Raw genomic sequence first — 144,179 nt, 5'->3', positions numbered from 1 at the left:
TAATGTCTTGATTGGGCCCCATGTTCTTCCACCTACGCTCAATGCAGCACGTCATCATGATTTCATACGGGATACTCTACCTGTGCTGCAAGAACATGTGCCTTTACAATTACGACACAACATGTGGTTCGTGCACGATGGAGCTCCTCCACATTTCAGTCGAAGTGGTCGTACGCTTCTCAACAACAGATTCGGTGACCGATGGATTGGTAGAGGCGGACCAATTCCGTGGCCTCCACGCTCTCCTGACCTCAACCCTCTCGACTTTCGTTGATGGGGGCATTTGAAATCTCTTGTCTACGCAACCCCGTACCAAATGTAGAGACTCTTCGTGCTCGTATTGTGGACGCCTGTGATACAATACGCCATTCTCCAGGGCTGCATCAGCGCATCAGGAATTCCATTCGATGGAGGGTGGATGCATGTATCCTCGCTAACGGAGGACATTTTGAACATTTCCTGTAACAAAGTGTTTGAAGTCGCGCTGGTGCGCTCTGTTGCTGTGTGTTTCCATTCCATGATTAATGTGATTTGAAGAGAAGTAATAAAATGAGCTCCAACATCAAAAGTAAGCGTTTCCGGACACATATCCACATATTTTCTTTCGTTGTGTGTGAGGAATGTTTCCTGAAAGTTCGGCAGTACCTTTTTGTAACACCCTGTATACGCGCAGGAGCTCTCACCATGCTGTCTCCAATAATTTGCCGAAAAGGCGACCGACGCGCAAGTTTGTTATAATTTTACCCGACTCCAAAAAGCCATGCAGATTTTTAAAGATAAAAAAGCGTTTCTAAAAACGGCCGATAAACCTGTGTCAGCACGGATTCAGAAACACAATTAGATAATGATGATGATGATGACTATCTACATCTACATCTACATCTACATTTATACTCCGCAAGCCACCCAACGGTGTGTGGCGGAGAGTACTTTACGTGCCACTTCATTACCTCCCTTTCCTGTTCTAGTCGCGTATGGTTCGCGGGAAGAACGACTGTCTGAAAGCCTCCGTGCGCGCTCTAATCTCTCTAATTTTACATTCGTGATCTCCTCGGGAGGTATGAGTAGGGGGAAGCAATACATTCGATACCTCATCCAGAAACGCACCCTCTCGAAACCTGGACAGCAAGATACACCGCGATGCACAACGCCTCTCTTAAAGAGTCTGCCACTTGAGTTTGCTAAACATCTCCGTAACGCTATTACGGTTACCAAATAACCCTGTGACAAAACGCGTCGCTCTTCTTTGGATCTTCTCTATTTCCTCCGTTGAGCCGACCTGGTACGGATCCCACACTGATGAGCAATACTCAAGTATAGGTCGAACGAGTGTTTTGTAAGCCACCTCTTTTGTTGATGGACTACATTTTCTAAGGACTCTCCCAATGAATCTCAACCTGGTACCCGCCTTAGCAACAGTTAATTTTATATAATCATTCCACTTCAAATCGTTCCGCACCCATACTCCCAGATATCTTACAGAAGAAACTGCTACCAGTGTTTGTTCCGCTATCATATAATCATGCAATAAAGGATCCTTCTTTCTATGTATTCGCAATACATTACATTTGTCTATGTTAAGGGTCAGTCCCTGCACCAAGTGCCTATCCGCTGCAGATCTTCCTGCATTTCGCAACAATTTTCTAATGCTGCAACTTCTCTGTATACTACAGCACCATCCGTGAAAAGCAGCATGGAACTTCTGACACTATACATATATATGACCTAGTAGATAGTGTCGGAAGTTCCATGCGGCTTTTCGCGGATGATGCTGTAGTATACAGAGAAGTTGCAGTATTAGAAAATGTAGCGAAATGCAGGAAGATCTACAGCGGATAGGCACTTGGTGCAGGGAGTGGCAACTGACTAACGGTCCCATTATGATGTTTGATTTGTGGGGGCGCTCAACAGCGCGGTTATCAGGGGCCATCCAATATCCCAACCTTTGCTCCGTCCTCACACAGTCCTGGATGAAGAGGAAATGATGAGGACAACACAAACACCCAGTTATCTCGAGGCAGGTGTAAAATCCGTGACCCCGCCGGGAATCGAACCCGGGACGCCGTGCTCGGGAAGCGAGAACGCAACCGCGAGACCAAGAGGTGCGGACAGAAACACAATTAGCTGTTTATACTCATGAAGTAATGAGTGCTAGCGACATGGGATGTCAAATTGATTCCATATTTTTAGATCTCCAGAAGGCTTTCGACACCGTTCCTCACAAGAGTTTTATAAACAAACTGCGTGCCTATGGGATATCACCTAATTTGTGCGACTGGATTCGTGATTTTCTGTCAGAAAGGTCAGAGTTCGTAGTAACAGACGGAAAGTCATCGAGTAAAAGTACATTAGGAACACGCAAAGTACCAAATGGTGGACATCGGCCTTCCTTATTTTCGTTCTCATCCTGTGCGATTTCCTTTCTTTTTTCATATCATTTCGTTCTAGTTCTCGTCTTCAATTTTTCGTCTTATTCGACGATCTATTTGTGAAATTTGACCCCTGAAGATGTCACGGTTTTGGACATTGTGATGTATAATTCCTGCCAATTTCAGTGCAGTTGGCAAATCCGTTTCATCGTCTCTGTTTTCTCTTTACTCCTGTTACCACAGATGTCGACTGTTTGTTTTGCAAGTCTGTCTGGGTTTATCCTTTTAATGTGCACGTAGAAACTTAACCTGCGTTTTATGACGTCACTGTGGTCATTTGAGTATTACTTGATTTCCTGTACGCCTCTGAGTAGGTAATGTTCTTCTACGAGTTTAGAGCCTAGAATTTTTCTTATGGTTTTGTCTTTCTTTTTCTGTTTTTTTTCTTTTTAAATTAGTGTTTGGTCCGTAGGAGAATACCGGTTTTACTACTGTATTTTACTCTTATTTTTGTTGTGCTTGGAGACACATTTCTTGTTGACAGTTTCCCTAAGTTTCCATGTCTTGGGTGTGATTTAATTTACTTTTGCTTCCATTCTGCGTTCCTGAATGGTTTCGCCGAGATATTTAATTAGTGAAACTGTTTTAATTTTTCCGTATTTCCTCTTTTCTCGTCAGCTGCTCGTTTCTTGCATCATAGCATGGATACAGCTGTTACCATATTTCCAATTCTAATCGCTCCAAAGCATTTTTAGAGTCACACAGATGTAGTATTTTGTTACTTTTTTTCATTTCCAAACTCACTTGTCTCTTTAACTGCTGTTGCCTCAGCAATTTAAATACTACTTTACGGTGATAATAAAGCTTTCTGCGACCTAGGGCAATAATAGGCGCAACAAACTCCTCATTTGTTTTAGATGCGTCAGCTACATGTCAGCAAAAATTCTGGCCATTTAATATCCAGGTAATATGTTACACCACTGTTAGCTCTGAACTCCTGACCCATTCTGACTAGTAGTTAAAAAACTACAGGTTTTCGGAATGCTGTATCACATCTTTGCTAAACATTAGTGACATTCGATGCTTGCACGTCAAATGAAACATAAATCTAAGACGTCTGAAACCTTTTACTACCAGTGGTGTTACTTTTTTTTTTGTCTTCTCCTGAATATCCTTTTTCCGTCAGTCGCTTGGCTTTAACTATGCTAAGATGATTAATTACTTCGCATCTTTGAAGCAGAAACTTTTAGACTGACGCAACAGTCACCAATAAAAAGAAACTTCACATGTTGATTTAATTGAAAACAAGAAGTCACACAGTCAGATATTTCTCTAACTAAAGAAAAATATTAATCTTCGATCTAAAAATCCGCTTATATTCTGCAAAGACCGATACAATCACTTCGCATCCAGCGGTATTAGCGTGCTAACGTTCTGTAAATTGACACCAATCAGTATTAACTTCAATAAGCATGGCGTGGCACAAATAAAACAAACGTCTGTCGGAAACGAAAACAAATAGAACGCGGAAGGGTGCAACAGTCATTTTCTTCATTTTGTATTTTTGTTTTATTTATTCCTTCCCATACCATAGCGACGAATTGTAATATTTGTCCAGTTTTCCACTGTTCTGTGCTTTCAGCTCCCACCTATTCATCATGCAGGCACATGATGCCCTGGAGTTAGAAGCTCTTAGAAGCTCTTAGCCGACGAGAATGTGTAGTAGATTTGGAATGGTTCCTCTGACAGGGCACGGCCGATTTCTTCCCCATCCTTCCCTAATCCGATGAGACCGATGACCACGCTGTCTGGCCTCCTTCCCCAAAACAATATATATATATATATATATATATATATATATATATATATATAATTCCTGCCAATTTCAGTGCAGTTCGCAAATCCGTTTCATCGTCTCTGTTTTCTCTCTACTCCTGTTACCACAGATTTCGACTGTTTGGAGTTGTAGTATTTGACCAGCTGCCCACTGTTCTGTTCTTTCAGCTCCCATCTACACACACACACACACACACACACACACACACACACACACACACACACACACACACATATATATATATATATATATATATATATATATATATATATATATATATTCAAAATCCTGTATCTTCAAAAGTTTCTGACCGATTGCTTTGAAATTCTGACACAACGTTGTATCCTGATACAGGCATCTTTTTAGACACCTGTTTGAGATTTTTGTAACAATGTTTCCTTATTATTATGCGCATTTTAATACATATAATATATACATGTAATATATTTCTATTTTAGAGTAGAATAAAGGGTTACAGGAGATTACGGGCTTGGTAGTAGAAATGAGGGAGAAGAAAGACAAATTGAGTTCTGCAATAAATTTCAGAGAGCAATAATGAATACTCTGTTCAAGAATCACATGAGATGGGGGTATACTTAGGAAAGTTAGATTACATCATAGTTAGGCACAGATTCGAAAACCACATATTCGATTTTTAGGTTGTACCCAGGGGCAGACATAGCCTCAAATCAAAATTTGGTAATGCTGAAGAGTAGGCTGAAACTGAAGAGACTAAAAAGGAGATTTAGTGCACAATGAAATGGGATATGGAAACTATTAAGAAATGAAGAGATATCGTGACAAAAAATAAAATCACCTACAGCCGGCCTTATGATTTTATTTTATTTTTTCGCTACCACTTTCAATACTTCATTGAAACTGGTAGCGACAAAAAAAAAATAAAACCATAACGACGGCTGTAGGTGTTTTTATTTTTTGTCGCGATGGTAAACGGCCGTCGTCTCAGAGACCTCCTGCTAAAAGGATGGACATACAAATGAAGAGATATGTATGTATGTATTAAACCGGGGACCTATTTGAAATGACGGAAAGACTTCTTCCTGCCGTAGCCCTCAGTGGTTCACAACCTCACAACAAGCCAAAGCAGTACACCCACCCCGCTGCCGTCCCACGCTGAACACAGGGTTATTGTGCAGTTTGGTCTCCAGTGAACCCCCGTGGTAACTTCTCATATCTGACGAGTACAGCCCCAAATGTTTGTGTGGTAGAATAATTGTGGTGTGCCCGCATCTCGTGGTCGTGCGTTCTCGCTTCCTGCGCCTGGGTTCCCGGGTTCGATTCCTGGCGGCGTCAGAGATTTTCTCTGCCTCGTGATGGCTGGGTGTTGCGTGTTGTCCTTAGGTTAGGTAGGTTTAAGTAGTTCTAAGTTCTAGGGGACTGATGACCATAGATTTAAAGTCCCATAGTGCTCAGAGCCATTTGAACCAATAATTGTGCTGTACGCGTACGTGGAAATGGTGCAGCAATCGCCTACACAATGTAACTGACGCGGAATAACGGGAACCAGCCTGCATATGTCGAGGCAGATGGAAAACCGCCTAAAAACCATCCACAGGCTGGCCGGCATACCGAACCTCGACACAAATCCGCCGGACGAATTTGTGCTGGGGACCGGCACAGCTTCCCGCTCGGGAAGCAGCGTGTAAGACAGCGCGGCTAGCCGGGTGGGCTGGAAAGGTAAACATAAAGCTCTACTGCGATAGTGATTATCTCGGTAGGCAGGTCACTTGAAGAGGAATGGATGTCTCTAAAACGGGGAAGCACAAAAGTTGAAAAGAAAGACGTAAACAGAAGGAAGGAAACTGCGAAGAAAGTGTGGGTAACAGATGAAATACACTCCTGGAAATGGAAAAAAGAACACATTGACACCGGTGTGTCAGACCCACCATACTTGCTCCGGACACTGCGAGAGGGCTGTACAAGCAATGATCACACGCACGGCACAGCGGACACACCAGGAACCGCGGTGTTGGCCGTCGAATGGCGCCAGCTGCGCAGCATTTGTGCACCGCCGCCGTCAGTGTCAGCCAGTTTGCCGTGGCATACGGAGCTCCATCGCAGTCTTCAACACTGGTAGCATGCTGCGACAGCGTGGACGTGAACCGTATGTGCAGTTGACCGACTTTGAGCGAGGGCGTATAGTGGGCATGCGGGAGGCCGGGTGGACGTACCGCCGAATTGCTCAACACGTGGGGCGTGAGGTCTCCACAGTACATCGATGTCGTCGCCAGTGGTCGGCGGAAGGTGCACGTGCCCGTCGACCTGGGACCGGACCGCAGCGACGCACCGATGCACGCCAAGACCGTAGGATCCTACGCAGTGCCGTAGGGGACCGCACCGCCACTTCCCAGCAAATTAGGGACACTGTTGCTCCTGGGGTATCGGCGAGGACCATTCGCAACCGTCTCCATGAAGCTGGGCTACGGTCCCGCACACCGTTAGGCCGTCTTCCGATCACACCCCAACATCGTGCAGCCCGCCTCCAGTGGTGTCGCGACAGGCGTGAATGGAGGGACGAATGGAGACGTGTCGTCTTCAGCGATGAGAGTCGCTTCTGCCTTGGTGCCAATGATGGTCGCATGCGTGTTTGGCGCCGTGCAGGTGAGCGCCACAATCAGGACTGCATACGACCGAGGCACACAGGGCCAACACCCGACATCATGGTGTGGGGAGCGATCTCCTACACTGGCCGTACACCTCTAGTGATCGTCGAGGGGACACTGAATAGTGCACGGTACATCCAAACCGTCCTCGAACCCATCGTTCTACCATTCCTAGACCGGCAAGGAAACTTGCTGTTCCAACAGGACAATGCACGTCCGCATGTATCCCGTGCCACCCAACGTGCTCTAGAAGGTGTAAGTCAACTACCCTGGCCAACAAGATCTCCGGATCTGTCCCCCATTGAGCATGTTTGGGACTGGATGAAGCGTCGTCTCACGCGGTCTGCACGTCCAGCACGAACGCTGGTCCAACTGAGGCGCCAGGTGGAAATGGCATGGCAAGCCGTTCCACAAGACTTCATCCAGCATCTCTACGATCGTCTCCATGGGAGAATAGCAGCCTGCATTGTTGCGAAAGGTGGATATACACTGTACTAGTGCCGACATTGTGCATGCTCTGTTGCCTGTGTCTATGTGCCTGTGGTTCTGTCAGTGTGATCATGTGATGTATCTCACTCCAGGAATGTGTCAATAAAGTTTCCCCTTCCTGGGACAATGAATTCACGGTGTTCTTATTTCAATTTCCAGGAGTGTAGTTCGATGGAAGAAGGAATACAAAAATGTTCGGAAAATTCAAGAATACAGAAAAACAGTTCCCTAAGGGGTTGACTTGTCTAGGGGAAGAGACCAAACAGCGAGGTCATCGGTCTCATTGGATTAGGGAAGGACAGGGAAGGAAGTCGGCCGTGCCCTTTCACAGGAACCATCCCAGCATTTCCCTGGAGCGATTTAGGGAAATCACGGAAAACCTAAAGCAGGATGGCCGGACGTGGGATTCAACCGTCGTCCTCCCGAATGCGAGTCCAGTGTGCCCACCACTGCCCGAAATGGTTGAATGAAAAGTGTGAAGAAAGCGAAAAAGAAATTGCCGGAAGGACTGACTCAGAATAGTGGAAAATCAAAACAACCCTCTGTGAAATTAAAAGCAAGGGTGGTAACATTACGAGTGAAATGGGACTTTCACTGTTAAATGCAGAGGAGAAAGCGGGTAGGTGGACAGGATACACTGAAGACCTGTATGAGGGAAGAGGAAACAGGAGTGACGGGAAACAGATTTGCGATTTCCTGTTAGATAGGTCACAGTTCGTAGTAACTGTCGGAGAGTCATCGAGTAAAACATAAGTGATTTCAGGCGTTCCCCAAAGTAGTGTTGTGGGCCCTTTGCTGTTCCTTATCTATATAAACGATTTGGGAGACAATCTGAGCAGCCGTCTTCGGTTGTTTGCAGATGACGCTGTCGTTTATCCGCTAATAAAATCATCAGAAGATCAAAACCAAACAGTAAAACGATTTAGAAAAAAATATCTGAATGGTGCGAAAAGTGGCAGTTGACCCAAAATAACGAAAAGTGTGAGGTCATCCAAATGAGTGCTAAAAGGAACTCGTCAAAAACTTCGGCTACACGATAAATCAGTGTAATCTAAAAGCCGTAAATTCAACTAAATACTTAGTTATTTCAATTACTAACAATTTAAATTGGAAAGAACACATGTTGTGGGGAAGGCTAACCAAAGACTGCGTTTTAAGGGCAGGACAGTTAGAAAATGTAACAGGTCTACTAAGGAGACTGCCTACACTACGCTTGTCCGTCTTCTTTTAGAGTACTGAAGCGCGGTGTGGGATCCTTACCTGGTAGGACTGACGGAGTACAGCGAAAAAGTTCAAAGAAAGGCAGCACGTTTTGTATCATCGCGAAATATGGGAGAGAGTGTCACAGAAATGATACAGGATTTGGGCTGGAAATCATTAAAAGAATGGCGGTTTTCGTTGCGACGGAATCTTCGCATGAAATTCAATGTCCAACTTTCTCCTCCGAATGCGAAAATATTTTGTTGACACCGACCTACATAGGTCGGAACGATCGCCACGATCAAATAAGGGAAATCAGAGCTCGTACGGAAAGATATAGGTGTTCCATTCCTTCCGCGCGCTTTAGAGAATTGGGAAGGTGGTTCGATGAACCCTCTGCCAGCCACTTAAATGTGATTTGCAGAGTATCCATGTAGGTGTAGATTTAGATAGGGGATCCAGTATTAGTCGTAATTTAAAAGATGTTTGGACGACTTAAGATGATATAAGACAGACGGGATAGATAACATGCCATTCGGGAAGCGGCAACAAAGCAAGTATTCACGTCGGCGTGTAGAATGTTTGAGACTTGCGATATACCACCAGCCACTGGAGAAACATCTTCCACACAATTCTGAAGATAGCAAAAACCAACAAGGGCGAGAATTATCGGAGAATCGGCTTAACAACTCAGGCATCCAAGTTGCTGACAAGACTCCCTGCCTTATACCGTTTTCAATCCGGGAACTTCGTTCTTGCTCTCCCATTCTTGTTGAACAAAATTACCTTCCAAGCCCAAGGAGAACATTTACAGCAATAGCTTTCAGTGGCAAAGAAAAGGCTTGAAGTTTTTTGGTTAAACGAAGGATGGAGAAAGTGGTTAAAGTTGAGCAGTGTAAAAATCCTGTTTCGTTTCATAAAATCTTATTTCTATAAATGGAATAAAGATTTAAACTAAGTACAAATATGCATCAAACTAAAACTCACAAAAGAGCGAAAAAAAGCTATTTGAAAGCTTTATAACTGCTTGTGATAGTCAGTGCACAGTTACCATGGGAGATCTTCGGGACTGTGCCAATTGGTTACTATATTCAGGAAATTATAAGGAAAATGAAGTCGCAAAATTACATCATTTACTTGAATTAGATGAGTAGAGGTGTCATTAGCAGATAATACTGTAGAGAAGTTCGTAACTGACACGGAGATGAAGCTTTTTGTCCTTCGTTAAATGCTGTATATAAAGGCAAACGGTCAGGTTTCGTGCAGGATCTACGTGCAAACCACACTTTTATCGTTTCGAGCGAAAAAAAAGGCAGAGCTGCTTGTGCAGTCGATGTATGCTATGACATATTCGTATGCAGCAACTGTCAGTGAATTAATGTTTTTTCAGCTAGATATCTGTCCTCACGAACCTCAGTGCAAATTAGAGCCAAATATCAAAGAAAAACGACTGGTTGGTTGTACAAATCTTGTAATGGGTGTAGTGAAGCCTGGAAAAAAGGGAATACTTTTCAGCCGTCCGGGGTGGCCGAGCGGTTCTAGGCGCTACAGTCTGGATCCGCGCGACCGCTACGGTCGCAGGTTCGAATCCTGCCTCGGGCATGGATGTGTGTGATGTCATTAGGTTAGTTAGGTTTAAGTAGTTCTAAGTTCTAGGGGACTGATGACCTAAGAAGTTAAGTCCCATAGTGCTCAGAGCCATTTGAACAATAATTTTCAATACTACAGCCGAAACGTCTTCTTACCAGTGGCAGAAATTAATTCATTGCTTTTGTTGCTCTCTTGGGCTGGATATAATGACACCTCTGTCTTTAGGAGGATGGCGAAAAAGCTGTTTATGTAATTCGGATTCCACTCGGAACTGATAGTTCGATTCAACCAAAGAAATGTTTTAACATCGTAAAGCATATTTTAGAAAATTGTCAGACAATATGATTTCTGATAGTACTGTTAAACTTTGTTATTTGTGCGTTGTCCGTTGGCATTATTTCGCTTTCCGAATTTCGTCCGGTACATTCCTGGCACACAGCACTATACGCAGAACGGCCACGACCATTCCTTAATCCATCCCAGTAAGTCAAAATAAAACTATTACTTACTGTGAAGCGCCTGAATGCACTAATTTTTCTTCGGTCAGGTATGCCTGACATACGGAAAATGTTTGTTTCCGTCATCCATGAGACGTTGCCCATTTTTGTGACCACTACAGGGAACAAAAAAGGAACTTCTTCGTTGTTAGTAAAACATATATTGTCATAAGAACTGTGCTGTAGGAACCGTTATAACATATATCATGTCAACGAATTAAAGTCTCCATTGAAGGAACTTGTCTACAATGCCTTGATTTCTCGTCACTTGTGCAACAGTTACATCTGCAATACCTTAGTTGTCTATCGATATGAACTGTAATGAAATTAATAATTTGAGGTATTTTGGCATGGTTTGTAGGTAAGTTTTAAGGGCTTAAAATTGGCGCGTGTGCACTTTGGACTTGACCGTTATATGGCGGTAAGTCCTCTTGCGACGTTACGTCTGCTTATTCGCCTATTTGCACTCTAGGCAAGAATGGCTGTACAAACCGCTGTTAAAAGCGGTTCTTTGTGCGGCAAAAATTGATAATTTCAATATTTCTTTTTAAATACTTTCAGCGCGCCTTAACAGCTAAACTTTTGGCAGTGAATGTTTTTCGATGTATTGTTCCAATGAAACAAAAATTTTAGCATGGGTTTCGACATATCATACCGGACCATTCCCTTGTAAATGAAGTAGCATAAAGTGCTGAAACGTATGTAGGTGAAGATAAAATATACAAACTGTCTTGGATATGGCGGAAATTCTGTCGTGTCCTGACATAGGTGGGAGAGGGAAAAAAGGGGTTGCTGGTCAGTCTGCGCTCCCGAGCGGGGCAGAGCAGAAGGCAAAAGGACAATTCATAGTGAAGACATTTGATTGTTTTCTAATATCTGAGCCAACACCGGTACAGGCATTCACTAGAAATGCAGGTGGGGAGACTCGGTAGCGAACTCGTTGTGGAGACTCTCGGACAAACAGGGTTTTGAAATAGTTGTTTATTTCAGACAGGACCAACTAATACACTGGAGGCTAGTCCTAGAGTTAGAAAAAGCACGAATAACACTGTTACAATAGAAGCCAGAGCAGAAGTCCCAGGAGTGGATGGTAATCACAGTAGCAAACACTAGCAGCATCTTAAGGCAACAACTTAGTTGTAAAACAAAACATACTGAAAGTGACACTGTTCACTGAGTCACCCCAAGAGAGAAAGCAGACTTAGCGGAGCTTACTGTTTAGTTAGGTCCCCTCTACTGCTCCTAAGGCGGGGATGTTAATGCAGTTGCACTAAGTCCGTATTTGGTATCAACATTGTTCAGCTGAAAGCTAAACGTAACTGCTCTGCCAAATAGGGCTTGCAACGTTATTGTTATACGTCATTGAGCCTCGCCCCTTGGGCTCCCCGGAATAGGGGGTCAACAGTTTTTGGCGTTTTCACTCTCTTTCTAACCCTTGTGAGCCTACTGACGTTGCTGTTATCAGGGCTGGTATCAAGCTGGCTTTAAACGCTAGTACGTGCCCGTTGGTTGCAAAGTTCTAGACGACATAAGAAGTTACATGTTAATTCCTTGAAGAGTAACTAACGCCCTGGGAGCGCCTGCATTTTCGCGGGGATCTTCCCTTACGGTTTACTTCACGTAACAATATCTCTCCTAGTTTCGTCTCCCCTCAGCATCGTCTCTGCTTCCGCACCTTGGAACGCCTGTCCTCCTTTATCACAGCTTCAAGATAACGCTACAGTAGCAGGGAATAATCAATATATTACAGTTCTCTCCAACTAATCTTTCTGAAAGCTCGATAGTTATTGAGGAAAATATATTGTGACATCTCGGGTATGTGTCCCCGTAAAACTGGGAGCCAGCATAAATTCTAGGATGCAATTCATCACTTCTGCACAAAATATCTGAAAATATTGAGTGCGTCTCTCAAGCTACGACCTCGTGAGATGAAACGCAGAAACTGATTGGATAGCAAAACAGGAACTGTGAGTAACTTTTCATTTAAATAGCAATTGTGTCGAAAATGTTGCAAATCTGAAGGTAAGACACATTCAAGCCAAACATTCCAGATACATCTGCCACGCATACTTTTAATATGAAAGGCAAAATGTGTCTGAAGATTAACTATTACTGCTAAGGAAGCGAAGTGTAGTATAGTTTAGGAAAATAATATTTACGTATTAGCTGCGGAAAATGACCACACCGTAAAACTTGTTACGTCATAATACACTCGTTGTTGATTGGGAAGTACGTGCCGTTGGACGGGTTAATATCAGTTTCTACTTAAGCAGTACATGCATAATCATTAGTAGCATATTTAAGCATACGATGTCAGCTTTGTTAGTCTCCTTCATTGGTTGGGACATTTGATTTTAGGAATTAAGCTGTACTTAAAGGTTTTTTAATAGGATTCACTATTTCATTGATTTTTACTGCATACGTCTACATCTACATCTATACTCCCCACTTGTTTGTTCCAGTCGCGAATGGATCGCGGGAAGATATATTGCTCGTAACTAGAGTTGCGCTATACCAAAACTACAATTATGTCGTTTAGGTACAATAAATAAAGCCCGTTGTAAATGGTACGGCTACACTGACAGTGTAAAATAACTGCAATACCTGTATCACTATTAGGACCCACTAATGTAGTTAGGTAGTGGGTTATCATGTATAATAATAATAATAAATAAATAAAGATTTTTTTTAATGGTACGGTTAGCAGGTAGTATTGGTAGCACTCGTAGGGAAACAAACACAAATAAATGTATGAGAAAGAAAATGGGAGCCGACGATTTCTCTTTGTTTTGTTTCGCACACAATTAGAACCGCACATCGTGCCGTGTTAGTCCATTGTGTATTCCATATGTTTGCAAAACATATTGCATTTTACATGTAATACAATGTAGTTGATCGCTTAAGTTCCGATGTTTTATGTCAACAAAGCGATTACTTTTGGTGCAAATAGAATTTACGAGCACAAACATAAACAAATCTGTATTGTTACTGCTGTTTTTGGTACTCAATAAAAAGTTCTTCATTATGAGTAAAGGTAAGAATTTCGTGTGATTATAAGCGAGAAAGTTGTTACGAATAACAGAAACGTGTTTTATACAAGCTCGGCGAAGTACTGAAACGAAATTTGATTTTTTTTTGTTTTGCGCTTTTTTCTAATTTTACTTTCTTTTTTTAGGAAGTTGCATTTCCTTCCACTATGTGATAAATCTCTATTGTATTTTTTTTAATTTTAACTACAACATCCCTGTGTCTAAAAATCAACAATCGTCGAAAAATTCCTGAATTAAACACAGACAATTTCAATTTTGCTATAAATAACAGTTTACTTTTAAGTAATAGTGAGAAGACAACCATGAGAACGAATTTGTTCTGTGTGTTATGTGGTCCTTTGTATGTCCTCACTCAATTTCTAGAGGGCTCACCACTTTTACGTTTCCAGGAGAATTTAGTAAGACTCTGATCCTATATGCAAGCAAAGCGATCGAAATGAGGTAATGCCCAATGGTTATGCAACACACCTAACGCGCAAGTAACGCGGTCACGTTCTTAACTGGCCAAAGCAACAAGGATAACTAGCGCAGTTTGTGCTTACTTGTGACAGTCTACAGTAGATTGGAGTAGTTTCACAACAACAAATCTCCCTGTGTGTTTACATTTCTCTGATTTTAACTTCACAGACCTTTTGCGATGTATATATTTGCGAAAGCAATGTGTTGGTTGGCTATTTTAGGAAAGTAACCTCTTCAGTAAACCACACTACGATGCTGCACGCGTCTCTTGCAATACCTGCCACAGGTGTTGGCCTGGCAACACCGTGACTCTCTCGCACTTACTAAAGGAACCTGTTACGAAATGCGCTGCTCTTCTTTAGCTCTTCTCTATTTGCGCTTCAATCCTATCTAGTATGTATCCCAGCCTGAGAGGCAATATTTATTGTCCGGCATGATCACATAATATTTCAGGTGAAAATTACCGTTTTCGGGCATCACCAGCCATCTTCGGGTCTTAAAAGAAGGTAGTAGCCTATTCAAAAGGACTCTGTGAAAACCACATGGACAAAGAACTATTTCAAAAAGATCCATGTCCTATTATCCAAACGGACCAGCCTTTGAGATTTGCTAATAAAATGACGGTTCCCTGATGATTTCGCAGATTTTCTGAAAAAAGAATATACGGATTTGAAAGTATTATATTGTCAAAACTATAGATCACTGTGTCTTTCCTCGGTTATCGGAGAAACGAGTACATTGTCTAGTTTATATTCAGTGCCGCTAGATGCCAATTGTCTTCTGTTTGTTTGGTTGCGCCACGTGATGCAAAATGGCTACTCCGCAGCAGAAATCATTTTGTGTTGTCGAGCTTGCGAAGTTTAATTACGTGATTATAGTGCAAAGACGTTTCAGGGTGAGGTACCAAACTAATCCTCCGAATATACGGAACATTCGCAGATGGAATCGATTGTTTGTACGCACAGAATGTGTATAATAATAATAATGATAATAATGTTTGAGTAGGGCTTCCCGTCGGGTAGACCGTTCGCCTGGGGCAAGTCTTTCGATTTGACACCACTTCGGCGACCTGCGCGTCGATGGGCATGAAATAATGATGATTAGGACAACACAACACCCCGTCCCTGGGCGGAGAAAATCTCCGACTCAGCCGGGAATCGAACCCGGGCCCTTAGGATTGACATTCTGTCGCTGCGCACAGAATATATGTGTAAAGAGTCCTAGCCGCCCTAGTTTTTCCTATGAAAATGACACAAATTTAAACTCAGTTCGTCGACCTAATCGGGAGTTACAATAGCGTACAACAACAATTTGGCGTGTTTTGAGACGTCGATTAGTTACGAAGCCGTACAAGTAATAGCTGTTACAGGCTCTACGTCATAACGACAAACGCAAACGTATGGCATTTTTTGACGAGCTTCAGAATGCTATTGACAATCATAACACATTCGCATAACGCATCTTATTCAATGTAAAGTGACTTTTAACCGCACTGGGAAAGTAAACAAGTTCAATATTCGAATTTGGGGCCTACAGAACCCACATGTACACACTGTACGAGTTTCACCCAAAGTCAATACGTTTTGTGGGATATCCCAGTCATATGTTTACGCTCCATTCTTCTTCGATGTAAAGACAGGTAACTGTTAGCAGTATCTTGCTATGTTACAAAACTGGTTCTTTCCGAGGCCGAACGAGGACAACTTCCTTTTTTTAACAGTACGGCATAACCCCTCACTGGAGTCGCAAAAAATGCGTGAATATCTGAATGAAACTCCAGAGAGCTGTTGCATTGTTCGTCAAACATCTGACCTCCATGGTCAACGGATTTGACGCCCTGCCACTTCTTCATACAGAGTATCATTAAGCGGAGACGGAAGGCAAGTGGGCTTCAAAAGTTCGATTTTTAGCTTTAAACATATTTGAAATGCCAGGTCTCTCCTGCGTGAAACAGTTTTTGTTTTTTTTTATAAATACAATTTTTTCGTGAGATATTATGGTTTTCCTGACGCTCTGTGTAATCTGGGGACGGTGACCTAGTATATGCAGAACTACCCAATGGTCCTAATGTCACAATTTCTAAATTAGAGTGCATTGGGCATGTCCAGAAGAGAATCGGGTCCAGGTTGAGAAGATTATTGAAAGAAAAGCCAAAAATAGTATTGGAAGATGGTAAGACGATAGGTGGCAAAGGTCGCCTGACAGATGTTGAAATAGATAGATTGAAGAATTACTATCGCTTGGCCATAAGAAGAAATGTAGGGAATTTAGAAAACATGAAAAAGCTGTATGGGCTATCTTTTTCCATAAGCTTTCCACAAACGAAAATCCAGTGCACGGTCTTTGCCCAAATGATCCTGACACTTGGTGCAAGTACAGAATAAGTGCCAGATATGATCACAAACATTATAATAACTGAAAAGCACCAGTTATGGTGCTTTTCATTTATTATAATGTTGTTCTACCAAGAACCGACGGAAGATTCTGTTCCCACAAACATTCTTTACCTGCATCAGTAATGAATGAAATTAAACCCATATTTAGAGACCTTTGTAAAGATACTTTGTTGAAGAAATGTCTTCATGGGAAAACCCCGAATTTAAACAAATGCGTGAATTCTGTCATTTGGAACCGGTTACCGAAAACTGTATTTGTTCAGCTTACAACCCTCAAATTTGGTGTTTATGATGCTATTTTGTGCTTCAATGATGGTGTAATTAGAAAACTGGATGTTTTGGAATTATTGGGCATAAAATCTAGCGGAAATGCTGCAACATCCTTGGTGCAAATAGATAAAAAGAGAATCCGAAAAACAGATATTGCTAATTCAAAATGCACAAAAGAAGCCGTACAGAAAAGAAGAGGGACTAAGAGAAGAAAAGAAGATCAGTATGATTCAGATGCTGCTCAGTATGGAGCACGAAAATATTAGTGGTCAATAATTCTCATCAAAAACTATACTAGGACTGCAATATTAAACTTTAAATGGATTTTTCTCAGAACTACATTTTTTTTTTACTTTCAGGTACCATTATTTCATAAACTAATGGGGTTAGAAACATGAAATTTGATCAACTTGTACTGCAGATGGTAATAAGTTATTACAAGTAAATTGAGAACCATCAAACAATCAGAAACTGTTTTATAATAATTAATGTACAAAAAAGTTAAATTTTACTAGTGAAAGAGAAAAAAATTTTCTTCAAAACCATAACAGGTATTATGTTCATTTTATTTGTAAATTTGTAAAAATTTCATTGTTTTATCACTTATAGCTTACAGCTTCATTGAAAAGTCAACCTATTCAGTGGGTACAATAGCATTGGCAGAACTGGGATAAAAATTGTCTTCCGTCTCCCCTTAAGCACAACGTTTATGCATCAGCGCTACCACAGAACCTAGAAGAGTTGAAGAACCATATACGTACTGCCGTTATGTTTTTACGCGAATGTGGGAAGATTTCGTGTATCGATGTCATATTATTAGAGTCGCCGATGGAGAACATATTGAACCTCTGTAGTTTAAACTTGAGAGGTTCGTAAATATCTGTCCCATGTTTGGTAGATGTATATCTTACCGTTCAAAAGACATATGCGTTCGAAATACGTAGTTGTTTTTAAACACCCTGTATTTGGTCAAGAGCGTAAAGAATAATTTGCGTTTCGCAAAAATAGTTTTAACTTAATACTAACACTATAGAACACAGATGTAGGCAGTAGACCACGGAGACACACATTTCACCTTGGAAAATTTCTCCGTAAATCCCTTACCGTTGCCGAATTAAAGTGACCTTGACAAATACGATGGCTTATCGTACCCCACGAGATAGCATCGACCCAGAAAAGGAATTCGTACCGTGTTATGCGAGAGTAATTAACGTCGTGGCGCGTTACTGCATCAGATACGAGTTGTTGGTTCCGCGAAAGCAATATCTCTGTGACACTATCTCCGCGGAGTACAATCACGCACGTTGATAACAGATAAATTAACTTCTATGCGTGGAGTTCGCCTGTTACTGCTTCTTCACTATCCCTCGCAGCCAACTGTAAATCAATGATTCGGAGTACCTCTTATCTCCGGTGAGAGAAACAACCCTTAAGTAAGGACGTATGCACTGCTAGGCCTTATAACTGCAACGCCAGGGAGCATAACAAATACCAGCGGCGTTTGAAAAATCCGTGCAAAAATAAAAACTACTCACGTGCATGGGGTAAATCTTTTTTATTTTTCGACATAGTCTCCTTTTAGACTTATTCACTTCGTCCAACGCTGTTCTAATTTGTGGATCCCTTCTGAATAACAGGAATTGTCCATGTCTGCAAAATAGCTATTAGTGGCTGCGATCACCTGCTCGTTCGAATAAAATCTTTGTCCTGCCAGCCATTTCTTCAAATTGTAGCACAAATAGTAGTCCAATGGTGCCAAGTCTGGAGAATAGGGGGGATGTGAAACGAGTTAGAATCCTATTTCCATTAATTTTGCGAGCACAACTGCCGAGGTGTGTGCTGGTGCATTGTCGTGATGGGAAAGGACTTTTTTGCGGTCCAATCGCCGGCGATTTTCTTGCAACTCGTTTTTCAAACTGCCCAATAACGATGAACATCAAGGACCTGTAATAGTTTTACCCCTTTCCAGATGGTCGATTTTGATTATCCCTTGCGAATCCCAAAAGACAGTCGCCATAACCTTTCCGGACGAAGGAATGGTTTTCGCCTGTTTTGGTACAGATTCTCCCTTGGTAACCCATTGTTTAGATTTTTGTTTGCTCTCAGTATAGTAATGTATCCATGTTTCATCTACAGTGACGAAACGACGCTTAAAGTCCTGCAGATTCTTCTTGAACAGCTGCAAACCATCCTTGCAACACTTCACACGATTCCGTTTTTTGTCTAGCGTGAACAATCGCGAAACGCATAGCTTTCTCATGTCCAAATGTTTATGCAAAATATTATGTACCCGTTCATTCGAGACGCCCACAGCACTAGCAATCTCACGCACCTTAACTCTTCTGTCATCCATCAGCACGTCATGGATTTTATCAATGATTTCTGGAGTCGTAACCTCCACAGGGCGTCCAGAGCGTTCAGCATCACTTGTGCCCATATGGCCACTCCGAAAATTTTGAAACCACTTATAAACTGTTCTAATCGAAAGTGCAGAGTCACTATAATGTTTATCAAGCTGAGTCCTTTTGCCTTTCATAAAATAATGTTTAATGGCCATACGAAATTCTTTTTCGTCCACTTTTTGACTATCACTACTCTTTCTTGATTCACACGAATGCCAGACACAAAGAAACAGACCAATATGGCTGAAACTTGGTGTGCGTTCTTTCCAGAGATGCTACTGTCTCAATATGACCTCGGTACGCGCTGGTGGTGCCATCTCTTGGACTTTGCACGGACTTACCAAACGCCCCTCGTACATCGAAGAATCAACGGCAGAAATAAAATAAAAGGTCAAGAGTGTGATTAAAATTCAAGGTGAAATGTTACCAACGATAAGATTCGCTGGTGACATTACTGCCCTCAGCAAAAGTGAAGAGGAATTATATGCTCTGCTGAATGGACCGAACAGTCTAATGAGTACAGGATACGTCCATGTAATGCTGCAGACCGGAACGACTGAACGGCCTGTCTCGTTCCCTTACCTCCCCTAAAGTCAAACTGATCATCATCTAACATATTCTGAATTTCCTTTTACATTCTTTTCTCACAAAAAGCAGATTACTGTTTGTTCTTATTTACTTACAACGATGGTCCCTTAGGTATGAAAAGCTACGAAAACTTGGGCTCAAAGCTATCCGCAATACGGCCAACTAACTAACTGGGTCGTATTTTAAACCTTAAAGAACAATAACGTCCTCCAAATTGTAATACGTAACCAACTGGTGCAGAAGCTTATCATTCAAGGAGGTAGCAACCAAAATTCAGGTACCAGTTACAACTTAAAGTAAAAATCTCAATCAAAAATCTCTCTCTCTCTCTCTCTCTCTCTCTCTCTCTCTCTCCCTCCGTCTCTCTGCAGCGGGATCTTCTCACGAAATTTCAGTCGCACGCTTCCCAATGCGACAATATTTCGTTGACGCCGACCTACATAGGGAGAAACGATCATCATGATTTACACTACTGCCCATTAAAATTGCTACACCACGCAAATGACGTGCTACAGACGCCAAATTTAACCGACAGGATTTGCAAATGATTAGCTTTTCTGAGCATTCACACAAGGTTGGCGCCGGTACCGACGCCTACAACGTGCTGAAGTGAAAAATGTTTCCAACCGATTTCCCATACACAAACAGCAGTTGACCGGCGTTGCCTGCTGAAACGTTGTTGTGATACCTCGTTTAAGGAGGAGAAATCCGTACCATCACGCTTCCGACTTTGATAAAAGTCGGATTGTAGCCTATCACGATTGCGGTTTATCATATCGCGACATTGCTGCTCGCGTTGGTCGACATCCAATGACAGTTAGCAGAATATGGAATAGGTGGGTTCAGGAGGGTAATACGGAACGCCGTGCTGAATCCCAACAGCCTCACATCACAAGCAGTCGGGATGACAGGCATCTTATCCGCATGACTGTAACGGATCGTGCAGCCACGTCTCGATCCCTGAGTCAACAGATGGGGACGTTTGCAAGACAACAACCATCTGCACGAACAGTTCGACGACGTTTGCAGCAGCATAGACTATCAGCCTGGAGTCAATGGCTGCGGTTACCCTTGACGCTGCATCACAGACAAGAGCGCCTGGGATGGTGTACTTGACGACGAACCTGGGTGCACGAATGGCAAAACATCATATTTTCGGATGAATGCAGGTTCTGTTTACAGCATCACGATAGTCGGATCCGTGTGAACGCACATTGGAAGCGTGATGGTATGGGGTGCCATTGGTTACACGTCTTGGTCTCCTCTTGTTCGCACTGACGGCACTTTGAACAGTGGACGTTACATTTCAGATTTGTTACGACCCGTGGCTCTACCCTTCATTCGATCCCTGCCAAACTCTACATCTCAGCTGGATAATGCACGAGCGCATGTTGCAGGTCCTGTACGGGCCTTTCTGGACACAGAAAATGTTTGACTGCTGCCCTGGCCAGCACGTTCTCCAGATGTCTCACCAACTGAAAACGTCTGGTCAGTGGTGGCGGAGCAATTGGCTCGTCACAATACGCCAGTCACTACTCTTGATGAACTGTGGTATCGTGTTGAAGCTACATGGGCAGCTGTACCTGTACACGCCATGCAAACTCTGTTTGACTCAATGCCCAGGTGTCCCAAGGCCGTTATTACGGCCGGAGGTGATTGTTCTGGGTACTGACTGATTTATGCACCCAAATTGCGTGAAAATGTAATCACGTGTCAGTTCTAGTATAATATATTTGTCCAATGAATACCTATTTATCTGCATTTCTTCTCGGTGTAGCAAATTTAATGGCCAGTAGTTTTTATAAATATTCATATTATTAAGATAAAAGTGATTTTATAAGGTAATTCGGAAATGGTACGGGAAATAGAGCAAAATTATGTTGGTATTCGAAGCACTCTCCGCCACATACCGTTTGGTAGATTGTAGATTACGTATGTGGTTGTAGAGGATGTGTGTTTCCCCTCAGACGCCAGAGTGAGACACGAGATCGTGTGTCGCACACGTTTTCCAGCGGGCTCCGGCTGTATCAGTGAGTGCTGGGCAGATCTGGAGCTGACCCGCAGTGACGTGTGCAACGGCGCATGCGCAGATCGCCACGGCCACTCCAATTAAGACGTCAGCCCGACCGACCCGCCTACACAGAGGGCAAGGTGCTGTCGGAGTGCGGTCAGACACGAAACGCGCCCGCATCCGGGTATAGCCGAGCGATAGGTGTAAAAGTTCTCGCTGTCACCAGAAGACCGACACAGACGACGAAAAAATGTCCTAAGTCCATTTGCTATACGGATAAAAGGACACCACGGAATTTTCGTAGCGAAATAACCGACTACGTAGCAAAGATACCCTTACTGAAGGACGATCCCGTCTAACACCAACACCTCATTGCGATTTCAAATATCCATCAAGAACTATGCTTACCGTGAACGGAACCATGAATCGTACATACGATGGTCGTTCTATAAGTAAAGTCTCACTTTTTTTCTCAGAACATATTTATTGTTAAGAGTCAGAATTTACATCAACATGTTGTAATGGTTCTCTATTTACGTGATCATTACGGCACTCCAACCCCAGTTCTCGATACCAGCAATATCTAACTTCTTTTCTGCAAAGTAACAGACATGTTTTTGTGACAATATTCACATTTGGTTTTACTAATGTATAGGTACTCCGATGTATCGATATATTACAGTGATATAGTTCTTGTGTGTATTCATTTCTGTGGGACTGTCATAATCTTTGACTTACTTGTAATCGTTTTGGCGTGAATGCGCACAGAGCAGTCTTTGTTTCATTTCGCAGAAGTTAAGTTGTTATTTCGATTTGTAAAAGAACAGTGAAGTCTTGTATTTGTTTAATGTGGAAATTAACTATATGAAGATTGATACAAAACTGTTTTCTTGATGATGTGACAATTAAGGAAGTATACGTGAATTTACAAGAAGTTTATTAAAAATTGTAGATCGTGAACACCAAGTCGAAAAATATTTCTACCATGCCATTGTTCTGATCTGGGATTGTTTGATCATTAAGAATTTCCTGAAAAACCCATTTGTTAGGTCTTCAAGTATTGCAGATCTGGACCTTCTAGCAGTCAAAGTGGAATCACCCTAGAATCAACAAGATGAGTCATAACAACTTCGACGAAATCTACGTGGGAATGTATTCAATATAAGTGCCAAATTAATGAGTTTTTTTACAGTGACCTCGTTATTTCTGTTCTGACGATACCATCCACAGTCAATAACTTAGTTGTTGCCCGATAAAGCGAACATATGCTGCGTGAGCAAAATTTTTAATCTGATTTCTAATCTACTTTGCAAGTGGTGGTATTGTTAGAATTTCCATGTCCTATTTTTCTACATAGTCTCCATCACATTCTATGGCCGTACGACAACGTTGTGGTAGAGCATGTATTCCGTGCAGGTAAAAGCTCTTGTCCTGTAGGATTTCGCTGTCTGCTTGTTATTGCTCACATAACGACTAACGTACTTATAAATGGATGAGATTTATATGTTGCTACGAAAAGAGCTCTGAAATACTTTTCAGGGATGCTGTGCTGTGACTTTCTTTGGATCGTTAATTTTCAACAAAACAAAATACAGGGTGATCAAAAAGTCAGTATAAATTTGAAAACTGAATAAATCACGGAATAATGTAGATAGAGAGGTACAAATTGACACACATGCTTGGAATGACATGGGGTTTTATTAGAACCAAAAACATACAAAATTTCAAAAAATGTCCGACAGATTGCGCTTCATCTGATCAAAATAGCAATAATTAGCATAACAAAGTAAGACAAAGCAGAGATGATGTTCTTTACAGGAAATGCTCAATATGTCCACCATCATTCCTCAACAATAGTTGTAGTCGAGGAATAATGATGTGAACAGCACTGTAAAGCATGTCCGGAGTTATGGTGAGGCATTGGCGTCAGATATTGTCTTTCAGCATCCCTTGAGATGTCGGTCGATCACGATACGTTTGTGACTTCAGGTAACCTCAAAGCCAATAATCGCACGGACTGAAGTCTGGGGACCTGGGAGGCCAAGCATGACGAAAGTGGCGGCTGAGAACACGATCACCACCAAACGACGGGCGCAAGAGATCTTTCACGCGTCGAGCAATATGGGGTGGAGCGCCATCCTGCATAAACATCGTACGTTCCAGCAGGTGTTTATCAGCCAGTCTGGGGATAATGCGATTCTGTAACATATCGGCGTACCTCACACCCGTCACGGGTTTTGCTGTCCAGCACCATCTGTCGGACATTTTGTGAACTTTGTTTTTTTTGTTCTAATAATACCCCATGTCATTCCAAGCATGTGTGTCAATTTTTACCTCTCTATCTACATTATTCCGTGGTTTATTAAGTTTTCAAATTTATACTGACTATTTGATCACCCGGTACATTATGTTCTTCTTATTCTCGATCCGGCTATCTATAAAGGGAACATCGTTTCGTTACTGTAACTCGCTATAAAGTTCAACATACCTTTCTTACTTTACAGTTATTGAAAAGTTTACTGAAAATTATTTCGTTATCAATACTGATGTTACATTAACCAATGTTTGTTCAACATCAAAATTTTGCAGTGGATTTTTTTTAACATTGAAACACCAATAACTACCACGACTAACCCGAGAACATGAGACTATTATCAGAGAAAAAATGTTTTTACTATGTTGTTTGCCAGACCAAAACTACGCACAGCAAGATTTCTTTTATGTCATGAAGGTAAATTAGCCTTTTGCACTGTTGACAATATAATATCATCCGAATTCCGCGTCCACCTGCAAAACACGTCATAAACTCTGCTGCTCTGCCCTGCAATCCAGAAAGCTGAAAGAAATAATTTTAGTTCACTGTTACCTGTCCGCTTCTTCGCGGTATGATGTGGTTTCACTTAATGCAGTTTGAATGCGCCGCGGCAGCGGTTCGTTCGTTCGTAGCGCAGCTCTGCACCACGGATAATATTTAAATAGCTGAAAATGTCTTAAAAGGATGGGATAAAACACCAGGCAAGCTTATTACGAATTATAATGCAAATTTTCACTAAGTAAGTATATTCAAAACATTTCGACACATTAAATTCTTAATCACCTTTACAAATAAATGCCTAATGGCGTCCTTCTCTCAATCTTGACAAAAGAATGCTACACAACCATACAGTATAGCGTCACAGGCTCTTCCTGTTCACGTAGCTCCAAAAAGACGACAGAGAAATTAATGCTCGGTTACTACTCTTTATACTCGGTTTCATATATTTAAATCTTTGTTTGATATTTAATAAGTATCGTCTGCGGCAGTTTCAGTACTTGCCGACACAGATATTATCTTTAAAAAAAAATCGATGCATAATTCTATACAAATATAAAACATGCCACATAATGGTTTCTCTTTATTACGTAAAGATCACACAATTATTGTCCATGCTGCAATAAAATTACAATTATCCAGTTCAATTATTTTATTTCTTTTTTACCACATATACACTCCTGGAAATTGAAATAAGAACACCGTGAATTCATTGTCCCAGGAAGGGCAAACTTTATTGACACATCCCTGGGGTCAGATACATCACATGATCACACTGACTGAACCACAGGCACATAGACACAGGCAACAGAGCATGCACAATGTCGGCACTAGTACAGTGTATATCCACCTTTCGCAGCAATGCAGGCTGCTATTCTCCCATGGAGACGATCGTGGAGATGCTGGATGTAGTCCTGTGGAACGGCTTGCCATGCCATTTCCACCTGGCGCCTCAGTTGGACCAGCGTTCGTGCTGGACGTGCAGACCGCGTGAGACGACGCTTCATCCAGTCCCAAACATGCTCAATGGGGGACAGATCCGGAGATCTTGCTGGCCAGGGTAGTTGACTTACACCATCTAGAGCACGTTGCGTGGCACGGGATACATGCGGACGTGCATTGTCCTGTTGGAACAGCAAGTTCCCTTGCCGGTCTAGGAATGGTAGAACGATTGGTTCGATGACGGTTTGGATGTACCGTGCACTATTCAGTGTCCCCTCGACGATCACCAGAGGTGTACGGCCAGTGTAGGAGATCGCTCCCCACACCATGATGCCGGGTGTTGGCCCTGTGTGCCTCGGTCGTATGCAGTCCTGATTGTGGCGCTCATCTGCACGGCGCCAAACACGCATACGACCATCATTGGCACCAAGGCAGAAGCGACTCTCATCGCTGAAGACGACACGTCTCCATTCGTCCCTCCATTCACGCCTGTCGCGACACCACTGGAGGCGGGCTGCACGATGTTGGGGCGTGAGCGGAAGATGGCCAAACGGTGTGCGGGACCGTAGCCCAGCTTCATGGAGACAGTTGGGAATGGTCCTCGCCGATACCCCAGGAGCAACAGTGTCCCTAATTTGCTGGGAAATGGCGGTGCGGTCCCCTACGGCACTGCGTAGGATCCTACGGTCTTGGCGTGCATCAGTGCGTCGCTGCGGTCCGGTCCCAGGTCGACGGGCACGTGCACCTTCCGCCGACCACTGGCGACAACATCGATGTACTGTGGAGACCTCACGCCCCACGTGTTCAACAATTCCGCGGTACGTCCACCCGGCCTCCCGCATGCCCACTATACGCCCTCGCTCAAAGTCCGTCAACTGCACATACGGTTCACGTCCACGCTGTCGCGGCATGCTACCAGTGTTGAAGACGGCGATGGAGCTGCGTATGCCACGGCAAACTGGCTGACACTGACGGCGGCGGTGCACAAATGCTGCGCAGCTAGCGCCATTCGACGGCCAACACCGCGGTTCCTGGTGTGTCCGCTGTGCCGTGCGTGTGATCATTGCTTGTACAGCCCTCTCGCAGTGTCCGGAGCAAGTATGGTGGGTCTGACACACCGGTGTCAATGTGTTCTTTTTTCCATTTCCAGGAGTGTAATATGTGTTTTGCCAGGAGACGTTACTAGGCGTAGCCATGTTTTCACTGCATGGTTTAACACTCTCTTCGTCTTGTCGTAAAGAATCTTTAAGCGGGCCAAAGAGATGGAAGTCTGAGGGTGACAGATCTGGACTATAGGGTGGATGAGGCAATGGTGTCCAATCCAATTTGGCGATGTGTTCCGGAGACGTGCATTATCGCGTTGGAGCAAGGTCTCTGCTGTTGTCCGATAGAACACGTCGAAAACGATTCTTGAGTTTATTCAGAGTTTTCGCACATGCCTTTGAATTGATGGTTGACCCTCTTGGCATCGCATCCACGAGAATGGCTCCATCACAATCCCAGAAGACTGTCACCGTTACTTTTCCGCCAGAGGGTGTTGTCTTGAATTTCTTCTTTTGTGTAAATGAGTATGATGCCATTCCACGGACTGCCTTTTTGTTTCTGGTACTTAGTGATCCACCCAGGTTTCGTCACCCATAAAGATTCGTGACGGGAAGGCCTTTCCATCGGTCTCAAAATGCTCCAACAATTCAGATGAGATGGCCTTTCTTTGAATCTTGTGGTCCTCTGTGAGCATTCGTGAAGTCGTGAGCACCTCTTTGACTATCCGAGAGTCTCGATCATTGTAGACGCACTTCCAATGCTGACCGACAACTGTAGAGCCAATTGTCGAGTTGTGATGCGTCGGTCGATACGAATAATGACGTCCGCATGACTGAGCATGTCTGGAGCAGTGGCTGAGACAGGACGTCCCGAGCGTGGCTGATCTTCGAGCTCTGTTTCTGCATTTCTTGTGGCTGTAACTTTCTTTACCCGTCGCCAGCTATACTCCTATATTCTGCAGAATCCCCGTACGCTGCACACAAACGCAAACGTTTATGGATGTTCATCATGGTTTCTTTTCCAGCACTCAAGATTTCAATAAATGCACGCTGCTCGTAACGTGAGTCATATGTAGACGCCATTTTGACGCTGTATTGCGGCTCTGCAATCTGCCAGAACGGTTCGAAACTTCATCGGCGCACAAAACAAACATCAAACGTGAAGCACCAACAAGGAAGTTTGTCTGTGTATATTAATGGCTTCTTTAAAAAAATCTGGCGTATTACATGTTGAACGAACCTCGTATTTCAGCAATATGAGGACAGATACCTGCTCACCGGTGTGGAATCCGTATCAGATAGGGTTGATAGAAGAGAGAGAAGATCCAACGGAGAGCAGCGCGCTTCGTTACAGGACCATTCAGTAATCGCGAAAGTGTTACCGAGATGATAGATAAACTCCAGTGGAAGACTTTGCAGGAGAGACGCTCGGTAGCTAGGTACGGGCTTTTGTTGAAGTTTCGAGAACATACCTTCACCGAGGAGTGAAGCAGTATATTGCTCCCTCCTACGTATATATCGCGAAGAGACCATGACGATAAAATCAAGGAGATTAGAGCCCACACAGAGGTATACCGACAATCTTTCGTTCTACGAACAATACGAGGCTGGAATAGAAGGGAGAACCGATACACTCGAAGTGCTCTCCACCACACACCGTAAGGTGGCTTGCGCAGTATGGATGTAGATGTAAATGAATATACATCATCTCTCTTCAACCTTGGTTTCAGTATGTGAAGCAAGTAAACATCACGAGACATCCATCATTCGTATGAGCATGGGACCCTTATGTTGCCCTGCACATTTACATCGACTAAGAATTCTAATTTCTGAGCGCTGTGATCAGGATGTGTATCGCGTGATACTGGCAACAAACTAAGTGCCTTTACAAAATTAATCACAATCGATGTTTCTCGATAGCCTGCAACTGTGTCATTAGTGACTTAAATAATAAAGCAGTAGCGAGCTACGACGCGTTTCAGGAATTTATTCGCTTTTTTAGGGGCAACTCTTCACATAGAAATTGCGTGTGATGTCTGCACGTTTGTTTCATTATTTAAAACACATTTTAATTCCAGAGATTGAATAGTTTTATTTTTTTACAATCGTATTGACCAACAACTTCAGTTCTTCTTCTTCCTTTGTTGTTGTTGTTTCCTATTTTTCCAGTATTCCCTCACTTTCTCCCCATGAAGTCTTTTCCTTTCTTCTGTCCATGTTGTTCCCGATAGGTTTATTAATACAGTTTTATTATATAGTTTATTAATATTATATATAATATATATAATATTATAATAAAAAATATTAATATATAGTTTATTAATCTATTAATATTAATATTAATTATTTTATAGTTTTATTAATATATGTGATATTCTTTTGTTAACAATGAGGCACTGGCCGGAGTGGCCGTGCGGTTCTAGGCGCTGCAGTCTGGGACCGCCAGACTGCTACGGTCGCAGGTTCGAATCCTGCCTCGGGCATGGATATGTGCGATGTCCTTAGGTTTGTTATGTTTAACTAGTTCTAAGTTGTAGGGGACTAATGATCTCAGAAGTTGAGTCCCATAGTGCTCAGAGCCATTTAACAATGAGGCACTTCTCATGTTTGTATAATTTTCATTTTGGTTCAAATCGTTCAAATGGCACTGAGCACTATGGGACTTAACATCTGAGGTCATCAGTCCCCTAGAACTTAGAACTACTTAAACCTAACTAACCTAAGGATATCACACACATCCATGCCCGAGGCAGGATTCGAACCTGCGAACGTAGCAGTCGCGCAGTTCCGGACTGAAGCGCCTAGAACCGTTCGGACACCGCGGCCGGCAATTTTCATTTTATTTTCACAGTATCAATAATTAAAGACAATGATCTTATTTTATTTAAAATTATTATTAAATATTTCTTATTATTAATATTTATTAATAAATCTGGAATTTACATAAAATTAAAAAGTTGCTTCTGCTAGCGAGATTCGACCCCCGCATGCCCGACTTCCAGATTTTACGATCGTACTAACCTATTTACATTTATGTTAAAAATTTCCAAATGTTTCGTTCTTTACAGTGCCTCTAAGGCCTTGTAATTTGGCCGGCAACTTTCATTTTATTTTCACAATATCAGTGGTTAAAAACAATTATCTTATTTTATTTAAAATTATTATTAAATATTCTTATCATTAGTATTTATTAATAAATCTGGAATTTACGTAAAATTCAAAAATTGCTGCTATTAGCGAGATTCGACCGGCGCATGCGCAACTTCCAGACCTTACGATCGTACTATCCTACTTATAGCTACGTTAAAAATTTACAAATGTTTCGTACTGTACAGTGCTTGTAAAGCCTTGTAATTTACAAACATGATTCCTTCTAGGTTTTCTTTCTCTCTCCCTCCATTTTTATTTTTTATTCTTTTTATTTTTGAGAATATTGCTTCGTAGTCCTTCAGAGAACTGATGTCAAAATGTCAAACCCCATAAGAATAAAGAAAATCCAAGACGGCTCCCTGGGTGCAAGGACGCCTTGTGAGATTGCATTAAGCAAGAACGTTTCTGGCACTGAAGACTAGAAGGTGGCTCGGTAGAGTGGCGTAACGCGGAACAGGGGGTCGGCCATTTTGCGCGCGCCCGTCCGTGTTTGCTGAGAAGAGATATCGGCTGTGATTGTGTTGTGCGTCCCCGCAAAGAGCCGCGAGAGTGACTGGGGGGGAGGGGGGGGGAGAGGTTAGAGGGGCGCCATAGTAGGGGGGTAGCTGGTACAGCTTCTCTCTAGCAGCGTCTGCGGTCCTCTATAGACCACTACGAGACAGTTCATGCTGAATGCGGGTAGCTACCCTCTTTTTCATAAGATACCAACCACGTCAAGCTCTCGGAGATACAACTAAGCGTCGCTATGTCGTTTCTTAATCTCTCGACAGATTTAAATCCGTATGCGGGTTTTAAGCGAACATGAGTATTAATAATCGGTGCACTGTGTATGATCTTTTACATGATGATTGTTTTACCTTTGATGTACCGATATACAATGAGGTCACAAACGTCGTGGGACGATACCATAATATAGTCTCGGACCACGTTTTGCCCGGCGCAGTACAACAACTGGATATGGCAGGGACTCAACAAGTCGTTGTAAGTCCCTGGCAAAAACATTGAGCCATGCTGCCTATATAGCTTCCATAACTGAGAACGTATTGTCGCTACAGGATGTTGTGCACGAACTCACCTCTCGATTATCACCCATAAATGTTCGATGACGTTCGCTCGATTTATCGGGAACGTACTACTGGCTATTAAAATTGCTACAACACGAAGATGACATGCTACAGTCGAGAAATTTAACCGACAGGAATCAGATGCTGTCATCTGCAAGTGATTAGCTTTTCAGAGCACCCACACAAGGTTGGCACCGGTGGCGACACCTACAACGTCCTGACATGAGGAAAGTTTCAGACCCATTTCTCATACACAAACAGCAGTTGACCGGCGTCGCCTGGTGAAACATTGTTGTGACGCCTCGTGTAAGAAGGAGAAATGCGTACCATCACGTTTCCGGCTTTGATTAAGGTCGGATTGTAGCCTATCGCGATTGCGGTTTATCATATCGCAACATTCCTGCTCGCGTTGGTCGAGATCCAATGGCTGTTAGCAGAATATGGAATCGGTGGGTTCAGGAGGGTAATACGGAACGCCGTGTTAGATCTCAACGGCCTCGTATCATTAGCAGTCGAGATGACAGGAATCTTATCCGCATGGCTGTAACGTCTCGATCCCTGAGCTAACAGATGGGGACGTTTGCAAAAACAACCATCTGCACGAACAGTTTGACGACGTTCGCAGCAGCACGGACTATGAGTTCGGAGACCGTGGCTGCGGTTACCCTTGACCCTTGACGCTGCGTCACAGACAGGAGCGCCAGCGATGGTGTACTCAACGACGAACCTGGGTGCACGAATGGCAAAACATCATATTTTCTGATGAATCCAGGTTCCGTTTACAGCATCATGATGGTCGCATCCGTGTTTGGCGACATCGCTGTGAACGCACATTGGAAGCGTGTATTCGTCATCGCCATACTGTCGTATCACCCGGACTGTTGGTATGCGGTGCCATTGGTTACACGTCTAGGTCACCTCTTGTTCGCATTGACGGCACTTTGATCAGTGGACGTTACATTTCAGATGTGTTACGACCCGTGGCTCTACCCTTCATTCGATCCCTGCGAAACGGTACGTTTTAGCAGGATAATGCACGACCGCATGTTGCAGGTCCTGTACGGGCCTTTCTGGATACAGAAAATGTTCGACTGCTGCCCTGGCCAGCACATTCTCTAGATCTCTCACCAACTGAAAACGTCTGGTCAATGGTGGCTCGTCACAATACGCCAGTCACTACTCTTGATGAACTGTGTCATCGTGTTGAAGCTGCACGGTCAGCTGTACCTGTACACGCCATCCAAGCTCTGTTTGACTCAATGCCCTGGCGTAACAAGGCCGTTATTACGGGGAGAGGTGGTTGTTCTGGGTACTGATTTCTCAGGATCTATGCACCCAAATTGCGTGAAAATGTAATCACATGTCAGTTCTAGTATAATGTATTTGTCCAATGAATACCCGTTATCATCTGCATTTCTTCTTCAATGGCCAGTAGTGTATATTATTAAACAGGACCGTACCATCGCCAAGTCCTTTGTGGAACCTCCGGAAAGTCGGTAATTATGATAGTGGAACAGAGTGTATGTAAAACGCAAGTACGACGAAAAGAGCTCGTAACTTGTCTGATTATCTTTCTGTACTGTCCACTGGGTGAGGGTTAGGAACAGTTCCACAGCGATGGGGAGGGGGTGATAGGAGGACAGTTGCACGTTCCACGACGCCGCTAATTGCGTGTTTTCTGCAGCGATAAGGCGAGCCGCCTATAAGCGCAAAGTGGAGCGGTCACAGCCTGGAAACGGTGTCTCCGGTAATTAGCGCTGCTGTTACCGCGGCAGAGAGCGTCCAAGTAGAGGTCAGCGTAATTATAACGAGTTGCGGGTTCGCACCGGGCCACGGCCAGCCTTGTCGCGCGTTCCTGGTCACCAGGCGGACAGGTTCCGCCGGCAACCGGTTATTACGGCTACTCCGGGAGGAAAGTGCACCGCAGCCGGGAAATGACGCACCACTCTTTTAAGTCGCAGACACGGGAGCGACTTTCGTGTCTCAATCGACTGCTCGTGTGCGAGCACTCTGCAGCAGAGCTCCTGGAGTTTCATTCCTGTACACCGGACACTGCAATCAATCAATGGAGTCCCATACTCGGGAAGTGGGTGGCAGGGAAAGCAGGCGCTGGAATTCTGCATCGCCGTCCTGCGATGGTGTGCGGACGTTTGCCATGCCGGACGTTTGCCACGATTTTACCTGCTCCGAAGGGTTTGCGTCCCTTGCCCTCCCCACCCCCACCCCCCCCACCCCCCGCTCCACCTCATCCATGTCGCGCAGTAAAGGTCCTTACTGAGCCTTTCCGCTGGTTTACTTAACATAGGACCAGAACCTCCGCCACATTTCTAGAGAGACCTTCGTTTTAGAAACTATGAAATGCATCTCGCTTTGAAATCCGCACAAATTTCGAGCCGCATTAAAACTTCGCCAAACTTGGAGATTTTGCGTTCGTCTAAATCAGGGGTCTCCAAACTTTTTAGTCCGCGGGCCACATTTTTTTTATTTATTGATTTATTTAACCTGGCAAGATTAGGGCCATCAGGCCCTCTCTTACAACTAACCAGGCATTCTACTTATTTTACATTCGTATGTTTTACTAGGCATGTTGAACTACAAAAAGTGAAATAAACAATTAGAAAGGTACACCTGGAAAAATACATACATATAGAGTTTATATTCGTAGACCATAAGTACTGTTATAATTAGAAATTATTGAAGAGACAGATTTTAGATAGGAGTGCTATCAGCAGGGAGTATGAGTTGATTCCTCGACGAAGTCATAAGAGCCAAGTTCTACCTGTTGTTGTTGTTGTCTTCAGTCCTGAGACTGGTTTGATGCAGCTCTCCATGCTACTCCATCCTGTGCAAGCTTCTTCATCTCCCAGTACCTAGTGCACCCTACATCCTTCTGAATCTGTTTAGTGTATTCATCTCTTGGTCTCCCTCTACGATTTTTACCCTCCACGCTGCCCTCCAATGCTAAATTTGAGATCCCTTGATGTCTCAAAACATGTCCTACCAACCGATCCCTTCTTCTAGTCAAGTTGTGCCACAAACTTCTCTTCTTCCCAATCCTATTCAATACCTCCTCATTAGTTACGTGATCTATCCACCTTATCTTCAGCATTCTTCTGTAGCACCACATTTCGAAAGCTTCTATTCTCTTCTTGTCCAAACTACTTATCGTCCATGTTTCACTTCCATACATGGCTACACTCCATACAAATACTTTCAGAAACGACTTCCTGATACATAAATCTATATTCGATGTTAACAAATTTCTCTTCTTCAGAAACGCTTTCCTTGCCATTGCCAGTCTACATTTTATATCCTCTCTACTTCGACCATCATCAGTTATTTTACTTCATAAATAGCAAAACTCCTTTACTACTTTAAGTGTCTCATTTCCTAATCAAATTCCGTCAGCATCACTCGATTTAATTTAACTGCATTCCATTATCCTCGTTTTGCTTTTGTTGATGTTCATCTTATATCCTCCTTTCAAGACACTGTCCATTCCGTTCAACTGCTCTTCCAAGTCCTTTGCCGTCTCTGACAGAATTACAATGTCATCGGCGAACCTCAAAGTTTTTACTTCTTCTCCATGAATTTTAATACCTACTCCAAATTTTTCTTTTGTTTCCTTTTTGCTTGCTCAATATACAGATTGAATAACATCGGGGAGAGGCTACAACCCTGTCTCACTCCTTTCCCAACCACTGCTTCCCTTTCATGCCCCTCGACTCTTATGACTGCCATCTGGTTTCTGTACAAATTGTAAATAGCCTTTCGCTTCCTGTATTTTAGCCCTGCCACCTTCAGAATTTGAAAGAGAGCATTCCAGTCAACATTGTCAAAAGCTTTCTCTAAGTCTACAAATGCTAGAAACGTAAGTTTGCCTCTTTTTAATCTTTCTTCTAAGATAAGTCGTAAGGTCAGTATTGCCTCACGTGTTCCAACATTTCGACGGAACCCAAACTGATCCTCCCCGCGGTCCGCATCTACCAGTTTTTCCATTCGTCTGTAAAGAATTCGCGTTAGTATTTTGCAGCTGTGACTTATTAAACTGATAGTTCGGTAATTTTCACATCTGTCAGCACCTGCTTTCTTTGGGATGGAATTATTATATTCTTCTTGAAGTCTGAGGGTATTTCACCTGTCTCATACATCTTGCTCACCAGCTGGTAGAGTTTTGTCATGTCTGGCTCTCCCAAGGCCGTCAGTAGTTCTAATGGAATGTTGTCTACTCCGGGGGCCTTGTTTCGACTCAGGTCTTTCAATGCTCTGTCAAACTCTTCACGCAGTATCTTATCTCCCATTTTGTCTTCATCAACAGTGGGATTAAAACACCCTAGCACTCCATGATCACCGTTACGTAAGGCTAAAGGGAAAATTAAATCGCAAAAATCTAAGCTAGTGGGAATAGCTAGCACTGAAACGATTTTTATTTAATTACATAACTTTGATTGGAGGACGTACCTGACCGAAATTCTGGCGTATTTTATTCTGGCGAATTTCACCGACAAAAAAGTATATCACGGCACATTCTTCGCGAAAGCGTCCTGCAACGTTAATGAAATACCAAAATCATTGTTAGCAACACTGTTACTGCAAGACATAACAGAGGTAGAGTATGTCGACGCATTGTGATTTGAAGCGGCGCAACAGTAAGTTTAGTTATGTAATATTGTAGCGGGTAGCAGATCCAAAGCATATATTTGATAGTTCTGTTGCGTGTTTGTGTCTATATTGCGAGTGTCTTACGAGTTTTTTAGTGTTTTATGCGCTGTACTAGTGGGTGAGACGACGAAGTGCGGGACAATTCAAAGTTTGAATTCGAAGAGACAAGGAAAATCTGAAAATCGAAATACCTATAGCACGACTTGAGTATTTTTTCACTGTATTTTTTAGCGGTACGGCAGTATAGTTGTGAGTATTTAATTTAGTAATTAAAGTACCTTAAAAATGAATTCATGGCATTTTGTTCGGGCAGATTACTCCCTAGTTTTATTAGTATTAAATAGCACAATTCCATTTTCAGGTTACAATCTTTTGTGAAGTTCTGTACAAATATGGAGAAGCAACGAAAGGTTGACAGTGAATGTAGAATTTTTAAAGAACATTGGGGATGTCAATATTTCGTGGTGGAGTCAAGCAAGAAACCAATGTGAATTAATTCCAACGAAGCAATATCAGTCTTCAAAGAATGCAATATAAAACGTCATTATGAGACTAAGCACTCTAAGAATTACTCCAAGTTTACAGGATGCGAAGGATTAGAAATGTATGAGTCTCTGAAACTCCAGCTAAAATCCCAGCAGTCGCTGTTTAAGAAAGTAAATGCTGAACAACATCATTATTGCAACAGCAGAAGAAATATGTCCAGAAAAAGCTAATTTATTTAAAAACATAAGTTTGTCGGCAAACACTGTGGCTCGAAGAATAGATGACATTGCACAAAATATATCAGCACAGCTGCGTGACAAAAAATCAAGACTTAGACTGGTTATCTTCGGCCGTGGATGAGTCAACAGATGTATGAGATACTGCTGAAGTACTACTTTTTATTCGAGGGATTGACAAAAATTATGAAGTGTATGAAGTGCTCCTTTTCACTATCGCACGGAGAATGGTCTGTCTGTTAATGTAGATAGCCACAAGTTTAACCGTGACCTTCCGCTTTGTAAAGATAGAGCTCCGACTATGTAGCGGTTATAGGTCGCGATCGGCCTCGAAATTCAATTGTTGGCAGTATAGGTACCACCTCAGATATTTGGCGGGCCGGATACCGGGGATGTCCGGCCAGCTAAAGCGGGCCAGTTTGCCGGCCATCGCGGGCCGTAGTTTGGAGACCCCTGATCTAAATTATACGTGCCTTTTTCGGTGCTGCTGCAGCAGCTTTCTGCCGTGTTTTGTGTACCATGGGGGATCAGATCCGTCTCTTATTAATTTATTTAGTATGAATCTCTCGAGTGCTGTTGATACTATTTCTTTGAACTTAAGCCACATATTGTCTTCACTTACATAGTTTGGAAGGATTGTCTCTTAGAAAGACGTCAACCGAATTTTTAGCTGCTTTTATAAATAGATACATTTCACCTTTACTTTTGGTGAATTTCTCTGTTACGGAATTGATGCTCAGGATTACTTGTGGCTAAGACGTCAAGTGTGTTTTCGTAACCATTTACAATTTGAATCTCCTTGTGAACTAATTGTTCAAAATAATTTAAAAAAAAACATTTAGAACAATTAAGGCAGCTGTTTTTTATCAACAATAGGGTCAGAAAATGTATTTTTTTCAACATCTGGAAGAGAGATTGAAGTCACTGCCAACTATAACTGTCTGAGCAGTGTACCTGTTTGTGATGAGACTCAAGTTTTCTTTGAGCTCTTCAGCAACTGTTTCATCTGACATCGGGAGTCGATAAAAGGAGCCAGTTATTCATTTATTCCGGTTGTCGAATATAACCTCTGCTAATACTAAGTCACAGGAACTACCTGCTTCAGTGTCGCTTGTGATTTGCAACACACATTACATTATTTTTCTTTAAGAAGTGCTTCTTCTTTTTGTTGTAGTGCAGATCATTACAATTACGGCTTTTCCCTCCAAAATCTAGGATGCTTTTTCTGTGACCCTGTAAATACTAGAGCTAAACAATGTAGAACAACAACGTACGTTACAAGCATAGCATTCTGTATTACTTCATTTCCTTATTTCTAACATTGTTGTTGTGTACATAGTTCCGCGTAGTCAGCGCGTACACAACTTTCCCACTAGAGCGCGCCCCGCTAAGCACAACAGTGCAGGCGCAGCGCTCGTCCGTCTTCGCACTATGAGATGGCGCTGCCTTAGAGACAGACCAAATTCTGCTTCCGCCGATCCGCGTATTAATATGCAATGCAGCCAATGAGACTGCTGCTAACGTAGAACCTTTTCTCCTCGCGGATCACACTCGCGCAGTGATACATGAACGCGAGAGGTATTATAACGAGTGTACATACCTCCCATTAGTCAGTCTGCATTCGTCTGTAGTCAAGTTGCAGTCTGCGCCTAATAAGATTATCATATTCCTGTACATAGCCATGAAGAGAAAAGTATAGACTGTCAGGTATCAGAGATATGTGAGAATAAGATTAACGTACCAAGACCAAAGGAACTTCAGATTGTCAATTGTAAACAGCATCCAGAATAGAGTTACGTAATGCCTACATTTTTTGTTATTTTAATAAATGTGTGTGAAAATTAATCAAGGTTTGTTTAAAGTTGGTCACCGTCAATCTGCTACTGTAAGCGTGCAAGTGGCATTTCTATCGTCTGAGCTAATGGCAGAAGATAAACGCGCCACGATAAGACCACAAGACATTTTGCTGACACTCGCCTACTTCGTTAGAGCGTCAAGCCAAATAATGTGATCGTGTGTGTACCGAAGGTCTTACCGTATGCACACCACAATTGTAAAATTGTACGTCTACTTTAGCTGACATGTCAATCACAGATGTTCCTATCTCTATTTAGTGAACGTATTTTCAGTCATGTTTTGAACATTGTCCCGCTACACTTTATTAACTAATGTTTCGCCGCAAGGGATATGTGATTTTACAGAGTAAATTAATATGGAGTATGTCGTTCTTCTTTTCAAACATTCACATCCCCATTTCTTCTCTCCTTATTGTCTTTTGGGCATGCAGGTGTAGAAATTGAAGTAGGAACAAATGCAGTGATCAAAAAGAAGTGATTAGCATACATTCGCATTCTCTTTACATCGTTCCTTTCTTGTTGCTCCCATGCCGATGGACATGTTTCTATCGCAATCAGTAAGTGTGAAAGGGAGCTACTCTACAGACAGAGGGATCTATATTTATACTTGGCAGAACTAATTACATACTTACATAATCGTCGGTATTGCTTCCGTTGCCCAAAAGTTATAAATATTTCGATTTCGGAAAAGAAGCTCTGTATTTCACCAAGGTGTCGAAGAACAAGGCCCCTTACGTACTGGTTGTATCGAGTAAGATGTGAAGACGGCGGTTTCAAAGTGCACAGAAGAAGTACGAGAGAGGGTGCCCCCTTACCTGAGGGATCGCTACCTGGCGAAGGGGTAAGCGTGGGACACGTCCGGCGTGGAGAATGTCCGGCATTCTCCGAGATAGGTGCTAGTGGAGGTTGTTTACCGAGTGTCGGCTGCTGTGTAAAAGCGAAAGAGCATGCGACGTGCCGGGACTAGCAGTGTGTTTAACACTAAATTCGTCTAGAATCTTCATATGGAAACAATTCTCTAAGCTCCCCCTTTTCTAACTCCGGCTTCTGCTGTTGCACATGGATTAAGAAGAAACGCGAACTGAGTGTAATAGACCCTGCAAGTGGAGTAGAAAAGAGTTTGGCACCTGAAATAATTTAATTTGATAGAAATTAATTTGATAATGGAAAGTTTCAGAAATGTGGTGAGAAATGAAAGGGTTGCTCTACCGATCTACAGAACGAAAGTTCTGTCCAAAATAATAATCTGATTTATTATGGCTAAAGATATAAGGAGAACATCAACAAAAGCAAAACGAGGATAATGGAATGTAGTCGAATTAAATCGGGTGATACTGCGGGAATTAGATTAGGAAATGAGACGCTTAAAGTAGAAAATGAGTTTTACTGTTAGCATATATATATATATATATATATATATATATATATATATATAACAACAAGTTTCAAGAGACAATACTCTCATCATCAGGTTGTAAAGTTTATGTCATGAAATTAAACGGACTAAAAAGACAAAATATCATCACAAATAGTTGGGAGTCCATAGAGTAAAACAGTCCAATAAACTTTTAATTCTGTTTTACTCAATGGACTTCCCAACTATTTGTGATGGTATTTTGTCTTTTTAGTCTGTTTAAATTCATAACATAGACATTACATCCTGATGATGCGAGCATTGTCTCTTGAAACGCGTTGTTAAAATACACTCCTGGAAACGGAAAAAAGAACACGTTGACACCGGTGTGTCAAACCCACCATACTTGCTCCGCACACTGCGAGAGGGCTGTACAAGCAATGATCACACGCACGGCACAGCGGACACACCAGGAACCGCGGTGTTGGCCGTCGAATGGCGCTAGCGGCGCAGCATTTGTGCACCATCGCCGTTAGTGTCAGCCAGTTTGCCGTGGCATACGAAGCTCCATCGCTGTCTTTAACACTGGTAGCATGCCGCGACAGCGTGGACGTGAACCGTATGTGCAGTTGACGGACTTTGAGCGAGGGCGTATAGTGGGCATGCGGGAGGCCGGGTGGACGTACCGCCGAATTGCTCAACACGTGGGGCGTGAGGTCTCCACAGTACATCGATGTTGTCGCCAGTGGTCGGCGGAAGGTGCACGTGCCCGTCGACCTGGGACCGGACCGCAGCGACGCACGGATGCACGCCAAGACCGTAGGATCCTACGCAGTGCCGTAGGGGACCGCACCGCCACTTCCCAGCAAATTAGGGACACTGTTGCTCCTGGGGTATCGGCGAGGACCATTCGCAACCGTCTCCATGAAGCTGGGCTACGGTCCCGCACACCGTTAGGCCGTCTTCCGCTCACGCCCCAACATCGTGCAGCCCGCCTCCAGTGGTATCGCGACAGGCGTGAATGGAGGGACGAATGTAGACGTGTCGTCTTCAGCGACGAGAGTCGCTTCTGCCTTGGTGCCAATGATGGTCGTATGCGTGTTTGGCGCCGTGCAGGTGAGCGCCACAATCAGGACTGCATACGACCAAGGCACACAGGGCCGACACCCGGCATCATGGTGTGGGGAGCGATCTCCTACACTGGCCGTACACCTCTGGTGATCGTCGAGGGGACACTAAATAGTGCACGGTACATCCAAACCGTCATCGAACCCATCGTTCTACCATTCCTAGACCGGCAAGGGAACTTGCTGTTCCAACAGGACAATGCACGTCCGCATGTATCCCAGTGCCACCCAACGTACTCGAGAAGGTGTAAGTCAACTACCCTGGCCAGCAAGATCTCCGGATCTGTCCCCCATTGAGCATGTTTGGGACTGGATGAAGCGTCGTCTCACGCGGTCTGCACGTCCAGCACGAACGCTGGTCCAACTGAGGCGCCAGGTGGAAATGGCATGGCAAGCCGTTCCACAGGACTACATCCAGCATCTCTACGATCGTCTCCATGGGAGAATAGCAGCCTGCATTGCTGCGAATGGTGGATATACACTGTACTAGTGCCGACATTGTGCACGCTCTGTTGCCTGTGTCTATGTGCCTCTGGTTCTGTCAGTGTGATCATGTGATGTATCTGACCCCAGGAATGTGTCAATAAAGTTTCCCCTTCCTGGGACAATGAATTCACGGTGTTCTTATTTCAATTTCCAGGAGTGTATATGTATAAGAATCGCAGTTGAATGGTAACAGTGATAACCAGTATAGTGGCAACTGCTACCTCGACTCCATAATGGATTATATTAAAATGAGTTTTACTATTTGGGGAGCAAAATAACTGATGATGGTCGGAATAGAGTGGATATAAAACGTAGACTGGCTATGGCAAGGAAAGCGTTTCTGAAGAAGAGAAGTTTGTTAACATCGAGTATTGGTTTAAGCGTCAGGAAGTCGTTTCTGAAAGTATTTGTATGGAGTGTAGCCATGTATGGAAGTAAAACATGGACAATAAATAGTTTGGACAAGAAGAGAATAGAAGCTTTCGAAATGTGGTGCTACAGAAGAATGCTAAAGATTAGATGGGTAGATCACATAACTAATGATGAGGTATCGAATAGAATTGGGAAGAAGAGGAGTTTGTGGCACAACTTGACAAGAAGAATGGATCGATTTGTAGGTAGGACATGTTCTGAGACATCAAGGGATCACAAATTTAGCATTGGAGGGTAAAAATCGTAGAGGGAGTCAAAGAAATGAATACACTAGGCAGATTCAGGAGGATGTAGGCTACAGTAGGTACTGGGAGATGAAGAAGCTTGCATAGAATAGAGTAGCATGGAGAGCTGCATCAAACCAGTCTCGGGAATGAAGACCACAACAACTCAACTGCTATGCTAACGTGTGTTTTTTACCATATGAAGCGACATCTGTTGGTTATTCTGTGCACTTTTTCGGTTTCAATATAACCCCAGCTTGAGCGTCAATTTTTACATCTCATCTTATTCCGAGAAGCACTGAATTTTTAAATGTTAACTGAGTTTTGGGTCACTCCATTTATCAAATGACGCAGGACTGTATGAAACGAGGCTACCGTTTAAACTGTGGGAGGAGAAGGGGGACAACCTTCTAGACAGCGTCGGTGCTCGAGGCAGATCACGTGACCTCTCGCTGTCTCCAGGGAAACCTTAGCCTGGCGGCCGGGCACTTTTAATATGCAACCCGAGCCTGAGCAAAGGGGCGGTGCTGGTCTGGCAGCCCTTAGGGCCAAGGACGAGCCCTATGTCGCGCCCTGAGCCTTCACTCGCCGCCTCCGTGTCGACAGCTACCCGCCTACTGACTTGTACCTCTTCCGCTACGTCAGGGACATCGTATAAGTGGCATTCAAAAAGTTTCCGTTGGAGGTCGCTCAGTTCAGAATCGATATGCCAGCCATGCTAAATCGCCATGAACATTTACACAATCATCCCAATGCCGCGCTATATTGAAGGTATCCCTTAGATAAAAGACTGCGCGCTATTGCTTTAAGAATTCAGTAACTCAGACATTAAGAAATTCAGCCTTCAGTTACAAGGATTTTTTTTTAGTTTACCTAGGTTTCGATGCCAATAATGGTATCTTCTTCAGAAGCTATAAATTGTAACACCACACCTGTCACTTATCTGGTTTTGGTGTGTGTTCACCCAAGGTAATTGACTAACTGATGAACAGATAGTACAAAACTGCCACAAGGTCGGATAACACAAAGAAAGTAATAAGGCCCTGTGACTCCTGATTGAACTGCGGTGGCAGTGTTGACATTAATTGGATCAGAATTGTTCCCTTTTAATTAAAAAGGGGTGCACATTGATGTTATATTGAGCTACCGAACACCAGATGCAAATGTTGAACATAAAATTAATTAAGAAACTGACTTGGGATTTCAACTACTTGATTGAAAACAGATGCAATCGATAAGCACAGATTTATTTTAACTCACGACCTTCACTCATCATATTACATGACTCTCCTAACAGGCAGTGGTAATAAATTGCGTTTGCATGGAGTAAAGCACGACAAACCAAAAGTAATTCCTATTGACTGACCCAGGCATAATGCAAAGTGCGAGAAGAATTCTACAATACATGGCCTATGAAACCCTCGTGGAAACTTTACTGACGTGATCCAACATATTAATCAGTGGCCAGAGCGGACGCAGTATCACCGAATTCAGTGTGGTGAAGCGTCGTCGTTGTGCGGATGTCGGCCGACCTCGTGGTGCTGCAAGGCTGTGCTCGTCTCTTCACTTGTAGCTATCTTTCTCAGTACATAGCTGAACAAAAACTATCTATCTCCAAGCTCAATCGTTCCGTTTGCTAAGTCCTAAACTACAGAGATTCTCACTCTCTCTCTCAGGCAAGCTGAGTAAAGAATTCCACGTCCGCACTCAAGGCAAGCTGGGAACGGTAGACCTCCACGGAGACTTCTGCCAGTCTGCTCGTCGTCTCAGTTTCCCCTCCAGCAAAATCACTCACGCCAATTGCAGCGCAAGTCGCGTTAATTATGCGTCGCTTCCCAGTGCCGACCAATGCCTGCTCTGGGAAGTGAACAAATTCCCACAAAATTTCCCTTCCTCTCAACTTCTGCTATTTAGCTCCTCCCAGGCCACCCATCAAGGTTAGCGTCTGCACAAACACCAATTTTTCCGGAATTCTGACTCCCAGGAGAGTACTTCAAATTCCTTGGTCCTACGTTCCCATCGGAGGCCGGCGTATTTCATTCTGTCGCTCTCCACCTGATTTACTTCAGACTCTGATGACCGTGAATTCGGCGTGAAGTTGCTATAGTCACGAACAAGCATACTATGGCCTCTGTTGACCGCTTCACTGTAGCTTTGCGCGGCTTTCTGGCATGTTTCACAGAAGATGGGACGACGGACATTCATCAACAGGCATACCCATTCTCCATCTGTTTCCTGGTACACCAGCATGGGGTCAACCACACCCTCACTGCCACTCATCTTAAGGCAGCTGGAGGCCGCACACCTGCTTTCTCAAGCGTTTGAGTCACCCTAAGCTGCCTATTGACGCTTCCCTTCGCCGCTCCCCAGCCGTGCGCCGTGGTCAACTCTAATACTTCCCTGGGGTAAACTAGCCTCCAGTAAATCTATGCGTTTCCATAAAGTTTTCATGTCGTGTGAATTACTTTAAAACCATCACCCGACATTATTTATTTCAATACGTCCATACTATACCCTCTACAAAATGCATTGTGCCTTGTCAGTCATTTTTGTTCAGCCCTACTGTTCGCCCAACGTGAGGTAGGTGATCTTTAATGACTTCATGTAAGGGGCATAGTTCTTGCCATCTTACAAAATTAACAAAAATCAAATTATTTTGAGAGCCAAACGTTGGCCATGTCGCAGAATAAAACTAATACACAATAAAGACGCATAATCATAAGATTGTGTCTGTCAGTACTAACAACAATAAGAAAAACGTAGACGGAGCTACGCCGGGCCAGGAATCTGAAGGCTGAATTTCTTGTCTGTAAAATTCATGGTTGCTGAAGTGCGGCCACGTGGGATTAGCCGAGCGGTCTAATGAGCTGCAGTCATGGACTGTGTGGCTGGTTCCGGCGGAGGTTCGAGTCCTCCTTCGGGCATGGGTGTGTGTGTGTTTGTCCTTAGCATAATTCAGATTAACTAGTGTGTAAGCTTAGGGACTGATGACCTTAGCAGTTAAGTCCCATAAGATTTCACACACATTTGAACAATTTTTTGCAGAAGCGCTGCATTATGTTAAAGATATGTAACTCCGTAACTGCCTGCTGCACATCCCCGTCCGACAGAGAATGTCACTGAGGACACTGGACTCGAATTCGGGAGGACGACGGTTCAAGTCTGCGTCGGCCATCCGTGATTTCCCGAAATCACTTCAGCTAAATGCCGGGATGGTTCCTTTGAAAGGTCACAGCCGACATCCTTCCCCACCATTCGCTAATCCGATGGAACCGATGACCTCGCACTTTGGTGCCCTCCATCTAATCAATCAACCGATCAGGAATCGTTGAAACATCCCCTTAGAAAAATTTATAAAATGACAGTGCTGGAAAACCTCTCCGTTATTTAATTTTCAAACAGCTGAGCAAAACTGGACGTACTCAGACATTTCTCTCTTTACTTATTCTGATCATCAGTAAACTGGCACACAATATTTTTAGCGCAAGGCAATCTGAATTTCAATAATCCGTACAAAAGAATGGCCCTGACGAACAATAACCTATACCTTTCATGAATCAGTTACCTCACAAAAATCTTCGTTACTCGAACTACTGCAATACAGCGAGTGCCAATTCTGCCGGCTAAATGAAAGATTCTAACTACTGAAGGCACTAACTACTGATAGGCATAGTTAGCAAATGAAAGATTTTGATAGAGAACAAACAATGTATTTACCTTAATAATGTTCAAAAGTCATCATATGTATGTCTATCAATTCATGACAACCATCTTTACAAATTTCCTTTTTGTGGCGGACACACGTCCAGATCATCCGCTCAAAATTCTGGCATCTCTCTCCCCACACCCACCACTGCTGGTGGCTCACCTCCAATTGCCCAACGCTACGCGCTGTTCACATCCAACTGCCCAACACTACACAAACGAATATTCTAACAATGAATCCAAACAGTCACAGACGACGCAGTCAGCGATTTTCATACAGAGCACTACGTTGCGTTACCAATACAAAAACCTAAACAGCCTACTTACAAGTTCAGTATCGATATGCCAGTCATGCAAAATCGCCGTGAGCATTTACACAGTCATCCGACACTGGCGCACTAGATTGAAGGTACCCGTTAGTTAAAAAAAAACCGTGTCCTGTTGCTTCAAGAAGTCTGTAACTGCGTGCTGAACATCCCCGTCTGACAGAAAACGCCACAGAGCGAAGTGGAGCAGTGGTTAGCAACTGGACTCGCATTTGGGAGGACGACGGTTGAAGCCTGATTTATGTTTTCCGTAAATTTCTATAAACCGCTCCAGGTAAATGCCGGGATGGTCCCCTAACCCGATGGGACCGATGACCTCACAGTTGTGTCCTCCACTGAATCCACCACCCAATTACGAAACGTCGACCCTTCAAGGCCCTTTTTTAAGGGACTGAAGGGGTTATAGTCGTATGGGGACAGGTCAGAACTATAGGGCTAGTGCTCGGGTGTCTCCAACTTGAGCTGGCATAACTTCTGCGTTGTGACATTTAGAACACGGGGCCGTGAGTTACCATGTGTCTCAAAGGTGGTTTCGAGAGGCATGCTGCCCCACATTCATTTTTCTCGTTTCGATGGATGTCTAGCGGCCTTTGTCCTACGGCAGCCAAGAAAGGAATAACAGCACATTGGTCCTGTTCGAGTGCATTTGGTAATAATGTCGCCATAGTACATGTTTCCACAATTATCGCACCCATGTCGGAAAGACACAAATACCGCATTAATACTTCGCCTACATGTCGGTGGCTATATTAGGAGGGTTGGAACATAAATAGAGGCAAGTATTTATTCACAACCGATACAAAAGAGTTAAGTGTTTGCACCTGTTACTGTCCTTCAAAGTAGTCACCAGCGTTATGTAGAACCCGTGTAAGGGTACTTGAATTACGTAACCATTACGGCACCTCACTTCAACCTCTCGATACCACCAATATTCTACTGTGTTTCTGTAAAATAGTTAACATATTTCTGTGACAACAGATTTGATTTCATTAATGTAGAGGTACTTCGATACATCGATATGTATATATTACAATGATATTATTCTTATGTGTATTCTTTCTTTTGTCACTATGATCTTCGTCGTACTTGTAACTCTGATTTTTGGGCGCGTGAGCGGTTATTAGAGAATCAAGCTTTGGTCGTCATGTTAAAAAGACGCAAATTGTTGTCAGTTTATGAAATGTGAGCTCTAACAGCGAGGAAGATATTTTCAAGTATGTTTTGGACCGAGTTACGTGACATTGCAACAAAAGTAATAAAAAGAAAGTGTAACTTAAATTCGGAGTGCTGATTACTTTTTTACATCACCATCGTCCTAACTTGCAAAAGCTTAATCTTCAAGAATGGTTTATGAAACACATCTATAAAACTTTTGAATATCGCAGAATAGCACCTAGGCCTCTTTGCGTCCTAGCTTGGAATCATCACTACCTAGATTTTCGACGATTGAGCCATGAGTGCACAACGAGACCAGCGTGGGAAACACGAGATGAGTGCCTAGTTTAGCCATTATTTCGAGAAATGACTTTATTAACTGTGCTCTAATGACACCTGCCACATAATATAACTTTGTTGTTGCCCGAAAATGCAATATTTAGCAGCGTGAGAAACACTACAATACTAATTAATTTTTGCCCTTTGTTGTGTTAGGGTTGTCAGACCCGTTGCCAGCGATGTGGAAGGCTTAGTACACCGTTAGCAGAGCCTGTTCTGTTGATGGTGCGATTGGAGCGGTCTACTGCCTGTCGAATCTCTGGAACAGTTCTGAAGCGAATGCCACGAAGTGGTTTCTTCATCTTCGGAATCAAATCAAAGTCACAAGGACTTACGTCCGGGGAGTATGGTGGATGGTACAGTACTTCCCAGTCCCATCGACCGAACAGAGCAGCCACAGCTGGCGCTGTATGCGCCCGCGCATTGTCGTGCAAAATGGTGGGTGTTTTGCGCAGAAAGTGTCGCCGCTTCTTTCCCAAAACCGGTCTCAGGTGATTCTCCAAAAACGAACAGTAATACTATGCATTGACGGTCTGCTGTGGAGGAACGTATTACGTTAGGATAACACCATCACAGTCGTACACGAGAATCACCACAACTTTAGACCACTCCATTTGCACCATCAACAGAACAGGCTCTGCTAACGGTATGCTACGCCTTCCACATCGCTGTCAACGGGTGCTACACAACGCTGCTGACTTCTTTGAAGGACAGTAACAGGTGCAGACATGTAACTCTTTTGTATCGGTTGTGAATAAATAGTTGCCACTATTTAAGTTCCAACCCTCGTACCAACATCGGAATCGTTATACAATGCGTCTCCGCTGCAGCAGCAACGCCTTCAAATGGAAACTTTTGGTCACCCCTTATGCATCCATTTCCCTTTTCTTTCTTTTTTTTCCAAAATGAGAGATTGATCTGCTGTCAAAGCGGAGATAATACGCGACACCTGATTTGTGATAATGCGTTTTCTTGCAGTCTACTGTCACGTCTGTTTTGACAACGGAACAAATTTCGATAAGCGATGTTGCAAACTTCTGGTATATTGCATGAATGAAATTACGACTGTCAACTCCACCTGCTGAACTCAAGAATATTATCCACTAATTGTTTCAGTAGACATGACTGTATTGAGGTGCAGACGCTGAAATTCATATCTGTGTGTCAGTGATGTATCGGGACAGGCTGGCTACAGTCGATTAGTAAATATCACGACCCTGTACTGGGTACAACAAACTCAAACCGCGTTCCAAGAAGTGCGAAGTGCTGTGAAGTACACTCTAAGAAGAAGAAAAAAAGAACGGCATTCCGCAAAGGAATTACATGTATGGGTCGGAAATCTGTAGATGCGATGTACATGTACAGAAAAACAAACGATAAAAATTTAGGATTAATTTGGTGATTAATTCAGGAGGAAGAGCTTTACTAACTGAGAAAGAGAATAACACGTTGAAATAACTTCCGGAAATTCAGCCACCGATATTTCGGCGGGAGAACACCCCGCCTTCTTCAAGGCAAACTGCAACGGACAAGCGACGTACATGCAAATTTAAAACCTCGGTTCTCGGATTGATGCAGGAAAGATAACACACACAGTGAACACTGGTGCCACCAAAGATGACCGAGAACAGACATCGATAGTGAGACGACGAAGTCTCAGATGAGGTGGCATTGACTTTGACCCTCTGTTTTTTGACAAGGGAGAGAACCGGATTCCAAACATAGTTTAAACAGAAACCTCCATCCCTGTTAACGAGGTTGCTCGCTAATTTAATCTCAACTGCATCCTTAATAACTCTGTCCCAATAGCTGGACGTGCATGCCAATTTCTCGTTGTCATTATATAACATGGGGTGACCAGCATCCAAGCAATGTTCGGCAATAACAGATCTACTTGGCTGCTGTAATCGTGTGTGCCGTTTATGCTCAGTACATCGGTCTTCCACGGTACTGATAGTTTGGCCAATATATGGCATGCCGCAGCTTCAAGGAATGCGATATACACCCGCATTACGCAGGCCAAGATCATCCTTAACAGAACTCAAAAGCGCTCTAATTGATGGATCATTGGGCCATGCAGTCTACAGGAAACGTACTCTCACCGACTTGTACTTACAGGCTAATAGTTGTCACCATCCGACTTAGCGTGAAGGTGTACTTCGTACCTTGGTACACAAGGTACATGTAGTTTCTGACGCTGAGACTTTGCCAGCTGAGTTGTCCCATCCTCAAGATACGTTTCGTAAAAATGGTTAGTAATAGACAGATTGCGTTGCACAATCGACCAACTGTACATCGAGTGAGTGATGATAATTCTGAGTCGACACCTAAGTCTGCTGCCTTTTTGCCTTACGTAGGAAACACTTCTAACAAGATTGGTCGTACTTTATGGAAATACGATGTGAAATGTGTTTTCCGACCTCCATTAGAATTATGCCCATCTATGAGCGAGCATTGCAATATCAACAGTTTTATTACTTCACTGATTCATGGACGATGCGTATCAGCGTAATTGGTTGGTGCTGTATACGCGATCCTTGGCGTAACCCTGCCAAAAAGAACGCAAACGGCGAGGCAGAGGCTGAGAATGAAGAAGTTCTTTGACATTGTCTCTTGTAAGGTTTTTGAACCACCTCACTGCGCTTGTTTCAGCTGGTGGTTCCCTCCTACACTGGTGTCGAAAAATCCGCAGTACCGTTTGCACAGGTCTGGATTCTGTATACCAGATGACCTATTGCGCCCTCTGTAGATCTGATGCCGTACTGCTGGACTCTAAATCCAATCTGCGACAAAGACCAAAGCAAAAACTGTGAGAGCTGGTGAATGTTTTCCAGTGAACCACGACTGTCTTCCAAGTTATGATTTTTTCTACACCTACATCTACATTTATACTCCGCAAGCCAGCCAACGGTGTGTGGACGAGGCCACTTTACGTGCCACTGTCATTACCTCCCTTTCCAGTCGCGTATGGTTCGTGGCAAGAACGACTGCCGGAAAGTAGCCGGCCGCGGTGGTCTCGCGGTTCTAGGCGCGCAGTCAGGAACCGTGCGACTGCTACGGTCGCAGGTTCGAATCCTGCCTCGGGCATGGATGTGGGTGATGTCCTTAGGTTAGTTAGGTTTAAGTAGTTCTAAGTTCTAGGGGACTAATGACCACAGCAGTTGAGTCCCATAGTGCTCAGAGCCATTTGAACCATTTTGCCGGGAAGCCTCCGTGCGCGCTCGAATCTATCTAATTTTACATTCGTGATCTCCTCGGGAGGTATAAGCAGGTGAAAGCAATATATTCGATACCTCATCCAGAAACGCATCCTCTCGAAACCTAGACAGCAAGCTACACCGCGATGCAGAGCGCCTCTCTTGTAGAGTCTGCCACTTGAATTTGCTAAACATCTCCGTAACGCTATCACGCTTACCAAATAACCCTGTGACGAAACGCGCCGCTCTTCTTTGGATCTTCTCCATCACCTCTGCCAACCCGACCTGGTACAGATCCCACAATGATGAGCAATACTCAAGTATAAGCCGAACGGGTGTTTTGTAAGCCATCTCTTTTGTTGATGGACTACATTTTCTAAGGATTCTCCCAATGAATCTCAACCTGGCACCCGCCTTGCCAACAATTTATTTTATATGACCATTCCACTTCAAATCGTTCCGTACGCATACTCCCAGATATTTTACAGAAGTAACTGCTACCAATGTTTGTTCCACTATCACATAATCATACAATAATGGATCCTTCTTTCTATGTATTCGCATTACATTTCATTTGTCTATGTTAAGGGTCAGTTGCCAGTCCCTGCACCAAGTGCCTATTCGCTGCAGATCTTCCTGCATTTCGCTGCAATTTTCTAGTGCAGCAACTTCTCTGTATGCCACAGCATCATCCGCGAAAAGGCGCATGGAACTTCCGACACTATGTACTAGGTCATTTATATATATTTTGAAAAGCAATGGTCCCCTAACACTCCCCTGTGGTACGCCAGAGGTTACTTTAACGTCTGTAACGTCTGTCCATTCAGAACAACATGCTGTGTTCTGTTTCCTAAAAACTCTTCTACCCAGCCACACAGTTTGATATTCCGTAGGCTTTTACTTTATCAGGCGACATTGTGGAACTGTATAGAACGCCTTCCAGAAGTCAAGGAAAATGGCATCTAAGTGGGAGCCTGTATTTAGTATTTTCTGGGTCTCATGAACAAATAAAGCGAGTTGGGTCTCACACGATCGCTGTTTCCTAGATCCATGTTGATTCGTACAGAGTAGATTCTGAGTTTCCAGAAATGATATGATACGCGAGCAGAAATCATGTTCTAAAATTCTACAACAGATCGATGTCAGAGATATAGGCCTATAGTTCTGCGCATCTGCTCGACGACCCTTCTTGAAAACTAGGACTACCTGTGCTCTTTTCCAATAATTTGGAACCTTCCGTTCCTCTACAGAATTGCAGTACACGGCTGTTAGAAGGCGGGCAAGTTCTTTCGCGTACTCTGTGTAGAATCGTATTGGTACCCCGTCAGGTCCAGTGGACTTTCCCCTGTTGAGTGATTTCAGTTGCCTTTCTATTCCTTGGACACTTATTTCGATGTCAGCCATTTTTTCGTTCGTGCGAGGATTTAGAGAAATGTTAGCGGCCATGTTTCCAACAGGTTTTGTACAATAGATGAGCAATGCCACATAAATTTTTGTCCATCTAGGTCCTTCCTTTTTCCTCTCCCTCTATATTAGGCTGCAACTTACGCGGGGTGTCCAGAAAGTAAGTTCCGATCGCTCGCGAAATGGAAACGACTATGATAATCCGATAAAGCTTTGCACAGATGTTGGCAAGTGTCTCTAGTATGACCCTAGATAGCATCACGTCGCTCTTCTCATTTCTGAGCTCACAGTGAGCGCTTAAAGATGTCTAGAAAACAGTGTCTCCCGCCAAGGACAAGGACCTGGTGAGAAATTTCGCCTGAAGCTATGCAGCCAACATTACATAACTGTCGTGCGGTTTCTTCTTCAAGACAAGTCTCAGCCACATTCTGCAAGGGCAATGAAGATGCTCCTGCATACTTCTCAATTGGAAATCTTTGATTACCCACAATACAGCCCGTAATTGACTCCCTCTGAGTTTCATCTCTGCTCACACGAACCGCTGGCTATGAAGACATTTTGGCATGGAAGACGAGCTGTAGGCCAGCGTAGAGGATTGGCGGAAAGCACTGGCGGCTGTCTTCTATGATGAAGGCATTGGAAAGTTGGTGCAACGCTACGACAAATAGAACGGCGACTATGGAAATAAGTAGCTGGAAGGTGTAGCTAACTGTTGTAAATAAAACAGTTTTGATTTCGACTGTGGTTGCCATTTCGCGATCAATTGGAACTTACTTTCTGGACAGCCATCGTATATTCGGGCCAAAACGGTACGTACAACAAATGAGACCGCTGTGTGGATGTTCTGTTTTGAGATGAAAAGGTTGGTACAGTAGAGGAAGTCACGACGAGCTGAGTAAAACCAGTCAGAAGACTGAGGCCCCGCAAAAAAACAGAGTTACCACGGCGGACGTAAACTCGCAGCGAGGTTCAGAGGCCCTGGTGGACACCTCTCGCCGGCGACACATCACAGCGATGGGCAAACAACATTATTTTCGCATTACTGGCGTGTCGCAGGTGTGGGGTGGCCGGCCTTCATTAACCCCCGGGGGGAGGCGGCAGCGCGCTGATTTTTTTCGGGACTTCCCCCTTTTTTGCCGCTTGACCGGCCGGCAGCACTAATTGAGCGAGGCAGGTGTGCCAACCCCCGGGCAGTGATGGATGGCCATTCGTCCGCTGTAGCCGCGACTCAGATTCTCCCGTTCGCTCGCCGTCCGCCCGCCCCATTGATTGATTGATTGATTGATTGAGGCACGGAACGCGCGGATTGCAAGTATTTTACAGGCGTTTTGGGCAGCTCGTCTGCCGACATGTCGGCTCACTCGTGTTTATATTCTAGTCGGCCGATAATCACCGATACCATCACTTGCGTCGTATCCTGACGATTAGTTAAACACGTCAGAGCGTGCTCAGATGACGTCAGTACCTATCTACAACTACATCAAATGAAGTTAGTACCTGTCTGCATCTACCAATCTGCAAGCCACTTCGCTATGTCGGTAAGCTACTTCGAGTGCGGCTAACGTAAGTTGGCGTATCTACACGGTAGAGATGGGCAAACTGAAACACGTAACTGTTTCGAAACAAATGAAACAGTACAATGTAATGTTTCGATACGCTGTTTCGAAACAGTGAAACAGTTTGTGTTTTGCTATCTAATAAACCTACACATTTTATCATCTTGAATGTCTACTGATTGTTGTTGCCAGCATCATGTGAAAGAACTGGAAGCGAGGTATAGCAAAGCTAACGCAGTGAGCGCTCAGCTACGCTCAGCTCTCTTCTGCAAGAAGGAAGTCAGTGCCAAGACTAAGTTATCTGTGCACCGTTCAATCTTTCGACCAACTTTGTTGTATGGCAGCGAAAGCTGGGTGGATTCAGGTTACCTTATCAACAAGGTTGAGGTTACGGATATGAAAGCAGCTAGGATGATTGCAGGTACTAGTAGGTGGGAAGAATGGCAGGAGGGTGTCCACAATGAGGAAATCAAAGAAAAACTGGGAATGAACTCTATAGATGTAGCAGTCATGGCGAACAGGCTTAGATGGTGGGGTCATGTTACACGCATGGGAGAAGCAAGGTTACCCAAGAGACTCATGGGTTCAGCAGTAGAGGGTAGGAGGAGTCGGGGCAGACCAAGGAGAAGGTACCTGGATTCGGTTAAGAATGATTTTGAAATAATAGATTTAACATCAGAAGAGGCACCAATGTTAGCACTGAATAGGGGATCATGGAGGAATTTTATATGGGGGCTATGCTCCAGACTGGACGCTGAAAGGCATTATCAGTCTTAAATGATGATGATGATGATGATGAATGTCTACTGATAAGTACGTCCATATAAACACAAATGAGGTGAGAGAGCGCTAATCATATCGCAGAAAGTATGAAACTATCACTTAGGCGTCTTGGCATTTTCGTATTTCCTGCAGCAAATGCGCTGCTTTCGTGTGGTGTGACTTTCATACGTTTCAATTGGCTGAGGACAGCCATAGCTGAAGACAGAAGAACCACCACGAACGGAACTGGAGGTGGGATCAAACTGCAGAAACAACGGATTTGCTACTGGGACTCCCACATTCCGTTAGTATGGGTAATATACCCATCCTGGTAATTTCGATGCACACAAAGGGAATCATTGTTGATAATAGGCACAGTGACTATAGACTCACAAATAACGCCAAATAATTCGAATAAATAACAAAATATAACAGAAAAAAAATTTTGTCTTTCAAGGTGTTTGGAACCGCTACTATAAATTCAACGTGCTTGCCAGCCCTTCCCGTTCACCATTGCACTATCGGTGATATGTCAAACAGATTGCTTGCAATTATACCTACGTCAAATTTATGTATATGTCTAATAACTGTCACTCTACGCCTTTTTTTATTCGAAATGTTGTAGGCTTACTTGCGTTTCTTAATATGATTACTGTACATGAACAGAGAAGCGTATGTTATAAAAAAGTGTAAGTTAACTGAATGATTTTCGCATATTTATTATTTCGAATGTGAATAGTATGCGTTGTTTTATTGTTTGGTTAGTGTTTATAAAGCAGATGTTACGCCATTTCGGCATAGGACAGTCAGTTAGAAACGAAGCTTTATTTTCGGATATCTTTAGCTTCACGCTATTGCTTGTCAAAAAGATTTCGACACTCTTGAAAGTGATTACGAAGTGGTATGTTGTGTTTCAGTACCTGTGCCGATCCCGAATCTCGCCGACACAGAGAGGAATGAAACACCACTGTTTCGAAACAGTGAACCACAGCCGTTCCGAAACACTGAAACAGTTCCACGTATCGATACACTGTATCGAAACATAGAAACAGTGGCCAAGTCTACTACACAGCCGGCGTGGTAGGGGAGAGGATAGACTCTTGTATACGATGGTTGTACAGTAAGTTCCGATTGGTCGCGAAATGGAAACCACAGTTGACACACACAGAGGCTACGGTTACTACAAGCCATACCACAAGTTGGGAAACGGGGCCAAATTTCTCGTAGTTTGCTGTCGAGTTGAGATTTTCACACACAAATGTTTTATTCATATCTTACAGAAAGTAACAGTACGGCAATAAACAGCCTTTTCAACAACAACAAAAAATGGTTCAAATGGCTCTGAGCACTATGGGGCTTAACATCTGTGGTCATCAGTCCCCTAGGACTTAGAACTACTTAAACCTAACTAACCTAAGGACATCACACACATCCATGCCCGAGGCAGGATTCGAAGCTGCGACCGTGGCGGTCACGCGGTTCCAGACTGAAGCGCCTAGAACCGCACGGCCACACCGGCCGGCAAACAGCCTTTTAAACACGCCGTTCATCTACATCTACATGACTACTCTGCAATTCACATTTAAGTGCTTGGCAGAGGGTTCATCGAACCACAATCATACTATCTCTCTACTATTCCACTCCCGAACAGCGAGCGGGAAAAACGAACACCTAAACCTTTCTGTTCGAGCTCTGATTTCTCTTATTTTATTTTGATGATCATTCCTACCTATGTAGGTTGGGCTCAACAAAATATTTTCGCATTCGGAAGAGAAAGTTGGTGACTGAAATTTCGTAAAAAGCTCTCGCCGCGACGAAAAACGTCTATGCTGTAATGACTTCCATCCCAACTCGTGTATCATATCTGCCACACTCTCTCCCCTATAACGCGATAATACAAAACGAGCTGCCCTTCTTTGCACCCTCTCGATGTCCTCCGTCAATCCCACCTGGTAAGGATCCCACACCGCGCAGCAATATTCTAACAGAGGACGAACGAGTGTAGTGTAAGCTGTCTCTTTAGTGGACTTGTTGCATCTTCTAAGTGTCCTGCCAATGAAACGCAACCTTTGGCTGGCCTTCCCGACAATATTATCTATGTGGTCCTTCCAACTGAAGTTGTTCGTAATTTTAACACCCAGGTACTTAGTTGAATTGACAGCCTTGAGAATTGTACTATTTATCGAGTAATCAAATTCCAACGGATTTCTTTTCGAACTCATGTGGATCATCTCACACTTTTCGTTATTTAGCGTCAACTGCCACCTGACACACCATACAGCAATCTTTTCTAAATCGCTTTGCAGCTGATACTGGTCTTCGGATGACCTCACTAGACGGTAAATTACAGCATCATCTGCGAACAACCTAAGAGAACTGCTCAGATTGTCACCCAGGTCATTTATATAGATCAGGAACAGTAGAGGTCCCAGGACGCTTCCCTGGGGAACACCTGATATCACTTCAGTTTTACTCGATGATTTTCCGTCTATTACAACGAACTGCGACCTTCCTGACAGGAAATCACGAATGCCGTTAACGGCAATCAAGTAATTACAGCAATGCAACAGTTAAAAAATTTCTTTTAAAAACGGCAGTCAAGTCATTTATAGCAATACAACAGTTTAAAATTAAAAAAAGAACAAGAAACAACACAGAAGCTAACAGTACGGCAATAACAGCCTTTCAAAACACGCGGCTAACGGCAATCTAGTAATTTATAGCAATACAACAGTTTAAAAAAATTAAAGAACATTAGTAAACAGGCTACTAAAGTAAATACAGAACTTTGTTAATAAAGTACGGTGAGGTAGTGAAGCTACCAACACCGCAATTTAAAAAAAAATCTAAGATCTCAGCAAACACACGATTACTGGCAATAAAGGAATGGAGGAATTTCAAAAGTTTTTAAACAAAAGTGTCCTGGAATATCATTAGAACATAAGAGATACGATGGACCCGTGTAAGGCGGCCACAAATCACCCACTTAGGAATGCTCAGGTCAGACAGAATACTGACCAATTTAGATACGCCCGTAAACACAATTGCCACTCTCAGACTGGTCACTACACCGACTTTTAGCCAGCGAAACCTTGTAATAAGATGGCTTAACTTGATGACAGAATTGGAGCTAACCTCGTGCAAGGAAACGTTACACCACACAGTCCTGAATGAGCGACCGCATGATCAACCAACAAGAAGCATGAATTTCCTCGTACCACACGACAGAATAGGGAAACAATTAAACTGCCAAAACTACACCTCCCATCGGGCAGTAACGAGAGGAGGAGGAAATATCACTGTCTTCAATTACACGGGTGCCGGGGACAGGAAATCCGATCGCCGGAGGTCACAAGGCAGAAGAGACACTGGTTACGCAAACTTATTACTTAATGATTAAACCTTCCAGTAACTTAACTTGCAATTATGCTCGAACAGGCAGTACACGACCTCTGTTGGAAAGGATCCACACATCCGACCGCGCACGCGTCGCCAGTGTACCCAACACGCCACGGTCACGAGACAACACGCTTTGCCACCGGAGTTTACGTCTTCTCTGCAACGTTGACGGGTAGTGACCGCTCCTTCATGTTAGATGTCTTCTTTTTAAACTCCAGTGTTGAAACGGAGGAGTTACAGAAGCTTGTTAACGTCCCACCAAGGCGAAATGAACAGCAACTACTCATGGGGTGAGTCTGTATACAACCAACCCGCGGGGAACTCTTCTGTCAACTCGACCCGCTCGTTACACACAACCGACATACATCCCGTGGCGACTCGGTACAACCGACCACGCCTGGTCTGCGCTGGAGAGCCGCATTGCCCTTCCGTGTCCTCCAGACTCTCTCTGGGCACAACGCCCCTACTTCCGCGCCACCACACAAAGTTACAACCGGTCAAACACCTCACTTCCTCCATAGCAGTTTCCCGGAGGCAAACGCAGATATCGGTAGCAGAGGGAGAAGAGAACCAAGCAGCTACTTAATGACAGACAGCATATCAAACAAACACGTCAGGGGAAGGAAAGGAAAACCAATGCAATCTAAATACAAGGTGTAGCACGAGTCGATACACGACTCAACAGTGAAAACCCAACTGGTTTATTTCCAACAGTTAGATACACCTTCGACCTACTTCTCTACACAGTCGCCGCTCCAACTTCGAGTATTGTCATAGTGTTGTATCAACTTTCCAATATCTTCGTCATAGAAAGCAGCCGCCGGTGCTTTCGGCCAGTCATCTACACTGGTCTGCAGCTCGTCTGTGGAAAAATTTTGTCTTCATAGCCAGCGGTTCCCGTGAGCACAGATGAGACTCAAGGGCAGCCAATTACGGACTGTATTGAGGGTGGTCAAACACTTCTCATCGGAAACGCTGCAGGAGCGTCTTCATTGCCCCTACAGTGTGCGGCCGAGAATTGGCATGAAGGAACCGCTCGACGGTTGTGTTATGTGGGCTGCATGACGCAGGCGAAATCTGTGACCAGGCCCTCATACTTGGGGGTAGGCGCTATTACCTACACATCTTTACGTGCTCACTGTTCACTCAGAACCGGAAAGAGCGACGCGTCACGATCGACGGGCGTACTAGAGACACTGCCCAACACATCTGTGCAAAGCTTTACCGGATTATCCCAGTGGTTTCCTTTCCACGACCGATCGGAACTTACTTTCTGAACAGCCCTCGAGAAATATAGTAATAAGCAACCCTGACATCGAGAAATAATTGAAAGGTTTGAAAGCAAATAAATCACCAGGTCGGGATGGAAGAGAAATTCAGTTTTACAAAGAGTACTCTACGGCACTCGCACATTACCTAACCATTTCTCGTGAATCTCTCGCACAGCACAAAGTTGCAAGCGACAGGAAAAAGGCGCACATGACTCCAGTATACAAGAAGAGTAAAAAGATCGGGTCCACAAAACTACAGACCAGTATCTCTAACATCGGTTTGCTGTAGAATCCTTGAACATATTCCCATTTCGAATGTAACAAATTTTCTTGAGACTGAGAAGCTTATGTCCAGGAATAAGCACGGTTTTAGAAAGCCTCGCTCGTGCGAAACTGAGCTTGCCGTGATATATTACGAGCTATGGTTGAAAGGCAACTGTTCCATATTTCTAGATTTCTGGAAAGCATTTGACATGGTACCCGATTGCAGGCTGTTCAAATGGTTCAAAAGGCTCTGAGCACTATGGAACTTAACATGTGAGGTCATTAGTCCCCTAGACTTAGAACTACTTAAATCTAACTAACCTAAGGACATCGCACACGTCTATGCCCGAGGCAGGATTCGAACCAGCGACCGTAGCAGGCGCGCGGTTCCGGATCGGAGCGTCTAGAACCGCTCAAATTTTACGAATAAACGTCATTCATTTTTTAATAAACGTTTTATTGAAAACTAAAAATATTAGCATTGCTTCTGGGGCAAATGGTTATGGCAGTTTTTACGGAGTAACTAGAAAAAAATGATAAATTTGCTACAATCCATACCAAATAAGTATTGAAAATAGCGGTTATTCAAAACTGAAACAGCCATCTCTAGCAGGAACGTGTGAGGAAGACTGAAAAATTTTAGAATGCTATGATTCTAAAAACAAATGAAATCTCTTTACGTTTGACAGTTACTTTCTATGTTTTGCGAGTTGATTGCCGTCCAGTTTGTTCGATTTGCTCTAATATTTTGTTAATTATTATAATTCAAAGAACCTGTATAGATTGAGATGTGAATTTAACTAGAGAACATTTCCTGGTTATAATTTTCTTACGGGTTTGAATCGTCATTCACCTCTAAACAATGTGAAAAACGGCTTAGAAATGCATCTGCCGAAGAAGCCCCATCTAAGGCGACGATTTTTGACACAGCAAAATCAAGAGATATCAGATTTTTTTCTTAGTGATGAATTTCGTGAAGGACGCCCAAGAACGGCTGTTACTGACGAAAATATTGCTAGTGTTCGTGCAACGCTTGAAGGAGATAGACGGATGTCCTGTGATTTTATATTGTTCCCGTTGGGCATTGATAGGACTCAAATCCAAAACATTTTACATCAACTGTTAGATGTGAGAAGACTCAGTTGTCGATGGATTCTCCATATCAAAAGCGACAGTGCATTCATTGGTGCAGAAAAACTGGAAAAATTCGAAGGAAGCACTTCATTTTTGTAAAATGGATTCGCAGACTGTGACTACATATTAACCGCAGCTGCGTGTGACGAATGAAAATTTGTTGCAGACCGAGACTCGAACTCAGGTTTCTCCACTTATCATAAGCGGTGGCCTCAGATCATTTCGGCTATTCAAGCACTCCCCAGTGCCAGTCCAAACCTCCATATGTCACGCGGTCAGAATCTGAATGCCTGCCCTTTTGTAAAACGGAGCATAGGTAAACTATTATAATTTCGAGCCGACATTTTACCCCGCCAGGCGTGATTATACTATTATTAATGGTGACAGTGTCAGTGCAAATAGAGTAACTGTATTTGTTGCAATACAGTGGCCTTCAGACTTGCATTGTATTGTAAAAAATGTAGTAACTGCACGAACACAGACACTGTCGCTATTAATAATGAAATAATATTTGGTTTGTAATATCGGCAGTAGTGATGAATATTGGATTTCTTGTTATGACTCTGAAAAGAAATATCAATAGTATCAACGCTTCTTCGGAAAGGAAACTAAGTCTGCAAAAGTCCTATTAATTCACAGTGTTGATAACAAGACGGTTGCTGGCTTTTTCAATAATAAGCCTCATTGCTGCTACAGCATTAAAAGCCAGTTGGCACATGAATGGCTGTTTACCGCAAATTTTTGAAAAAATCAAAGGAAAAATTCTAAAAAGAAAAAATAATTTTGCATAATGACATCACTGCATATAGAAGAACTAACAACTGAGTGTCTAGATGCTCTGAAGCTCAGCACCATGTACCCTCCACCATATTTCCCTGTAACAGTACTTTGTTATTTTCTTTTGTTACCGTAAATTCAAGATAAAAGGAATGGAATCACTTTTCGCCATCAGATGAAGCAATCCTACGTCATAAAAAAAAAATAGTTTCTGAACTAGCAGACGATGAGTGGCACCTCTTCTCCCAGAACTGGTTTCATCGAATGCAAAAAGTATTTGATGTCAAGAGCGAATAATTTGAGAAAGTGTGAAAACTTTTGGATCGTTTTGAATCTTTCACTAATCTAATTTCCTGAATTCGAATCAAGAACAGCGGGCAACATCAGTAATTTAGAAGTAAATATCCCCGGAGCAGTGAAGTAACTTAAGTCACATAATAAAAGCAACTCTTCTTGTCCGGATCGTATACCATTTAGATACCTTTCACAGTATGGTGATACGGTAACTCTATACTTAACAATCGTATACAACCGGTCGCTCGACGATACGTACCCAAAGACTGGAAAGTTGCACAGGTCACACCAATATTCAAGAAAGGTAGTAGGAGTAATCCACTAAATTACAGACCCACATCGTTAACGTGGTTTTTGTAACATACATTGTCATCGACCATTATAAATTTCTTCGAACAGAACGGTCTATTGACACACTGTCAACATGGATTTAGAAAACATCGTTCTTGCGGAACACAACTAGCTCTTTACGCGCACGAGTGTTGAGTGTTGTTGACAATGGATTTCAAATTGACTCCGTACTTCTAAATTTCCAGAAGGCTTTTGACACAAGCGGCTTGTAGTGAAATGGCGTGCTTAAGGAATACCATCTTAGTTATATGGCTGGATTCTTGTTTTCCTGTCAAAGAGGTCACAGTTCGTAGTAACTGACGGAAAGTCATCCAGTAAAACAGAAGTGACCGCTGGCGTTCCCCAAGGTAGTGTTATAGGCCGTCTACTATTTCTTAACTATACAAACGATTTAGGAGTCAATATGAGCAGCCGTCTTAGGTTGTTTGAAGATGATGCCGTGTTTATCGATTAGTATACTCATCAGAAGATCAAAACAAATTGCAAAACGATTTACAACATATATCTGTATTGTTCGAAAATTGGCAATTGACCTTAAATAATGAAAAGTTGAAGGTCAACCTCATATGTTAAAAAAAATTGTTAAATTTCGGTTACACGATAAATCAGTGCAGTCTAAAGGCCGTAAATTCAACTAAATACCTAGGAATTACAATTACGAACAACTTAAATCAAAAAGAACAAATAGAAAATATTCTGAGGATGGCAAACCAAAGATTGCGTTTTATTGGCAGAACACTTAGAAAATGTAACAGATATACTAAAGAGACTGCCTACATTACGCTTGTCCGTCCACCTTTGGAGTAGCGCTGCGCGGTCTGGGATCCTTATCACATAGGATTAAACGGAGGACATCGAGAAAGTTCAAAGAAGAGCAGCACGTTCTGTATTTTGGCGAAAAAGGGGAGAGAATGCTACTGGCATGATATAGGATTTGGGATGGACATCATTAAAAAAAAAAGCGTTTCTTGCTGGAGCGGATTCTTCTCACGAAATTTCAATCGCACGTTTCCTCTTCCCAATGCGACAATATTTCGTTGACGCCGACCTACATAGGGAGAAACGATCATCATGATTTACACTACTGCCCATTAAAACTGCTACACCACGAAAATGACGTGCTACAGACGCCGAATTTAACCGACAGGATTTGCAAATGATAAGCTTTTCAGAGCATTCACACAAGATTGGCGCCGGTGGCGACACCTACATACAACGTGCTGACGTGAGAAAAGTTTCCAACCGATTTCTCATACACAAACAACAATTGACCGGCGTTGCCTGCTGGAACGTTGTTGTGATGCCTCAGGAGGGTAATACGGAACGCCGTGCTGAATCCCAACAGCCTTACATCACAAGCAGTCGGGATGACAGGCATCTTATCCGCATGACTGTAACGGATCGTGCAGCCACGTCTCGATCCCTGAGTCAACAGATGGTGACGTTTGCAAGACAACAACCATCTGCACGAACAGTTTGACGACGTTTGCAGCAGCATGGAGACCACGGTTGCGGTTACCCTTGACGCTGCTTCACAGACAGGAGCGCCTGCGATGGTGTACTCAACGACGAACCTGGGTGCACGAATGGTAAAACGTCATTTTTTCGGATGAATGCAGGTTCTGTTTAGAGCATAATGATGGTCGCATCCGTGGTTCGCGACATCGCGCTGAACGCACATTGTAATCATGTATTCGTCATCGCCATACTGGCGTATCAGGCTGTGTGATGGTATGGGATACCATTGGTTACACGTCTCGGTCACCTTTTGTTCGCATTGACGGCACTTTGAACAGTGGACCTTACATTTCAGATGTGTTACGACCCGTGGCTCTACCCTTCATTCGATACCTGCGAAACCCTACATTTCAGCAGGATAATGCACGACCGCATGTTGCAGGTCCTGTACGGGCCTTTATGGATACAGAAAATGTTCGACTGCTGCCCTTGACAGGACATTCTCCAGATCTCTCATCAATTGAAAACGTCTGGTCAATGGTGGCCGAGAAACTGGCTCGTCACAATACGCCAGTCACTACTCTTGATGAACTGTGGTATCATGTCGAAGCCGCATTGGCAGCTGTACATTTACACGCCATCCAAGCTCTGTTTGACTCAATGCCCAGGCGTATCAAGGCCATTATTACGGCCAGAGGTGGTTGTTCTGGGTACTGATTTCTCAGGATCTATGCACCCAACTTGCGTGAAAATGTAATCACATGTCGGTTCTAGTATAATATATTTGTCTATTGAATACCCGTTTATCATCTGCATTTCTTTTGGTGTAGCAATTTTATTGGCCAGTAGTGTAGAAAATTATTGTGAAGATGGTTCGATGAACCTCTGCCAGAGTGTAATTTGCGGTATATCCATGTAAATGGAGATACAGACGTAGATGTAGATATTCTGTGCTGATTTGACTGTTCATTATAGTCAACAGTTCTTGTAGTTCTTCCTTACTTTCAGAACAGATCGCAATGTTACAATGTGAATCGTGTCACCGACACCATTTCAAAATGGATTCCGAACCCCCGATGACCTTTTCTTTATCCTGTCGTTGCCTATTTGATGAACAGGTTGCACAGTAGGGGGGAAAAACTGCATAGTTTCCTTCCAGCCATTTCCACTTCTGTCGGTAAACCGGACCGGGTACTACACAAAGTTGCAGTCGCTACGCAGCGTAACCGGTTTCTTGCAATGGGCTTATTTTGCATCGCAGCCGTGTCCGCTCGCCTTACCTTATTTTTACAGTTTTCTGAGATTTCAAGTCGTTGCCATTTCATTAATAATAGGGATGAATTATCTGTGTGAATCCGCAATCACTGTGATTACCGGGTGATCAAAAGTCAGTATAAATTTGAAAGCATAATAAACCACGGAAATATGTAAATAGAGAGTTAAAAATTGACATAGTTGTTTGGAATGACATGGGGTTTTGTCCAAATAAGGGAGGGACAAGTCCTAAAGAATATTATATACTTCGCTAAATTCAACTCAATTTTGATTTCAGACGATCCGGCTGACCTGCGACATACCGCGCTTGGAGGTCTACATCGAAATTTTGTTTCGTTCTGACGGCACCTCCGCCATTGCTCTATGACATTTCTGATCGAAAAAATTCCGCTTTGTGGAGGATATATCAGTAAATATTTTGACCAAAATTGACATTGTTATCTATAACACATCCCGAGAATTCTCAAAGAACATGCTTTTTTCGGGCCAAATGCAGTAAAACTCCCCTTGAGTGAAACGACGAAACTTGGAGAATGGCTGAAAAACATTCATATAGCTCACATGGCGGGAGGGACTAGTTTGTTTCGTCCAAATGAGAAATAAAAAATTGCTGAATGAGAAAATAATCGATTGAGCAGTCTGATGTTACGACCAGTGGATTATCCCGTCCCTGGTGGAGAGCTGCATCAAACCGGACTGAAGACGTCAACATCAGTGCGGTGAGCCACCAGGGTCCCTCGCCTGTTCTGGCGTTTCTTTCCTTTCCCCCGGTCCGCCGTCGAGCAGCGATGGACGTCCGGCTGTTTGCGGTGCTCTCCGGCAGAGCGCGCCCCGGCCGCAAGATGGCGCCATCCGTCTTGTTGACGCCTGCGTCGGACGTCGCGGCGTCGCTCGGCGTCGGCGTCGGCGTCGGCGTCGTCCCTAATTGGCCGGCCGGCCCGCCGCCTCCCCCTGTCACCCCCGCCCGCCCCCGCGCCGTCGAGGGCTCCACCCTCTGGAGCCCGGCGCTGCCAAGTTCCACTCTCGGGACTCCAAATTAACAGACTCCGACTCCCTCTTAGCTGGCAGAGTCCAGACTGCCCGGGGGACGTATTGTTCAGCGCGTCCCACTGATACCCCCTCGTCTGTTAAAGTCTCATCGACAATGAAGTTAGTGAGGACCTCTGGCCAAGTCCAAAAGTTTCCACAAGATCACAGACAACTTCTTGCAACAGTTTACCGTAACCCCTCGGAGCAGAGAAAGGTACTTGGCAGTTAGGAAAAAAATTGGCGAGGTGCAAGTAGAGCTCGGGCATTGAGCATTCCGTACAAATTTAATTATGCGTATAGACTGTTCATCCATTGCCGAGAATCGAGAATCTCTAGCATTTTTACCTGTTTGATATTCCCAACCTCACTCGTTACAACCTGTAGGGTACTTCCTGTTGACGTAGAATCATTAAATTTTGCAAGAATCAGAATTTCATAGTACAAATAGACGAAAAAAATTTGTGAACACATCAAAGGAGAAAAAAATTTTTTTTTCATTTGTTATCGGACTTCAGAATTGAAATTAAAACATTCTGGACACTCTTGGAATTTCCAAGAATGATATTTTGCTAGTATCAATGTCGATAACAGTCAAAAATCGTCGACAGCGTCGTTTCGCCGAATGGATAACCTGTCTATATACACACCTGTCTATATACATACCTGTCTATATATCGAGACATTGTAACAATGGAAAATTGTACTGAAATAAAGGATGATTTGGAAAGAACTGACACGTGCTGAAGCGAATGGCAATTGAATCTCAATGTAGACAAGTGTAATGTGCTGTGAATACATAGAAAGAAAGATCCCTTATCATTTAGCTACAATATAGCAGGTCAGCAACTGGAAGCAGTTAATTCCATAAATTATCTGGGCGTAGGCTTTAGGAGTGATTTAAAATGGAATGATTATATAAAATTAATCGTCGGTAAAGCAGATGCCAGACTGAGATTCATTGGTAGAATCCTAAGGAAATGCAGTCCGCCGGCCGCGGTGGTCTCGCGGTTCTAGGCGCGCAGTCCGGAACCGTGCGACTGCTACGGTCGCAGGTTCGAAACCTGCCTCGCTCATGGACGTGTGTGATGTCCTTAGATTAGTTAAGTTTAAGTAGTACTAAGTTCTAGGGGACTAATGACCACAGCAGTTGAGTCCCATAGCGCTCAGAGCCATTTGAACCATTGTTTGAAATGCAGTCCGAAAACAAAGGAAGTACGTTACAGTACACTTGTTCGCCCACTGCTTGAATACTGCTCAGCAGTGTGGGATCAGTACCAGATAGGGTCGATAGAAGAGATAGAGAAGATCCAACGGACAGCAGCGCGATTCGTTACAGGATCATTTAGTAATCGCGAAAGCGTTACAGAGATGATAGATAAACACCAGTGGAAGACTCTGCAAGAGAGATGCTCAGTAGCTCTGCACGGGCTTTTGTTAAAGTTTCGAGAACATACCTTCACCGAAGAGTCAAGCAGTATATTGCTCCCTCCTAAATATAACTCGCGAGGAGACCATGAGTATAAAATCAGAGAGATTAGAGCCCACACAGAGGCATACCGAGAATCTTTCTTTCCATGAACAATACGAGACTGGAACAGAAGGGAGAACCGATAGGGGTACTCCGCCACGCACCGTCGGGAGGCTTGCAGAGTATGGTTGTAGGTGTGGATGTAGAATTAAGTTTGTACGGAAACCACAGTGCTTGCTTTTTAATCGTATTCTACCACTTTTCGGAAGTATTTTTTCGCTAAAAATACACGAGTGTGCAAAACCTTAGCACCACATTAACTTTAATGGCAAACATAGCTTGATTAGACTTGGAGCATGCACGGTAACAACTGCTACAGTGTAGTGCAGAAGGGAACTGAAAGGAATTCAGAGTCAGATGAAAAGAAACGACACTTAGGTTGAAAAACAATAATTAGACAGATGTCAGCACGATTCATGATGGTCCCCTGAAGATGATAAAAAATTGGACATTATTGTTATTAGGGTGCGTGAATGCATACTCTGCCCTTGCAACGCTCTCCCATGTTGGCCACAAGGTCGGTAATGAATTACTTGTGGTAGGGTGATCAATTCCTCTACCAGCGCGCTTCTCGACTGTTGCATGGTCGTTGGTGCATCTGGACGTCCTACAGTACGTCTTCTTTATGCTCCCACAAGTGCTCGGTGAGATTTAAGTCGGAGTAATGGGCAGGACAATCCATTGGCCGAATATCCTCTCGTTCCAAGACGTGCTACGCCTGCGCCATTCGATGCTGTCGAGCATTGTCGTGCAGAAAAATGAAATCAGGCTCGCATACACCCATGAAAACAAAGACAAGAGGAAGGAGTAAAGTGTCACAATAACATTGACCGACAGAGTGCCGTGTTCAAAGATTTGGAGGTCAGTACATTGTTGGAACATTATGTCTCCTCGCACCATAACACCTGCACCACCAAAATGATCATATTCGGCAATGTCGGACGTTCCATCGTATGGAGAGACATGGCAACAAAATGACCCCAGAAAATTATTAAATCTTTGAAAAATAAATTTTCTGTTGGGGTAGATGACATCTCTAATAAGATATTAAAACAATGTGGAGCAATTACAGCTGATGTTCTGAGTCACACATGTGATGCATGACTAACGTATGACATTTTCCCAGACAGGTTAAAATATGCCATTGTCAGGCCCCTCTACAAAAAGGGGGACACCACAGATGTCAATAATTATTGGCCAGTATCCTTACTTACAGCATTTTCAAAAATTTTGTAGAAATTAATGTACTCGAGAGTGGTTAGCCATCTCAACAGTAATAGGATACTTAGTAAATCACAGTTCGAATTTCAAAAATGCTGTTGCACTGAGACAGCAATATACAATTTCACTGTCCACATAATAGAGTCTTTAAATAGTAAAATGCCACCAATAGGAATTTTCTGTGACGTGTCCAAAGCATTTGATTGTGTGAACCATGACATTATGTTACAGAAATTACAATTCTATGGTATAAATGGAATAGCATATGAGTGGTTTGGAGCCATACCTACAGAACAGGAAGCAAAACGTTTCCTTATATGGGTCAAGTGATTTAAAGAAGTTTGCAACTTCATCTAACTGGGGTGAAATTACATTAGGTGTTCCACGGGGTTCAACCATGGGTCGGCTCTTGTTCTTGATGTATGTGAACGACGTCCCTTCCTACCTGAAACAGGGACCTGAACTGACACTGTTTGCTGATGATACAAGCATCGTTATTATTCCGCTAAAACAAACTCCAATTGAAAATTATACAGATAAGGTCTTTGAAAAATCATTAATTCGTTTTCTGCAAATGGGTTTGCTCTAAACTTTGAAAAAACACAGTACATTCAATTTTCTGCTGCAAAAAGTACAGCTCCTTCAATAAGTGTAACACATCGACAGAAGTCAGTAGACACGGTAGAGGATACTAAGTTTTTGGGTGCACATATAGATGAGAATTGTAAAATTCATATTTTTGATCTTCTAAACCGACTAGGTTTAGCAACTTTTGCAATCCGAATAATTTACAACTTTGAGGATATATAAATTACTAAACTAACATACTTCACATTCTTGCACTCTTTAATGTCATACGGAATAATATTTTGGGCTAACTCAAGACTTAGACAAAAGTATTCGCTGCTCAGAAGAAAGTAGTTAGAGTAACGTGTGGGGTTCATAGTTGCACATCTTGTAGTCATCTTTTTAAAAGGTTGAGAATTCTTACAACAGCCTTACAGTACATTTACTAACTAATGAAAATTGTTCTCAACAACATGGACCAGATTAAAAACAACAGTGACATCCATGATTATAATACCACAAAAAAGAAAGACTTACACTATCTTTTATTCAACCTACCTTTGGCACTGAAAGGGGTAGCATATGCTGCTATAAAAATTTTCGACAAATTACCACATGAAATAAAATGTCTGCCAGACAGCAGTAATAGCTTCAAAAATAAATTGAAATCACATCTCATTCACAACTCCTTCTATACCATAAATGAATTCCTGAATAGGAAGAAATAAATTTATAAATATAGTATATGAATTTTGTGCCATTTAAGGGTATGGGGTAAATAGCAGAAATATTAATCTTAAACTCTGTATTGTAATATATATTAAAAATTTTTGTTTTATATGTGCATTTTTTCTGCACTTGACACGTTCCACATCATAATGGCTACCGTACTGTGCAATTGATCAATGGAGCACGCAACCAACCAACTAACGAACTAGACATTGTCGAACATGATCGTTTTGGTGTTCTGGTTGTCACGGCGTGGGGAGGCATAATGTACCAGCAGTGTATTGACCTCCAAATGTTTGAACTCGATACACTGACTGGTCAGCGATTTTTTTAGGGATGCATGCAGCTCTGACGTCGTTTTAATGGGTGGCAGTGATCGACCGCATAGGACAGAGCAGGCGAAGGAGCTCTTAAAACAAAAGGATATTCTTATAAAGTGCTGACATCGTCAGAGTGCGGGCGATCTGTTGTATTATGACTACTGAATAAATTCTCGACTGCCAAGATCCTTACTCATACAGATGACCAGTTTCGGCAAGCCTCTATTGCCACCTTCGGAGCTGCAAAAGATGGGACCGAAATGCTAGATACAGCTACATAATTTTCTTCAAACTTTACAATACATGAAATAGCAACTTACCTATCTTTTCATCATTAGATAATGTCCTCCATCAGCGCAGTAAGTGGTGCTATACAATGCTCTTCCACGTTGGTATCGTGAGCTACTCTAGAATTCACTATGTTCGTTTTATAATAACAGCTGTTGACACACACATTATTGCGGCGATTATAAGAGCTCATATCCATCACCACCTTACGACTGCCAGATCCTAGCGTAAACACTCTTAGTAAAGTATAAGTTAATCAAATGGCGCAGTGGTAGTACAAAACGATACAATCATCTCAGATCAGATTAAGGATCTGCCATCCCACACAATTACGTCTGCCTACATTATCATCATGACATATAAGCCAAGTCATTATTCTACATTTTTAAAAACTGTCTGTAAAACGATGTGCTACATTAATGAAACGTAACCTTTTCATATCATTTTAGAAAATTTCTAAAATATTTTATAAACGTTTTTAATATTCTTTACGTAATTTTCCTCTTAACAAAATCACAAGAATCACCGTAACCTATAACCGCTTACAGTTCAGCTAATGTACAACTAATGGTGCCACACCTAGGTTGATTTTAGCATATCCGGGAATCGCTCGATGTCTACTTGTACAGACGTGACATTTCATCAACAATACATTCACGGTACGTATACCAACAATGGAGCTATTTCATGTTTGTGCTTTTGTTGTCAAGTGCGATGTTGACGTGAGCTCACCGAAGACAACATGTTACTCCAGGTCTAGGTAGAATGTTGTCACCTGACGCCTATGTACAATCTGATCACCTGATTTCAGGAAACACACTTCCAATGTTTAATATAACCTATGTGCAATTATTTCACCATGTCGGTTTCCAATCGCTCTTAAGCTGAGCCCATGACTAGTTCTACCAGCGCAGTCTTCTGTATGCATGTGTTAAAACAAATATCTCCGCATGATACTCATCTTAGATGACTATGTCAAAATGCCATCATGCAACAAAATAAGGCCAGTGTCCATATCTTCATGATTTTAAAAACATTTTCCCAAAATAAATTTATAAGGCATTTTTATAGAGAATTACATTATATACCAGTCATTATTAAAAAAAACTTTTTAAAGGTGATTTCAATTTTTTTAACATTCTTTATTATTGTTGTTGTTGTGGTCAGTCCTGAGACTGGTTTGATGCAGCTCTCCATGCTACTCTATCCTGCGCAAGGTTCTTCATCTCCCAGTACCTACTGCAGCCTACATCCTTCTGAATCTGTTTAGTACTTTCATCTCTTGGTCTCCCTCTACGATTTTTACCCTCCAGGCTGCCCTCCAATACTAAACTGGTGATCCCTTGGTGCCTCAGAACATGTCCTACCAACCGATCCCTTCTTCTAGTCAAGTTGTGCAACAAACATCGTTCTCCAATTGTATTCAGTACCTCCTCATTAGTTACATGGTCTACCCATCTAATCTTCAGCATTCTTCTGTAGCACCACATTTAGGAAGCTTCTATTCTCTTCTCGTCTAAACTATTTATCGTCCATGTTTCACTTCCATACAAATACCTACAGAAACGACTTCCTGACGCTTAAATTAATACTCGATGTTAACAAATTTCCTTGCCATTGCCAGTCTACAATTTTTATCCTCTCTACTTCGACCATCATCAGTTATTTTGCTCCCCAAATAGCAAAACTCCTTTACTACATCTTTCTTAATATCAGATTCATAAAATGACTCTAAAACGGTTTTAAAAATTATCATGTATCTCTTATAATGCCATATCTGAGCTACTTTTGTTCTGCAAATGGAATCTTACGCCCACTCCCTTGATGTAAAACCCAGCAAAAAATGGTTCAAATATCTCTGAGCACTGTGGGAGTTAACACCTGGGGTCGTCAGTCCCTTAGAACTTAGAACTACTTAAACCTAACTAACCTAAGGACATCACACACATCCATGCTCGACGCAGGATTCGAACCTGCGACCGTAGCAGTCGCGCGGTTCCGGACTGAAGCACCTAAAACCCATCGTTCATATGTGCGGTACATTTGGGAGACGTACAGCAGAGCGTCCAGATGCACCAACAACGATCCAATACATGTTAACCGCGCTGGCGGTGGAGTGGAACGCTTTATCACAAAAAATCCTTACGAACCATGTGACCAGCATGAGAGCAACCATATGGCCAGCATGAAAGAACGTTGCACAGCTCAAACGTCCTATTAAGGACCATGTCCCTCTTTTTACACTAAAGGGGCAAAGAAACGGGTAAACGTGCCGAATATCGCGTAGGGTCCCCACGAGCACGTAGAAGTGCCACAACACGACATGTAGTGGACTCGACTAATGTCTGAAGTAGTGCTGGAGGGAACTGACACCATGAATCCTGCAGGGCTGTCCATAAATCCGTGAGAGTATAAGGCGTTGGAAATCTCTTCTGAACAGCACGTTCCAAGGCATCTCAGATATTCTCAATAATATTCACGTCTGGGGAGTTTGGTGGCCAGCGGAACTGTTTAAACTCAGAAGCGTGATCCTGGAGCCACTCTGTAGCAATTCTGGACGATTGGGCTGTCACATTGCCCTGCTGGAATTGTCCGTCGGAATGCACAATGGACATGATTGGAGCAGGTAATCAGACAGGATGCTTACGTACGTGTCACCTGTCAGAGTCATATCTAGACATATCACTCCAGCTGCACCCGCCCCATACCATTACACACCCTCCAACAGGTTGAACAGTCTCCTTCTAACATGCAGAGCCCATCGATTCATGAGGTTGTCTCCATATCCATACACGCCCATCCACACCATACAATCTGAAATGAGACTCGTCCGACCAGGCTACATTTTTCCAGTCATCAACAGTCCAATGTCGGTGTTGATGGGCCGAGGAGATGCGTAAAGCTTTGTGTTGCGTAGTCATCAAAGGTTCACGAGTGGGCCTTCGATTCGCAAAGCCCCTATCGATGATGTTTCGATGAATACTTCTCACGCTGGCACTTGCTGAGGGGCCAGTATTGAAATCAGCAGCAATTTGCGGAAGGGTCGTACTTCTGCCTGTTAAACGATTCTATTCAGTCGTCGTTGCTCCCATTCTTGTAAGATCTTTTTGCCCCCGTAGTGATGTCAGAGATTTGATGTTTTACCGGATTCCTGATGTTTGTGGTACATTCGTGAAGTGGTCGTAAGGGATACGGGAAAATCCCCACTTTATCGCTACCTCGGAGATGCTGTATCCTATCGCTCTTGCGCCGACTATAACACCACGTTCACTCACTTAAATCTTGATAACCTGCCATTGTAGCAGCAGTAACCGATCTAACAACTGCGCCAGACACTTGTTTCATATAGGTGCTGCCGACTGCAGCGTCATATTCTGCCTGTTCACATATCTCTGTATTTGAATACTCACGCCTATACCAGCTTCTTTGGCGCTTCAGTGTATAATGTCCAGTGGACCATCATGAATTGCCGTGACTTCCATTTAATTATTGTCTTTGGCTCAAACACCCTATTGTGGACCATGTCCCTCCTTTTATAAAGCTCAAGGGAACCGTCATGGATTGCCATGACTTCCTTGTAATTATTGTCTCCGGCTCAAACACCCTATTAAGGACCATGTCGGTCCTTGTATAATGCCCAGAGGAACCATCATGAATTGCAATGACTTCCACGTAATTTTTGTGTTCGAATAAAAGTTTCGTGTATGTTCCTCTCGTTGTCTTTCTTTGTCAGTTCCATCTGTACTACACTGCAGATGTTATTTCAATGTATGGTGCAAGTATCACCGAGATACGTGGCAGTGCCACATCGTGCGAAAGTTATTTTTGCCTTAAGGTGAGCGTGCTGGCCATGCGTAGATTGGGGAAGGCGTGCGGTCTACTTGAGTTTGACCGAGGGCAGACTGCGATTACCCGGAAGCTCGGCATGAGCATTTTGGAAACTGTTCGACTTGTCGGGTGTTCGAGGAGTGCTGTGGTGAGTGTCTCCAACACGTGGCGAAACCAACGTGAAACGATGTCCAGACGTCGTGGCGTTGGGCAGCCATGACGGATGTCGGACGTTATAGGCTGGGAAGACTGGTAACACAAGACAAGCAAGGAACTGTGGTGGAACTAACATCAGAGTAGAAGTGTGTCTGAACACACAGTGCACCGAGCACTCCTAACATCCTAACGATGGGCCTCCAAAGTTGACGTCACATGCATGGGCCAATTTTAACACCACTACATCGGCACATGACAACTTGACCATCGGCACTGGACGTGTTGTCTGATGAAGGCCGAAATCTTTTTCATGGCGATGGGAGGCGCGAATCAGTCGTCTTCCAGGAGGACAACTCTTTGACACCTGTACTGCAGGATGGAGACACGCTGGCAGTGGATCCACTATGCTCTGGGGAACATTCACGTCGGCATGCCTGGGTCCAGTGGAGCTCATGCATGGCACTATGATGGCCAAGGTCCAAACTACGTACATCCCTTGATGACGATCTGGTTTCCCGACGGCAGTGGCAGTTTTCAGCAAGATAAGGCGCCGCATCCCAAGGATACTAGTGCGATAGAGTGGTTCGAGGAACACAGTCACGAGTTCCAATTGATGTACTAGGCCGTGACTCACCAGATCTGAACCCAGTTTCTGGGATGTGATTGAACGTGGCGTCAGAATTCATCGCCCCACCCCAGCACCCCGAAAAATCCTCGGAATTTAAGAGAATTAGGTGACTTGTGTATGCAGATGTGGTGCCAGCTCCCACCAGCGACTTTCAAAAGCCTTATTTCTTCCATGCCACGATGCTTTGCCGCTGTTATCCGTGCCAAAGGTGGACATACCAGCTATGAGGTAGATGATCATAACATTCTGGCCGATTAGTGTATATGCAGAGTGGTGGCATAGTCACAATTCCGAAGCGCTTGCACAACGACCTGCATTAACTTCTCGAAGTGATGCCGCAGATAGTTCTGACTGGAGTTTTCTTTGTTAAGAATCTTTTCATTAAAAAGAAAATATGTAATCGTAGGGTATAATGGGGTGCAAGTAAACAAACAAACAAATGGTTCGAATGGCTCTGAGCACTGTGGGACTTAACATCTGAGGTCATCAGTCCCCTACAACTTAGAACTACTTAAACCTAACTAATCTAAGGACCTCACACACATCCATGTCCGAGGCAGGATTCGAACCAGCGACCATAGTAGTCGCGCGGTTCCGGACTGGAGCACCTAGAACCGCTCGACCACAGCGGCCGGCATCAAACAAACCTTTTCGTTTCCATGTCACAGATAGTGAACATCTGTCTCTTGGTTAAGATAGCTACATTTTGTTTCTACAATGGATATTGAGTTTGATACTTCCCTTACAGCTTTCCTTTTGTTTTCAGTACTAAAATTTAAAAGGATCAGTGATTGTTTGATCACCTAGTGAAGATAAAATTTCGCTTCTCCGAAAGTTCCGTGTCAGACACTGTACTGTGTTTTGTTATGTCAATCTGTAAGCTACGAGCTAACGTTATCCACTTCCCTATCTCCTGAAGCACACAGTTTTGAAAAATAATTTCTCGAGGAAAAGCTGTTTAAAGTTTATGGAAAACTTTTATGTCTAATTAGTTGAATTTTGGTACAAACTGCATCTTGCCATAGTCTATTAAGGACCCTCACAAAACTTTAAAGTTGTTCTTTCGAGAATTATTTAGAGTTGCATCGAGACGCATTGGCGAATTTGTACATAAATTCCGAACTTCACATATCATAAATGTAAAAAATTACCAATATACGATCGCCGTGTGGACCTATTGTTAGCCTTCCGCAGATGCGCCCTCTGTATCCCGTCCATGGAAATATACAATTTTGGCTGCGTACTTAAGTCACCTGTTCTCATTTGAAACCACCCCTACCGGATTTTCATTCCTTCGACCTCTTCCACTGACAAGCACACTTCTCATTAGACTGGTCGCTCCATTCAACACGACCAGCAATTCTTATTCAAGAGGAGAACACTGGAAGTGTCATATCCCGACTTCGTGGGAACATCTCCCCGCCTGTCCATAGATACTCGATCGTTTTCGAGAAAACGACTGTCGAAGTTTCCGACGCAGCTTAGATTCCTTTCGGCACGCAGAAAGCTCAGTCCAATTTGTGACATAGTGGCTAGCATCGCGGTCTCTGAATATTGCGTCCCTTGTTGAAAACCATATTATACACTAAAGACCCAAAGAAACTGGTACACCGGCCTGTTATCGTGTAGGGCCCCCGCTAGCACACAGAAGTGCCACATCACGACGTGTCATGGACTCGACTATTGTCTGAAGTAGTGCTGGAGGGAAGTGACACCGTGAATCCTGCAGGGCTGTCCATAAATCCGTAAGAGTACGACGGGGTGGAGATATCTCCTGAACAGCACGTTGCAAGACATCCCAGATATGCTCAAAAATGTTCATGTCTGCGGAGTTTGGCGGCTAACGGAAGTGTTTAAACTCAGAAGAGGGGTCCTGAGGCTCCTGTAGCAATTCTGGACGTGTGGGGTGTCGGCCGCGCGGGGTAGCCGTGCGGTCTCAGGCGCTTTGTCACGGTTCGCGCGGCTCCCCCCCCCCCCCCCCCCCCCCCCGACGAAGGTACGAGTCTTCGGTAGTGTGTAAGCTTAGGGACCGATGATCTCAGCAGTTTGGCCCCACAGGAATTCGCACACATTTGTAAATTTTGCGGGGTGTCGCATTGTCCTGCTGGAATTGCCCAAGTCCGTCGGAAGGCACAATGGACATGAATGGATACAATTGATCGGACAGAATGCTTATATACATGTCACCTGTCAGAGTCGTATGAAGACGTACCTGGGGTCCCACATCACTCCAACTGCACTCGCCCCACACCATTACAGAGCCTACGCCAGCTTGAACAGTCCCCTGCTGAAATTCAGGGTCCATGGATTCATGATATTGTCTCCGTACCTGTACACGTCCATCCGCTTAATACAATTTGAAACAAGACTCATCCGACCAGGTAACAAGTTTCCAGTCATCAACAGTCCAGTGTCGGTGCTGAAGGGTCCAGGCGAGGCGTAAAGCTTTGTGTCGTGCAGTCGTCAAGGTTATGCGAGTGGGCCTTCGACTGCGAAAGCCAATATCGATTATGTTTCGTTGAATGGTTCACACGGCGACACTTGTTGATGGCCCAGCAATGAAATCTGCAGCAATTTGCAGGAGGAATATATACCAATGTCACGTTGAACGACTTTCTTCCATCGCCGTTGGTCCCGTTCTTGCAAGATGCTTTTCCGGCCGCAGCGATGTCGGAGATTTAATGTTTTACGGGATTCCTGATATTCACGTACACTCGTGAAATGGTCATACGGGAAAATGACCACCACATCGCTACCTCGGAGATGCTATGTCCCTTCGCTGTTGCGCTGACTATAAAGCCACATTCAGACTCACTTAAATCTTGATAATCTGCCATTGTAGTAGCAGTAACTGATAACAACTGCGCCAGACGTTGTCTTCTATAGGTGCTGTCGACCGCAGTGCCACATTCTTCCCATTTACATATATCTGTATTTGAATACGCATACCTATACATCTGCGTATGATATTTTCAGGGGTAAAAATCTTCTTAAATTCTCATACTCTTATCTTTGATTCTTATATCAGATCTTAATTCTGATATTTTATTCTCATGTTTATTCGTCAGGAAGATGTTTATTCGTCAGGAAGATTCGATGCATTCCCTTGAATGTTAGTGATAGTAGGAACATTCGAAACATAGAAATTCCGAAGAGCAAGAGGATCGCTCGAAGACAGATTCACCACAGCGACATTTCTTCGAATGAATTTCACTCCGGAATGAAACATCTTTAACGTTGTTAAAGATTTCATCGTTGGCAATAATTTAGTGGCAAACAATGCATAACGAATCACTTTTTTCGAAAAACTGCCGCTTGCAACTGGTTATGCATTAAGACACAATATGGGAATTTCACCGAAAACAATTCCAAATAAGTTTTCCATTCACTTTTTTTTACGTCATGCAGCAGATGTACAATTACAAGGGCAGCGTTATTTTGACATACATTCGAAACATCCGTGTACTAATCTTCTACGAGCATGGATATATAAGTGAAAAACAAAAATGAAAATAACAGTCGGCATAACTAAAGTATTTTCCAAGATTTTATTAAGCAGAATAGAAACGACACTAGACCGTCATTTAGGCAAATATGAAGGCGGGCCGGCCGTTGTGGCCGAGCGGTTCTAGGCGCTTCAGTCTAGAACCGCGCGACAGCTACGGTGGCAGGTTCGAATCCTGCCTCGGGCATGGATGTGTGTGATGTCCTTAGGTTGGTTAGGTTTAAATAGTTATAAGTTCTAGGCGACTGATGACCTCAGATGTTAAGTCCCATAGTGCTCAGAGCATTTTGAACCATTTTTTTTTTATCAATGCGGTTTCAGGAAAGGAAACTCATGCTCAGAACTAATATTTAATCTCAAGTCAGTAATTCTCCACAAATTACTTTATTCAAAGGACGTTGTAGGTATGTTTGTGGATTTCAAAAAGGCCTTTGATTCTGTTGATAAAGAAACTATCGATAAAATAATTCTGAATTTGGCATAAAGTCTAAAGTGGCAAACCCAATCCGTGTAACACATAAGATGTAGCCTGTAAAATAAATTTTGTGGGAGAAATTTCACAGGCATTCAAAATAAAAATAAAAAGTGTACGACAAGGCGACGGCCTATCCCCAATTCTTTTTAACAGTGTGTTAGAGTAAATAGTAAGAATTTGGAACGAAAAACTTATTGAACTCAACAGCTCGTCTATAATATTAGGAAGACGAAGCAAAAAGATCGAAAACAACTGTCTTACATTTGAAGATTATTTTGCTATACTTCCCGAAAAATGTGGTATCTGCTGTTTCACAAATATTTCCTTGCAGAAATAGCTAGCAGAACTGGCTTAAGAATTTCTGCAGAAAAACGAAATTTGTAACAAACGTTAAGGATGCTCGGAAATTCCTGAAAAATATTGGGGAAAAAGAGAGGGTAAAAAAATTTCAAATATCTGGGCGAGATAATCCAAGAAAATCCTTCAGAAAAATATGCAATAGAGGAAAGGGTGGATAAAATGGGAAGAGCATATGGTATGGCCAAAGACCTCTACAATAAAAAGTGAATGTCCAAAAATGCAAAAATAAGGCATTACAGCACTGTAGTGAAGCCAGAATGCCTATATGCAAGTGGAAGCCTGGCATTACACAATAATTTAGATAGAATGAAACTTTCACTCTGCAGCAGAGTGTGCGCTGATAGGAAACCCAAGATGTAGCAAAGCCATGTCTCCGCAATATCGTTTCTTTCAAAAGTTCTAGTTCTGCAAGGTTCGCAGAAGAGCTTCTGTGAAGTGTGGAAGGTAGGAGACGAGGTGCTGGAGGAATTAAAGCTGTGGGCACGCGTCGTGTGTCGTGCTTGGGCAGCTCAGATGGTAGAGCACTTGCCCGCAAATGACAAAGGTCCCGAGTTCGAGTCTTGGTCCGGGACACAGTTTATATCCGCCAGGAAGTTTCATCATTTCGATAAATTAGTACTAGAAACGCGTATTATAAGGAATATATTAGGACCCCAACGCACGGTAGGATGTTGGAAATAATGAAATGATGCTGAAATATATCAAAGTACAGAAATTTTTCAAACGTGATAAAAAGACATGTTTTTTGGACATTTATTACAAGCCAGTAGATTAACTAATAAGCTTTTCAAATATTTGTGGTGTAAGAAGTCCAGAAGAAGCTAGGTCAACGAAGTAAAAAAGCATTTAGAAAGAAGCCATACAAAAACAGAAGATATAAACAACGGAGAAGACTTTAGGGACAAAGTATTGAAACTGAGAGGATTCCCAGGCAGGGTAGCTAAAAGGACTGGTTGAAAACGGTCCGAAGACAGAAAGAAGAAACGTAGTGAACAGCAGAGAACATACTGGAAGGAAAAAAAAAGAACAAACAACGACGAACTGAAATTGGATCGTAGTCTTCAGATGGCCTTGTGAATATATTTTATCTAATCCCGTGAACCATTACTATCAAAGAGTATAATTCATGAATCATAATTAGGCCAATTGCGTACTACTGTTGCACAGAAAGGATAATCGTTATATCCATCTCCCCACATGATTTTTGTTAATTTTTTTCCTTTGAGACCACCAATTAACATTGGATTACTAGCTGTAGTATTTATTTCAACTATTTCATGAGCAACAGCTAAATTTGCACCTTTATTATAAATAACAAATCGTACGTAATGTACTACTTGTGGAAAATGAAGCTTCTAATCCGATAGGTATTAAATCAATAGAAATAGATTTAACATAATAATCAGGTAAACTATGAAATTGAGCTTTAGATAAAAATTGAGTTAATTGATTAGAATACCATTGAGCCGCATACGTTACATAACGTTAAGCATAAACATTACCTTGAGAATCTCTAACATCTTGCCAGCTATGTCCATAACCCTATACTTGAAAGAGATGAGTATTAATGAAATGTATATCACCATTTTTAATAGCATCTACACTTTTCCACATAAAAAACTCTGATGATTGATCCACACTATTAGAACCACCTTCAGTCCCAGTATCATTATTCACAGAATGAATTTGTGCAGAACGTTCTTCAGCCATTTCTACTTCGTTAACTGCAGTTTCTTCACGTATTTGCTTATGTTCTCCTGATAAGGCCGAAGATCTTCTTCAGATTTTCGTTTCATTCCAAAATGTTTATCTGTTTCCTCAATAGGTGGAGTTCATTCAAATGGTTCAAATGGCTCTGAGCACTATGGGACTTTACTTCTGAGGTCGTCAGTCCTCTAGAACTTAGAACTACTTAAACCTAAGTAACCTAAGGACGTCACAGACATCCATGCCCGAGGCAGGATTCGAACCTGCGACCGTAGCGATCGCGCGCTTGCAGACTGTAGCGCCTAGAACCGCTCGGCCACTCCGGCCGGCATAGGTGGAGTGTTTCATTCACTACCGTCATATGCTTCTTGAATAATGTCCCGTGGCTGTTCTGGCTCGTCGTCTAAATTAGAAAACAGATCAGCAATGGCGTCAAAGCACTTAATCTGCATTATCACTAGCAGCACGTTTCGCAGATGTAGCTGCTGTTGTAGCATTAATTCTTCTCATAGCTGCACCTGTCTTCTTGTCCTTCCATGTTTTCGACTTAGGCATTATATTCCCACTGTCACTGCAGTACAACTGAACACTGTCGCATACCACACCCTCCTTTTATACCTATATTTGTTCGGAAGCAGCGACGATAACCATTGTGCCACCGCTTCCGTTCAACTGTTTATTCGCTAACAGGCAGATAGTTAACCTCGAAACCTTACACCGCTTTTACTCAGAAACGGTCCGGTATCTACGGATAAAGCCGAGACACGTTTCCGCGTATTTTGATCCCAGTTCGACTGGGGGAAGTTGCTGGGAAATCGTGTTGCGGCACTTGCCGCGTTCTCCTCGCTACGGTGAGTGTGCTAACGCGGCTAAAAGCGACCACAGGCCGGAGCGAGTGGCGACCGCACACTGTCAGCGCAGGGGCGGGCCTGTTTGCGCGGGCTGCCGCCAGGGCGCAGCAGCGCTGCAACATGGCGGCCGGCGGCCATCCGTCTTGCTGACGCCCGCGGCCGGCGAGCGCAGAGTGGCTGCTGGCGGCAAACACGCCGCTGATGGCCGCAGCCCGGGACGGGGCCTCTAGGGTTTCCGCGATTAGCGAAAGCCATAGCGGGAGCGAGAGCCCGGCCGCCTTGCTATCCCCCCACCCCCCTCTCTCTCACTCTCACTGAAGTTTGGCTCCCCCGCTCAGCTCACTAACAGGCTGAAATTCCGAAGTTGTGCCGAAACGGGATGTTGTTGTTGCCTTCAGTCCTGAGACTGGTTTGATGCACCTCTCCTTGCTACTCCACCCTGTGCAACCTTCTTCATCTCCCAGTTCCTGCTACAACCTACATCCTTCTGTATTCATCTCTTGGTCTCCCTCTACCATTTTTACCCTCCACGCTACCCTCCAATACTAAATTGGTGATCCCTTGATGCCTCAGAATACGTCCTACCAACCGATCCCTTCTCCTAGTCAAGTTGTGCCACAAACTCCTCTTCTCCCCCATTCTATTCAGTACCTCCTCATTAGTTACGTGATCTACCCATCTAATCTTCAGCATTCTTCTGTAGCACCACATTTCGAAAGCTTCTAATCTCTTCTTGTCCAAACTATTTATCGTCCACGTTTCGCTTCCATACAAGGCTACACTCCATACAAACACTTTCAGAGACAACATTCTGACCCTTAAATCTATACTCGATATTAACAAATTTATCTTCTTCAGAAACGCTTTCCTTGCCATTGCCAGTCTACATTTTATATCCTCTCTACTTCGACCATCGTCAGTTATTTTACTCCCTAAATAGCAAAACTCCTTTACTACATTAAGTGTCTCATGTCCTAATCTAATTCCCTCAGTATCACCTGATTTAATTCGACTACACTCCATTATCCTTGTTTGGTTTTGTTGATGTTCATCTTATATCCTCCTTTCAAGACACTGTCCATTCCGTTCAACTGCTCTTCCAAGTCCTTTGCTGTCTCTGACAGAATCACCATGACATCGGCGAACCTCCAAGTTTTTATTTCTGCTCCATGGATTTTAATACATACTCCAAACTTTTCTTTTGTTTCCTTTACTGCTTGCTCAATATACAGATTGAATAACATCGGGGAGAGGCTACAAACCAGTCTCACTCCCTTCCCAACCACTGCTTCCCTTTCATGCCCCTCGACTCTTACAACTGCCATCTCGATTCTGAACAAATTGTAAATAGCCTTTCTCTCCCTGTATTTTACCCCTGCCACCTTTAGAATTTGAAACAGAATATTCCAGTCAACATAGTCAAAAGCTTTCTCTAAGCCTACAAATGCTAGAAATGTAGGTTTGCCTTTCCTTAATCTTTCTTCTAATATAAGACGTAAGGTCAATATTGCGTCACGTATTCCAACATTTCTACGGAATCCAAACTGATCTTCCCCGAGGTCGGCTTCTACCAGTCTTTCCATTCGTCTGTAAAGAATTCGTGTTAGTATTTTGCAGCTGTGACTTATTAAACTGATAGTTCGGGATTTTCACATCTGTCAACACCTGCTTTCAACAGCAGCAAAAAATGTGTCCCTGGTTAAGTCCGCAAGACAGAACAGGTAGTCGGAATTGTGGAAAGGGGCCAAAAATGAGCGGCTGACAGTTACACTCGGACACACACATCTTTATTTAGTTTCCCAAACATTACAGCGCAAATTTCCGAGCTTAACTACCGACTGAATATGTTATACAATCTTGCGGCTTAAGGGCACGACCTCTTTAATTTTTAAAACGGCTGAAGGTTAACACACAAATACAAAACACAAATACAATAAACTTTCAAAACGCAGAAAGCGCAAGGTTTTATCCTTAAATAATACTTCAAATGAGGCTCAAGGCCCAAACAATCTAAGAATGAGCAACTAAGGAATTTTACTTTTAAAACGGCTGAAGGCCCATGATTCAAAGCGCAACTACAATAAATTTTTACAAGGCAGAAGGCCCAAGGCTTTATCCTTAAATAATATTTTAATGAGGCTGAAGGCCCAAACATTCCAATATCTAACAAGTAAGGAATTTAAATTTTAAGACGGCTGAAGGCCCATGATTGAAAAATAAAATAATGGTTCAAATGGCTCTGAGTACTATGGAACTTAACATCTACGATCATCAGTCCCCTAGAACTTAGAACTACTTAAGCCTAACTAATCTAAGGACATCACACACAGCCATGCCCAAGGCAAGATTCGACCCTGCGACCATAGCAGTCGCGCGGTTCCAGACTGAAGCGCCTAGAACCGCTCGGCCAATGCGGCCAGCTGAAAAACACAACTACAATAAATTTTCAAAAGGCAGAAGGCCCAAAGCTTTATCCAGAGAAAAAATTAAAAGAGACTGAAGGCCCAAACAATCTAAGATTTAACAAGTAAGCAATTTAAATTTTAAGAGGGTTGAAGGCCCATGATTAAAAAACATAACTACAATAAATTTTCAAATGGCAGAAGGGCCAAAGCTTTATCCAGAAAAAAAAAAATATTTTAAATGATACTGAAGGCCCAAACAGTGCGAGACTTGACAAGTAAGGAACTTTCAATTTTAAAGTTGCTGAAGGCCCATTATTTAAAACCCAACTAAAAGCATACCAGTTCAAACCATCAGCTATGAGCCATTAAAATACACAATCAAACACCAATAAGAAAAGGCAGTACAGCCAGCGGCGCTCAGAAGTTTCCGGTGGTCGGCCTGAACTTGAAATATTAACGTTCGCTCAGGGGAGACAGGCAGTCGGCCCAACTATATCCAATGCGCCGGCAAGCCAGTCAAGAGACATTCAGCGGACTCACCGACAAGACGACTTGATTTCCACCCGACCAGTACACAGGGAACTCCACAGCCAAAAAGGTAAAAGGCGTAGCCGCCCACAATCTAAGCTGTCAAAACTACGCACACGTGTTGGACAGCGACGACACGGTGAGGAAAGGACACTGCCTGAACTTTACGTCAGCGGTCAGGGCAGGTAACCGGAACGCTAACGGCCACAAGGCAGAAAATTCCGCTGGTTCATTTGGACTTCAAATAACCAAAATACAGTTAAACTCCACCGGATGGTGGCCAAACTTTCGCCAACTCGAGCACTCGCTGTCACTCACGGGAATACCGCCAACAGCCAGCCGTGAAAACCAACAGCACAATGTGAACAGTCCGGCTTCGGTAATTAAATCACCACTCAACCTTGATGTCCTGGGTCGGTGAGCCACGAATCTCGTAGCAATCTGAGCAGCTCACACACTCCGACACTGCGTAGAGACCGCCACCGGGCCTGGCCCACTGCACCGCGTGGAGATTTCCTGGCTGATCCACACCAACCGACCAACTGCCGCACACCGGCTAACCAGAAACTATCGGCCCCAGACCAAAGATAGTACAAGGTGCCAATATCGGTACACACCGCTGCTGCCACACGTAGAAAGACGAAGAACCACGGCATAACCGCAATAACCGAGGGAAATCAAACGCAGAGTAACAGTCAAGGCATACTGAGAGGGTAAGTGTACTGTGACCACAGTGGACCATAATAGCAATTTTTTTAAATTTTTTGCTACAATGAATGGGGGAGGGGGTTCCCCTGACCAGAGCGACCATCGCAGAAAACCTTGTCCAGTACATGTGCGCGAGCTACGTGTTGTAATCTGATTCCCGCTCGCGGAAGGAATAAAAATAAAACATACTGAAATTTTTTCGCGAATCAGAACGGTTTACGGTGAAGGTGTTAACGACCAGAACGAATATGTTTAAGTGGTTTAGGGAATTTAGTGAATGAAGTACAAACGTTCATGCGAAACTGAGATGTGGAAGACTTCCCATTTTCACTGATTATTTGGTGCAAAAAATCGAGTAAACTATTCGTGAAGACCGCCCGTTGACAATAGACGAAACTTCTGTGATGTTTCCACAACTCTCCAGAATTCTCTTACACGTGGGGATACCTGATACTGTGCACACGGAGGGTCCGAAACAACTGACAGAGCGGCACAAGAAAAATCCGGTCAGTAACGTCTGCAAATTTCTTCGGCGAGCTGAAGTGGCCGTTGAAGATTTTCTGAGCTCTATTGCGACTGGAGGTGAAACGTGGGTCACTCATTGTACGCCGGAGACAAAAAGACTCCCGTTACAGTTTCCCATTTGCCAAAAAATTCTAAACCACTGTGTTGGGCAAAAAAATCATCGCCTCAGCGTTCTGGGCCCGAAAATACATGATTTTGGTCGAATATCTGCCTCAGGAGAAGACCGTCAATGCACAGTGAAATTGTGAGACCCTAAAAAGCTCAAAACGAGGATTCAAGACAAAGCGAGAGGAATGCTGACGGTAGCAGTGTACTTGTTGTACGACAACGCCCATCTTCCCACAGCCTTTGCCACCAAGGCATTATTCTTGGACTCATTTGGCTGTTTCGAAACCCCTCCCCCCCCCCCGTATTCGCCACTCATGGTAGCCGGTCTTTGTTGCCGAGCGGTTCTAGGCGCTTCAGTCTGGAACCACGCGCCTACTACGGTCGCAGGTTCGTATCCTGCCTCAACCACGGGTGTGTGTGATGTCCATAGGTTAGTTAGGTTCAAGTACTGTACTCCATTTCTTGTCCCCTGTTACGATAGGGGCTACGAATGGTCGTTGTTGTTCGCGAGTTAATTGATGACGAGTAAGCAGAGATTCACATATAGCCATCCACTGATATTTACGATTTTGGCTTGGAGCTTGCGGAACCCATGCAGCCAATTTTTGAACCTTTCCCACGTATGCAAATGTCACATGAAGGTGGAACGATCACAGTTCATCACATTCGCCAGTTCTCGAGTACAGTGACGTGGATCATTGTGGATCAATGCGTTTAAATGACCATCAGCAAGTCCCGAAGGACTTGTGGAACGTGGAGAGTCACTAATGTCAAAACAACTCTCCTAGAAACGAGAAAACCATTTTCTTGCCCTACTCTGTCAATGGAATAAACCCCACCCCACACACCGCACAAATGTTTCTGGCTGTCATCCCTCGATTGAAACGAAACAGGAGAATTCGTTGGAAATGTTCCCATTTCTCCCTATGGCACTCCATTTTCTAGCATCCACAGCTCCAAATGACAAACTGACGATATGTAAATTCAAAAGGCGACAGCAAACTACAAATTAAAAATGAGTCGGTAAATAAATCCTTAGCAAGAGGAATAACAACATGGTAAACAAAAACGCTACTAACTTATGCACCAGCCAAATAGTATCATTTATCCTTTCAAGCCACGAAGTTCTGATTTCGATTCCTCCTCCTCTTCTTGATTCTTCACTGAAACGCCAAAGAAACTTGTCTAGGCACGCGTATTTAAATGTAGAGATGTGTAAACAGGCAGAATACGGCGTAGCAGTCGGCAACGCCAATATAAGACAACAAGTGTCTGGCCCATTTGTTACATCGGTTACTGCTGCTACAATGGAAGGTTATCGAGATTTAAATTGATTTGAATATGGTGTTATCGTCGGCGCACAAGCGATGGGACACAGCATCTCCGAGGTAGCGATGATGAAGGGGGAATTTTCCGCGTATGACCATATCACGAGTGTACGTGAATATCAGGTAAAGTATCAAATCTCCGACGTCGCAGGGGACGGGAAAAGATCCTTCAAGAACGGGACAAACGACGACTGAAGCCAATCTTTCTACTTGACAGGAGCGCAACCTGTTCGCAAATAGCTGCAGATTTCAACTGTGTGTGAAATCTTATGGGACTTAACTACTAAGGTCATCAGTCCCTAAGCTTACACACTACTTAACCAAAATTATCCTAAGGACAAACACACACACCCATGCCCAACGGAGGACCAGCCGCACAGTCCATGACTGCAGCGCCTCAAACAGCTCGGCCAGTCCCGCGCGGCTGCAGATTTCAATGCAGATTTCAATGATGGTCCATCAACAAGTATCAGCGTGCAAACCATTCAACGAAACATCATCGATATTGGCTTTCGGAGCCGAAGGCCTACTCGTGTACCCTTAATGACTGCATGACACAAAGCTTTACGACTCGCCTGGGCCCATCAACACCGACATTGGACTGATGATGACTGGAAACATGTTGTCTGGTCGGTCAAGTCTCGTTTCAAATTGTACCGAGCCGATGGACGTGTACGGGTATGGAGACAACCTCATGAAGCCATGGACCATGCATGTCAGCAGGAAACTGTTCAAGCTGGTGGAGGTTCTGTAATGGTGTGCAGTTGGAGTGATATGGGACCCCTGATACGTCTAGATACGACTCTGACAGGTGACACGTACGTAAGCATCCCGTCTAATCACCTTCATCCATTCATATCCATTGTGCACTCCGACGGACTTAGGATTCCAGCAGGGCAATGCGACACCGCACAAGTCCAAAAATTCCTACAAAGTGGCTCAGGAGCGCTCTTGTGAAATTGAACACGTCCGCTAGCCAACAAACTCCCCAGACCTGAACATTATTGAGCATATCTGGGATGTCAATTATTCAAAAACAGTCTTAATTGCATATATGATATTATACAGCCAACCGGTTTCAACTCAACGTAGGGGTCATCTTCTCGGCGTTTACACCATTGGTCAACTGTTGGTGGTGTCACTCCTGTCTACAAAAGGCAGGAAAATATGTAGACAGGCGTGACATCACCAGCAGTCGAGCAATGGAAGATACCCCTACGTCGGGTTGAAACCGGTTGGCGGTACCATAATAATACATGCGCTTAAGACTGTTTTTGAAGAACTGATTAATCATATTAATCGCTGCCTCATCTCCACAGCCATGTCGTCCAAATATCTGGGATGCTTTGCAACATGCTGTTCAGAAGAGATCTCCATCCCCCGTACTCTTACGGATTTATGGATAGCCCTGCAGGATTCATGGTGTCAGTTCACTCCAGCACTACTTCAGACATTAGTCGAATCCATGCAATGTCGCGTGTTGCATGCTCGCGGGGGCCGTGCACGGTATTAGGCAGGTTTGCCAGTTTCTGTGGCTCTTTAGTGTATTTTCGTTTGTTATACACTAATAACGAAGAATAATTTTACACGTGATTCGAGTAAATTTTCCCCAACTGTGGCAGGCACACACTCGGCAGGTGCGGTTGCGGAAGAGTTGACCTTCGACGCAGGAGGGAGAGACGCAACACGCCGTGTTTGGCTTGACCCCGGTGTGGGACCGGGTGACGTCACCGCAAGGGACTGACCCTTTGCGGCCTTATTGAATCAGGCAGGACAGGGCTGGACAAGGGTCAGCGGGGAAACAATGCCAGAAACAAATAAGGGCGCGACAGCCGGCCCTGGGGAGGGCTTAGCTCCGGACTCCGTAGCGAGGAACACGTTATACAGGCCGGCTTCCGCCCAATACCAGCAGCTGCAGCGTCGCGCCTTTTCACGGCTGTGGACCGGCTTAGCTGCGCAAGTGTCCGAGCTGTTGACAGCAGTAATGAACGAAGAATAATGGAAAAGGAAATTGATGGTTTTGTAGGATGACGAGCAGTTTGGCTTTCGGGAAGGTGGAGGCAACAGGCAGTTCTGACGTTGCGCTAGATACACTACTGGCCGTTAAAATTGCTACACCACGAAGATGACGTGCTACAGATGCGAAATTTATCAGTCAGGGTTCCTCTGTAGGCAGCTGTCATCCACTATAGTAGAAGCGCTTGGGCGGCCTGAATAAGGCATGTCATCGACAGTTTCTGTCTCTCTGCATCTCCTCCATGTCAGAAACAACATCGCTTTGGTACACGCTGAGACACCTGGACACTTCCCTTGTTGAGAGCCCTTCCTGGCGCAACGGACGCGATCGAACCGCGGTATTGACCGTCTAGGCATGGTTGAACTACAGACAACACGAGCCGTGTACCTCCTTCCTGGTGGAATGACTGGAACTGATCGGCTGTCGGACTCCCTCCGTCTAACAGGCACTGCTCATTCATGGTTGTTTACATCTCTGGGAGGGTTTAGTGGCCGGCCGGTTTGGCCGAGCGGTTCTAGGCGCTACAGTCTGGAACCGCGCGACCGCTCCGGTCGCAGGTTCGAATCCTGCCTCGAGCATGAATGTGTGTGCTGTCCTTAGGTTAGTTAGGTTTAAGTAGTTCTAAGTTCTAGGGGACTGATGACCTCTGAAGTTAAGTCCCATAGTGCTCAGAGCCATTTGAGGGTTTAGTGACATCCCTAAACAGTCAAAGGGACTGTGTCTGCTGATCAGTCAAAGGGGCTGTGATAAAATATCCACAGTCAACGTCTATCTTCAGAGTTGTGTGATGCTAAACTTTTTTTGAAGTGTGTATAATTAGGGAAATCTAAACGCGCATGGAGAGATACAGGTTTTCGTTTCTTCCGGGCGCTTTTAGAGAGTGGAATAATTGAGAATTATTGTGGAGGTGGGTTCGTTGAACCCCCTGCTAGGCACGTATGTGTGATTTACAGTCTCCATGTAGATGTAGATGTAGATGTAGATGTGAATGCAATCGTCAAACAGCGACCAGCAAGCCGCAGAGGGCTCAAGCCAGATATTTTTATTTATTTATTTATTTATTTATTTAACCTGGCAAGATTAGGGCCATCAGGCCCTCTCTTACATCTAACCAGGCATTCTACTTATTTTACAGTCATATGTTTCAGTAGGCATGTTAAACTACATCTAATACAAAAAGTGAGATAAACAATTAGAAAGGTACACCTCGAAAAATACATTATTGAAGAGAAAGATTTAAGATAGGAGTGCTGGCAGCAGGGAGTATGAGGGAGACTCATGGTGAAGGGAGGAGAAGAATAGAGAGACATGATGAAACATAATTAAGGAAAATATAAAGGAAAAGGAGACTGCGTGGCTAATAGAGATAGATGAAGAGGAAGGCATCTCAGCAGCAAGATAGGAGACGCTAGCTTTGCTATTTGACAGATGAGAGGATTGGCCTTGCACATTAATTTTGTGGCGAATTTTATGCGGATGATAGTAGGAAATGCTTCAACTTCTTCTTAAAAGCAACAGGAGATTGAATTTTCCTCAAGGTAAGGGGCAGTTTTTGTGAGTGGGCACAGTTAGGATACCAGATAAGAGTGACCTCGTGTTTCGATTATGATGGCATGACAGGTTTTTAATCTCTGAAGCTAGGTACTGGGGTGCTTGCGCGATGAGGAGACGGTGAAGTAGACATAGAGTGCGGTAGTCACGCAGTTTGTCCGGCCGCAGCCACCCTAGCTCGGAGTATGAAGCACTAACATGATCATATCGGGGCGAATGTTGCAGGTGTAACGCACACAGGCATTCATGGTTAGCTCTAGCCGTCTTTTGTTTTCACTACTCATGCCTTGTTGAATCACATCACAATAGTGGAGGTTCGGTAGAACGAGTGCTTGCACGAGCTGGCGTTTCAAGTCCTGTGGGAATATGTTCCGAAACTTTTTGAGAGCATAGAGACAAGCAGACGTCTTTCGGCACACTGCGACTGTATTCTCCGCCCAGTTGAGATGCTCGTCCAAAGTTACACCCAAGATATTGGTGCAGCTTGTGGTTCTCAGATGTATTTTATAATAATGTGCATTTAACAGCTAACAGCCGAATCCTAAAACAGCCGGCAGTAAGAGCTGGTTAAAAGAGGAATATTCCCGCACAGTAATAAAAATTCTTACAGACACAGAAATATTTTAAGTAGTGCTGAACTTTGACGATGGTGTATTCGACAGTGAGAAAAGTTAAGTCGGGTGCTTAGCTCAAGTCGGAGGCGTAAGTCGCACGGTCAAAGCGTTGTTAGTGTTCAGAGATCGTCAGCGGCCGGCAGGGGTGAGAAGTTGGAGGGGGGGGGGGCGGAGGGGGAGGAAAGTTTCATTGTTTGTCTTCTTACACTGACAGCTCTTGAGCGTGCGCGACTCGAAACGGTCTCCTGCTGTGGCACAAACTTTTACACGGAAGTAAAATGGTTTTGTGAATGCGGATTACAGGCGCAATCATCTTCAAGTGCAGTAGTTGTTTGTAACAGGGAATATGAAATAAAATTATGGCTGTTGTTCTAAAATGCAATGAGTAGAAGAAAAATGACATCTGAGATATTTAGCAGACATGTGTGATTTTGTCTCGTATTTCTTAATGCATTTAAATGTAAGTACCATTACTATTATGAGTAATTTAATAAGTCGCTCATGCATACAACACTACATTTCGTCAGGTAATTACAGTATCAGTGTTCGCCGAAGGTTACTGCAGTCAGAAAAAGTTGACACGCAATATTCCGAGTGGAAATTTTAACGACCAGAACCTGGGGGCCGGCCATCTTACCGCGCCCCTACTACATGGTGTCCGTAAAGTCTGCGTACATAGGGAATTTTAATAAATAATAATAAAACACATTTTAGTCACTTTAATGTTAATAAATAACATTTTCAGCATGATCCCCGTACTTTTCAATTGTTAATTCGGTGCGCTTTGCAAGATTGAGGTGAACTCGATGGAACAGGCCTGAACCGCTGTTGATTTTATCACACTAACTGGTAATGTTTCTGTCAGGTGGTTTAAATTAGTAATCTTCATCGAGTATACACGGGTGAGTCAAATGAAAACCTTAAATTTGTAATAACAAATCGAAATTTCGCCCCGTTATCCTATAAGTTGGTAAGTGTGCTACAAACAGCGTGCACAATGGCCTGTAGGTGGCAGCATAGTGCAGATGCACACATACCGTCGCAGTATCGGTATAAAGATGGCCGCCCCACTTGCGACTTGCACCAGGGAAGAACAGCATTCTGTTATTCGGTTTTTGCGTAGTGATGGTGTGAAACCCATTGAAATTATGGCGATGCATGTTTGTCACAGCAGCAAGACTACGAATGGAGCAGGAAGTTCGCAAATGGAGTTACTTCAGTGGAAGATGCTCCTCGTCCAGGTCAGGCACAACGAGTTGTGACTCCTCAGAACATTGCAGCAGTTGAAGCCATAGTGAAGGGAAACCGCCGAGTGACACTGAATGACACTGCAGCATGTTTACAGATTAGTCACTGGTGAGCACACCACATTGTGCATGATGAGCTCCAGTTTCACAAAGTGTCTGCAAGATGGGTGCCACGGCAGCTGACTCCTGAAATGAGAGAACGACGTGTCGATGCTTGTGATGAACAACTTCGGTGTTTTGAACGATAAGGTGGTGGCTTCCTTGCCAGATCGTTACTGGGGACGAAACCAGGGTTCACTTGCACCAACCGGAAACGAAGAGAGCGAGCAATGAATGGCGCCATTCCCCATCACCAAAACCAAAGAAGTTTCGAACAGAACCACCAGACGGGATGGTTATGCCGACTCTCTTTTGGGACGAAAAAGGCGTCATTTTGGAGCATTACATGCATAGAGGGACCACTGTCACCAGTGCATCATACACAGATCTCCTAAAAAAATCATCTGCGGCCTGCAATCAAATCAAAGCGACGTGGATTGCTGTCAGCAGGTGTCCTTTTGCAACATAACAATGCAAGGCCCCACACTGCCCGTACAACAGTTGCAACAATCACAGACGTGCATTTTGAGTGTCTTCCTCATCCACCATACTCACCAGATCTTGCCCCAAGTGATTTCCATGTGTTTAGACCACTCAAAGGCGCAATGGGAGGACAGAAGTTCCGTTCTGGTGAAGAGGTACGCTACGCAGTGCACGAGTGGTTGCGCGGACTACCAAAATAATTTTTTTCTAAAAGAATTTATGCACTTTGTAAGTGCTGGAGGACTTGCATTGAGCGTGGGGGAGATTATGTTGAAAAGTGATACAGCTTTGTACCACTTCTGCACAATAAATAATATTTTAAAAAATATTTAATCTTTTCAGTTGACTCACCCTCGTACTTTCTCTTTCAGCACACCAGAATAAGAAATCAAGGGCAGTGAGGTCTGGCAAACGAGGGAAACACTCCACACGTACTCTTATCCCAATCCAGTTAGGAAAACTATCATTCAACCAATCTGTAAGAGCTGCAGCAAAATGGGCAGCGGGCCCATCCTGCTGAAACCAGTCTGGAAGTCCCTCACCCAAACGCTCAATTTGAGGCATCCACTTGTCTCTCAGCATGTGTCGATAAATGATAATTAATTGAAACCCTCAGCTGCCGACAGGTGCACGGGAAGGGTGCAAGCGATAAGTCACTGCACTCGCGCTACTCATCCGTGTCCTCGGTGGCTCAGATGGACAGCCGGCACGGTAGCTCAGCATGTTCGGTCAGAGGGTTAGCTGCCCTCTGTAATAAAAAAAATGAGTTAATCGATCAACAACGAACTTGAACATATGTCTTACGACGTCTGCCTCGAGCAGAGGCAACGTACAAAAGCGAACTAATTGAGATTAAAAAAAAGATGGATAGAGCGTCAGTCATGTAAGCAGGAGATCCCATGTTCGAGTCCTGGTCGGGGCACACATTTTCAACTGTTCCCATCGAGGTATATCGACAACACCTGTCGGCAACTGAGGGTTTTAATTAATTATCATTTATTCTAGAGAAACTGCACGGTCATCAGTGGTATCTGTTCTTTCGAGAACAGTTACTATCTTCATATATACAATCCTGGAAATGGAAAAAAGAACACATTGACACCGGTGTGTCAGACCCACCATACTTGCTCCGGACACTGCGAGAGGGCTGTACAAGCAATGATCACACGCACGGCACAGCGGACACACCAGGAACCGCGGTGTTGGCCGTCGAATGGCGCTAGCTGCGCAGCATTTGTGCACCGCCGCCGTCAGTGTCAGCCAGTTTGCCGTGGCATACGGAGCTCCATCGCAGTCATTAACACTGGTAGCATGCCGCGACAGCGTGGACGTGAATCGTATGTGCAGTTGACGGACTTTGAGCGAGGGCGTATAGTGGGCATGCGGGAGGCCGGGTGGACGTACCGCCGAATTGCTCAACACGTGGGGCGTGAGGTCTCCACAGTACATCGATGTAGTCGCCAGTGGTCGGCGGAAGGTGCACGTGCCCGTCGACCTGGGACCGGACCGCAGCGACGCACGGATGCATGCCAAGACCGTAGGATCCTACGCAGTGCCGTAGGGGACTGCACCGCCACTTCCCAGCAAATTAGGGACACTGTTGCTCCTGGGGTATGGGCGAGGACCATTCGCAACCGTCTCCATGAAGCTGGGCTACGGTCCCGCACACCGTTAGGCCGTCTTCCGCTCACGTCCCAACATCGTGCAGCCCGCCTCCAGTGGTGTCGCGACAGGCGTGAATGGAGGGACGTCTTCAGCGATGAGAGTCGCTTCTGCCTTGGTGCCAATGATGGTCGTATGCGTGTTTGGCGCCGTGCAGGTGAGCGCCACAATCAGGACTGCATTCGACCGAGGCACACAGGGCCAACACCCGGCATCATGGTGTGGGGAGCGATCTCCTACACTGGCCGTACACCTCTGGTGATCGTCGAGGGGACACTGAATAGTGCACGGTACATCCAAACCGTCATCGAACCCATCGTTCTACCATTCCTAGACCGGCAAGGGAACTTGCTGTTCCAACAGGCCAATGCACGTCCGCATGTATCTCGTGCCACCCAACGTGCTCTAGAAAGTGTAAGTCAACTACCCTGGCCAGCAAGATCTCCGGATCTGTCCCCCATTGAGCATGTTTGGGACTGGATGAAGCGTCGTCTCACGCGGTCTGCACGTCCAGCACGAACGCTGGTCCAACTGAGGCGCCAGGTGGAAATGGCATGGCAAGCCGTTCCACAGGACTACATCCAGCATCTCTACGATCGTCTCCATGGGAGAATAGCAGCCTGCATTGCTGCGAAAGGTGGATATACACTGTACTAGTGCCGACATTGTGCATGCTCTGTTGCCTGTGTCTATGTGCCTGTGGTTCTGTCAGTGTGATCATGTGATGTATCTGACCCCAGGAATGTGACAATAAAGTTTCCCTTCCTGGGACAATGAATTCACGGTGTTCTTATTTCAATTTCCAGGAGTGTATGTTGAGATAAGTCTCACACGTTACATGCTCATCAAAGAAGAAAGGTCGTAACACATGAGCTTTCCACAAACCACATCACACCGTTACCTTTCGGCAGCCCTGCTGCCATTGACATAAAGCACAGCTTCATCACGGAACAGCACACAGTCTGTAGTAAAATTGATATTTCCATCCAGTATCCGCAGACCATTCACCCATCTGCATGCGTCTATCGGCTTCACAGGCGTCTTCTAACCAAACTGCGCGCCTACGGAGTATCGCCTCAGTTGTGCGACTGGATTCGTGATTCCTGTCGGAAAAGTCACAGTTCGTAGTAACAGACGGAAAGTCATCGAGTAAAACAGAAGTAATATCTGGCGTTCCCCAAGGAAGTGTTACAGGCCCTCTATTGTTCCCGATCTACATTAACGACATAGGAGACAACCTGAGTAGCCGTCTTAGATTGTTTGCAGATGATGCTGTCTTCTAAAGTCATCAGTTGATCAAAAGGAATTGAAAAATGATTTAGATAAGATATCGGTATGACGTGAAAAGTGGCAATTAACCCTAAATAAGGAAAATTGTGAAGTTATTCACATGAGTACTAAAAGAAATCAGCTAAATTTCGATCACGCGATAAGTCACACAAATCAGAAGGCTGTACATTCAGCTAAATACTTAGGGGTTACAATTTCAGATAACCTAAATTGGAGCGATCACATAGATAATATTGTGGGTAGAGCAAACCAAAGACTGTGATTCATTGGCAGAACACTTAAAAGGTGCAACAGGTCTACTAAAGAGACTGCTTACACCACGCTTGTCCGCCCTATTCTGTGCGGTGTGGGATCCGCATCAAGCGGGACTGACGGATGACATGGAAACAGTACAAAGAAGGGCAGCTCGTTTTGTATTATCGCGAAATAGGGGAGATAGTGTCACAGACATGATACGTCAATTGGAGTGGCAATCATTAAAACAAAGGCGTTTTTCGTTGCGGCGGGATCTTCTTATGAATTTTCAATCACCAGTTTTCTCCTACGATTGCAATAACATTCCGTTGGCACCCACCTACATAGGGAGAAATGATCATCACGATGAAACTAGAGAAATCAGGGCTCGGACGGAAAAATGTAAGTGCTCGTTTTTCCCGCGTGCCGTTCGAGAGTGGAACGGTAGAGAGACAGCATGAAGGCGTTTCATTGAACCCTCTGCCAGGCACTTTATTGTGAATAGAACAATAATCACATAGATGTAGATCATATTCATTTATGAGATGTACGGATGGAAACCACTCTTCTGCCACGAATTTGTGGATGGTTGACCTTGAAACGCCCGTCTCCGTGGATGACCGATGAGGCCATTTCTTTGGGCTAGCATAAACCTTGGTCATGAGAGCCTCTCTCGTTTCGTCTGAGGTCTCTGGCCTCCGGAACGGGTTTTGTTCAACACACTACCTGTTTCTTTAAACTTGGTGATTAATTTCCCGACGGCAGTAAAACAGTTGGCTTTGAGGGCGCCGAAGATTAAATTTTTCCACAATTTTGCAATACGACCGTCCTTCTCGTCCACTTTAGAGTACCAGCTCCACTCATTCTTCTTTAGACAGACCCACATTTCAATCTGGAAATAAAAAAATATTAGAATTACTAGAATTTATTTTATTTATATTTATTTATTAATTAATATTTATTGAATCTAGAATATTTATTAGAATTTATTAGTATTCCCTATGTGCTCTCAGTGTGACGACAACCTGTAGAGCTACTCTACTGTGAGCTGATGGCATGCTGATCTATCTAGGCTCCACTTACCACACAATGTCACAGAGTACTGACGCCTGAGCAAAAAAGTTTGACGACCATTTCCGAGTGACCCATGGGGAGATGCGTGCTGGAGATTACTGGAGCACACAGGGAAAGAGAAAAATTGATCGGGGGACTTCATCATCATCGTCATCATCATCATCATCATCACCACGTCCCTCCAGTCTCTATCATTCACCCACCCATCTCTTACGAGGTCTACCCAGTTCTCTATTCCTAGTCGGCCGATAATTCATTCTGTCTATTTGGCAACCTGTTGTCTGAGATTATGTCAACGTGATCCTTCCTCGTCATTCTGCTGTCTTCTATCTTGTTATTTACTGGAAAGATATTTAAATTTGATTTTATTGTATCGTCCGTTACTCTATCCATTTAATTAGAGTCTCTCACATATCTCATGAACATCATCTTTGCTGTCTGTATAATGATTTTTCTTTTTTTGTTACTGTCCATGATTCGAGACCACATACGAGAGTAGTGCAGCCATAACTTTATAGAATTTCATTTGTGTCTCCTTTCTTGTTTTTCTTCACAAAATTCTTCCAGCTGTTCCGCAGATAGCTTGATAATTAAACGTCCTGGCAGATTAAAACTGTGTGCCGGACCGAGATTAGAAATCGGGACCTTTGCCTTCGAGTCTCGGTCAGGCACACAGTTTTAATCTGCCAGGAAGTTTCATATCAGCGCACACTCCGCTACAGAGTGAAAATTTCATTCTATCTTGATAATTGTTATTAAACTTCTTCTCAGCGTCTTTTTGTTAAAACTAGTATCACATCCTAAATAACTGAAGTGGGATACTTGTTTTAATTTTTTTTCATTTATTATGATTTTCAGTCTCACTGGATTCTTTCCTATGACAGCCTTTATATTTGTCTATTTGCAGATACAGTTAAGTCGTAACATATGGCGTTTTAACTAAATCTATACATTGCTCTCTGCAAATTCTCTACTGTTTACTGTATAATTGTGTGCCATCAGCATAGAACAGAATATTCAGTGGTATTAAAAAAGTGCTATTTTAATTCTCTTCCATTTCATAACTACATCGTCAGTTCACAAATAAATAAAGTAGGTGATAGACGGCACCCTTCTCGAACACCTTGATTTACTAATATTACATGTGACATTTTTGAACCTGAACTCTTTCTGTATTCAAATATAGATTCTTTACGGTACTAATAATGTGATTAAGAAAATCTTTGATTTCCAGTAGTTTCCACAAAAGGGGTGTTTTTACCTTATCAAAGGCTTTCTCATAATCAATAAATTCTAAATGCGTTTCTAAGTTAAATTTTAAGCCTGATTGTCCTTCTCAGATTATTGCATCAGCAGTACTTTGTAATCTTTGATTAAGAATTTTCCCGTAAATTTTGTATCCTGCATTTAGTGAACTTATTCCTCTGTAATCGCCTGTGTTCTTCTCTGGAAAGGCCGTAATTCAAGGCAGGGACGCAATATTCCATCCCTGCATGCTCACCTTGCTCGCCGGGGAAACAGTGAGACAGGCAGTTACGACTCTAACAAAACTACTTCTTGTAATCCCGTGCCAATAAATCCATAGCAGTGAGATCCGGCGATTTGCGGTGTCCCTGAAACAAATTCTCCTCTTCCAATCCGTCCTATCCGATTGTTTGTTTTCCGGCGTATCCCAGCAGTCTCACTCATTTCTCCATCACTCTCTGAGAAACACCCTTTTGAACTTTCGCGTTAAAAAACAAAAGCTTGCATAAGTATGATAATTCAAATTTGTCGTTTCGAAGACATATGATCTACAGAGAAAAACTAGAATATAGGCTATAATGTGCAAACTTAATCACCTGTTACCTGATCTTTTAAAACAGTCATATTACAGTTTTTGCTTATTATCTTTTTCTAGTTTTTTGTTTTGTTTTCGTGTACATTTACCAAAAAATAAACTTTTTAAAATAACAATAATTTGAAGATGAAACACAGATAAAATTTTGCAGTATTAGTTGAAAACAGTCTTGGTTGCAATTTTAGTTTTTTTTATTATTTATCAACTACGCGTTTCACCTTACTTAGGCATCTTCAGGCAGATCTTAATAACGCCTATGCAGGTCTTGGAGTCACTCAAGTCCATCTAGAAAGTATTTACTGACATTAACGAAGGCGACGTTGGCCTGATGTACTCGACTATGCCCTTTAGCTACACTGTCTAATGGATCGTCCTAAGGAATACCAAATTAAGATCAGCCTGAAGATGCCTAAACAAGGTGAAACGCGTAGTTGATAAATAATAAAAGAACTAAAATTGCAACCAAGACTGTTTTCAACTGATACTACTAAACACTGGTTTGCTGAAGCATGCCACAGATGGACTGGACAAAATTTTGCTGTTTTAAGAAGAATATAAAAAGGTGATAGGATAGAGCGGAGAACTGTTCGTGCTATTACCGATTTTAACTAGCTGTTAATACCTTAGAATGATTTCTTCGAGCTGTTGACCGTCAGTTACAACAAAAAGTTTGGTTAGCAGCAGAGAAATAGTATTGCTAAACGTATGAATTAACTTAAGGTGCTCATCCGTGTACAACATTAAGTGGTTTCTTGACTAGATCGCCAGGACATTACACTTATTTACTGTTATTCTCGTCCGTATGGCTGGTAGAGATAGTCTTTACTGTTCTGAATTTAGCCTCACCAGTTTATGTAGTATTTTTTCTGCTATGTCTTTTGTTGCCTTACGTTTCCGTGGAAATTCAATTTCTCATCTATGTGTAACACAAGAGAGAAGAGCCTGGATTAAAAAACGTATAAAACGTTGATTCGGTCTTCTATTCTACTGTTAGGTGACAATCGATCAAGTGGTCCGCGCCATTTCCTGTTCTCGCTGAATCGTGTATAGCATTCATAGGTGATTGCGTTTTCGAAATGTCGTGAACGTTGAGCTCCTCAAGAACACAAATAGGCCAGAATGAGTCTTCTCACTCAGTCATCTCATGCGATATAGTGAATAAGGGGATAGTTTCCTAATGCGTATAATTGCTGGTTTCTTGATATGTGACTGCAGCATGTAAGTGCATTCTTACAGAATTTCACCACGAATTGTGCATGTCCCTGCCAAAAATCGCAAGATGTGTGCAGCATCAAACGGATATTACCAAATAAGTAACAGAATTTAAAAAAAATAAAAATTACTTCACTTCTGCTCGTAGTCTTCTACGCCTCTCATGGGCATAACTGTTACCATTAAAGTATCGGATTGTGACATGTTTGCGTCTTTTATAAATAAATTATATTTCCTCCTTCTGTTCAGTAACATAAAGCTCTATTTTTGTACCTCGAACTTGTGCATTACAGTATAATTTTTCACCATTGCTAACTTCGACAAATTCACAAAAATCTCAAATTCTTTTATTACTTCAGGCACACATCTTATTCCTACTCGTTTCGGGATTGACATGCTGCATCCTAAGTGTACAGCACGTGCTGTGCATGGCATTCTAACATCAGACCTAACAACATTTTAATTTTAAATACATTTTTTGTAATGAGTAATATTTTTCTGTGTACATAATTAGATACAGACAAGTTTCTAATGACAGCAGTTTCTTATTAGTTTCGCTTATTTAGTTTTAGTCGTACATACTCCAACATATTTTGTGTGAAAAGTATGAGATTAACCAAATTTTAATTATCTTGTTCTAAAGATAATAATTAACCGGAATAGTTTCCAATGGACTTTTATTTATCATGTTCCAAAGATAACAATTAGTCGTAACAGATCCAGTGGGAACAATAGTGATGACGTAATTTCTCGTCCATTAACCAAATTGTGATTTTGGAAAATGTAAAAATTTTCAATGAAGAGCAAATTTTTAAATAATAAATATCCGTTCCAATCTGCCCCACTCCATGTTTTAGCCACTTTCTCGAACTCCTTCTCGGCGGCAGGAACACGACTCTGGAATAACGTCCCGCAGTACATTAGAGAACAGAATAACGTCTCCAGCTTCAGAAGACAGTTAATGACACACCTTCTGACGCAATAGTAACGATTACCATTGTATCTGCACACCCGTGTACATCTTTGTTTCCAACCAGATGTTCGTCATTTCGCAATATTCTTAGCTGGTGCAGTTCCCTTAAATTCCCTGTCTACAGAACTCGCTATACCAGAAAACATACATCTTGTGTTCCTACAAATCTTTTTATATCTACCACTGTCATTATTGTTATTACTCTCGTTATTATTATTATTATTATTATTATTATTATTATTATTATTATTACAGGTATTGTCAGCAATAACCTGGTCACAGGAGAGTGCGTAAAGCCTGGTGTCAGGAATACAGTACATGGTCATTGGAACAGTGGTCCCAGCTTATATACACGGACGAGTCCAGATATAGCCTGAACAGTGATTCTCGCCGGGTTTTCTTCTGGGGTGAGTCAGGAACCAGATACCAACCCCTTAATGTCCCTGAAAGGGACCTGTATGAAGGTCGTGGTTTGATGGTGTGGGGTGGGGTGGGATTAGATTGGTGCATGTGCACCTCACATGTCTTCGACAGAGGAAGTGTAACAGGTGAGGTGTATCGGGACATCATTTTGCACCAGTATGACCGCCTTTTCAAGGATGCAGTGGGTCACGATCCCACCGAGCTGCCATCGTGGAGGAGTACCTTGAAACGGAAGATATCAGGCGAACGGAGTGGCCTGCCTGTTCTCCAGACCTAAACACCATCGAGCACGTCTGGGATGCTCTCGGTCGACGTATCTCTGCACGTCGTCAAACACCTACGACACTTCAGGAAGCTCCGACAGGCACTGGTGCAAGAATGGGAGGCTGTACCCCAGCAGCTGCTCGACCACCTGATCCAGAGTGTGCCAACCCGTTGTGTGGCCTGTGTACGTGTGCATGGTACTCATATCCCATATTGATGTCGGGGTACATGGGCAGGAAACAGTGGCGTTCTGTATCACATGTGCTTCGGGACGGTTTCCTCAACTTATCACCAATACCGTGGACTTACTGATCTGTGTCGTGTGTGTTCCCATGTGCCTATGCTATCAGCGCCAGTTTTGTGTAGTGTCACGTTGCGTGGCACCACATCCTGCAATTATCCTTAATTTATGAGTGTAGCATTAGCGCTCAAATTTCAGCCCTCGTCGCCGATGAACGGGAGTCTACAAGGATGCATGAAACAGGAGTCTGCTGCAAAGCCCCATACACAGCAACGTTCGCTGAACGGTCGTTGATTACACACTGTCTGTAGCCTCTTGGTTCATCTGGAAGGTCACTTGCACAAGAGTTGCACGGCTATTCGCCCGTACACACCTCTGCAGCCGTTGTTCACCCATGTCGTCTATGACAGGTTGTGCGCTACAGTTGCCTCGGCATCAGTTTTGGTTATGGTTGTGTTGGGGGAAAGAGACCAGACAGCGAGGTCATCGGTCTCATCGGATTAGGGAAGGACGGGGAAGGAAATCGGCCGTGCTCTTTAAAAGGAACCACACGGGCATCTGCCTGGAGCGATTTTAGGGAAATCACGGGAAACCTAAATCAGGATGGCCGGACGCGGGATTGAACCGTCGTCCTCCCGAATGCGAGTCCAGTGTGCTAACCACAGAGCCACCTCGCTCGGTATCAGTTTTGGATAGCATCATTTTTTCATACATCGTGGACTTTAGCCATGGTGGCACGCAAACTGTTAGCAAACTTACGCAGTACAGTAATACTTCCACCCTTGGCCCGAAATCCAATGATCACGACCTTTTGGACGTTATATAAATCGCTCCGTTTTCGCAGTACAACGACTGCACTTTCTCCCGAATCCCCCCAATACACTTTATATACCCTCCACTGCTATGTGCCGTCTGCGAGTGGTTATAACACGATGACGTCGAACATTGGCGGAGGTTAACATTAATGTGACTGGACGTGTAAGTATATCAGTTACCGAAAAGTAACACTGGCAGCACTCACTGTTATCGAGAATTAACAGTTCAGCCCGTTCTTACACTTACACTGTAGTACTGAGACTAACTTTCGGTCAGATGACAGCCTTACTTTTCTTGTTATACTATTCTTTTGGTGTTTTAAAATTATTTACTTACTAGCTACTTTGCAGTCATAAACATCTTTATTTTTTAACTAGCTGCACCCAGCCGCCCTTTGCTATGCCCCAGGCTGCATAAATGGAAACGAAATAGAAGAGAAAGCACACGTTTCTAATATGTATGGGAATTTGATATACGTCCTAAACACAGAGTTACTAAAGACAGCCTTCCGAAATACCTTCCCAAAAGAAGACGAGGTAAATATTCCAGAATTCGAATCGAGAACAGCTGCCAACATGAGTAACGTAGAAGTAAATATCCTCGGAGTAGTGAAGCAACTTAAATCACTTAATAAAAGCAAGTCTTCTGGTCCAGATTGTATACCAATTAGGTTCCTTTCGGAGTAGGCTGATGCATTAGCTCCATACTTAACTATTATATACAACCGTTCGCTCGACGAAAGATACCTACCCAAAGACTGGAAAGTTGCACAGGTCACGCCAATATTCAAGAAAGGTAATAAGAGTAATGCACTAAATTACAGGCCCATATCGTTAACGCAGATATGGAGCAGGATTTTGGAACATATATTGTGTTCGAACATTATGAATTACCTCGAACAAAACCACACAGTCAACATGGGTTTAGAAAACATCGTTCCTGTGAAACACAACTATCTCTTTATTCACATGGAGCGTTGAGTGCTATTGACAAGGGATTTCAGATCGATTCCGTATTTCTGGATTTCCGGAAGGCTTTTGACACTGTACCACACAAGCGGCTCGTAGTGAAATTGCGTGCTCATGGAATATCGTCTCAGTTATGTGACTGGATTTATGATCTCCTGCCAGAGAGGTCACAGACCGTAGTAATTTAGGGAAAATCATCGAGTAAAACAAAAGTGATTTCTGGCGCTCCCCAAGGTAGTGTTATAGGCCCTTTGTTGTTCCTTACCTGTATAAACGATTTGGGAGACAATCTGAGCAGCCGTCTTCGGTTGTTTACAGATGACGCTGTCGTGTATCGACTAATAGTCATCAGAAGATTAAAACAAACTGCAAAACGATTTGGAAAAGATATATGAATGATGCGAAAAGTGGCAGTTGACCCTAAATAACTGAAAGAGTTACTCATCCACATGAGTGCTAAAAGCAACTCGTTAAACTTCGGTTACACGATAAATCAGTCACATATGAAGGCCGTAAATTCAACTAAATATCCAGGTATTAAAATTACGGACAACTTAAATTGGAAGAAACACACAGAAAATGTTGTGGGAAAGGCTAACCAAAGGCTGCGTTTTATTGACAGGACACTTAGAAAATGTGACAGACCTACTAAGGAGACTGCCTACACTACGCTTGTTCGTCCTCTTTTAGAATACTGCTGCGCGGTGTGGGATCCTGACCAAATAGGACTGACGGAGTACGTCCAAAAAGTTCAAAGGAAGGCAGCACGTTTTGTAGTATCGCGAAATATGGGAGAGAGTGTCACAGAAATGATACAGGATTTGGGCTGGAAATCATTAAAAGAAAGGCGTTTTTCGTTGCGACGGAATCTTCTCACGAAATTCCAATCACCAACTTTCTCCTCCGAAAGCGAAAATATTTTGTTGACGCAGATCTACATAGGGCGGAACGATCACCACGATAAAATAAGGGAAATCAGAGCTTGTACGGAAAGATACAGGTGTTCGTTCTTTCCGCGCGCTATACGAGATTAGAATAATAGAGAATTGTGAAGGTGGTGCGGTGAATCCTCTGCCAGGCACTTAAACGTGATTAGCAGAGTATCCATGTGGATGTAGATAAATCTCCTTCCTTTTTCTGTCTCTGTCCATCTCCCTCTCCCCTTTCTTTCTCCATTTCCCCCTCCCCCTTTTTCTCCATCTCTCAGTCCATCACCTCCTCCCTCTCTGTCCATCTCCAGGTTCCCGTTTTCTACGTTCATTTCTTCCCATCCCTCTTTCCACCTCTTCTTCCTCCACTCTCTTTGACCTTGATCCTTGTTTATTGTTACTGCAAACTCAGATTCTGTAGTAATTAACCAATAAGCCAACTTTCCTGTTTGTTGACAACGTTTCACTACTGTGTATGTACATCTGTATCTGTCTAAACGTTTATTACAGTAACGAGTAAAACTTTTGAATAATCGGAAATCTACGACTTGAGATTTTTGGTAACCACGTTTTCAATTTATCTCTTACTAGTAAATATTTATATATTGTAAGTATTAAAAGTATACATATATTAAATAATTAGGTACCTTAAACACGCCAGTATTAGAGATCAGTGTTGTGTCAAAACAGTCGGTCAAGGACCTGCGGAGATTAACGATTTTTAACAAACCAACATATAAATTTTTATAACGTTTCCCCTTGTATTACTTAATACCAGATGGCATTCCAATAGCTGTATAAGAACACTCGAGTATTCGAGTACAACATTGTTTCTGAATTTCAGAGTAATACTTGAAGATCTTTCGGAGAGCTGAAATTCTGAAGAAACGAACAACTATGTTCGCGCTTACGAGGAGCGTCAATAAAGTAATCACACTGATGTGAAAAAAAATGTTGCTTACCGTTTTAGTCCAATTGACATTTTAATTCTGTCAGAGAAAGCAAAGAACTTGGAAGAGCAGTTAAACGGAATGCAGAGTGTCGTGAAAGTATGGTGTAAGATGAACATCAACAAAAGCAAAACGAGGATAATGGAATGTAGTCGAATTAAATCGGGTGATGCTGAGGGAATTAGATTAGGAAATGAGACACTTAAAGTAGTAAAGGACTTTTGCTATTTGGGGAGCAAAATAACTGATGATGGTAGAAGTAGGGAGGATATAAAATGTAGACTGGCAATGGCAAGGAAAGCGTTTCTGAAGAAGAGAAATTTGTTAACATCGAGTATAGATTTAAGTGTCAGGAAGTCTTTTCTGAAAGTATTTGTATGGAGTGTAGCCATGTATGGAAGTGAACATGGATGATAAATAGTTTGGACAAGAAGAGAATAGAAGCTTTCGAAACGTGGTGCTACAGAAGGATGCTAAAGATTAGATGGGTAGATCACGTACGTAATGAGGAGGTACTGAATAGGATTGGAGAGAAGAGGAGTTTGTGGCACAACTTGACTAGAATAAGGGATCGGTTGGTAGGACATGTTCTGGGGCATCAAGGGATCACAAATTAAGCATTGGAGGGCAGCGTGGAGGACACAAATTGTAGAGGGAGACCAAGAGATGAATACACTAAGCAGATTCAGAAGGATGTAGGTTGCAGTAAGTACTGGGAGATGAAGAAGCTTGCACAGGATAGAGTAGCATGGAGAGCTGCATCAAACCAGTCTCAGGTCAGAGGACCACAACAACCTTAAAAGTAGTTCCCTTCTGATTGCACACACTTTTTCCAACCCTTTTGCCATTGATGGTAGCATTTCTGAAACTCATCTTCTGTAATATCCTCGAAGACCCTCGTCACAGCCTTTTGTGTTGTTTGAAATTGTGTCCCTTGACCGCCGTTTTGACTCTTGGAAATAGAAAAAAGTCGCACGGAGCGATATCTGGTGAATAAGGTGGCTGTGGTAGTACTGAAATTTGTTTTGAGGTTAAAAATTGCTGTACTGACAGAGCATTATCGTGATGCAGAATCCAATTATCAGCAATATTGGCATGGACACGAAGAACTCTTCCTAAAATTTCTTTGTAGTAATATTGGTTAACTGTTGTCCAGGAGGCACCCACTCTTTATGAACAACTCCCTTGGAATCAAAGAAGCACACAAGCATGCATTTCACTTTTGATTTTGACATGCGAGCATTTTTTGGACTGGGTGATCCCTTTGAGCACCATTCCGAACTTTGGCGTTTTGTCTGTGGATCGTAAGGGAAAAACCAATTTTCAGCACCAGTGATAACACGACTCAACAATTCTGGATTGATTTCCGTTTGCTCTAACAGATCGGCTGCCACAGTTTTCCCTGTTTCTCGCTGTTATGGTGTTTGATTTTTGGGGATCATTATTGCACAATTCTTTCAATTACCAGGATCTTCAGTCATTATTAGACGAACCGCTTCTCGTATACAGAAAAGTAGGTGTTTCTAATCGCAAATCTGCGAATTTTTTTGATCAATTGCTTTGAAATCTTGGCATAACTTTCCATTGGTGTATGTGCGTGTTTTTAGTTACCTATTTTTTAAGTGAATGTAAACATAAATTTATATAAATTTAAAAATGGGGAAACATTGTTAAAAAACTCAAAATGTTACATATACATATATTATACATTATATGTTAAACAATACTTAAAATTATGCCTGTATTAGAATTTAACATTGTGTCAAAATTTCAAAGTAATTGGTCAAAAACTTTCGGAGATTAACGATTTTGAAAAAAAGAACATGTACTTTTTTATTTATGCAAGGTGGTCCATTGATAGTGACCGGGTAAGATATCTTACGAAATAAGCATCAAACGAAAAAACTGCCAGATGGCGCTATGGTTGGCCAGCTAGATGGCGCCGCCATTGCTCGTGGTTGACGCTTCACATGTGGCTGTACTCTTCCTGTTTCCTTAAATAACGTAACTATCCTGCGAACGGTCCGGACACTTGGATGATGTCGTCCAGGATACCGAGCAGCATACTTAACAGACGCCCGTTGGTCATTTTGATCACAATAGCCATACATCAACACGGTATGATCCTTTCCCACAATTTGTAAAACGGTCCATTTTGACACGGGTAATGTATTACGAAGCAAATACCGTCGGCATTGTAGGAATATTACGTGATACCATCTACCTATACGTTTGTGACTATTAAAGCGCCTTCTATCACAAAGCGAAAAAAATTGTCCAACTGAAACACTCATATTTCTTTATGTACTACACGAATACGTAATAAAAAATGGGTGTCCTTATTTTAAAAAGGCTGTTGATATCCGTTTGACCTATGGCAGCGCCATCTAGCGGGCCAACCATAGCGCCATCCGGTTTCCCACTTCAAGGTAGACAAGTTTCGTTCTTTGTAGTTTTTTCGTCTGACGCTTATTTCGTGAGATATTTGGCCTGGTCAAGATCAATGGACCACCCCGTATAGTTTGACCCATCCTCTTATTTAAGAATCTGCCTTGCATTTTCAGGACTGTGATGTGCAAATACGATTAAACTGCATAAATGTTTGTTGTCTAATTCTTCTGTCTGTTTCGACAGCCCCGAAACCACCTCCTGACGGGTTCGCGCTGGCCGGCGGCGTGGCTGGACCGCACGCGGGGGCGGCGTCCCCGTTCAGCGCGGCCGGGGGCGGCGGGGGCGGCGCCGGCCCCCTGGCCACCTCGCCGTCGTCGCTGTCCGCCTCCGCCGCCGCCGCAGCCGCGGCCGCCGCAGCCGCCGCCGCCGCCGCCTCCGCAGCCAGCAACACGGGCCGGACCAACTTCACCAACAAGCAGCTCACCGAGCTCGAGAAGGAGTTCCACTTCAACAAGTACCTGACGCGGGCGCGGCGCATCGAGATCGCGTCCGCGCTCCAGCTCAACGAGACGCAGGTCAAGATCTGGTTCCAGAACCGCCGCATGAAGCAGAAGAAGCGGCTCAAGGAGGCGGCTGCCAGCGGCGGGCTGCTGGGCCAGGGGGCGGCGGGGGCGGCTGGGGTGGCGTCGGAGGCGGCCGCCGTGCTCAGCAGCGCCAGTAATTCGCCCACCGCCGCCGGAGCCGCGCTCAGTGAGAACAGCCAGGAGGCCTCGCCTCGGGCCACTGCATCTGAGCACTAGTCCGCTTCCTAGGCCAGTCGCATCCACTCTCCAACTGACCACCAAAGTCGTGGTCCAACCAGTGAACTACCAGAAGGTGTAGCTCTGCCTCGAGATGGTCCTCGGTCTCCCATCCAGCTGAGGACTACAGTGTTGGTCCAACTAGTGAACCAGCTGGAAGTGTCATGTGGGGTACTTCTGGCTGAAGCTGGTCCTTGATGTTCCATTAACTCTCCAACTGAGTGTCAAAATCGTTGTACACACAGTGAACAACTGGGAGATGCAATCTGGGCTAGTTCAGAGTCAAGGTGGTCCCCAGTGTACCATCAACACTCCAGCTCAGTGCCAAAGTCGTAGTCCAACCAGTGAACTATGAGAAGGCATCATCAGGCGTGGCTCTGGCTCAGGCTGGTCCTCAGTCTCCCATCCAGCTGAGGACTACAGTGTTGGTCCAACTAGTGAACCAGCTGGAAGTGTCATGTGGGGTACTTCTGGCTGAAGCTGTTCCTTCATGTTCCATTAACTCTCCAGCTGAGTGTCAAAATCGTGGTTCACACAGCGAAAAACTGAGAGATGTAACCTGGGCTAGTTCATATCCAAGCTAGTCAGTGTGGTATCAACTCTCCAGCTCAGTGCCAGTCGTAGTCCAACCAGTGAACTACCAGAAGACACAATCTGGTGTAGCTCTGAATCAAGCTGGTCCTCAGTCTCCCAGCAGCTGTCCATCTGAGGACTACAGTGTTGGTTCAGCTAGTGAAAAAAGTGTCATGTGGGGTACTTCAGGCTGAAGCTGATCCTTGATGTTCCAGCTGTCAAAATCGTGGTCCACACAGTGAGCAACTGGGAGATGTAACCTGGGCTAGTTCAGATCCAAGCTGGTCAGTGTACCATCAACTCTGCAGCTCAGTGCCAAAGTCGTGGTCCAAACTTTGAGCACCTGGGAGGTGTCAACTTGGGCAACTTGGGCCGATCCTTAGTTTGACAGCCACTTTACAGTTGAGTGTCAAAGTCATGATGGACTGATAAGTGGTGTGACATCAGCTCATCGGCTGAATGTCAAAGTTGTACTCTACACAATAACCAATTGGGATACATCATCTGGGGTAGTTCAGGCTCAGGCTGGTTCTTATTTTGACATCAACTCTTCAGCTGACTGTCAAAGTAATGATCAACTGTTCTGTGATATGATATCAACTCTCCACCCCACTGTCACAATCATGATCACACAGTAAACAATCAGTAGACGTCATCTGAAGTAGTTCAGGCCCAGACAGGCTCTCATTGTGCCATCGACTCTGCAGCTGAGTGCTAATGTTGTGCTTCAGACTTCAGATGACTACTGACAGAATAGCCCACAGAACTATCCAGCTGAGTGCCAAAATAGTTGTCCTGCTGACTGTCAACGTTATGATCAACTGACCTGTGATTTCACATCAACTCTCCACCGCAGTGTCACAGTCATGATCACACAGTAAACAATCACGAGACGTCATCTGGGGTAGTTTAGCTGAATCCCAAAGTCATAGACCACACAATGAGCATCCAGGAAACAGCATGTGGATTACTTCAAGCTGTTGGTGGTCCACAATGTGTCATCGCGTCTCCAGCTGAGTGAACAACCAGGAGCCACCAGTTGGAGCAGTCCAGGTTCAGAATGGTCCTTGCTGTCCCATTATGCCTCAGAGCACACAGTGAAGGCTCAAGATGTGTCACTTGATCTAATTGGAAGTCTCAGAACAAATGTTTCACACAGAGAGCATTACTAGGTGCTTCCACCTCAGGCCTTAGTTTCATCACCAATATCTCATACAAACTCCAGCTCCATGCTATTGTCAGGCCTCTCACCTGGCATCAGTTAATATAGCTCACCTCTCAGACAATCTTGCTTCAGCACTAAGTCTGCAACTGAAATATTTCATTCTTTTTCGTAGCATCAGTCAGTAATGTAAAATCGTTCTATGCTGCAGTCTTAAAGATCGAGCATTATGGTCTCCAAAGCCCACATAGTCTACATCAATACCCTACACTATCAAGTCAACATTCTCAGACTAGTCACCTTAACGTTGTTCTCTCCCCAAGTCTGCACTGCCATGTCGCAAGCAAACACAAGAACAGTCAGCCAAAACGGTCACAAACTCGTTGTTGTCAGGCCCATCTCCATCTCTAACTGTGAGCTATAGTGAAGACTGAACATTCAAGAGGCAACATGCGAAGCCGCTGAACATGGCCAGTTTAAGACTGGCCGCTACTGTTTCATTCGCTCTCGAATCCACTCCTAACAGTGCAGAATTTGGTGGAGGTGGCAGGTTTACCATTGGTGCAGCAGTCAGTCCTCAAAACCCAAAACGAGGGCACTGCAGAATTTTCTTTGTTGTGCAAAAGCAGAACAGCCAGCAGGCTTCCACACAGCATAACACAGTCTCAATCTGCTTCTCACCGCTTCATTTTCTCTGAAGAAGTTCTGTCAGTATGGTCCAACTCTCGAGAGGCCTCTCAGATCAGCCAGTGTCACAGTGATCCTTGCTCTACAAACCACTTCCCACCCCATTCCTATTGCTGCCACCCTCAATGAGGATACAAATCAATGTAGTTATAACAATCCAGAGTTGTCCTCCACTACCCTTTCAGACGAATATTTATGAGTCTATATTTATCTTTCCAATTCAGTGTCATGGATGGGGGTGATGACAGTGAATTATTTGTAGCAGTGGGAGCATGTACAGCGAGAATAACAATCTTCAGTGTCATCTTTGAGGAAATAGGTGGCTCAACACAAGTTCACCAATCTGTATCTTCCACGAGCTCTCAAAACTTGATGCAAATAAGTACCAATTAACAGCGTTATTAATCTAACATGCTGTAGGTGGGGTAACGGTCAAATAACCTGGTCTCTAGAAACCATTGCACAGTGACACACTTCCGGTGAGTACTCGATGACCAGACCTAAATCTGGATTGGAATAGCTCGCTGGAAAAGAGACGAGAACAGAAATGAAACGCCCATTTACAATCGAAGGAGTACAATCTGGCCAGTTTACTGGTGTATTCATCCGCATTAATTTGGTAATTTGTGCACTGTTCAATGCCAGGATGTTCACTCAGCTTACTACCATCACAGCTATGAGTTGTTTAACGGCAGAGAGAATATTTCTAGGTCAACCATTTGGGATGCTATAGTTAGCATCACTGCTTGCGCCCTGTCCACGGTGGAGGCAATGTAGACTTCGTGGAGATCATTTTAATCTCTTTAGAATCTAAAATGATCTGAACGAAGTAAGACATGAAGCTCGATTTGAAAATCTACAGTGCTTTACTAGGTGTGATCCTATACCCTTAGAGTCCTCCAATCTGTGAACTGACTTACATGTCCAGATATGACAGACTTACAGTATAACTTGGACTCCGAATCACGTGCAATTTGAAATAATTTTATGCATGATTTGCATTGTGCTGCCACTGCTGTAAATATTTTAAATGTATATGTGAACTACCATCTTATCTGTTAGTTTCCACTACTAGTTACGTTCATCCTCAGGTGAGAGGTCGTATCTCAATAACAGCTGAGACAGTTTTATATATACTAGGTTTGTCTTCTAACAGCAGTCAGGCATGTTTTCTCTGGTGTTTTGGCAACTATTTCCAATTTCCTCGTTTGCGAGGTGATGACAGTCAGTCAGAACAAATACTGCTCATCATGTTTTTCATGCGACCTCGAGTGTCAATGGAAAGTGCAGTTTGTTTCCCATCACAAACTAATTTTCATTATACGAAAATATTCAGAAATCATCCCCGAACAAATTTGGGTTTATCCTGCATTTCCTGAGTGAAGTAACAAACACGACATTGCCAAATAATCCGTTATATCGAAATGCGCTGAACCATCAAACTAATTGGGGCTGACGCGTTAGAAAATATGTGGCAGGGTCCGAGGAGCCGAGGTTCTACGGAGAATCACAGGAGAGGCAGCTTATTACCTGGAAAAACAAGAGAGGAGAGAGAGAGAGATTTCCGAGTCAATCCCGGCAGGGCGGTTGTTTGCGTGTGTGCCGACGGATATCATTGATTGTTTGCCAGGAAGAAGTCCGAAACCCGAACAGACTCTAGGCTTCCTGCGGATTTAGGAGCGCTGCGCGTTTGTTTGCGGGCGCCTGACGGCTGCCTCCGGTGCTGCTACCTGGCGGTGACCTCTGCAAACACTGGCGCCGTGTGACGCGCTCGGCAGGAAATGAGGCCCGCTTCTGGCTTAATACGCTGCCACCGATTTACGTGGAGCTGTTGCCTTTCAGAAATCCAGGACGGACCGTAGTTCCCTGCCGTGGACATCTTTGCAACGAACTAGCGATTGGAAATCCTACTTTCATATTCCTATTCTACATCAAGCATGTTTTGAATCATCAAGTGAAACTGCCTTCGTAGTGTAATCATCTCAATGGTAACAATCCTGTAGCATGCTACCTAGTACTTCACAGTAATCACTGACTAAGTAAGGCTAATAACTTCACATCCAGTCCCTTAGATATTTTTACTATCGCTGATGCTGACCCTTAGTTTCGTTTACTGTTTAGCGCATTGTCCCCACTGTTCCACCTTTTCCTCCCAGTTTCCCCATAAAAAGATCTTAACCCTTCGTTACTGTACTCAACTAATTTAACTTTATTGGTGTAGTGGCGCATTTGAGTAACCTCAAATTTTATTCTTTTATTTGCAAATAAAAAAGGAGATTTTATTCCACACGTCAGTGAAAACATTATCAATAAACGTTGACAGAATATATCAAATACCACCATTATTTTCTTAAAGTTCTGAAAAGTTTTGAAATTTTCAATTGTAAAGCTCACATTGTCAAAAAAGGAGAGATAACAAGTACACTTATATTTTCCTAATTTTAGTTGTAATATATAATCTGTTCATCCCAAATATTACATGTAACCAATGTTTATTGAATATGTCTTCTTCATTCCTGAAACACCCTTTACACATTGAAATAATGAGTTCTGAGCACAAATTTTTCGAAAATGTACAGAATCAAAGTTTAATATTCCTGTCTTTAGATCTAGAATATACTACGCACCTGCTTTGGGGTGATGTATTTTAGGGGCAGTTTCATTGGAGCACAGAAAAATAAAATATAATTTTGAAAATTTAGGTGAAAATTCCTTACAACTGGAGACTCCCCTACGTCACAAATTTTCTGAGATGTTAACAGTTGATAACTACTCACTGAACAAACGAGTTAAATGTGATCAAATCATTGACTACATTTATGTTGCAATTTCACAGTGCCATATTTGTCAAAACAGGGAGACCAGACTACTGTGGTGGGGTTTAATACACCCAAAGATAAATTTGTTTTTCTCCATAATGAAGTTAAACTGATGTTAACTGCCACAACGACATCTAGAGATCATAAAAGCAAGCTACCGAAGTGTTCAGTTATGCAACATCTCCTGACAATGTTGAGAATTACATCAAATAGTGTGTGTGAATCTCTAACTCAGTAATGAAGGGTTAAGCATCCAATCACAACTAAAGATACACAGATCTTCCTCTGCACTTCGAGCTTTAGGCTTTTATGCCTATTCTTTCTTCACTTTTCACTGGTATTTCGTTATTGATCTTCCTACATCCCTTCTTCCTGTTGCCTGCTTAATAATGGCCTGACATGGAATCCTCTCTACCCTAATTCTTCACTGATGATGTTTGCATAGTGTTTCATATTCTTCAGTTTTTTTCCATTGCTATAAATATCTAGCTAATTCCTAATACCCTGATTCCTTAACTGTTCTTCTCCAGTAATACACCTAGCTTTCGTGGAAATACCATTTCTTTTAGGGATCCATGACTCAGTTTTATTTCTTTATGTTTCTGCATATTGATTGACATTTGTTAACTTTACTTTCTGTACTCTTGTCCACATTGTATCTGGTATCACATCCTAAAGAGATCAAATCCAGAGACCTACTCAAGTGGGGTATTACCGTTTTTGAGTGGGTGTATTTATCATGATAAACCATGATATTAGGTTTATTCATCTATGAATCTTTTTCCCTAATTGATGTAGTTAATACATGTGCTTTTTGTAGGTATCTTCACTTTCTTCCAAAAGTGTCACATCATCTGCATATGTAAGAATATTAATATATTTTTCTCTGTTAATCTGAAACCCAGATTTAGTTCCTGTCTCAAGTTATTGATCAGATCAATTATGTACACATTACATAAGGTAAATGAAAGGCTTCAGCTATGCTTAAGTCATTGACTGGTAGCGATTTCTTCAGTTTTATTATTTACAATACATCTTATTATTTTTGTGCCCTTGTATAACTTTGTATAAGCTTTCTGTAGGTTCCATAGAATGTATCAGGTCTCCAGCTTTAGTCATTATGTCCCATAGTTTCTTTCTGTTCACATTATCAAAAGGTATTTCGAACTCAATTGATGTCTCATCCTGTCTGTAAACATCTTTATTATGGTAAATATATTATAACTGCATGAACACCATTTCTGAAACCCACTTTGCCATTCTAATAGGAGAGTCTCTGTTTTTATTTTTATACAGTTATTAATTTTCTATATATGCAAATATTTTATAGGCTGAGTTTAGAAGGATAATTCCTCTTTAACATTCGTAGTTGTTTCTTTCGCCTTTCTAAAAAATTGATATCACATTTGAAATTTCCAGATTGATATATAAATACTATACAAAATACAAAACACTGCTCCTGGTCCTGGTCCTGACAGTATTTCCAATCAGAACCTGAAACAAGGTCCACACTCCTCCCTAGAAATCTGTTACAACCTCTATAGGTCAACCTTCAATACTGACTGCTATCCTGAGGCTTGGAAAACTTCCAGTATCCTACTTTTCCTTAAATTCAACAAACCTGATAATAACGCCTCCTCCTCCCAAACCATCAACCTCATTTTGCTGTTCAGCAAGTTCACTCTTCCAAAAACACGCGCTCACCAACACCTACCACGCCCTGTTAACCAGTGTGGATTCCATCCTAATTTCTCCTGTCATCTTTGTGTTCCTTGACTATGAAAAACCAAATGAGCATGTATGGACATGCAGTCTCCTTTTCAAACACCAGAAGTATATACTTTCATACCTCCTGTCACTTCCCTGCCACTGCAGGTATACCTTACGGTTCTGGCATTACTCCACTCTTGTATAACTTCTACATGCTGATATCCTTCATCAACAACTTACCAAGTTCACCTTCTGATGCAATCAGTGGTCTCTCAGAATGAATCCTTCTAAGGCATGGGTAATAATTATAGGATGTACCATCCAAATAAATTGGTTTTTGCATAGGATCTGCTTGGAGCAAATAGAGTTTTTCACCGTTACTACCCAGGCATGTTTTGCTGAAGTTACAGGATCATCAGCGTATTTTCATTTTTTTTTATTTTCTTCTTATGGCAAATGCTGTATTCTTTTTTTCACAAATTTTATCGGGTTTCCCCATTAGCTTCACTGACAAACTATATGTTTAAGCTTGCACTGTGTCACTGTTTACAATATATGATAACAAACATTTCATATCTGTTTCTCTATTCCCATAGTTAGGTGGATGAATCACCACTTGGAAGTTTATGCCTTTCTCAAGAATTAAGTGCTTCGTTAAGCTAGCCATTTAATTAATTCTGTATGGGACATTAGTAGATTTGAGCAAAGTAAATTGGTATCAGGACTGTTTGGATCATGTCTATTTTTGTCTTATAGCGTCATAAAATATTTGGATACGCTGACAGTATTCGAGCCCCCTTTTGCCCCCTGCTTTTCCGCAAAAATTTTTTACCAGTCGTTATATGTTCTCATTCATTACGGAAATCAGCATTGTGCGTTGTATTTGCAAAATCAATGTTCTTATTTACTATTAAGGACGACTTATTTTCCGGCAAGGAGGGACAGAGCATTTCACCAGTCCAGAATTCGTATATTCAATTAACAACTGCAGCTCAGTAGAGTAACAAAAAGCTAACATTCTCGCGTGATGCCTAATGACACACTCACAGCTTATAACGATAACGAAGCGACTTTCTTAATTTATGCACAGTCGATTTCCTACATAAATATTCAGGAGCGGAAATTCTTGTTAGCTTGTCGCCCCGATAGCCAACGACACACACACACACACACACGAGAAATGTTCGATTCACAGACTCGGATGCTCGTTCGTTCCAAAGATGCTGGCCGAATCGTCTCGGAAACAAAATAATAACGGGTTCCGCCTGCGTCCGCCGCGGCGCTAGCTGTCCTGGGCTGAGACGTTATCAGCCGTTCACGCGTGGCTGCGCCAGCCCCGCTGCACGCCAGCACGACATGTCGTTTCAACATTTCTATCACACGACTTAACAGCTGAATGGGTTTTCGGCGTGCTGGCAGCGGACGAGACGATGCTATCTCGCCGTCCGAGAAAAACGCACAGGCTGGCGCGCCTACCAGGAACACTACTCCAGCAACATGCGTGTTCTCTCCCCTCCACTCCCAATCTCTGTCAGTTTCTGGCTCTCTCTCTCTCTCTCTCTCACTCACTCACACACACACACATAAACATAGGAAATGCCCGCATCTCTCTCTCTCTCTCTCTCTCTCTCTCTCTCTTATTACGTACACCCGTATCAAAAGTTCTTTTTATATCTGCGTGCTTCCATCTCCCTCTTTCCCTCTTTGCACATAGACTCGCTAGAGGCCCTTATAAAAGACCATACTTGTTTGTCAAATTCGCCGTCCACTATCATTAGTTTCTCAAATAAGCTCGCAGACGTACCAACAAAATTTGTCAAATTTAACCTCACTGCTGTCGCGCTGTACGTATCGTGTCGCGAGTTGCTGGGCAACATACGAGGTGCAACACAGAATACAAAATTTAAATCTACGAATGCTGCTCGAGTTGCCAGATGCCTCCAAGTTACTGATAATAGTCTAGTAAGAAACTAGCTACTGTTCTACAAACATATATGTAAGCAGTCAAACTTGTTTGACAAATCAGTTTGTGACTCTCTCTCTCTCTCTCTCTCTCTCTCTCCCTCTCTCTCTTTCCTCTCTGTCTCTCTCTCTCCCTCTCTCTCCCTCTCTCTCTCCTCTCTGTCTCTGTCTCTCTCTCTCTCTCTCTCTCTCTCTCTCTCTCTCTCTCTCTCTCTCTCTCTCACACACACACACACACACACAGAAAGGAAATGCCCACATCTCTCTCTGTCTTTACATACACTCATTTCGAAATTTCTTTTTCTACCTGTGAGCTTCCATCTCCCTCTCTCTTCCTCTCTCTGCACATAGACTCGCTAGAGGCCCTTGTAAAAGACCAAACTTCTTTGTCAAATTCATGTCCGCTATTATTCGTTTGTCAAATAAGTGTGCAGTCGTATCAACAAAATTTGTCAAACCTCACTGCTGGAGCTGCTGTCATGCTGTACGGAGCGTCTCGCGAGTTGCTGGGCAACTTCGAGGTGCAATATAGAATACAAACTTTATATCTAAGAATGCTGCTCCAGTTGCCAGATACCTCGAAGTTACTCATAATAGTCTAGAAGGAAGTAGCTACTGTTCTACAAACGTATACGTAAGCGGTCAAACGTGTTTGCCAAATCGGCCGTCAATAGTTCTCTCGATCACGTCAAACACAGCCTATGATTAATGAACACTTCAAATCAAGCTGTGCATGCCAAATAAATTGGCAAAAACTTTAAGTTTGACAAATTGTTTGATCATGTACTATTGAAGCAGCTGTCACACTGTTAGTATCGTATTGCGAAGTTTTTGGACACTAGTGGGTAATATACAAGTGCAATGCAAACTTTAAATCTTCAAGCTTCTCCAGTTGCCAGATATCTCCAAGTTAGGGATAATAGTCCGATAACAACAGGCTACTGTTCGACAAACACTTCCGTAAATATTCTAACATGTTTGTCGAATCAGCTGTCAATCAAAATTTGTCTGTCACTTCAAACACAGCCTATGATTAACAAACACATCAAGTGAAGCAGCTCAGTGCTCAATAATTTGGCAAACATGTGAAGTTTGACATATTGTTTGACCATGTACGGGAGCCCCTAAGGGAGGAAAGACTTGTGCACCATTCGAGTGAATCCTGTAACCAGTTGTTCTCTGTCTCTTCGTGTTCTGTTGCGAATCGTATTTTGTGAGACAAAGGTTGGGAAGCAGAGCACTATTTGCCTAAAAGAGCGTGGAAAATGACCTAAAAGTTGTTTCGAGGTCAAACTGCTCTAAATCCGTCGCGTAGATTCAACCTGAGTGTGAGTCTGGTTCACCTCCGTGTCTCGTAAGCTAGTAGCGAACTATAAACTGTCATTCAGTACTCGCAACCTTTGTAAAAATAACTCAGACCGCCCATTTTCGCCATTCCTGTATTTCTTACATCACTTTCAGCATTTCATCTCTCGGCAACTTCACCGAGCAAGCTGTCACAGTGATAAGCATATTGCACTCACATTCGGGAGGACGTTGGTTCAAATCCGCTTCCGGCCATACAGGTATGCTTTTTCCTTTCGTGATTTCCCTCTTCGAGCGAAGTGCCTACAGCGGTACTCATTATCGCATTATTCACATCCCCAGACAACTTCAAATGCATGTCATCATTCCCCAGTAATTCACTCTCCCACTTCTTTGGTTTCTGATTATTCCGAACTATTCTCTTAAACGCCAGCCTGCTACTCATCTTACTAAATTGTAATCCGAGTCAGTGTTTCTAAGTGTGTCTCATAATCCAATATCTGATTTCGGAATCTCCGACTGATGATGATGCACTCAAGCAGGAAGCTTCTCGTACATCCAGGTCTTTTCAAAGTATAGGTCCTTTTCTTGAGACCTTTGATTACTGTATTTGCTGTTACTATGTGAAATTTGTTGCAGAACTTAGTTGCTCTTGCTCCTCTCTTATTTCTGCTACCAAGCTCACATTTTCCCGAAACTCTTTCTTCTGTTACTTCCCTTACCAATGCGTTCCAAACCATGACAATTATTAAATTATTGTCTTCTGAATTGGCAGTTCAATATCTTCATTTACTTCATGTTCTCATCATATGGCTGTAACGACGGCATGTACATCTGAACTGTTGTTGCTGCCATTGGTTTGTTCTTGATTTTTATTAGAACAACCTCACCACTGAACTGTTACAAGTAACTCACTGTCTGAAGTGCTTTGCCACTCCCGTTATAACATTTCCTGCCGCTGTTACCCTATTTTCGTCTGTGCAGAAGTCCGTACCTTCTTTCTGTTTCACTTTACTGAACTGCAGTATATCTAGACTGCACTTCTCTATTTCCTTTCTCAGATTTTCTAGCTTTCCTGCCACGTTCAAACTTCTGACATTCCATACTCCGACTTGAGTTTGTTACCAGTACGTCGTTATTCAATGTTTTTCTCACCCCCCCCCCCCCCGCCCCCCCCCCCCCCCCCCCCATTAATAGTCCCCTTCCACAAATCCAAATGGAGGACTTGTCCGGACTCTTTTGACAATTGAGAAATCATCACCACTCGTTTTCAATTAGGGGCATACTTTACGTTTCTTACGTTTCCGCCTTTCAGGGGCAGTTTCCCACTCCAAGGGCAAGAGAGCGCTCTCTCTGACAAAGTCACTGGCAAACTGAGGGTGACTTCTAATGCCAGAAGCCTTCGGCCACCAATACGGATGATTTTAATTCAAAATTTAAGCAGTGCTTTAAGAAAAGACTTCTTAAAACTTAGGTCAGTATGCAATGTTGTTTTCTCTTCTTCAGAAGAGCTTTTCTTACTATTGCCAGTCTACATTTTATATCCTCTCTACTTCGACCACCATCAGTCATTTTGCTGCCAAAATACAAATCTCATCCACCACTTTAAGTGTCCCGTCTCCTAATCTAATTCCCTTAGCATCACTTAATTTAATTCGACTACATTCCATTAACGATATCAAGCTTTTATTGATATTTACTTTATATCCTCCTTCCAAGGTACTCTCCGTTCCGCTCAACCGCTATTCCAAATCATTTGTTGTCTCTGGTAGAATTACAGTGTCCTCGGAAAACCTCAAAGTTTTTGTTTTTTCTCCCTGAACTTCAATTCCTACTCCAAATTTTTCTTTAGTTTCCCTTCGTGCTTGCCCAATGTGAAGATTGAATAACATCTGGAACAGGCTAAGATCTTACCTCTCTCCCTTCTCAACCACTGCTTCCTTTTCATTTCTCTTGACTCTTACAACTGCTGTCTGGTTTCTGTACAAGTCGTAAATAGTCTTTCGCTTTCTGTATTTTATCCCTGCTGCCTTCAGAATTTCAAAGAGATTTTTCCAGTCAACTTTGTCAAGAGCTTTCTACAAATGCTATAAACAGAGGTTTGCTTTACCTTAACCTGTCTTCTGAGTCGTAGGGTCAGTATTGCCTCACGTGTTCCTACATTTCTCTAAAATCCAAGCTGATGTTGTCCGAGGTCGGCTTCTAGCAGTTTTTCTATTATTATCTAAAGATTTCGTAAAAAAAGGGGGGGCGGAACATAATCTAAAAATTTTTTATATCTGTATAAGACCGGTGTCTTACATTTTATAGCTAGTTTGATGACGCATGAACCTGTGTTCAGTGTATGCCGCCTTTAGGTATGAACTATATGTATTTCGCATAAATTCAGTTAGGTTACTAAAAAGCCTGGTTAAATATTGCACTTATTTTTAGGTTTTAATATAAATTTTGTTTTGTATCGTTATAGAACCTGGAGGTGGCCATCGAGTGACCGAAACCAGTTATGAGTCTGTCATAAGAATGTGATTGCGTCTACAAATAAACAAAAAGTTTTTGCAGAATAATCAGTCACTCACTCCATTGACAAAATGTCGTTTTTTTTTTCAAAATAAAGATTTCGTGTTAGTATTTTACAACCATTATTTATTAAACTGATAGTTCGGTAATTTTCACGCCTGTCAGCAACTGCTTTCTTTGGAACTGGATTTATTAGATTCTCTTGAGGCCTGAGGGTATTTCGCCTGTCTCATACATCTTGCACACGAATGGAAGATTTTTGTCAGCTCCTGCTCTCCCAAGGCTGTTAGTAGTTCTGACAGAAAGTTGTCTACTCCGGGGGCCTTGTTGCAACATAAGTCTGTCAGTGCGTTGTCTCCGCTCATACTTCCCTTAAAATCCTACTTCTCTTTTGTCTACGTTTTCGCTTTTCACCTGACGTGACTGAGAAGACACATGCTGGGGTACACATACTTGCAGTTTACACCTGCCAGTGTGTGACTTTTTTTGTGTACTGACAGATGTTTCTTCTGCATATTATGGGGCATTTTCAGCTTGAAATTATATATTCCTCCGTCTAAATTAGAAGAGTTTCGCCAACTGCGACATGGACGCGTATACAAACAGTGATCCAATACTGTCAAATGTTTTTTATTCCAGTCTTTGATCACAATATGAATTCTTTAGACGATGACCGGTTTCAGTCTGTAATGACCATCCTCAGATCTTCTTTACACCATGTCCTAAAGTGATAAGGCCATAATGGCATCGTCAAAACATATAAATATATGACGATGCTATGCTGATTATACTTATATGTTTTGACGATGCCTCTATGGCCTTATCACTTTAGGACATGGTGTAAATAAGATTTGAGGATGGTCATTACGGACTAAAAACGGTCATCTACTAAAGAATTCATATTGTGATCAAAGACTGGAATAGAAAACATTAGAAGAGTGTGTTGAATAATTAATTGCATTTCCTCACTTTTGTAAGCGTTACATTTGTTTCATTGATAGTGTTCTACGTTGACGAAAAGGTTATTTTTCAGACTCGTTAGTTTCGTGTGATGATGGAAAGGAGAACCAAATGGAAATTAGAAATGAACCATTCCACTCCACCCGCATTCTAGCCAGAAGAGCTGGGTAAGCAAAAAGTCAGTATAAATTTGAAAACTGAATAAATTACGGAATAATGTAGATAGAGAGGTACAAATTGACACACGTGCTTGGAATGACATGGGGTTTTATTAGAACCAAAAAAATACAAAATTTAAAAAAAATGATTGCTCATTATCTGATCAGAATAGCTATAATTAGGCATAACAAAGTAAGACAAAGCAAAGATGATGTTCTTTACAGGAAATGCTCAATATGTCCCCCATCATTCCTCAACAATAGCTGTAGTCGAGGAATAATGTTGTGAACAGCACTGTAAAGCATGTCCGGAGTTATGGTGAGGCATTGGCGTCGGATGTTGTCTTTAAGCATCCCTAGAGATGTCGGTCGATCACTATACACTTCCGACTTCAGGTAACCCCAAAGCCAATAATCACACGGACTGAGGTTTGGGGACCTGGGAGGCCAAGCATGACGAAAGTGGCGGCTGAGCGCACGATCATCACCAAACGACGCGCGCAAGAGATCTTTCACGCGTCTAGCAATATCAGGTGGAGCGCCATCCTGCATTTTGGTTCTAATAAAACCCCATGTCATTCCAAGCATGTGTGTCAATTTTTACCTCTCTATCTACATTATTCCGTGCATGTGTGTCAATTTTTTACCTCTCTATCTACATTATTCCGTACTTTATTAAGTTTTCAAATTGATACTGACTTTTTGATCACCCGGTATATTCACCGGTCGCCTGCCACAGACTTAACTCGTTATCATTTCTGATGTGGAGTAATCTTTGCAGCGAAATTTCCAGCGTGTTATTTTCAACCGAGTAGCGTAGAGGCGTTAGCAACAGCTGCACTGCAACGCTCTCGTAGCGCGCATGCGCGCACGCGCCTACGTCATGTCCGGTTCCGTCTGCTGTCCCAATTAGCGGAAGCGGCCGACCGGCGACGGAGCCTTCGCGAGGGTGACATATCGATATCTCGCGCGAGCCGAGACACGTTAATTGGCCCCATGGCCGTCATCTGCGCATGCGCGCGTCCGGTCCTGCCAGCTGAAGGTTGTCGCCTGGCACGGAAAGAGTTGTGGAGGGAGGGGATGGAGGGGCAGGGGGGGGGGGGGGTGACGAGGTCGTGGTTCGGAAGGAGAAGGAACTACAGAACCAGTATCCGGCTGTCAGACGGGGAAAATTAATTTTCGAGGCGGTGCGATTACAATCGACGCATCTTCATTTATAACTTTAAGTTTGTAATGTGGAATAATAGGGCGCTTCTCATTTGGTCGTCGTTTTTCCTTTCTCTCGTCCGTACCCCTCCTCCTACACTTTTACCCGCCACCCACCTGACATGTTTCTGCTTCCTGTCAAACTGGGCCCTCGTCTCGTTTTTATCTCCCGAGAACCGAGTTTCTTAATTAGTCCTTTTCCTAACGGCGAAGCGCGAGACATACATTTTGTTAAGTGTAGCAGAGCCCAAAACCGTAACTGAATTGTGTATCGCTGGTGACCCCAAAGCGTGGTTAGCGCCCACTGATTACCTAAATTGCACCATTCTGAGCGCGGTGCCTACAGATTCTCGTACTCCGCTCCTTGCGCAACTACAATTATGTGCTTCCACAGAAACTTACCCAAGATGTAGCAACCCAGTTTCAGTGCAACGTATTTCAAAAATGTTCAAATGTGTGTGGAATCCTATGGGACTTAACTGCTAAGGTAGTCAGTCCCCAAGATTACACATTAATTAATCTAAATTATCCTAAGGACAAACACACACCCATGCCCGAGGGAGGACTCGAACCTCTGCTGGGACCAGCCGTACTGACTGCAGCGCCTTAGATCGCTCGGCGCAACGTATTTGAAGAGTCTGATAGCGTGCAGGGTCGAACGAACTAAATTTTACTGTAAACACACCAAACTTTGATTCTGATGTCGAACATTTTGTTTCAACGATTTAAAGTATCCTCACGGTAAATGATGACAGCCAAAACAGTTGCGGGATAAAGATTTATTAAAATTCTAGACCAAGGTTTCGGTATATATAAATATACCTTCATCAGGAGCAAAGAATCTAAAATTACATCCTGCAATGGAGATTAATAAAACAATTGTGCCAGAGGCGTCGCCAATAGTTAAGACATCATCTCCATCCAGGAGTTCATGGGCGAAGTACGCTAAACTGTGTTCGCATTGACCCTGAGTCCATAATCATATTGTATAAATGGAGATGAAGTCTTAACTATTGACGACGCCTCTGGCACAATTGTTTTATTAATCTCCATTGCAGGATGTAATTTTAGATTCTTTACTCCTGATGAAAGTATATTTATATATACCGAAACCTTGGTCAAGAATTTTAATAAATCTTTATCCTGCAACTGTTTTGGCTGTCATCATTTACCGTGAAGAATTTCAACAGTTGCTGTTTCAGCCATGTATAAAATCTTGATTTAAAGTATACCGCTCTCATGATTAACTCCAGGGTGTTCAACGAGATATTCACAAGAAAGATTTTTGTTGATAAGCCAACGAGGTTCGTTTGCCACTGAGAAGTAACAACTTTTTTTCTGTATTGTTATTTCATCATCCCACACCCCATATAGGCTGTGTGTGAGCTGTCAGCAGTACTCAGCTCTTCGGCCAAGAGTTCTCATAAAAAGAGAACAATGGTGATGGAAAAATAAATATGTGAGGAATGCCTACATTTTAAACTAAAAAGATTAATGATGGACAGCTTAAAGGACGAAGAATATACACAGTTGAGGTGAATTCATATATGAAAAACACTGGAGGACCGTACTTTCACTTAACATCTGAACGACCTGCTCTGGGTGAAAACATATTCTGGGAGAAGAGAATATGTGCCAGAGAGGTTAGGGAGGGTGGGGAGGGTGGAGGTACATAGGGGACCGATAGGTCAGCAAACTGTGGATATGATACATAGGAGGTAAAGTAGATAGTGGGATACAAACATCGGGAAGGACACATGGTGAGGATTAATGGTGTATGAGGAGGATAGTGGCACAAGAAGAAAGGGATATGGGTAGGAGGAGAGGGAAAAGGAGAGAGAAGCCCTTATGTGGGCTGGGATAGGTGGGGAACTGTTAAATTTGGTAGGAGGGATAAATATCAGGGCAGACATCATTGTCCAGGAGAGGGAATTGGTTGAAGCTGGGTTAGGATAGGATGTGGAGATTGTGGAGATATATTGATAGAGTGATGTGTTTGTGGAGTTGGTTGAAGCTGCGTTAGGATAGGATATGGATATTGTGAAGATATATTGATAGAGTGATGTGTTTGTGGAGTTGGCTGAAGCTGCATTAGGGTAGGATATGGAGATTGTGGAGATATATTGGTAGAGTGATGTGTTTGTGGAGGCGCAGCAGCATGCCAGGGTTGGTGATCAGAGGAGAGACAATGGGGTTATTGGAAACTAGTCCACAGTCAGTTTAGGAGATGTGTAGGGATTCAGTGTGGTTAAGGAGGGGTGTGAATTCGATTAGATGGTAGAGGATCCACATGGATAAACGGATATGGAGTGAGATGGAGTGCATGGCATACAAGGATTTGGAGGGACTCATAGAACTTTTGTGGGATGAGACCCAAGCAACATTCGCATAACAAAGGATGGCTCATATCGGGGTTTTGTAGGTGTGGAGAATAGTGGAGGGGCGTAACCCCATGTTTAGCCTGTTAGTAGTTTTAGTTTGTTGTGGGTTTTCTGTCGGATGGTTAGTAGGCGGTTGCACGATAGCTGCCGGTTGAGGGCTAGTCCAAGATATTTTAGTGTGTTAGGTAGATGGACAAGATGGTTATGGTAAAGTGGGAAGTAAAAATATGCAAAAGAAACAAAATCATAATAATTGAGAAATTTTGTTAGACAGCAACACAAATTAATCAAGCAAAAATGCCAAGTTAATACTTCTCAAAGCGGAGAAACTGAAATAAACTGTTTGTATTCGTAAGGATAAGATGGCAACGCCTGTTTTCTGTCACTGGCGTAAATTTCTGTCACTGAGGTAAAAAAAAAGGAAACCAACTGCGTCATCTATTAGTTCTTTGTTGTATTATGTCATGATGATTGTGGCTCTGAGGTAAACATCCGATTACTCGTACTTCGCTGAGTAGGTTCCAAAAACTAAATTAAGAAATTTTTTAATTCGATTTTGAGAAATAAAGCCTGTATGTTGCCTCAAGCTACATTCAAATTACCTGTGAAAAGCGCAAGAAAATTCGTAAAGTCGTTCTGGAGATTAGATTGTTCAAACAAAGTTTAAAAAGATAGCCGTGTAGTATTCTGTCATACTCTATACACCACGCGCAATAAGTTTTTGGCAAATATTTTCAAAGTACGAACATGACGGTTTTACAGTTTTATAGATTTGTCTCATTAATTTTACGGTGTTGCGGTGAGCAGCATCATTCTGTGGTATCAGAATACCTTCTCAGTATTTTGCATAGTACAAACGGAGATACATCGCTTTTACAATCCCCTGACAAATGTCGTTTTGCTCTTGAACGTCTTCCATTACTACTCTTATCGAATTTTGAGAAAGATTATCTGTATTTCTGGGTACTACTTTGACAACAGACAGACATATTCACGGTGCCAGGTAATGGATTTCGCGATAGTACTGCAAATGCTTGTCAATTTCATGCAGTGCCTACGCAGAAACAAATCACACGAAATATTTGTTGGGCACTAAATTTCTTATTACTGTTTGCAAGAGCAGATATTGTAACGTTCGTGTTTTGTGTGTTCGTGTTCTCGTTTTGCAGTCTTCTTCTAATGAAATATTCCAATCTTGTGCTGACGTGATAATTCCCTGCATCAGAAACTGTTAAAAGCAACGACATGTGGCTTGTAATCCAAATTATAAATAATCCTTAATCAGGGACTAATGGAAAGTTTCTGCCTAACTTCAGCATAGTGGATTATCCAGGCGCGATTTTTTAAATTTTTTCTCTGGAGCAGAACTCTGCACCCAGGTAGAAATCACTGACAGTATTTCCTTCATTCTCTTTGCTTCTCGCGGTCTGTTACGTCGTTTCTCAGATGGTTATCTGATGGCTTCCATTTTAAACTTTTTTCCGTTTTTAGAGTTGATGTTGTACAACTCCCTTGCGTTTCGCGTAAAATTGCTCTTTCACGACCACTTACACATAAGCGATTTGGAAATTTGACAACGACACTACCAAAGCTGTTTTCTTTATTGTAGTTCCGGTGTAATTTTACATTTTAATCTTTTATTTTTTATTAAAGTTTCGTACCCGCGTAGCCACGGCACTGCAATAAGTATTACCTCCAGAGCTAGAAGATATGACAGCAAAAATAAACCTAAAATTACTACTAACAGGAAAAATACTTAATTGAGTTTTCGCTCTTGAAAGTTCCTTTTTCTATCAAAAACACAGGTGGTGTACACTTTGACTACAAAAACTCGGCTCTGCATCTACATCTACACCTCTACCCCACAAATCATACTTAAGTGCCTGGCAGAACCACTTTAACACGAACAGCTCGCAGTAAACGCGAACACTTAAATACCTCCGTATGAACTCTGATTTCTCTTATTTTATTACGATGGTCGTTTTTCCTTACGTAGATTGGCATCGACAAATCAATTTTGCATCCGTAGAAGAAAGTTTGAGATTGAAATTTTTGAAAAGATCTCACTGCATGGAAAAACACCTTTGTTTAATGACAGCCACCCCAACTCGTGTTATAACTCCCATAAATCGTAGTCTTTGTTTCGCGTTCTCCACAACTCGCGTTATAACTGCCTACGAAACGCAGTCTCTGCGTCACCTTCCCGTTTACATTATCCACATAATCGTTCCAATTGAAATTGTTTATAATTGTTATCCCTAGGTATTTGGTTAAATTGCCGGCCCTTAGACACGTTTTATTTATGGTGTAACCGAAATGTAACGGGTGATCAATGTTTTTCTTCTAGATCCATTTTAATCTTTTGGACTAGTATCAAAGCTTCATCTTTAATATACATCTTGGATCTTCTTCTCATCACAGCGAAAAAAAAACTGATTAATTCGAAAAATAATGTTTCGTCAAAGATACAATATGCTTCATAACGGGTAAATGACAGTTGCTGCGAAATTAGATACAAACATTTATTTGCCGTTGCCTTGTACAAATTTATAATGCGATACAGAATTATCCTTTATTACATCGCTCACCCTACTTTCCCAATTCTATAGCAACTGGACTATTGTTATTAGTTTATTCCCTATTCATATTTTAATGAAAACATCATTGTTATCGATTCTCCTCTAAATTTAAATCGTCAACATATTTTCGTCACATTCCATAAAAGTATTTTCGTAGCAAAAGATAGGTTCTTCGTGAACTTTTTTTTGATATATTTCTACATCACGCTACAAACGTTTGTTTCTAGCTTTTCGTGTGGGCAGGACCGTTTGCCGTGAATGCCATAAAAAACGAATCACCTCTCTGATCTCTGGCAGTGGCATGTTGACGTGAAGAAACTGCAATGACGTACGGTACTCCGGAGTTCACATTAAACTGTACGACCGCCTGAGTAAGTTAGCTGTAATCTCAGAAAGAACCAAAGCTACTCCACCTCCGGTAGACCACGCCTAGTAAAGCACTGTGATATTCAAACCTTCCAGTGTGTGGACTGCTATACGTAATTTCGCGTCATAATAAAGATATTTTTTTCGTTTGCCTGCTATATAGGGAGTAACTAAATTCCCCTTACAGGCTTTTAGGGCAGGTTCCCTACACCAAAACAAGAGAAAAGTGTCTAGTAACCATGGCGTCTAATATTTCACGCCTTAAGAGCGTAAAATACATCTACTGAAAGGTCTTATGCTTTCCATATTTTGGCAGGAGGTAGTATGGGCCAAAAAAAGAAAAAAAATAGTAATCATGGGCTCTCAGATGAATACGCTAAGAGCTATGAGCACTTGTCCAATAGGAGGCGTAAGTTTCACAAAAGAAAACACGAGCAAGTGCTCACATCTCTTGAAGCATGCATTTTAGAGTCTATAGTTACTCGACCTATTTTTCTTGTTTTGGTGTAAGGGACCTGTCCTCAAAGTCTGTAAAGGGAATTTTGTAGCACCCTGAATAAAAGGAATCATTCTACCTTTAAGTTATCCAACGACTGTTCAGGACTCGAGACACATTCTCAGTGCCACTCTTTGATTTTTTTTTTTCATTTTGCGGAATAGCGCCACCGCAACGGAACTCAAGCGTAAAAGCTTGCTGGTTTTACCCCGCTTGTATTTGGTGAGGGGTTCAAGACAGCGGAAAGAGGTTTGCGGCAAATGACAGTAGGCAGAGGGGCACGTAAATTTGTTTTGTGCGTAAATTCTCTTGAACTCTTGTAACAACCGAGAAATTCAAACAACAAACAAGAACGCCTTTCCAACAGCCCTCCACCCCGGAGGATACACAAACTGACCTGGTGAGTAGTATCTAACTATTCCTTCTGAGAAACCTCCTCATGCGCTTTTAAGGTCTGTCATAGTCCCTAAACAACAAAGTACTCCTGATATCAACATAGTAGCCAAATGACTTCGCAGACAGCTGCACGCCACTTGCTCCTAAGTTATTTCGAAAGATGACTGAATATTCAGCCCCAAAATTCAGCAGTTTTTCTTAGAATCTACAAATAAAGTATGGTCACTTTCAGTCCAGCTCTGAGGTATAACCGGGATGTGGTATGCAGTGAGATGGAAGAACAATACCCGTTAGGACAGTTTCGTATTTAGGCGGCCATTTTCAGTGCAAATTCTACGCTCGGTGACTTTTGTTATACAAGATAGCGCCTCTAACACTTCCTCCTAATCAGTATAAGCAGTACATCACACTCACCTTTATGAAGAGAGATATTTGCACTTTAATGTCGAAACATTCCCGTGATTTCATCCTTCCCATCGTACGTCTTACGCTGAACAGCGCTTGGTCTTAAAATATGAAAACTGTTTCTTCCTTGCAAAGCAATGTCAGTTGGAACTAGTCAGTACCATTTTTCTTGCAACAATTATACAAAGATAGAGCTACTCCATATGATGCGCCAAGACATTTGAAGCTGAGGGTGCAGGAAGCAATTTCTGGCAAAAAAGAACGTTGACGCACTGAGCCGATGCCTTGCTTCAGACGAAATATTTCACTCTATTAATAGAACTGACTCTTTTTCGCTCTCTGTTGAGTGCACTCCTGTTTGTGAGACAGACTGTGTTTACGAAAGCTGTGCAAGTTTTCAAACCGCAGTAGACACTGAATAGTAGTGAACCAATGCTTTGTTTGACGAATGCTGGCTGACTGTGTCAGTAAAATAACATTAACTAATAGTCCTCTAAAAAGCCGAATTATTAGACTTAAGAAATTAGTAATGTAAGCTGTGTGTAATGCTGAGTTAAATGTGTAGCTGTCTTGAAATTGTTGACGTGTTCTGTAACTGTGTAATTACGATATGACGATGTCTCGTGTAAAGTTTATGTACAGTTCAAAACGATGCATTCTTTCACAAAACCCATGTTCCTAAATCATGTTCTAATATAATAACGGAAATAAACGTATGCACAAATAAAAATGCCCACAACCTTCAATCACAAATCCTCGCTCCCAACCACTGAAATGAGTTAATTAATCGGAATACACCATTAAAAATGCCCACAACCTTCAATCACAAATCCTCGCTCCCAACCACTGAAATGAGTTAATTAATTGGAATACACCATCACATTTAAAAGATGCATTTTTTTTCACCAACATTTTTGAAAGATTTGTTTACCTGGAAGAGAGCTGTCGATGTTCACCTAGATCCACAAGGAAAGAGCAGAGGATGTATGCTGAAGTCTGATGTGGAAATCACGTCTGCACAGTAAGTACCTTTATACATGTGTTCAGCTACTCAATGTGCTAAGTCTGATATATGCTGCGACTGGTCATTTACGAGCTTGATTATTCCATAAAGTAATTATCTCTGGAGTGAGCATTCACAAGCGCAGAACAGATTTTGTGTTGTCAACATACATTGCCGGCCTGGTCACGTGTTCTCGGTACGTCGTGTGTTTGTCCATATAGCGCCCTGTATGTTTCGAATGTCAGTATATCCGTAGTACAGACGGATTCTTTTCGTACGTGTCGTGGATTATTTATATATGTTGCGCAGACATTTTAACAGTATCCATTGGATACCGAGAATAAACCAGCTACATAACTTTTAAGGGCAAGTGATTTTGCATTCTGCCTCTTTGCGATAGGTGTCACAGTTCAGATGCACTGGATTTTTGGTAGTTTTCGGTGTGATACGGCACTTTATAGTATTACTGAGCCTGACGTACATTTTTGCAGTGATAGTGTTGCAAAACGGCCTGACAGTACGCTAGTACTTTTGCAGGTGTCCGAAAAACACCGAATTTGCCATACATTAGCGATTGTATCCCTGGTAATTCGTCCTTTTTTTCTGCTGTTTCTGCGTATTTACTTTCTCGTTGTTGCGAACTAAAGCACAATTTTTCTTACTGGTGACACTTTGAAGTGTTTATTTAATGCATTTTACGTACTTTCTCCCAGTTTATTAAATAAATAGTAGACTGACTAAGAAGGGGGAAAAAAAGCGATCGGAGAATAAATGTACCGCAAAGCAAATACAGTTGGTCATGTAACAGTCCACCCATGTAACACCATTACGGGAAGTGGGAAGTGACACAAATTAAAGAGCTTGCGGACATGTTTACTAATATTTTATTACGCTTCTTAATCAAACGGTGAAGAAAATAAATTGAAGGCAAAATATACCAAAGAAGATGAATGTGTACATTGATTAGCTACACCATTGTGTTTTTTATTTGATTTGTGCAGAAAATGTATTTAAGCTGAATGCAGAAATTGGTAGTAGGTGCTGTGGAAAATTAAAAATAGTTGGTATAGCGTCTACCTTCAGCCACACACGTCCAAATTTTTGTGTGTCTAAATATTCCTCTTCAAAGTGTTTTGAACATACTTTGGAATATTTTGTGGAGACAAAATTTCTCCTCCTCATTTTCTGGAGCCACATCTTTACTCGTTGTTCAACCTTCGGGAAACTAAAATATAAATCACACATAATCATTCTTCATGTCCTAGACACACTTAACATGGTCTCCTACTGTAACTTTATAGTATACAGAAAGGTTTGGACACACACATTATACAAAGAAAACTTCTCCCACTCTATTGAATTAATCTGTCTCCCGTCTTTCAAATCTATATACATGATCGACAAGTCACTGATAAATGCATGGAGGATAGTATTTGCTGAAACAACTAACCATTCCCTTTCCTGCTCCAATGGCAAATTTACGAGAGGAAGCGATTGTTTGTAAGCTTTTCTATGAGCAGTAATATCTATTAGATAGTCATAAAATTGTAGAAAAATAGGTCTACGGAATCAAGCCTTAATTATAATTCTTCTCGTAATTTTTAAACATAGTACCAATGAAAAGTTACATCCCTCCTTTCACATATTTTTCTTTGCATCCGTAGCAACAACAGTAATTCACCATCGCTATTACACTATCAAGAAACAGTGAAAACACAACAAAAACTCCTGATATTATAAACTTTAAACTCTGCGGAAAACACACAGGCACAGTAAGGTCCCGAAAACACGTGACAATCCTTGTTTAATATTGACAACATGCGCAGAACGCAATGCCCACTCCAGAGATATTTACTCTATGGATTATTCCAAGGATCGTATAAGGAATGTCAACAATGTACAGCGTACAGTTCATTGTTGACAGTCGTCAGTATTGGTCAGTGTTTCGACTGCGAATTGAAATGAAGAAAATAGAGTTTCGTGCTGTTATTATACGCTTTCATTTCAAGAGTTGTACTGCTTCACAAATGAAAGCAGCACTGGATGAAGTTGACGTGAACTTTGCCCCATCATTGCGGACCATTTACTTTTAGATTAATGAATTTAAATGTGGTCGGACAAGCACCAAAGACGAAGTGCGCTCCCACGGCCCGACTGAGGTAACCACAAAGAAAACCATGAACAAAATCCATGACACGGTAATGAAAGAATGCCGAATAAAAATTCTTGAGACTGTTGAGACTGTAGCGATCTTAGTTGAGCGACTGCATTTCCTTCATGAAGAATTGGCTATGAAGAAGCTGTGTGCATAGTGGGTGCCACGACTGACCACATTCGACCAAAAGCATGACAAGAAAATCTACCCAAAGAGTACACTTCGACTGTCGTCGTCTATGAGTATGTTCTAGTGTAGAGCAAAATAAGGCCCACATATTTTTTATACGTGCCCATGCGGTCGTTAAGGGGATGAAACACTCTCTTAAAGACAGCCGCGTTTAATATTTCTGAATGAATATCCTCGAAACGGTAACATATACTAAAAAAAAAAAACTTCAAATAAAAGTTCTATGGTTTTTAATGTTAGCTAAAATGGTGCATCCATATTTGTAGAAAAAGTCAGTTTTTCGAAATCTCTTCCCTCTCCTACTATTTTGTCTTTCATTTCAGTATATGACTCTCTCCTACTATTTTGTCTTTCATTTCAGTATATGACTAACAGCAAAACTCATAGTATCGTAAATACCAAATGTAATCGTATATGATGGACTGGTATCCAAAGATACATTAGTCAGAAATAAACTAGAGATATCTCCGAATGCGTGCCCGATATGCATCAGTTTCAATGCCAATTGTCATGCTGATATACATCTTTTGATTTTATGAAATATCAAATATCTTGTTTTGTATCTGTGTTTTCTTTTTACATTTGGTGTATTTTTTTTATTTTCAAGTTGAAACCTTTCCAGATTTAATTATGTTATATTTGAAATTGTTCGTTCATTACTGTTGTAACATTGTTGTCCGCAGCACGTGGTCGTGCGTTAGCGTTCTCGCTTCCCACGCCCGGGTTCGATTCCCGGCGGGGTCAGGGATTTTCTCTGCCTCGTGATGACTGAGTGTTGTGTGATGTCCTTAGGTTAGTTAGGTTTAAGTAGTTCTAAGTTCTAGGGGACTGATGACGAGAGATGTTAAGTCCCATAGTGCTCAGAGCCATTTCTACCATTTGTAACATTGTTGTATAACTGTACAATAATAAGAGGCGCAAAACTGTTCTGGTCAAAAAAAAATCTGAACGCATTTTCCTATAGAGAATTTTTAGCTAATTTCTGCACAAATACGTCTTTGGAATACCGCTTCGTCATATTATATGATTGAATTTTGTATCAACGATGCTGTACTTTGCTATCAGTGCAATGTCGAAATGAAAAGGGAGAAAGGACATTTCGAAAAAAATGACTTTTTCGACAGATATGGACGGACCATTGTAACAAACATTAAAAACCATAGATTCTTGTTTGAAGTTTTATTTCATATGTGTTATCGTTTCTATGGTATTATCTCAGGAACTTAATAGAAGTATGGGCATGTATAAAAAGATTTGTGTCTCTTATTATGTTCAACACTACGAGATATTCAAAGGTGAAATAAATCGAAGTGTATCGCTTGGGTATGTTGGCTTGTGAGAATCTTATGCACCAGCTGTAAAACGTGTGATATTTTTACCATAATGTGTTTCGAGACTATGTTATCCCATTATCAAGTGCTATAAAACAAAGAAACAAATCAATACATCACAATGCTATACATACTGACAAACATGTAATATTTATATTGTCCTGTAGTATAACATACCTTAGAGCATCTATGCCATCAGACTGTCAAAAATTTAAAAAAACTGCACGCAGTAAGCGTGCATTACCAAACATAAAACTATTCCTAGAAAGTCTCACGTTGGCGCATCATACTCTCAAGGCACAATTGTAAACAAAAGGCAGCTGCTTTCACCAACCAAAGACAGCACTTTACTGCAACGTATGTCACAGCGCCCAACGATACTTCTATCATAAAAACTATGAACATCACATGTATAGTCCTAGAGAACCTGTACTACAACCATGTTGCACCGTGTGCATGTATATATGCCAACAGAAAACATTAAACCTAACGCCGCTAATTCGAATAAATTGGTGACTTGTCCCGACACATGTTGTCGTAAAAATATCAAAGGGTTGACAACCTGTAAGTAACAACCTCAGTACCAATCTACATTAAGAAGCAAACAAAAATAGAGCCCAGAAAATAGAAATGGCTTGTCAGTTAACGGTCATTTTCAATTAAAAAAATCGCCCTCAGCAAAAAACGAAAATCCAACACTACGACATTGTCATAAAACCGGAGCGCCTTTATTCAGCGGAATGTCTGGTTCTGAATAAAGCAGGGAAAAGTGGACTATTGGAGAGAAAGGATCTTGGTACAAAATAAATAAAAGTTTTCATCATATACGATTACATTTGGTATGAATGATACTATGAGTTTTGCTGTTAGTCATGTACTGAAATGAAAAACAAAATAGTAGGAGAGGGAGGAGATTTCGAAAAATTTTAGGATTGCGTCCTGCATCGCCTGTTTGTGCCCATAAAAAGGAAAGGTCCCGAAATTGGGAAAACAGTTGAAACTCTCAAAAAAAGGAGAATTACGTTGTATGTTTACCTGATTCAAATGACCCCTGAAAGGTCGACTAAAATCGTATTTTATCATTTCCCAAAATACACATCAGTTGTTTCAAGCTAGTGAAATAGGATTTAGCAGAAATGAACTTTACGAAAAGAAAAATTCTAGACAAACTTACATTCATAAACACGATTAGGGAGTTCAGCGGTTTCCATGAAATGGGCAGAAACGCCTGCAATATATGAACAAATAAAGAAGATAAGGACGTTGTGAAAGAATGAAGAAATAATGGAAAGAGCGAAAATCAGAAGAGAAGACAAAATCCTGAGTAAGTTACTTCACGTGGTCCATAGGCAGTCGTACTCGAAGAAAGAAATATCATCATCATTTTTTTTTAACTTCCTGGCAGATTAAAACTGTGTGCCCGACGGAGACTCGAACTCGGGACCTCCTTTGTTTCAGGAGTGCTAGTTCTGCAAGGTTCGCAGAAGAGCTTCTGTAAAGTTTGGAAGGTAGGAGACGAGATACTGGCAGAAGTAAAGCTGTGAGTACCGGGCGTAAGTCATGCTTCGGTAGCTCAGTTGGTAGAGCACTTGCCCGCGAAAGGCAAAGGTCCCGAGTTCGAGTCTCGGTCGGATACACAGTTGTAATCTGCCAGGAAGTTCCATATCAGCGCACACTCCGCTGCAGAGTGAAAATCTCATTCTTGGATCATTGTTTTACTTTTTTTAAAGGCTGATAATGCCTTTCAGCGTTCAGTCCGGAGCATTCTCCCCCTTATAAAATTCCTCCACGATCCCCTATTCAGTGCTAACATTGGCGCCTCTTCTGATGCTGAACCTACTACTTCAAAATCATTCTTAACCGAATCCAGGTACCTTCTCCTTGGTCTGCCCCGACTTCTCCTACCGTCCACTGCTGAACCAATGAAAGAAACAAGACGAACAAATTTAACGGGCACAGATGTTAAACAAATGTTCCTCGGTTTACTTGCCGCAATGATTTGTAGTGTACTCAAGTTCTCACTATGTCGACTGTTGTAATCAACAGAAGTTAACTGTCAACTTCGGCGTACCTTCCCCCCCCCCCCCCCCGACCCCCACCCCCCACACCACCCCCCCGTAGAGGAAAGTACATTAGATGGCGGCAAATAGACCGAGAAACATTTATACGAAAATATCGCCGCGTAAAACTATGTTCTCAGGGTAAATGAGAACATAATTTTACCCTCTTTGCTCTTCTACCGTCTGCGCCCCAACTCTATTCTTGTCTGCGGAGAAAACAGTAAACAAGGAAGAGACAAGGAACCATAGTAGCAGCTGATGAAGACTACGAAAAAAAAAATACAACCCTGACAAATCCAGGAATTCACGAATACGCCAGTTGTCCACCAATGACACCTCCTCGTTATAGTGTGCAGGACAACATATAAGCAGCTCAAATATAGATGCACGGAAGACGTCAGAAAACTGATAAAAGATAGCAGAAATTACACTTTCACAAACAGTTAACGAATGAAAATCGCGACCAAGGTAAGCTGAAACACAATAGGCATTTCTGTACACGGCTATAACTTACACAGAAAATTAACATAGTACGAAAACTGCCATCTTAACAAAAGCACAAGAAGAAGGAAGAAAACTAAAACACACAACACCTTTCATCCATACTCTATATGTATATCTCAACTCTGTCACCAGAACATTCTCGTGTGAAATTACTTCACACAGCAGTTGAATCATAAGATATTCCTCACTGAGAGTAACTTTCAATTTACAGTTTTAATACAACCTAACAAATACTGTTGCAACACTCATTGCTGTGAAATTTATTGACGACTGAGGTTTAGTCTTACATACCATAGCTGCATCAAACCAGTCTCAGGACTGAAGACCACAACAACAACCAGAGGATTTCAAAAGGTAAGTTACACATTATTATCAAACGCATCTGCAAATTGCCAATACATTTGTACAACGGCTATACGGTTTGCTAATAACCAGAGTTGCACTCTACCAAAACTATGGTTCGCTGGTTTTGGTACACTACATAAATAGTAAATGGTAGGATTATCGGTAGAATCGGCTGGGAAAGAAACATAAATGAATGATAAGAGAGAAAAATGTGAGCGGACGACTTTGTTTTTTTTTATTTGTTTGTTTTGCACATAATTAGAACCATACATAATTCAGCGTTAGTCCTAGTGTATTTTACATCCATATAGAATATACATCGCACACTGTAACAAAAATTACATGCTGTATTTTTATGTAACTACGTTTGATGCAAGTACAGTCTACAGGTATAAAGATAAAAACATACATAAGTCTTGTCATTTTATACTAAATAGAACTTTCTTCATCATGATCAAAGGCAAGAGTTTCCTCTTGTTATTGATGAAAGTTGTTTATGAAAAACAGAAAAACGTTGTATATAAGTTCGACGAAGTACTGAAGCGACGTGTGGTATAATTTTGTTTTCCAGTTTCTTTTTATTTTACATTTTTAATTGGGTAAATTGCGTTTTCTAGCGCTATATGAAAAAATCTACATTATTTCTCTTTATTTTTATTACATCTCACTGTTTCACGATACAAATCAAGTTTTCGAAGAAAATCCGAATTAAACATTGACAATTTCAGTTTTGTTATAAAAATGTTTATTCTTAAGTAACAGACAGGAGGACAACTGTATAGGTTACGTGGCCCTTTATACATCCTCACTCGGTTTTCACACTGTTCACCAATTTCGATTTCTACGTGAATCTAGTAGTAATACACTCCATATGTAAAGAAAGCCATCGTTATGAGGCAACGCCCAATAGGTATGAAACACATCCTATATACAGGCAACATAGGTACTGATCAAAGCTCTACCGTACTCTACACTTACTTATTGCAGTCTATGGAAGCCTACAGTAGTTTTACAGCTCTACTAGTGACACATGATAATTAGTATCAGCCGGCCGCAGTGGCCGAGCGGTTCTAGACGCTACAGTCTGCTCCCGCGCGACCGCTACGGTCGCAGGTTCGAATCCTGCCTCGGACATGGATGTGTGTGATGTAGTTAGGTTGGTTAGGTTAAAGTAATTCTAAGTCTAGGGGACTGATGACCTCAGGTGTTAAGTCCCATAGTGCTCAGAGCCATTTAAACCATTTGAATAAGATCTCATAGGTACCAGGAAACAGTCACAAAAGCAATATGAACAGTCCATAAACAACACGAAGACAAAAAATAGCAAGAAATAGAAAATGATTTCAAGAAAAACAATTCCCGAAATTTCTAGAGTATTCAAACAAAAATTAACAAAGTACTCTCCTCCATCACTCCAATTCAGAAATGAGTATGGGGAAATTTCCCGTACCAACACCGAAAACTGTGAAATTCTTGCAAAATACTTTTCTAAATTACTGAATTGTGGAAAGCCTGCAGAAAAATTTTAGTTCCGTCATACACAACGAAACCCAGACTCAAAGCCACGAAGTTTACAGGAGATTAGAGAGATAATTCAGTCACTGAAAAATAAGAAAGTTTCAGGAGAAGACCAAATCATCGTAGAAATATGGAAAAATGCAGGAGAAAATCTTATGGCAAAACTCAAAGAAATTGTAGATGAAATCTGGAAAACTGAAAAAATCCCCACACACTGGAAGACAGCAATCATACATCCTCTGTATAAAAAAAGGAAGTAAAACTCACCCCAACAACTATCGTGGAATCTCTTTATTGTCAATAACATACGAAATTCTGTCTAAAGTCCTACTAAACCGAGCAGAATCTCAGCTGGATTCAAAACTAGGCAAATACCAAGGTGGAATCAGGAAAGTTCGATCATGCGTAGAACAAATCCTTAACTTGAAAAGCTCGATGACATATTTGCATAGCACTTCAAACAAAAGTTATGTCATCACGTCTGTCGACTTGAAAAAAAGCACATGAGAGTAGAGACCGAGTATCTCTTTTTGAAGTGTTAGCAGAATTTGGACTAGATCAAAAGACAACAAATATCCTAAAAGAAACACTCACGGAGACCAAATCCAAAGTAAAATTTATGGGAGAATTTAGCACAGAATTTGAATTAGACACAGGAATACGACAAGGGGATGGACTTTCCCCGGTGCTCTTCAATTGTGCCGTTGAAAAAGTTGTTAGAGAATGGAGAAAAGCAGATGCACCAGCACACAGAATGGGACCAAGACGAAAGGCACAGAAGTAGACTTTTTGGCATTTGCTGAAGACATGGCACTGATCGCCCAAGACATTAATGAGACACAGAAACAGCTAGAATTATTACACGAGTAGGCAGCAAAAATAGGATTAGAAATTTCATTTGAAAAAACAAAATTTATTACTGTCGTCAAAGATGCACCTTCTGAACTCAAAATTGGTAATAACTACATCTCTCGAGTAAAAGAATTTAAATATTTAGGTGAATGGAATGCAGAAAATTGTAATGAAAAGAAATCTGTCAGATCAAGAGTCCAGAAAACGGAGACAGCGTTTCAGTTAACAAAAAACGTTTACAACAAAAAGAGCCTCTCGTGGAACTGCAAAATACGACATTACACAACAGTAATTAAACCCGAAGGTCTCTACGCATCGGTGACACTAAATCTTCAACACAGAACACTAAAAGGGGAATTGGAAGTGAAAGAATATAAAATAATCAGGAAAATCATAGGACCAAGAGCTAAAGATGGTGTGCATTATCCAAAACCCAACGCAGAAATATATAAAAATATCTCCAAAATAACAGACGCAGTGCGCATGGGGCATTTAGAAAGAACGGAGTCAAACAGGTTAACGCACAAAATGTTGTTTGTTGTTGTGGTCTTCAGTCCTGAGACTGGTTTGATGCAGCTCTCCATGCTACTCTATGCTGTGCAAGCTTCTTCATCTCCCAGTACTTACTGCAACCCACATCCTTCTGAATCTGCTTAGTGTAGTCATCTCTTGGTCTCCCTCTACGATTTTTACCCTCCACGCTGCCCTCCAATGCTAAATTTGTGAACCCTTGATGCCTCAGAACATGTCCTACTAACCGGTCCCTTCTTTTTGTCAAGTTGTGCCTTTACTCCTCCCCAATTCTGTTCAATACTTCATCATTCTTCTGTAGCACCACATTTCTAAAGCTTCTATTCTCTTCTTATCCAAACTATTTATCGTTCATGTTTCACTTCCATACATGGCTACACTCCATACAATTACTTTCAGAAACGACTTCCTGACACTTAAATCTATACTCGAAGTTAACAAATTTCTCTTCTTCAGAAACGCTTTCCTTCCCATTGCCAGTCTACATTTGATATCCTCTCTACTTCGACCATCGTCAGTTATTTTGCTCCACAAATAGCAAAACTCCTTTACTACTTTAAGTGTCTCATTTCCTAATGTAATTTCCTCAGCATCACCCGACTTAATTCGACTACATTCCATTATCCTCGTTTTCCTTTTGTTGATGTTCATCTTATATCCTCCTTTCAAGACACTGTCCATTCCGTTCAACTGCTCTTCCAAGTCCTTTGCTGTCTCTGATAGAAGTACAATGTCATCGTCGAACCACAAAGTTTTTATTTCTTCTCCATGGATTTTAATACCTACTCCGAATTTTTCTTTTGTTTCCTTTACTGCTTGCTCAATATACAGATTGAATAACATCGGGGGGAGGCTACAACCCTGTCTCACTCCCTTTCCAACCACTGCTTCCCTTTCACGCCCCTCGACTCTTATAACTGCCATCTGGTTTCTGTACAAATTGTAAATAGCCTTTCGCTCCCTGCATTTTACCGCTGCCACCTTTAGAATTTGAAAGAGAGTATTCCAGTCAACATTGTCAAAAGCTTTCTCTAAGTCTACAAATGCTAGAAACGTAGGTTTGTCTTTCCTTAATCTTTCTTCTAAGATAAGTCGTAAGGTCGAAATACATACATTTTTAAAGAACAAAACTACAAGACCAAACTGGTACAAACAGATGGAAAAAGATCTGAGAGAATTAAGGCCTCCAAATCTACATGACAGATCTGAAATCAGAAAAATCACAAACACACGGGGTTTTGAGGAAGAAGACAGAAAAACTAACCGACGTACGTGGTCTACGCAACGAAAGCTAGCTCATTCGTTGCGTATGAAGGAATACTGAGCGAAAAGCAAAATCGTTGCAACATGTAAAATAAGAAACTTAAAACAAGAGAGAGCAAAATATCTTACTGCAAGTAGTGCAAGGTGTTTTGTTGATTGAAGCCAATCGAACAAACTCACTCCTTAGAAACATTGTACTTCTATTTTCATAACATCGAATATCATAGAATATATGTACATTTATTAAACTAATAAGAAAGTACCAGAACCTATTAGAAAACGAGAAGGCTAGTAATAAAAATACTTCGACCTAGTGCGGTGGAAACCAGTGACACACAAAGCGTTAACGTTTCATTTTAAGACGCTACTCATTGCGTTATGCCATTACTGCCTTACCATCTACAGTAAGCTGTAATCGTTGATATGTTATTAAATGACATTTAATTATAACAAACTGTACCAAGAACATTCCATTTATTCTGGATCCTTATTTCTTATGGGTGTTGCAGTTATCTATGATGAAGTACTGTATGAAAGAGGCTGTATAAATATTCAATCAGAAATCATAAGATTTCGAAGTGGGGCAAATATTGGCAACTTGCTTTGCGTGTTCAGAAATGCAAAATTGTGCACTTCACAAAACGGAAAAACGTCGTGTCCTATGACAGTATAATGAATGAGTCACTGTTGGAATCAGCCAAGTCGAACAAATAACAGGGAGTAACACTTCGAAGGGATATGAAATGGAATGATCACAAGGGCTCAGATGTGGATAAAGCGGACGGTACACTTGGACTTATTGATAGAATACGAGGGACGTGCAATCAGTCATGCGACCGGTTCTAAAAATTGCTTGACTGTGTAAGATCGATACTGAACAGGATTAACATGGGATATTGGACGTATACAGAGAAGAGCAACACGGATGGTCACAGGTTTGTTTGGTCCGTGGAAAAGTGTCGTAGAGATACAGAAGGAACTGAAGTGGAAGACTCTTGAAGATAGACATAAACTATCCCGAGAAAGTCTACTGACAAAGTTTCTACGCCGAATCGCCATTGAGGAGTGGGACAATCTGGACCAACAGTGGCTTGATGAACTTGTGGATAGTATGTCGCGACGAATACACGCATGCATCAGTGCAAGAGGACGTGCTACTGCGTTTTAGAGGTACCGGTGTGTACAGCAATCTGGACCACCACCTCTGAAGGTCTCGCTGTATGGTGGTACAACATGCAATGTGTGGGTTTCGTGAGCAATAAAAAGGGCGGAGATGATGTTTATGTTGATCTCTATTCCAATTTTCTGTATAGGTTTCGGAATTCTCGGAACCGAGGTGGTACAAAACTTTTTTTGATGTGTGTACATACGAGCTCCAACTGAAAGCCAATTTGACGTCTGGCGAGCCTGTACTGGACGGCGTGCGTGTGACGTTTCTTATTGATCAATGTTCAAACGCAGGTTCAGAATATCTGTCATATTAAAACGTCGGCGTACGCATCGTGCACTCGAACATTGAGTGTGCCGAGTTTCTGACGTCGTAGCCTCTAA

General features: G+C 42.7%; 1 protein-coding gene and 1 non-coding gene across 2 annotated transcripts; both read left to right on the top strand.

The window, feature by feature from the left end:
* Window positions 1-65,111: 65,111 nt before the first annotated feature.
* On the top strand, window positions 65,112-116,476 carry LOC126293219 (homeobox protein Hox-A1-like; the record flags this gene model as incomplete). Its single annotated transcript, XM_049986341.1, is given in 3 exon segments — window positions 65,112-65,337; window positions 108,813-109,162; window positions 116,429-116,476. Coding segments are annotated over 3 exon segments (624 nt in total), but the record flags the coding sequence as incomplete, so codon positions are not given.
* A 20,641-nt stretch (window positions 116,477-137,117) lies between these two features.
* Trnas-cga (transfer RNA serine (anticodon CGA)) lies at window positions 137,118-137,192 on the top strand. The gene has a single exon. It is a non-coding gene; the product is annotated as a tRNA-Ser (tRNA).
* The last annotated feature ends 6,987 nt before the right edge of the window (window positions 137,193-144,179 follow it).

This window comes from Schistocerca gregaria, chromosome 10 (genome assembly GCF_023897955.1).
Source record: "Schistocerca gregaria isolate iqSchGreg1 chromosome 10, iqSchGreg1.2, whole genome shotgun sequence".
Lineage (NCBI taxonomy): Eukaryota > Metazoa > Arthropoda > Insecta > Orthoptera > Acrididae > Schistocerca > Schistocerca gregaria.
This window is presented reverse-complemented; position numbering and strand designations above follow the sequence as displayed.